We start from the raw sequence: 144,179 nt of genomic DNA on the forward strand, positions 1-144,179 counted from the left end.
GAAGGTGGTACACATGTATAACATATTTCTTAAGATCTCACCTTCTTATAAGTAATAACTAGTACTGGATCATTCAAGTCAAGTATAATATTCTCTAAAGGGGTTGTCCATTGGTGGTTGTAGAAGCTGATCCAGGATCTACATAACAGTGATGTTAGGGTGGATTCCCTTAATGGAGAATGCCTGTGTGTGACTTTGTTTAACATGGGAAGGCTGATGCATGTACAGATTAAGGTCAGGGTCCTACAACACCTAGGGCAAGAAGACTTTGTTTAACATGGGAAGGCTGATGCATGTACAGATTAGGGTCAGGATCCAATGACACGTAGGGCAAAGAGAGGGGGACCTGTCATTGCTGCAGCCTTCCTCCACCTTCTTTGCCATTGCAAAGTGTCATCATCTTCTGCCATCTCCACTGTTGAGGTCTTGGCTAGATCGTTCTTTGTCTGGAACCTTCCCCTCAACCTCTCCACTATGGGTGAACCTACCCGGAGCTAAGCACCAGATGGCTAAGCTCCAAATGCATCATTCTCAGGATCTCAGGAAATCACAAGCCTCTCCACCATAACAAGATGAATGTCCTCAGAGAAGGCTCATGAAGAATACTGTAAATATCACATGGTGGATGGTACACTGATTTCTCATTGTTGCATTCCTCTTAACCTTATCCTCCTCTTCAAAGCCACTCATCCATTATTCTGTATACTCCTCCAGATCAAGGTATCAGCATTCCTCTTCCAGTTCTGGCCACCAAAGCAACATTCTATCAATGAAGGATGAGCTTTCAACTACCTTAGTTCCACCACCTCCCCAACCCCCAAGCTCTTTTTCATCCACTTCTTGAAATATGAAATTCTCCCTATGAGGTTTAGCTCCGACTGTGATAAAAAAAAATTCACCAGTGTAGTATTGGAAAACCTTTCCCAAGTGAAGTCATTATACAGTTGAAAGTGGAGACACAAGAGACTCAAGGTACTGGAATCTACTGAAGAAACTCGGCAGGTCACAAACACCATCTGTGGGGCAAAAGAAATAGTTGTGATGTTTCAGGACAAAGGCCTGCATCAATCCTGATGCAGGGTTTCAACATGACTGCTTGTTTTATTATTATAATAGTTCCCATGTCATCATATTTCCTTACATAAATGTTCACCTCACACTTCAGAGAGTCAAAGAAAAGTACAGCAGAGAAACAGGCCCTTTGGTCCACCTAGTCCATACTGAACCATTTAAACAATCTACGTATCTATCCAAACTTCTCTTAAATGTTGAAATCAAGCTTGCACTGGGAGCTCATTCCACACTCTCAGCACCCACTGAGTGAAGATGTTTCCCCTCATGTTCCCCTTAAACTTTTCGCTTTTCACCCTTAACCCATGACCTCTAGTTGTAGTCCAACCCAACCTCAGTTGAAAAAGCCTGCTTGCATTTACCCTATCTATGCCCCTTGTGATTTTGTATACCTCTGTCAAATCTCCTCTCACCTACATTCCAAGCTCACATGGTCAATCTTCAGGCCATGCCACTAAGGGATTTGTGCTAATTTTACTTTGTACTCTATGTGCTGGATTGTAACTAATTGTGCTCTGTGTGACTATATGTACTGGTTTTGCACCTTGGCCCCAGTGGAATGATGTTTAATTTAGCCTTGTACATGTGCATGATTGAATGACAATAAATTTGAACTTGAAATGTCGACAATTCCATTCTCCCCCCCCCCCACCAACTCCTCAACCCGTTGACTTCCTTCAGCAGACAGTTTGTTGCATATAACTGAAAATAGTACTACAGTACCTACAGACTACCAATTGAAGTGGGTAGCAGGCTGGAGACACATCTCTACTGATGGAGATGTAAGGTGCTCCTTCCCTCTGCTAGCCTGCGGTCATCCTTGGGCAAGATGTAGCACCTGCTTAACCCCCCCCCCACCCCAATCAGGGTCACATGAAGCCATGGGAGTAGGTGGTGGATAGTCGTATGAGCCACTGGTGCATATCACAAATTCTGGTTATGCGACCTCTGATGCCAGGCAGACAGTCTCTAAAGAGTATTGCTAACAACTGGGGTCACCAGTCTTATAAAGACTCTGCCCAAAAGAAGGCAATGACACACCAACTCTGTAGAAAAATTTGCCAAGAACAATCATGGTCATGGAAAAACCATGATCACCTACATCATACGACAAGGCGCGTGATGAATGAACCAACTGAAAACATGATAAATGATTTGGATTTTAAGAGTTGACATCCTGCAAAGGTTTTCATTAAATACACTGCAATTCCTAACAACCTATATCACAGAAATATCAAATTATTTATTTGAAACACAACACAAATGAATGCAAAAGATATCATGAGAGTAAGGTATGGATAAATTTTGTCTTGTTATTGTGTGCTAACAACATGGTAAATACAGAAAACATTTCTCCTGAGTTCCAGGGAAACCACCAGCCAATGCTCACATACTGAGCGGATACAGTCTTAAAACATTTACGATGGATCAGATAGATAAAGCTTGAACCTTTGTCTGTCTATCTTGTGTAATGAAATCATTAACCCAGACAAGCAACAACAGGAGATGTGGCTCCTTTCACTGAAGCAGATGCTAGTTAGAGATTTTGATAAGATGTATAGAAGAAACAATTTTCACTGGCCAACAGGTCACTATAAAGACAAAAATAACTGAAAATCATTAGCACAAGCTCTTAATTTGCATAATTACACTGGAAAAACAAAGATTTTGTTTCCTGAATACTTTTGGGTGTATCTTATGACTTTTAGGCTGTTGGTCGTGATAATCACCATGAAATTTCCCAGTCATGTACCTTTCATTTTGAAATTGCCTATATATGTTATTTCAGTTCATAATTCAAGTCAGAGTAGCTGATGCCAAGGAAGGCATTTTTTGTTGGTCCCCAAATCAAACAGGTCATCAATGACGGACAATTGGAAGAACTTCTAGTGGGACCAGAGAAAATGGCATGGATTGCATTCCAGGATGTTGTTGAAAATTTTCTCGGCAACTACAGAGCGCCAAACCACATGCAGCCCGTTGAAAACATGCTTCAAGCACACAAAGCCATGAAGTGCAACATGTCATAAAAGATTCATTTTTTGCATTCCCATTTAGACTTCTTTCCTGCAAATGTTGGCACTGTCAGTGATATTGTGGTCACAGAGAAATGGTATCAGGGCAACTGGAATCCATCAATGTTGGCTGATTATTGTTGGATGCTTAAGCAAGAAGCCTCAGTCACTGAGTACAAATGAAAGTCATCAACAAAACATATTTAGTTTTGTTAAACTACTGCAAAGCATCAGCACAATTATGCAATTAAATACATTATATTCAATAAAATTTAATTTTCAGTTTCTCCAAATTCCTATGTGATACAAGTAGTTTGATATTATATTTGTGTTCAGCTTCATGTGGTCTATCATAAACAAAAGAAAAAAATTCTGAGGAAGCAACACTTTTGAAAAAGTTGTCCTATGTTATTGACACATTGAACATCATCCAGAAGCATTGAGGATGTCCTCAGAATGAACAAACAGATGATAAGTGACTTGAAGATATCATTGAGAAACAGCACAGATACATTGGATATCAAAAACAAACTACAGAGGACGGATATCTGAAATAAATATTGAAAACATTGAGTAGGTTGGCAGGTTCTATGCAAAGGGAAACAGAGTAATGCACGTAAGTGTTGAGTGTTTGCAGAATTTTCCGCACCTATCACAGAAAAATTGGAAGCTACTATAAGATTCTATACGCTTGCTATTTAACTTTACAATAACACAACCCATAGCATTCAGAAATTTTCTTTGCATGTTGGTCTGTTTCTGGGTAGCATAGTAAATAACAGTTAGCACAATTGCTCTACAATTCCAGCAATCACTGGTTGGCATTCTATTCCCACCACTGTCTGCAAGGACGTGCTCACTGTGACGATGTGGGCTCACTCTAGGTGCTCCAGTTTTTGCCCGTGTCCTGAGGACGTTTGGTTAGGGTTAGGTTCAGTAATTGTGGGCATGCTGTGTGGCCAAGCATTGAGGCAACACTTGAGCAATTTTGCTGCACAAAGGACATATTTCATGACATGTTTCAATGTACATGTGACAAATAAAGCTAATCTTTAATCATTAAGTTTATAATTATTGCAATGAGAAACTTGCTGTTTGTCTATTAATTGCATTTAAATGGGGCTTACTCGGTCAGATTAAATTGCTCGACACTTTCAGACCAGGGAGCACTGTAATTGCTGTGTCTCAATCTCAATGTTTGAAATTGTGTGGGACAGAGCATTTTGGGTATGCAAATCATCTAACTGACCTCCAGCCTTATGACACCTACCCCAATGAGGAGCTAATCGGAGACCAGCAGGGAGAGCGAAATGAAACAACAGTGCTGTGAGCAAGGTTCACCAGGGAGGTGAATGGGAAAAAGTCACAGGAAGCAACAAAACGTTTACAGTAACTAAACAAGCTCTAAATGTTCTGTGCCCTTGCTGGGTGTAAGAGATTTTGGGGAAGCTATTGGAGACATCATAACAGGTGAACTTTTGATCAGATTTATGTTTCTTACATGTTAATTTTTACTTTGAAGGGTTTACAGAGAATTAAAATTAGTTTGATAGATACATCTTTAAAAATTAGTTCAGTTGCAAGATAATTATCTAGGCTTTAGAGTGAATTCTCATGGTTAGGCTATTCTAGCACTCAATATAAACCAGTTAGACTGAAGGCATTGTTTCTGAGCTATATGTCTCATCACCATTATTAAGTGCCATGTCGTATGACGTAGGCAATTATGGTCTATGAGCATGACCGTTCTTGGCGAATTTTTCGAAGGAAGTGGTTTGCCATTTACATTAGTAATCAAATCGTCAACTAAACTAATCCCTTCTGCCTACACAATGTCCATATCCTTCCATTTCCCTCCCAAAGTAAATTCAAAGTTCAAAGTAAATTTATTATCGAAATACATATACATATACAATTCTGAGATTAATTTTACTGTGGGCATAAATCTATAATAAAATATAACCATAATAGAATCAGTGAAAGACCGCACCAGCTGAGAGTTCAACCAGTCAGCAAAAGGCAAGAACAAAAAACAAAGAAAGAATAATAATTAATAAATAAGCAATAAATATCAAGAACATGAGATGAAGAATCATTGAAAATGTGTCCATAGGTTGTGGGAACATCTCAGTGAAGGGGCAAGTGAAGGGGCAAGTGAAGTTGAGTGAAGTTATCCCCTTTGGTTCAAGAGCCTGATGGTTGAGGAGTAGTAGCATGTGCCTACCTAAATATTTCTTAAAAATCACTGATGTATCTGCCTGTACCACCACCCCAAGCAGCACATTCAATGTATCCATCTCCTTTAGAACTTGCCCCCTCTCATTTTAAATGCATGTCCTCTGGTATTAAACATTTCAACCCTGGGAAAAAGACGCTGTCTGTCTGCTCTATCCATGCTCACATAGTCTTATAAACTTCTGCCATTCCAGAGAAAACAACCCAAGTTTGTCCAATCTCACATGCCCTCTAATCCAGGCAGCATCCTGCTAAACTATTTCTGTACCCTCTCCAAAGCCTTGACATTATTTCTATAATGAGGGCAATCAGAATTCTACGCAATATTCCAGATGTGGGCTAACTAGAGTTTTATAAAGCTACGACATAACTTTCTGACTTTTGAACTCAAGGCCTCGACTAATAAAGGCAAGTATGCGAAATGCCTTCTTAACCACCCTATCAACCAGTGTAGCCAATTTCAGGGAGCTATAAATTTGGACCCTAAGATCCCTCTGCTCATCAACATAGTTTACAATCTAACTTCGGAAATGACCCATACTCCCATTATACGCCTCCACAAACTACAACCATAGACTGAACCTTCCCACTAGATCTGGACCCCACACCATGCTTAGTGCTTAATCCCACTTCAAATTCATAGCCTAAATCAACATTGCTTCTACACACCCTGTCCTACAATTTAATGTTGTGGCTTCTTTACCAACACACAGATGTTTTGATAGAAAGAGGAAAAAAAACCATTTTCACAAACCTGAAATAATTTCCAGAAAAGCCACAGGGTAGTTGATACAAAGGTAAAAAAAAGGTTTTAAACACAAGAAGTTCTGCAGATGCTGAAAATATTAAGCAACACCCACAAACTGCTGGAGGAACCAAGCAGGTCAGGCAGCACCTACAGAAATGAATAAACAGTTTCAAGGGTATTGGCCTGAAACGCCCCTAGTTTATTCCTCTTTGTAGATGCTGCCTGACATGCTGAGTTCCTCCAGTATTTTGTGTGTTTTACTTTGTTTTTATCTAGTATGTTGTTATGACCCAAAAAGACAGAAACTAGATCCAAAAGTAACTTTCAACAGGGGACTGAAAGGCATGCTTTTATATTAATCACAGGGAAAAAGAAATGAGAATGAGACAAAATAGTGGCTCTTTTAGGGCGTTAGCCAAGACATAATGGATTGAATGGATTCTATTTGCTACAGTTCCATTAACCTAAATATTTAATGTTTTGAAACAATAGCGTCACAAAGAACCATCAATACCAAAACAATTGTACGTGTTGTAGTGTGGATAATAAGAGAAAGACCAATGGGAAAAACATTGTTCCAACTAATTATTTTATCTACAATTCTGAGGCATAAAACATAAATCTAAAAACTACCTCATTAATGTAAAATAGACATCATATCTTAGGAACAAAAACTATGACCAAGAATGTGGACTTTGATTTCCGTCAATTGCAGAATGTTAACTCAAAGGAAAAATATCTTTTTGAAAATAGGAAGTCAAAAGAGGCAAAAAATAGTCAGCAGTATGATCGTTGCAAATGTTGATGTGTACTTGGGTCAGGAATTCATTTTTGTTGATTCTGTTTAAACCGAAAATACCACCATGGGCATGTTTCACGTCAGCATTTGTCTATCAGTCAGTGCAGGTTGCTCGGTCATTTAAATAGATACCATCTGTTTGCCAGATTCAGATAAGCACACTGCAGTGCGTGTGATTAAAATACCTCCCAAAAACAAAAACAGCTGTCAAACACACCATTCTACTTGCTTCTTTTGTGTTTGCTGGAATCAATACGTTATGTATCTCCTGGAATAAAATGTCTAATGTAAAGTCCTAAATGGTACAGTTAGCCCCATTCTGCAATATGTACTTCAATAATCTTCTCTTTGGGAAGTAATAACACAATATTGTTTATTTAGCCCATTGTGTGAGATTCATTATGCAGATGTATTGAAAATCCAGACTTTCGTAGAACAGATTTCATAGCAGTAATAAACTCAGCTATCAATTTTTCCTTGCCTAGGGAACTAAGACTTTTCAGTAATTGCTGTACAGAATGTTTGAAAAGAAGGCAGAACTTACAGAGGTCGATCAAAGGTTATGAGGGAAAAGCTAGAAATATACGCTGAAGGCTAAGGTCAGGACAAACATAATCTTATTAAATGCCTATCAACTCCAGAAGGCAGCACCCATTGTCAGGGATCCTCACCACGCAGTGCACGCTCTCTTCTGGCTATTGCATCTGGAAAAAAGCACAAGAGAACAAGGGGATAACATTACTCAACTTCACTTGCTCCATCATTAAAATGTTCCGACAACTATGGACTCACTTTCAAGGACTCTTCTTTCTTAAATTGAGGAGCATTAAACCGAAGGTGTTATGTATGTGTGGTGCAAGAGTGGCAACAGAGAAGGAGGATTGACTGTTTTTGCCGAGTCATTGTAGCCACAGTACACCCGGGGGAACTTACAGTACCAGAGCAATGAACTGGGCCCACTGAGATGAAAGACATTGGCACTCAAAAGCCCCAGCAAAAACAAGGAGCCCTTTGGTGCTTAGCAGGCCCAGTTGATACAGGAGCCATGAGTGCTTACCACATTCCCATAATCAATATGATACAGCTCAATAGGGAAAACACTTTCTGAAGTTAAGAACTCAAAAGAGATAAAAATGGTCAACTACTAGCAGTATGATTTTGTAGATGTTGAAGTATATTTATGACCCTGAAATTCCAAAAAACTGTGCTGGTCTCTAACTCCACCAAAAGCAATAAAATCCTAAGAGTACTGGAACCCAGGAGCACAACAGTCTGATTGGGCCAAATTCCTGGGGGCTTCACAGATGTCATCAATTCCTCCATTTCCCTTTCGATTTTCAGGTGGAGCAGCTTTTCTGTTCCATTGCTGCAGCCCCAAAACCTTCAAAGCAAACTTCTACGTACACCACCACCCAAGGGTCTGATCCAGGGTCACACTTCCGCTTTGCGCACAAGACTGTGAATTACGCATGCTTTTCAAATGCACAATGGCCGGCAACTCATAAGCATGAGGAAGTCTGCAGATGCTGGAAATTCAAACAACACACACAAAACGCTGGAGGAACTCAGCAAAAGCGTTTCAGGCCGAGATAGAAGGGGGAAGATGCTGGAAAAAAATGGCGGGGGGTTGGAGGAGAAGGAGGAGAGCTGGAAGGTGATAGGTGAAGCCAGGTGGATGGGAAAGATCAAAGGCTAGAGAGAAAGGAATCTGATAGAAGAGATGAGTGAACCACAGGAGAAAGGGAAGGAGGAGGGGATAAGCAAGTGAGAAGAGGTAAAGGTCAGAGTGGGGAATGGGGGGGGGCGTGGATTGTTTTTACCGGAAAGAGAAATCGATGTTCATACCATTAGGGTTGGAGGGTACCCAGACGTAATGTAAGGTGTTGCCCCTCTACCCTGAAGGTGGCCTCATCCTGGCACGTCGGAACAGGAATGGGAATTGGAATTAAAATGTTTGGCCACCAGAAAGTCCCTCTTTGGCAGATGGAGAGGAGGTGCTCAATGAAGTGGACCCCCAATTGATGACGGGTCTCACCAATGCAGAAGAGACCACATTGGGAGCACTGGATACCCTAGACGACCACAGCAGATTCACAGGTGAAGTGTTGCCTCACCTGGAAGGACTGTTTGGGGCCCTGAATGGAGGTGAGGGAGGAGGTGAATGGGCAGGTGTACCACTTAGGCCACTTGTAGGGATAAGTGCCAGGAGGGAGATCAATGGGTAGGAGGAATGGACAAGAGAATCACCGAGGGAGCGATCCCTACGGAAAGCAGAGTTGGGGGGGAAGTAAAGATATGATTAGTTGTTGGATCCCTTTGGAGATGGTGGAAATTGCAGAAGATAATGTGTTAGATGCAAAGGCTGATGGGGTGGTAGGTAGGGACAAGAGGGTGCCTATCACTATTAAGGTGGCAGGAAGATGGGGTGCATGCAGAATTCACAGGAGATGGAGGAGATGAGGGTAAGGGCAGCATCAATGTAATGGGAGGGAAACCCCATCCTTTAAAGAAGGAAAATGTCCCGGAATGGAAGGCTGCGTCTTAGGATCAGATATGGTGAAGGCAAAGAAACTGAGAAAAGAGAATATCATTTTCACAGGAGATAGGGTGGGAAGGGGTAAAGTCGAGATAACCATGGGAATCAGTAGGTTTCTTAAAGATGTTGGTTGACAGTTAGTCTCCAAAGTTGGAGAGAGAGATCGAGAAAGTGGAATGAGCTGTCAGGGATGGACCAAATGAATTTAAGGTTAGGGTGGCAGTCTGAGGCATAGTTGATAAGATTGGCAAGCTCAGCATGGCTGCTAGAAGCAGCGGCAATGCAGTCATCAATGCAGTGGAGGAAGAATTGGGAAGTATAACCGGTGAAGGCTTCGAACATGGACTCTTCTACATAGCCAATAAAGACAATGATTCAGCGACAGTTTCTTCCCCTCTGTCATCCAATTTCTGAATGGACATTGAACCCATGAACACTACCTCACTATATTTTTATTTTTATTCTTGCACTACTTATTTAATTTAATTATACATATATATAACTGTAATTCACATTTTTTTCTATTGTTACATATTGCGTTGTACTTCTGCCACAAAGCCAGCAAATTTCATGATATATGTCAGTGATATTAAACCTGATTCTGATTCTGAGGCGGGCATAGCTGGGGCCCAAGCAAGTCCCCATGGCTACCCCTCGAGTTTAGAGAAAATGGGAGGAGCCAAAGGAAAAAATGTTCAGGTGGGGACCAGTTTTGCCAGACAGAGGATGGTGGTGGTGGAGAGGGATTGGTCGGTTCTTTTGTCAAGAAGGAAGCTGAGAGCTTTGAGGCCTTCTTGATGGGGGATAGAGGTGCATAGGGACTAAATATCCATGGTGACTGTGAGGTAGTCAGGGCCGGGAAATTGAAAGTTACTGAGGAGGTTGAAAGCGTGAGAACTGTAGGTGGCCCGCAATCCTATTGGAGCTTCTCCCACTCCACTGTTCAGCTGCATCCCCATGGCAACAGAGCACAACCAGCTCAAAGACACTCTCACCACTATTTTTGTACTCATGGTCCCCCTGGTCACTGACTGGATGACCACTTTGCTGATAACTTGCACTTTGTTGCAACTGCAGAAACACACTATTTACAAATATTCACTCTAATCTTCCCTGACCACTCTGAAACCCTCAGACATTAGCTTCAGACATTGTCCACGCTCTGTTTTCAAAGTTCAATGTAAATTTATTATCAAAGTACATAGATGTCACCATATACAATCCTGAGATTTGGTTTCTTGCGGGTATACTCAGTAAATCTAAGACCCATAATAGAACCAGTGAAAGACCACACACAACAGCATGGACCAACAACCAACGTGCAAATACAAAAGAAAATAATAAATAAATAAATAAATAAATAAATAAACAAATAAGCAATAACTATCAAGAAAATGACATGAAGAGTCATTGAAAGTGAAACTATAAGTTGTGGGAACAGTTCAGTGATGGGGCAAGGGAAGTTGAGTGAAATTATCCCCTTGGGTTCAGGAGCCTGATGGTTGAGGGGTAATAACTGTTCCTGAACCTGGTGATGTGAGTCCTGAGGCTCCTGTACCTTCTTCCTGATGGCAGCCAGTCCACCCAGGTTCTCTTCCATTATTACCCTTTCCCTCACTCACCCATGTCCATCTGGCTCTATTTGCCCATCACCTACACCCTCCCAACATCTGATTCCACTTATCACCTGTTATCTGCAAGTTGTCCCTTCTCTACACACACACTTCTACATAATAGCCAACTATTTTCTTCACCTCCTCCCCCAGTCCTGATGTAGGGTCCCTGTGGAGGAACAGCTATCCCCTTTTACCTTTCACAACGATCCTCTTCACTTTGTTTCCATGGGGGAACAGCTATTCTCTTCACCTCCTCCCATAGTACTGATGTTGGGTCTGGAACCAAAATACTGCCTAGCCCTTTGCTTCCATGGGTGCTGTCTGACCCACTGAGTTCTTGTAGCGGCTTCTTTTTTGCTCCGGATTCCAGCATCTGCAGCTTTCTATTTCTTCAGGGAGGCCAATGAGCCCAGAGTCTGCATGCACAGCTTAGACCATTTCGGACTGAAGCGACGAGTAATTTCATCCTTCAGGGGCTGGTGCACCATTGAAATTCTCAAGTCTGGAGGGCTGTCAAGGCTCAATCTGTCGCAACCAGGGGTTGGTTGAAATAAAAAGATTTATTTTCAGTTTGTATGCCGATTGTATTTTCTTGGATATACAGTGTTCCCTGGACTGTTCATCTTTATATCTAATTGTTTGTCTTTGTACCAGCTCTGTTTTCATTTTGTGGTTGCAGGTGCCTCATTTGGTATCATGGGCATTGTTAAGATCTCTCTGTATTTATCATTTTTATTCAGTTTGGGGTAATTGAATTCGCACGGGAGTTTCGATGTCTTGCATCGTAGTTGTTGTCTTTGGGGGTGTATTTCAGGACAGCTCGCCTTCCCCTTATTTGCTTGATCGTTGTGGATCCTTGTCTGGTGACGCACAGAGTTCTTCTGTGTATCATGAGTGATTTCAGTTCTTCAAGACCCTGTACAGTTTGCCCAAGCTCTTGTTAGTTTTGCTGGTTAATTTCTGTAATAAATCTTCTGTTTTGTTTGAATTGCCAAAGTCTCTGGGATTCCTGCACTTGAGTTCGCCTGGGACAGTCTTTGCATTCAAAACACAGATTGATTAATCGCTGGATATTTGGAGAATAAAGTTGATGGAGATTGTGCTGAAAAAAATGACACTGAGTCAGAAGATCAGCCACGATTGTGATGAATGGTAGAAGGGATTCAAAGGACCAGACGCCAGCCGGTTCCAATTTCATACACTCTTAAATTTTCACATAAATTTTCATATGCAAAGATATTCACTTCCCAGGATGGAAAGGCCATTCATATTCTAACACATATGAAATGATCGGCCTGTTTCTGAAATGTTTGATTCTGCTGAACTGGTTTGACCTGATGCTTTGAAAGAAGCTGGGACATTGAGAGGATGGCCTTGCTGGTAACATTTTGGAGTTGGTTGCTCTGTCAGAGAAAATTGTTTCAATCTTGCTCATAACTACTAATCTATGTAGACTGCCTCCAGTAATAATTTATTAATAGACGTTTTATTATTGATAATGTTACAAATATTTTTAAGCTACATTTTGACTTCATGTATTTTTTTAAATTATCACCGTAATGTCCTTTTGTTGAGTGATATTGATGTCGGTTTGATTAATTAAAATTGTGTTTTATAGAGAATGCAAGATTTCGGGAACTGAGTTGAAGGTTAGGCTCAATCAGAAACATACTGGTTGGTGGGTTTCAAATAATTTAGAATTTAGTAAGGTAAAATCCATGGATGTACTAATCACTATAGTGTATAGTGATTGGGTATATTTATAACAGAGATTGATAGGTTTTTGATTAGTAAGGGTGTCAAAGATTATGGTATGAAGACAGGAGAATGGGGTTGTGAGGGATAACAAATCAGTAATAATGGAATGACGGGGCAGATTTGATGGGCTGAATAGCCTAATTCTGCTCCTGTGTCTTATGGTCTTATTGGGTTAGAGCAGGGATTCCCAAGCTGGGGTCCATGGACCGCTTGCTTAAAAGCATTGGTCCATGGGATAAAAAATGTTTAGGAACCCCTACTCTGGGGGGAGGTAGTTAAATGAACAGTTCAGAGATAATCGAGACAAGGATACACCTTGAAGAAATTGGAGACATATTACCATGGAAGCAGACCCTACGGCCCATCAATTGCATGGTAACCATCAAGTACCCACCTACACTAACCTCATTTTGTTCTGCCAATTTTCCCATCAACTCCCATCCAGTGATGCCTTTTACCCACACAGTGGAGCCATCTTGCAGTGGCCAGTTTAACCCATCAGCATCCTTGGGGAAAACAGATAAAACCGGAGCAACTAGGGAAAACCCAGAGGGTCACAGGGAGAACATACCAACTCCAGACAGATAGCACTGGAGTCAGGATTAAAGAGAGATACATGTAGCTGTGAGGCATCTCATTTGTTTCTTTCTTTGCTGCGTCAGATCCGGAGTAATGAATATTTCATTCTCCTTTACACTTGTGGACTGGACATCACATTAGACAAACCTGAATAAGACTTGGGAGGATACAGAGTAACTGTATAAAATTTTGGTTTGGCCACAACTGGAGTATTCTGCGCACAACAGGGAGGATGTGACTGCACTGAAGCAGATGCAGAGGAGATTCTTCAGGTGGAGAGTTTGCAGATGCAAGGAAAAGCTGGATGGACTAAGTTTTTTCCTCACCAAATCCGCATTAATTTATTGTACACATAATCCTCACACATTTCCATCAGATTGTTCCTCTTACCAAGCACCAAGGGGGTGGGGGGGGCAGTTTACAGTGTCCAAACAGTTCACCAACCTGCACACATTTGGAACGTTGGAAGAAACCGGGGCACTTGGAGAAAATCCACGTAGTCGCAGGAAGAATGTACAAATTCTACACAGACAAAAGCTGAGGACAGGATCGAACCTGGGTCACTGGAGATGGGAAGCAGCTGCCCTATCTCCTGTGCTACTGTGCCAGTGGCTCCCTTTGGCATGAAGTGAGGTGAGGTCCAGTCTGTTTCTGAAGTATATAGATTTATGGTTCAGGGTTTGTAGAAATAAAACAATTGTATTAGAAGGAAACTAAGGAAAACACTTTGTAGATGCAGGGGTCCCCAACTATGGGATCCATGGACTTTGTAGATGCAGGGGTCCCCAACCATGGGATCCATGGACTCTTCAGAGTTTTTCTTGTTTCTGATTCCAATATGGAGGTTTCCCTCAAAATGTCACCAGTTGTAGAACAAGTTTATTGCTGTTCAGGCTTATTTAATTGATTCCAAAAGACCATTAGACCATAAGACAGAGAAGCAGAATTAGGCCATTCAAGTCAAGTCAAGTCACTTTTTATTGTCATTTCGACCATAACTGCTGGTACAGTAACACAGTAAAAACGAAACAACGTTTTTCAGGACCATGGTGCTACATGAACAATACAAAAACTACACTGAACTACGTAAAACAACACAAAACTACACTAGACTACAGACCTACCCAGGACTGCATAAAGTGCACAAAACAGTGCCGGCATTACAATAAATAATAAACAAGACAATAGGGACAGTAGAGGGCAGTAGGTTTCGTGTAAGTCCAGGCTCTGGGTATTGAGGAATCTGATGACTTGGAGGAAGAAACTGTTACATAGTCTGGTCGTGAGAGCCCAAATGCTTCGGTGCCTTTGGCCAGATGGCAGGAGGGAGAAGAGTTCATATGAGGGGTGCGTGGGGTCCTTCATAATGCTGTTTGCTTTACGGATGCAGCGTGTGGTGTAAATGTCTATAATGGCGGGAAGAGAAACCCAGATGATTTTCTCAGCTGACCTCACTATCCGCTGCAAGGTCTTGCGATCCGAGATGGTGCAATTTCTGAACCAGGCAGTGATACAGCTGCTCAGGATGCTCTCAATACAACCTCTGTAGAGTGTGATGAGGATGGGGGTTTGGGAGATGGACTTTTCTCAGCCTTGGCAGAAAGTAAAGATGCTGCTGGGCTTTCTTTGCTATGGACCTGATGTTGAAAGACCAGGTGAGATTCTCCGCCAGGTGAACACCAAGAAATTTGGTGCTCTTAACAATCTCTATGGAGGAGTCCTTGATGTTCAGCAGAGAGTGGTCATTCCATGTCCTCCTGAAGTCAACAACCATCTCTTTTGTTTTGTTCACATTCAGAGACAAGTTGGCTCTGCACCAGTCCGTTAGCTGCTGCACCTCCTCTCTGTATGCTGACTCATCAGTCTTGCTGATGAGACCCATCAAGGTTGTGTCATCGGCGAACTTGATGATGTGGTTCGAGCTGTGTGTTGCAGCACAGTCGTGGGTCAGCAGAGTGAACAGCAGTGGACTGAGCACACAGCCCTGGGGAACCCCATGCTCAGTGTGATGGTGTTGGAGATGCTGCTTCCAATCCAAACTGACTGAGGTCTGCCAGTCAGGAAGTCTAGGATCCAGTTGCAGAGGGAGATGTTCAGGCCCAGTAGGCTCAGCTTTCCAATTCAGCCCATCGACTCTGCTTTGCTATTCCATCATGGCTGATTTATTGTCCCTCAGAACTCCATTCTCCTGCCTTCTGTCCATGACCTTTGATACCCATACTGATCATGAACCTATCAACCTCCACCTTAAATATACCCAGTGACTTGGCCGAGGTTAGTTATGAGCCAATTCAATTGCACCTTTCTCTGTGAGCAACCACCAAGATTGATAATAGGTGCATTATCATTATTTTAGCTACGGATAGAGCTATCACAAAAATACAACACCTTAAGCAATCTTAAACTGAATTTTAAAAACCCATTTTTCCAGTGATTTTATCATGTTGTCAATAAGAATTATGAAGAAATTAAAATATGAAATTCAAAGTAAATTTACTTTAAAGTACATTTATTATTAAACTGTATATATGTCACCATATACAACCCTAGATTCATTTTCGTGCAGGCATTTGTAGTAAGTACAAAGAGACACAATAGGAAACTACACAAACAGTTGGACAAACAACCAATTGTGCAATTACAACAATAAATAAATGCAAAAATAATAAACAACATTGAATTATGGAGTCCTTGGAAGTGAGTCCATAGGTTCAGGAATCAGTTTGGTGTTGGGCTGAGTGAAGTTATCCACACTGGTTCAGGAGCCTGATTGTTGAGGGGTAATAACTGTTCCTGAACCTGTTGGTGTGCATTCTGAGGTTCTTGTATCTCCTTCCTGATGGCAGCAGTGAGAAGACGGCATGACCTGGGTGGTGGGGACCGTTGACGATGGGTGCTGCTTTCCTGTGACAGTGTTTCTTGTAGATGTGCTCAATGGTGTGGAGGGCTTTACCTCTGATAGGCTGTATCCACTCATTTTTGTAGGCTTTTCCATTCAAGGGTTGTCAGGAAATGCCGAAGAGACTCAACCCAAATACAGGACAATGGAGATTTAGTGGGGAGCGTTAACTTTAATAATAAACTGCAAAATAACAATTCACAAGGGACCACAAAACATGAAAAGGTAACAATGTAACTGAGGCTAGGAGCAGCTGTTTAAGGCTGGCTGGTTTGATTGCTGAACAAGGATTGTGGATGAGAGTTGGGTTTAAATAGGCTGCAGATGAGTTGGAAACGAGTGGCAGGTGACTCCTATTAGCTGAGTGGAGATCCAATGGCCTTTGCAGGTCTAACTGGACACTTTTCCTAAGGCTGGCGCCCGAATGCCCAGAGCGATCCAGAAGGATCTGGTGGAACTCAATGCACAATGGATCCAAGATGAAACTGGATAGCACCCAAGACTTCTCTGGGCCACACACTTTCCAGTCGACCAGATACTGCACACCCCATAAATGATAATGTGAATTCATCAACTGGGGAACTGTGTACACTGGACCAGCTTCTACCATCTTTGTGTGTCCATGGATTGAGGCAAGACAGAGACAGCTGGAGATGGTAGGTGACTGGATTGATGCGATGGGTAAACTTAAAGGGAGCAATGAACTGGGGCAAGAGCTTGTGGGAGTTGAAATGTAGGGGCAAATCTAGGATGGACAGCCAGATACGGTCTCCTGGCCAGAGTAGTCTGGCTGGGTGCCAATGGCTGTTAGCCTGGTGGCAGTAAACACGGTTGTCACCTAGAACGGCCCTCTGTGCCCTCCTCCAAGCATTCAGACAGAGGAGAAACAAGCCCCGGCAGAAAGAGACTTCCACCTTTGGTTTTTCCCTGGTGAACAACGGGGTTGGTAGCAATGAATCACTTCAAAGGGTGACATACACTTGGCAGATATTTCTTCCGTGTGGAAATGTTAGAGGTGGCGAAGCATCACACAAACTTCACTACTTGCTATGACCCTTTTTGACCGACCGTTGGTCTGTGGACGATAGTCAGAGGACAAACTCACTGAGGGACAGAGAGGGCAGAAGGCTCACTAGAAGCAGGAGATGAATTCTGGGCCCTGGTCTGACACAGTGTCCAGAGGGAAACCGTGGAGGCAAGCTACACGTTGGAGAACCAGGTCCACCGTCTCAGCAGCTGATGGAAGTTTGAGGAGGACAATGAACTGAGCCGCCTTGGAGAACCAGTCCTCCAGCATCATGATCACTGTGGCCCCATCAGAAAATGGAAAACCTGTGTTGAAGTTCATGGCGCTGTTGGACCACGCAAATCAAGGGATCAATAGGGGCCATAGAAGCACAGAGGGCTGCTGGTTAGAGGAAATGGTGTGGGCAGGCAGTGAAGAACTGACATCTGCAATCATGGTGGGGCACCAGAACTAGCGTCGGTGAGGGGTGAGGAGTGGGCCCACTGGAATGCCTCAGAGTGCACAGCTGCTGGCACACACATGCGTTAGCTCTTCTGGCTGGAGCAGGCTCGTGCTATAGGGCCTGGCGGGTCTGGTTCTCGAGGTCCCAGATGATCGGGGTGAAGACCTGTGAGGATGGAATGATGGCTGATGGTTGATCTCCATTTCAGCTAGGTTGAACTGGGTTGACAGGTCAACCACCTTAGTGTTCTTGGAGATAGGAGATGATAAAATTGAATTGTTCAAATAGAAGAGCCCAGTGAACGTGACATAGGTTGAGTTGGAAGTTCTACTGAATGGATATGAGGTTCTGATGGTCAATCCAGATCTGAAAGGACTGTTTCCCATCAGCCAGTATCTCTACTTCTCCAAGACCTATTTAATGGCGAGCAGCTCCCTGTCTTCTACAACATAACAGCACGGTGCAGAATTGAACTTGCATGAAAAGGAGGCACAAGGGTGTACCTTCCTGACCAGTCCTTGCTGGGAGAGGATGGCTCTGGTGCCCATGTCAGATGACTCCACCTCTACCACAAAAGGTCCGGAGGGGTTTGGATGGCGGAGAATGAGAGTGGCGATAAAACATATCTTAAACTCCTTAAAAATGTGGTCTGCAGCAGCAGGCCAGGTTATCCGTGAGGTAGGTGATTTGGTGAGGGAGGTGAAAGGAGCAGCAACTTGGCTGTAGTTCCTCATGAAATGGTGGTAAAAACAGGAGAAGCCAAGAAGGGCAGTCGTTGTTTGAGGGAGCATGGTTAAGACCATTCAACAACAGAACACACTTTCTCTGAGTTCATAGTAATGCCTTGGGGTGAAAGGATGTAACTCACGAAGGAAATGACAGGGGTGTAGAACAGGCATTTTTCTAACTTGCAGTAGACTTGCTTTTTGACAAGAGTTTTTTTGAGGAAGTTACCAAGAAACTTGATGAAGGCAAGGCAGAAGATGTTGTCTACATGGACTTCAGAAAGGCACTTGACAAGGTTCCGCATGGGAGGTTCATCTGGAAAGTTCTGTCACTCGGCATTCAAGATGAGGAAGTAATTTGAATTAGACATTGGCTTTGTGGGAGAAGCCAGAGAGTGGTAGTAGATGGATGACTCTCTGATTGGAGGCCTGTAACTAGTGGAATGTCAAAGGAATCGGTGCTGGGTCCATTGTTGTTTGTCACCTATATCAATGATCTGGATGCTAATGTGGTTATCTGAATCAAATCAAATCAAGTTTAATTAGTCGAATAAGACAGCGTTCCTCTGGGGCCAAGGTGCAAAAACATACCCATGCATTCAAATTTACAAGAAAGGAAAAAAAAAGAAAGAACATAGTCACGTAAGAAAAGAAATTATTAGTCCAAGGCCCTGAGCGACAAGTCCCACAAATTGTTGGTTCCTGACAGTCCGGCCTGTAATTCCACTGATCCACCACTGGAGGGCAGCACCAACAGGCAAGGCCATTCCCAGCTGAGCCCAGATGTTACAGCGTGAGCCTGTGGACTGAGGCCTAGACTTACCTACCACCAAGGCGACTCTGCTGCCTCGCTGCCTGTCTCTCTATCAAATAAGGGAAGCAAGCCTGCAGCAATCAATATCTAACAGGGTCTTGCGATCGCAAAAGAAACATCCAAGATAGTCACTCATGGTTTCACTACATGGCACCTTTGTGTCAACATGAAGGCACCAACTCTGCGTGATCTCCACCCAGGTCAGCTCTTATGAACCCAATGCCGCTTCTCCTGTGGCCCGACAGCCTGGCTGGAATACCCAGGCCCGATGGCCTGGCTCGAGTCTCCTGGCCTGACAGACCAATTTGACCTACCCGGTCAGATGGCCCATCTCGACTGACTTGACTTCTTCAAGCCGCCGGCCGGCTCTTACAACACCCCTGCTGGATATGCTGAACAATAAGCAGGTTGTACAGGTAGTTATTGGAGTCAAGAATAGTCTTACTACATATAAAAACACACTTAACAAGGACAGAACACCTTTGGTTGGCCCCCGAGAGGACACTGCATGTATACGCATCGCCATCTTACCAGAAGACTGATTTGCGGATGACACCAGGATTGAGGGTGCAGTGGATAGTGAGGAAGACTATCATGGTTTGCAGTGGAATTTGGACCATAGAGAAAAATGGAGTCTATTGCATAGAGGTTCAAGGAGTTTCACTTCAGAAGGACATATCAGGGAATGGTAGGACACTGAGGAGTGCAGTGGAACAAAAGGGTCTGGGAATGCACATCTATAATTCATTGAAAGTAGCATCAGAGGCAGATAGGGTTGTAAAGAGAGCTTTTGGCACATTGGCCTTCATAAGTCAAAGTATTGAGTACAGGAGATGAGAAATTATGTTGAAGTTGTAGAAGTTATTGGTGAGGCCTAATTTGGAGTATTGTGTGCAGTTTCAGTCACCTACAGTACCTACGTGAAAGATGTTAATAAGGTTGAAGGAGTACGGAGAAAATTTACAGGGACGTTGCTGCGTCTGGAGGACCTGAGTAATAAAGTAATATTACATCTATTACTCTTGCGAGACCATGGATCTGCGCCTGGAAAGTCTTCACTCTCCAGGGCGCAGGCCTGGGCAAGGTTGTATGGAAGACCAGCAGTTGCCCATGCTGCAAGTCTCTCCTCTCCACGACACCAATGTTGTCCAAGAGAAGGGCATTAGGACCCATACAGCTTGGCACCGGTGTCTTCGCAGAGCAATGTGTGATTAAGTGCCTTGCTGAAGGACACAACACGTTGCCCCAGCTGGGGCTCGAACTCACGACCTTCAGGTCCCTAGTCCAATGCGTTAACCACTTGACCATGTGCCCACACACCTGAGTTGTAAGGAAAGATTAAATAGGTTAGGGCTTTATTCTTTAGAACGTAGAGGGCATTTGACATCTGACATTTGATACAAAATAAAATTAGTGCAAATCCCTTCGTGGCATGGCCTGAAGATTGACCGTGTGGGCTTGCAATGTAGGTGAGAGGAGATTTGATAGAGGTATACAAAAATCTGAGGGGTATAGTAGGGTAAATGCAAGCAGGCTTGTTCCACTGAGGTGGAGTGGGACTATAACTAAAGGTCATGGGTGAAGGGTGAAAGTTGAAAAGTTTAAGGGGAACATGAGAGGAAACACAACTCAGAGGGTGGTGAGAGTGTGGACTGAGCTGCCAGCACAAGTGGTGCATGTGAGCTCGATTTCAACGTTAAAGAGAAGTTTGGATAGGTACATGGATAGTAGGGGTGTGGAGTGCTACGGTCCCAGTGCAGGACGATGGGAGTAGTCAATTCAAATGGTTTAGCATGAACTAGATGGGCCAAAGGGCCTGTTTCTGTGCCTTATGATTTTATGACTGAAGGACTGAATGGACATTATGGATATCTTGAGGTTCTTTGGAGCTGATGAGGACGTTGACGAGGTAGATGAAGAGATACCTGTCTAGCATGTCTTGGAGGATTTTGTTAATGAAGGCTTGGGAAACAGCTAGGCCATTGGAAAAACTGTATGGCATCTTGAAGCTTTTGTTGTGGCCAGTGAACAGCTGGGGCCTGGGATCATCAAATGAAGCCATAGTGATGTAGCTTGGGTCTCAGCAGGGGTGAAGATGATCTCAAGGAAGGGTGGTGCCTGGGATCAGGTCGATCACGCTGTCGTGTGGTCTGTGAGGTGGCAACGTGCTGCCTTCCCTTTTACTGAAGGCAGTGGCTAAGTCGTGGTATTCCTGAGGGACCTTGGTGGGGTCGAGGCTTTCCTCCATCTCCATAGATTTACAGGATGAAGTCAACTGAAGTTATAGGCAAATGGGTTCCCAACTCAGCAGCCAACTGGATGACTAGGTGAAGTGAAGGCCATGACTGAAGAGACAGGAGTATTCCAGGATGTGAGGAGTGTTGTGTGAGTTGATCAGGAGGAATTTGATGGACTCATGGTGCTCTCCAATGCTCACGTGCACAGGCTTTCTGCGCACTCTGACCATTCCACACCCCAAGGGACAGCTGTCAGTGGCCCTGATGCAGGAAGGTTGAGAGATAGGCTCAGTAGCGAATCCAAGCTGCGCACACAAGGTCCTGTCCAGAAAGTTGCCTGCTCTGCCAGAATCCACCAGAGCCTCCTGTGTGGAGGAAGACAGAGAGAGTGAGTTGGGGTATGGTGCTGGAATGAAAGGCTGGGGGGAGCTTACCAGATATTAGGCCCTTCGTTGCTATCTGGTGGTGCCATTTTCCCAGACACAGTACGCATTTGATGCATGGGTGATTGGTGGCTTCGCAGTAAGCGCACAAGTTTATCCATCGACGCTCACCCTCTTTGTGGGGGGGGGGTGTGGTTAAAGGACCTCTCCTTAACTGCATCAGTTCTAGAGCCGTTGATGACGAGGGTCTCGCAGCCTGAAATAGTTCTGAGAACGGAACTGCAGTTTCAGCTGATGATCTGGAGAGTTGTTCCATTAGATGCATCTCAATTTGCAGGACCAGAGTGATAAGGCTTTTGAGGTCAGTGGGCATTTCCTGAGTAGACAGCTTGTCTTTCAAGTGCTCTGAGGGGCCCTGGTGGTAATTGGCCAGAAGCGTTTCTACATTCCAATTAAACTCAGCGTGAGGGTTATGAATTCTAAGGTGTAATCCAGCACAGAGAGTGAGTCTTGACACAGGCAAAGTACCTAACCTGCTGCCTCCCTTCCACTTACCACTCCATTAAAAATCTGGTGCATCTGACCAGCAAAATCTTCATATCAAATGCAAGAGGGCGTTTAATTGTCCCAGTCAGCAGCAGCCCAGGTCAGAGCTCGCCTGGTCGAGAGAGAAATGATGAAAGGAATCTTGGATCAGTCCATAATATACAGAGAAGGCTGGAATTGAAGTGTAAGACACACTGGGGCAAGAAATCACAGCATTGAGGAGGAGTTTCATCAAAGAGTTCAGGCATCAAAATCCAGTGATACAAGGGAGGGGGTTGACTGGCTCGGGGTTGAGATGGAAAGTGTAATGTATGGATCTATTTCTTTCAGAGTACTGACGGCCCGTAGTACAACGTATTGATCTGTTGTCTACGCATGCACATTGTCCTTTCTCTCTCTCTCTCTCTCTCTCTCTCTCACACTGAAATGTGAATACAACAGTTAAAGCCATTTCACACCATCTGTGTGCTTTTATCTAATTGATATGTAGTTGCACAGACACAACCAGAAGTTGGTTGAGCATGGTGAGTAGATAGTCAGTGGTTTCCTGCTGCTTCTGGACTGTGTGCTCATGTTGATGGACGACTTCCTTTGGGTAAGCTAACGATGCTGGGTCACTCATACTGTCAGGAAACGTAGAGGAGGCTTGACCTGAATGCAGAGCAGTGGAGACAGTTTAGTGGTGAGTGATAACTTTAATACTAAACTGCAAATGAACAAACCACAAGGTGTAGCCGAACAAGAGAATTTAACACAACAAGGCAACAAGGTAACTGAAGGCTAGGAGCAACTGGTTGAGGCTGGCTGGTTCGATGGTTGTGGATGTGAGCTGGGTTTAAATAGGCTGCAGGTGATGAGTTGGAAATGAATGGTAGGTAACTCATGTTAGCTGACTGGAGACTAGGAGTTGAAGGGTAAGAAATAGATGACTAAAACTGGAAAATGTTCTCATTTATATACTTGCTTCCTAACTATTAGATCTGCTTGGAAGATTTGCAAAATGGGTGGATGTGACAGAAAACCTTTGTAGTCCCTGGCTGTTCTAAAGGTGAGGCTAGCTTAAAGAACAGTTTTTGTTAAAAAAACAGTGCAAAGGATGTTAAATACCAATATCTGCCACTTGTAATTTAAATTTAAATTTTAGCAATCCTTTTCATCATTCTACCAGCTTTCACTATATTTCATCAGAGGAACTAATATAATCAAATAGAAAATCCAGACCATTATCGTGTAGAAAAGTGGCACAGCTAGTAGCTGCTATAAAGAACACAATAAGTATAACTATGTAAGATAGCTCATATACAAGGATCGAATGTATGTCCATAAAATAATGCTGGACTCAGGCGTACCTGTACGTAAGGTGACTGATAGGAAATGATAAAGCAGTGATGGTGGGGGCTGTTGAGGGGTAGGTTGGTGGGTGGAGGTGTTGATCAGTCTTACTGCTTGGGAAAGTAACTGCTTTTAAGTCTGGTGATCCTGGAACGGTTACCATGTAACTTCCTCCCTGGTGGGAATGGAACAAACAGTCCATGAGCAGGGTGTGTGGGATCCTTATGCCCTTTTCCAGCAACTTTCTGTATATACGAACTTGGTGGCAGGTAGGCTGTGACGCAGCTAGTGGGGGCAAGTACCTAGTGTGCATTCTCCTTCTTCACCATTTTATCCACTTGACCTACTGCCTTCAGGAATCGAAGTTCGCATGCAACAGGTTCCCTCAGTTCTTCAATATTTCCTGGAGTCACTCTCCTCATTGTGTATGCCCTGCCATTAGTAATCCCCCTAAAACTGACCACTACACACTTACCTGGACCAAATTCCATCTCTCATTGCTCTGTCCATCTAACCAAATCTTCAGTAGCCTAAGATTGCCCTTCTCACTGTCGATACCATCAATACCTTTGCCAGGAACTGTATTATGATAGTGAAGCTGACCTGCTACAATTCAGAACCTTAATTTCTGATTTTCCGTACCGCTCTCCATAACCATATAAATCATTAAATGCAATGGTCACTGTCTCACACTTCCGCATCAAAATATTTTCCCACATGTTCCCAAAGATTACATCCTGTATTACTTCTCTGTTTGAACAGCCTTATGAAGCACTCCTGAAAAAACACACACAAGGTGCGGGAGGAACTCAGCAGGTCAGGTGGCATCTGTAGAGAGAAATAAAGAGTCAACATTCAGGCCGAGACCCTTCAGCAGGACGGGATTTCCAGCAACTGCAGAATCTCTTGTGTCTAAAGATTTCTGAATGCATTTCAAAAATCCCAACCCCTCTCAGTCTTTCAGACTCTAGTTATTGCAAATGGCGATACGTCCTTCCTATCCACTCTAACCACATCATAATTTTATATCCTGCGGTTAAACTTTTCCTTAACTTTCTCTGTCCTGAGGTAAACAATCCTAGCCTGCTGAATTCTTGTTCATAGTTAAAATGCAGCAAAGCTTCTAAAATCCTTGAAAGCGTCTTCAGTCTGGTCTCCAGTGTAATCACATATTCTCTGTAATGCGATGGCCAAAGCTGCACATACAATCTGACTTACAAACTTACCCGTGGTTCATGCACCCCAGGCATAACCTCTCTGTTCTTACGTTCTATGTATCAGAAAAAGGGAAAGTCTCACATATGCCTTCTTAACCACTGTCTCTGCAGTTAGCCTCCTTTGGGAAGCTGAGGTCCGTATAACTGCTCTGCAACTCTGCTGAAAGCTTGTTATTGAAACTGAGGGAAATCATTTTATTGTGGGTTTACTCTATCCATGCTTTGCTTTTACAGACATGGTCTGAAAATACTGTAATTGTTTTACAATAGCACAGGTCTGCTATGATATGTTAGGTGTATGACCCTGTGTTAGACTAGTCTATTACGACACGGCATATGCACTCATGAGTGGCTGGATGGAGAGACATCTTTTCCAAAGGACTTGTAAAGTGCTCCTTCCTCTCCACTAGTCTGCAGGTAACCCTCAGGCAAGGTGTAGCACCTGCTTAGCTCCCTCCACACACCGCACCCCCCACCCCCACCGATCAAAATCACATGAAGCCATGGGACCAGGTGGTGGATAGTCATATGAGCTGGTACATATCACAGTTCCTGGTTATGTGACCACTGAACCAGGCAGACAATCTCTGAAGAGTGTTGATAATGGCTGAAGTGCAGCAGGACTTAGACAAATTGGAATAATGGGCAAAAAAGGTGGCAGATGGAATACAGTGTTGTGAAATGTATGATAATGCATCTTGGTGAAAGGAACAATAGTGAGGATTGCTATCTAAATGGGGAGATGGTTCAAACATCAGAGGTGAGAGGGACTTTGCAGTCCTTGTGCAAGACCCCTAGAAGGGTCATTTACAGGTTGAGTCCGTGGTAAAGAAGGCAAATGCAATGTTGCCATTTATTTCAAGGAGAATAGAATATAAAAGCAAGGAGATAATGCTGAGCCTTTATAAGACACTAGTCAGGCTGCACTTGGAGTATTGTCAACAGTTTTGGCCCTTATATCTCAGGAAAGATGTGCTGTCATTGGAGAGAGTCTAGAGGAGGTTTATGAGGATGATTCCAGGAATGAAGGGGTTAACATATGAGGAGTGCTTGGCAGCCTTGGGCCTGTACTCACTGGAATTTAGAAGAATGCGTGGGGATCTCATTGAAACCTACTGAATATTGCAAGGACCACATAATGTTTTGAGGAAATTACCAGTAGGCTTTTGAGGAAATTACCAGTAGGCTAGACAAGGGAGATGCAGTGGATGTTGTATATTTGGATTTTCAGAAGGCCTTTGACAAGGTGCCACACATGAGGCTACTTAACAAGATAAGAGCCCATGGAATTACGGGAAAGTTACATACGTAGATAGAGCGTTGGCTGATTGGCAGGAAACAGAGAGTGGGAATAAAGGGATCCTATTCTGGTTGGCTGCCGGTTACCAGTGGTTTTCCACAGGGATCAGTGTTGGGGCCGCTCCTTTTTACATTGTACATCAACGATTTGGATTATGGAATAGATGGCTTTGTGGCTAAGTTTACTGATGATATGAAGATAGGTGGAGGGGCCGGTAGTGCTGAGGAAACGGAGAGTCTGCAGAGAGACTTGGATAGATTGGAAGAATGGGCAGAGAAGTGGCAAATGAAGTACAATGTTGGAAAGTGTATGGTCATGCACTTTGGCAGAAAAATAAACGGGCAGACTATTATTTAAATGGGGAAAGAATTCAAAGTTCTGAGATGCAACGGGACTTGGGAGTCCTCGTACAGGATTCCCTTAAAGTTAACCTCCAGGTTGAGTCAGTAGTGAAGAAGGCGAATGCAATGTTGGCATTCATTTCTAGAGGAATAGAGTATAGGAGCAGGGATGTGATTTTGAGGCTCTATAAGGCACTGGTGAGACCTCACTTGGAGCACTGTGGGCAGTTTTGGTCTCCTTATTTAAGAAAGGATGTACTGACGTTGGAGAGGGTACAGAGAAGATTCACTAGAATGATTCTGGGAATGAGAGGGTTAACATATGAGGAAAGTTCGTCTGCTCTTGGACTGTATTCCTTGGAGTTTAGAAGAATGAGGGGAGACCTCATAGAAACATTTTGAATGTTAAAAGGCATGGACAGAGTGGATGTGGCAAAGTTGTTTCCCATGATGAGGGAGTCTAGTACGAGAGGGCATGACTTAAGGATTGAAGGGTGCCCGTTCGGAACAGAAATGCGAAGAAATTTTTTTTAGTCAGAGGGTGGTGAATCTATGGAATTTGTTGCCACGGGCAGCAGTGGAGGCCAAGTCATTGGGTGTATTTAAGGCAGAGATTGATAGGTATCTGAGTAGCCAGGGCATCAAAGGTTATGGTGAGAAGGCGGGGGAGTGGGACTAAATAGGAGAATGGATCAGCTCATGATAAAATGATGGAGTAGACTCGATGGGACGAATGGTCTACTTCTGCTCCTTTGTCTTATGGTCTTATGTGGATGTGAAGAGGATGTTTCCTATGGTGAGGGTACCCAAAACAGAGGTAAGGATGAATTTTTTTTTTAACCAGAAAGTAGTAAATCTGTGAAATGCTCTGCCACAGACTGTGGTGGAGACCAAGTCTGTGAGTATATTTAAGGAGCAAGTTGATCATTTCCTGACCGGTCAGGGCATCAAAGGATATGGTGAGAAGGCAGCTGTATGGGGTTGAGTGGGATCCAGGATCAGCCATGATGAAATGGCAGAGCAGACTCAATGGGCTGAATTGCCTAATTCTGCTCCTATGTCTTATGGTCTTGTGGGTTACCCATCTTGAAAGAACACTGCTCAAAAGAAGGCAGTGGCAAACCACTTCTGCAGAAACATTTGCCAAGAACAATCATGGTCATGAGGCCATGATTGCCCACATCATGTGACACTGCACATAATGATGATGATGATGATATACACTCAGTGCCCACTTTATTTGGCACAGGTATTCAGTACATCCACTTCAAGGTTCGACATGTTGAGCATTCAGAGCTGCTCTTCTGCAGACCACTGTTGTAATACATGGTTATTTGAGTTACTGTTGCCTTCCTGTCAGCTTGAACCAGTCGAGACATTCTACTCTGACCTCTCTCATTAACAAGGCATCTTTGCCCACAGAACTGCTGCTTACTGGATGTTTTTGTTTATCACACCATTCTCAGTAAACTCTGGAGACTGGTGTGCATGAAAATCCCAGGAGTACCTCAGATACTCTAACCCTGTCTGGCACCTACAATCTTTCCAGAACCAAAGTTACTTAGATCAAATTTCTTCTCCCATTCTGATACTTGTTCTGCGTGCTTTTATGCCTTGAGTTGCTGCCACATGATTGGCTGATTAGATATTTGTATTGTTATCCAGCCAATGAAAGGGAAACAATGTATATGAATAATTGACATGGTACTGCATAAGTATAGCACTCTGTAAATGATGACTGCAGTAACTTAAAGGGAGTATTGGAATTAGGTTATTATAATAGTTATTCGATAGCTATCTCCTCATACCTGAGTTACTTATCTTTGTTCAATTTATTTGAGAGTAGCTAGTTGAAATATGTTTCACATTTGGGGCAGCACAGTACCGTAGTGGTTAGCACAATATCTTACAGTACTGTACCAGCAACGTGGGTTCAATTCCCATTGCTGCCTGTAAGGAGTTTGTACATTGTCCCCGTGGCCATGTGGAGGCCCTCCGGGTACTCTGCTTTACTCCCAAAGACTCACCAGTTGGTAGGCTAGTTATTCTTATTCTGATTTGTCCCATAATTAGGCTAGGATTAAATCAGGGCCAGCTGGGTAGCACAGATTGAAGGGCCAGATGTACCTTCTCCATGCTCTAGGTCAATCAAATAAAAAAAATAAAAAATTACACTTCCGGTTGCTGCTTGCATGCAACATCGACCACAGCCCAGTACACTGCTTCCACAGGTGAGCTAAACCAGGACAGGGTATCTGTCAGCCTTATGTTGGAGAGCTAGGGACATGCCTGTCCTAGCATGTGAAGTCAGCTCCGCTGGACTGGGCAGATATGATCTACAGTGAGATCCAACAGCCAAGAAGGTGGTTCTGTAATGCTTCATGGAGACCGAAGGGCGTGACAAGGCACAGAAGACATCATGGGCATCCACAGCAACCAAGGAAGATCCCAGTTTTTTGACACTTGTTCGTACCACTGAACCCGGACTTCTGAGGTCGAGAGAGTGGACCTGCCCCAGTACAACATCTTTTCCACTTTAAAAACTCTCCTGCACAGGTTACCGATGGCTGCCCACCAGCACCACACTCCCATGTGCTTTGCACGATTACATTATGACATCCAAGATATGTAATTGAGTATGCACTGAGAAACCATCATCATCACCATGTGCCATACTCCGCCAGAGCCTCAGTGACCACTTTCTTCCTCTGCGATCTGTTGGCAGTCAAACCTCTTGCATCTCTGGCGGTGAGGCTGGTCCACTTCTTGATGTTGTCGATCCAGATTGTCCTCTGTTTGCCTCGGGAGCAGCTTCCTTCTGCTCTGCCTTCAAGCACAGTGTGTTCCAGTGTGTCACCAGTTCTTGAGATGTGTCCAAAATAGCAAAGTTTCCTTTGGATAACGGTTTCCAGAAGTATTGGTTTCATGCCAATCTTTTCTAGGATGAAATTGTTGGATCTCCTTTCAATATATGATACCCTGAGGATCCGTCTGTGTGTCCACATCTCAAATGCTGTCAGCTTGTTTTCATCAGCTGCTTTTAGGGTCCATGTTTCACAGCCATATAGGGTTACTGGCCAAGCGAGACTCTTGAGGAGGCGTGTCTTGGTACCAGTGCTCACAGATCTATCTTTCCAGATGTTCCAGAGCTTGGTAGTGCTTGTGCATGCCAATGCTAGCCTTCGCCTTATTTCCTTGCTGGATTTGTTTGTGTCATTTAGTTCTGCACCAAGGTATATAAAGGAGGACACTTGTTCGATCTTGTCATTTCCGATGTAGGTTTCAGCTTGAATTGCAGTTTTGCTTATCACCATGACTTTGGTCTTTTTGCCATTTATCAGCAATCTAAATTCAGCAGAGACTTTTGCAACATCATTGAGCAGTGCTTGTAGGTCTTCTTCTGTTGTGGCTAGCAGGGCTGTGTCATCTGTGTATCTTGAGTTACTGATGGTTCTTCCTCCTATCTAAATGCCAGTGTTGTCTGGAATTGCCAGTCCCATGATCATCTCAGTGTAGATGTTAAAAAGTTGTGGAGAAAGGATGCAGCCTTGGCGGACTCCTTTCCCATTGCAGGATGATTCAGGCTACGTCCACACTAGACCGGATAAATCTGTAACCAAAGCTTTTTCTCTTCATTTTGACCCTCCGTCCACACTAAAACGATGTTTTCCTCCCCCGAAAACAGAGCTTTTCTAAAACACTCTCCAGAGTGTGTAAATCTGAAACCGCCAGTTGGTCAGTGTAGTGTGTACGGGGTAACCGGAGCTTTTTAAAAATGCTGTCATGACGTGCCGGAACAAATGGTGGTGGCAGTGTGGCATTTCATTGTGTTCTTGAACGCAGCCTTCACCACCACAACAATATCTGACAATAGATGTGTAACAGCCTAATGCAACATTGTATGGAAATACAAGGTAACACTGATGCAGACATATTTTATACATTTAACAAGGTGCTTTATTAATGTATTGCTTGTGCAAACATTCAATAGATCCAATTGTTACTACTTCCAAAATGTCATTTTTAAGTAGTAGCTTATGTTTGGCATAGACGTGAAAATGTTAAGGCCAAAAAAAGGAAAATTGTAAGTTTTGCTTTTACTCAGGGAAAAATAAAATCACTTTTGCCCAGTAACTCGTTTTATTACACATCTTAAATACAGCAAAATAATACAGAAAGACATGGCAAAAGTAAAGGCAAACAAATGAGGTAACAGCAAATTTCACTTTTGCCCAGTAACAAGCCTTATTGCATTGAGTTGTAACTGTCATCCCTTTCATCGGTGAAGAGACAATGGCTGTAGGAAATGTTTCCAGCGTGAGCCCTCTGTGAGAGTGGGGAAGATGTTGGTGGGGCCACCCGGGAGTCTGTGTGTCCGTATGTGTAGATATTGTAGTGGCTGTGAGGTTGGTATTGTGGCGGTGAAAAGTACTGGGGGGGGGGGAGCCATCATATTCCTCATCATTGCAAATCCCTCTGCAACACAGTTAGTCAGTTTTTCAATGTTTGTCGTCAGCGGGGTCATACTGTCCGTGAACTGCCTGTCGGTTGCCTCCATACACTCCAGTATTTGTTTTTTTTAGTTTTAAGTCCTCCTGCGTGAGAGCCAGCAGCTGTCCGTCGTTTGGCAATTTCCTTTTAACTTTTTCTAGTCTGTAACTGCACAAACACGCACCAAGTATACTATTTCCTCTTCGCTTGTTTTCTGTAGATGTGTCCTGCGCATGCTCAGTAGGAGAAGGTTCACCCAAATACCCGTTTTAATGTGGACAGAGGTATTTTCAAAAACACCTGGTGTGGACGTCTATAGTTTTTACGCGAAACTGGCGTTTTCAAAATTATCCGATCTAGTGTGGGCGTAGCCTCAGTCTCGCCAGATGTGGTCCGAAGGCTGGAGGATTGCATAGCATATTGTGTTCTTAGAAGAGCCACTAGGTGTGGTACCTCACCCAGTTGAATCATTGTCGTCCACAGTTTGGTGTATTGGACACAGTCACGCGCCTTTGACTAGTCTATGAAGCAGATGTACAGGGGGGTATTGAACGCTTTCATTGAGAAATATGTGTTCAAAATCAGCCTTACAAACACAATTCATTTATATTATTTATACTGGCTTAATGTTTGCTGTCACTTGAGGTTAGCTAATTTCCGACATGTCACCTCAGCAGTAATCCTGATCTTTTTTACTCGCAGATATTTTTTAGTCACAGATATAACAAAAGTTTAAAAAAAAAGGAGCACTCTGCATTTGAAAAGCAAATAGATCCCTACAGGGTGTTAAAATGCAAATAATGAAATGAATATTCAGAACAGTGTGCAAGTAAAAAGAGTGCATGCTTAAAAATGTCTTACTTCATGTAAAACACAATATTTTTCTCTGTATTATAAAAATCTATTTACTTTTGTTATAATATGAAATCTAAATAAAACGTGATATGAGAAATGTGCAGGTGGCTAGGAATGGCCAAGATATTTGCTATGGTAATAATGTTTTCTTTCTCTTTGTGTGTGTCCCGGGGGATAGAAGAATATTGAGTAAGCGTATTCAACATCACAAATCTAAAATCCAAATGCCTATATACAAATACTCTAAGAATTCATTCTAGTAAGGAAATAATGTTTTTTTTCTTCTATTGTAAACTTAAAGCTTCTCATACAATACAGTGGATTCCAGTTAACATTGGGACTAGTACATTTTGGCCCAATTAAGCGGCTACTCTAATTAGCTGAAATTTGATGGAAATAGTTAAAAAGGTAGAAAAAAAAGACAAAGTGAATAAAAAATTATGTATTTAAATGAAATGCAGAACAAATTAGAACATCACCAATACCACTGCAGAAGTATATACCAGAACTGTGTATTAGTTCCTAATACTTAGCAATGGAGGAATTGATCTTTGTTGTAATCTCTTGACTATAGATAAACAAAATCAGCGCAGGCACCTAGTGCAGATAGTGGACTGCCTTCATACAAAGCTATCGATGATTGTATCCTTCAAACTGTAATTTTTATTGTAATATTCAAGATGATCGTTGATACCTTCAACTTCTTTGTAGTTTCTGACTTGTTGAAGTACTGAAATCAATTCATTTTCACTCCCAACCATTTCTAGCATCTCCAAGCCTGAATGCTTGAAACCACGGTGAGGAAAACAGTTCTGAATAGTCTTACTGCTTATTTCTCGCCAACTGTCAGTGACAAAAATCGCTTCATTTTGAACACAAACACACACAACTGATGCTACTTAAAAACTGTTCGCTCAAAGCACAGTGTTATGTCTAATGCGCAAGTGCGCGGGACTGGCACTAGTTCAAACCTGTTCAGCAGCAGACTGGTAATGAGTTGATATAGTTTTACCCTATGTATGACAAACTGAGCAACAACTGCATGCATCTTATTTTCTTTGTCATTTACTTCAGCTTAAAAGCCTCCCTGTATTGGAGACATCTCGCTGGTATCTCTATTCACCTGAGACAATACACAACAGGCAAAATGGCAAGGATCCAATAACATGAAGCCTCCGCTAATCCGTCCTGATTTTCCCACTGGTGGGAGATGCTAGACAGTAATGGGCACTGATGTTCTCCTGTGTTTATATTGGATTATTTCCTGTTCTTTGACGAGCAAAGTGAATTTTGATTTAACCCAGCATTGTTGCACAGTCCCATTGAAAAACACCCGGAGTGCTTATAAGAGACACTAGTGAATTTGGTGATAGACAATATCAACCTTCTGATGTGCTTGAACTCATAAACATAAATTTTACAGCATATGCCATTATCTGTTGAAACAAAATCATGCACACATTCTCAATCATTTCAAGCAGTGCTGACATGAGCTCCCTCTGCTGCCAGCTCATCTAATGGCCGACTACTGGAAACGACTAAACACTGGCAGAATAACAACAGCAAAGAATTGTTCAAAGTTGTTTGATGTTGTTTCCTGTACACAAGTGTAAAGAAAAAGAAAGTAAGGTACAGGAGCCTTGGGACCCACATCACCAGGTTCAGGAATAGTTATTACCCCTCACTGCGACACACGCAAAATGCTGGAGGAATTCCGCAGGCCAGGCAGCATCCATGGAAAGGAGAAGGCAGTTTTGGGCAAAACCCTTCATCAGGACCCAACCCATAGCTGCCGCCTGTCCTGCTGAGTTCCTTCGGCATTTTGTGTGCGTTGCCTTGGATCTCCGGCATCTGCAGATTTCCTCATGTTTGTTACCCCTCAGCCAAAAGGCGCTTGAACCAATGGGGATAACTTCACTTGCTCCATCACTGAGACGTTCCCACAACCTATGAACTCACTTTCAAGGACTTTTCACCTCAAGTTCTCCATATTTATTGCTTATTTATTCTTAGTATTATTATTGTTGTATTTTTATTCTTTCTACGCTCAAGCCTGAGATACAGGCATAGCCAAACACTCTCATTTCTCAATTGCTAGGAACTTTCAAACTATTCCAATGGTGTTTAGTATTGTGGATTTCTGGAGATTTACATAAATATTACTGTGTAGGCCTAATTGTTTAATGTTATTATGTAATGACTTTGGGACGATACCAGTTCTAGACATTACTATTGGGACAATGTACACCCTGATCATGTTCCATTGTCTTTCAGTTTCCTCTTTTAATTCATCATTTTCTGGTGTTTTTCATTAATTGATTTCTGTATGTTGTGTGTGTTTGGAATGGCTGTATCTATTAAGGAAGTTGTTCTTTTTTGTTTATCCTGTAATATTATATCCAGGTGTGGGCACGTGGCCAAGTGGTTAAGGCATTGGACTAGCGACCTGAAGGTCGTGAGTTTCAGCTCCAGCTGAGGCAACATGTTGTGTCCTTGAGCAAGGCACTTAATCACACATTGCTCTGCGACGACACTGGTGCCAAGCAGTATGGGTCCTAATGCCCTTCCCTTGGACAACATCGGTGTCGTGGAGAGGGGAGACTTGCAGCATGGACAACTGCTGGTCTTCCATACAACCTTGCCCTGCGACCTGGAGAGTGAAGACTTTCCAGGCGCAGATCCATGGTCTCGCAAGACTAACTGATGCCTTTAAATTTAAATTATATCCAAACAGTTATTATGGATTCTCCCTTCTGTATTAATAGATTGGCTGTAATATATTATTATTAGTAGTAGTATTATTTCTTTCTTTTTATTTTTGCAGTTGCTCAGTTTGTTGTCTTTTGCTCATTGGTTGTTTGTCTGTCCAGTTGGGGGCAGTCTTTTACTGATACTATTGTGTTTTTTGTATTGTTGAGTAAGCAGGGTGTCTGCAGAAGGACATAGGCAATTGGGAGAATGGGCAAAGAAGTGGCAGATGGAATATAGTGTAAATCAGGTCAGGTCATCCATCTAAGTGCTACTGGTACCATGTAATCCAGTACAACCTGTCGCATGGTCGGGTGGTCGGTGACTAATCCGGCTCCCCCACCAGGCTTGCCTGGTGAGAAGGGTGGCTAGACACCCTGCAGGACAGAAAGCAAGACCTGTCAAAGGGCGGATGAACCCTCTCATAGGGTCAACGGCCATCTAGCAAACACATGCCATGAAGCACGGAAAGAGCATCCCTTGCATTGAAGCTCGGTCTGACTATTCACTGCAACAGAACTTCCCCCAGCCGTCTTGGACCCTACCATGCTGCTGGATCCGGGAGGGGATATTGAGAGGGTGGGTCTGGACCTGTGTAACCCCCTACTCACCTAAAATCTACTCACGCACACACTGTTCCTTTCTGAGGAGTGGGATATAAACTCCACTAACTGACTGAAAGGAACCATCATCATCCTATGAGATGGATATCCAGAGAGATAGTGTAAGGAAGTGATGGCCATGCACTTTGGTAGAAAGAATAAGGGCATAGATGATTTTCTAAATAGAAAGAAAGTTCAAAAGTCAGAGGTGCAAAGGGTCTTGGGAGTCCTCGGGCAAGATTCCCTAAAGGTTAATTTGCAGGTGAGTCAGTGGTAAGAAAGGTAAGTGCAATGTTAGCTTCATTTCTATAGGACGATAAGACGTAGAAGCAGAATGAAGCCATTTGGCCCATTGACATTACTCTGCCATTCCATCATGGAAGACTGATTAACCCTCTCAAACCCATTTCTCTGCCTTCTTACCTTAATCTTTGATACCCTTACTAATCAAAAACCTCTCAACCTCCTTTTTAAGGCATTAGAAGGCATTAGTAATCATCTTTTAAGAATCACGAGATTCTAGAATGGTTTCGGAAGACTGGAAAATTTGAAATGTCACTCCACTCTTCAAGAAGGGACAGAGGCTGAACAAAGGAAACTATAGGGGAGTTGGCCTGATCTCAGTGGTTGGGAATATGTTGGAGTCAATTATTAAGGATGAGGTCTCAGGGTACTTGGAGGCACATGACAAAATAGGCTGTAGTCAGCATGGTTTCCTCAAGAGAAAATCTTGCTTGACAAATCTGTTGGAATTCTTTGAAGGACAGACAAAAGAGAATTGGTTGATGGTGTGTACTTGGATTTTCAGCAGGCCTTTGACAAGGTGCCACATATGAGGCTGCTTAACAAGCTATAAGCCAATGGTATTACAGGAAAGATTCTAGCATGGATAAAGCAGTGGTTGAGTGTTTTTGTTGACATACCATATCTCTTTAAACTCCTAATGAAGTACAGTCGCTGTCTTGCCTTCTTTATAGCTGCATCGATCTGTTGGGACGAGGTTAGATCCTCAGAGATCTTGACACCCAGGAACTTGAAGCTGCTGACTCTCTCCACTTCTGATCCCTCTATGAGGATTGGTATGTGTTCCTTCACCTTACCGTCCCTGAAGTCCACAATCAGCTCTTTCGTCTTACTGATGTTGAGTGCCAGGTTGTTGCTGCGGCACCACTCCACTAGTTGGCATACCTTACTCCTGTACACCCTCGTGTCACCACCTGAGATTCTACCAACAATAGTTGTATCGTCAGCAAATTTATAGATGGTATTTGAGATATGGGGTGTCTAGGGAGGGGTAGCACCTCTGATGAGGGGCCTACCGTGCCCTTTTACAGGGCAGCTCGTCCACCACCTTTGGTCCCCACCTGGCGCTCAGCTGTCACCTGTGGCTCCAAGTAGCTGTAGCACGCGCAGTGGCCACACCCCAGTAAACCGTCTCGGCAGACGGACCAAACCAGGTGAGGGTAGCTGACGGGTCTTCGACCCTCAGTGAGGTAGGGGATTTGCCTGTCCCAGTGTGTGAAGTCTGGCCATGGCGGATTGAGCGGAAGAGGCCAATTAATAGACCAACGGTCAAGAAGGCAGGCCAGCAGGCGTGGTGGAGCGCCAAGAGCACGACAAGGCACTTAGACGTCCTGGTCATCCACTGCAAGAGGTGGTGATCTCTTTAAACTCACCCGGCAGAAGGCAAAGTCAAACCACTGCTGTAAAGCTGCCACAAACATGATTTCCCAATATGTCAGAGCAGCGTGGAGGGAAATCATCTGCCAACTGAAAATTCCCCATGCGACCTAACAACGACAATGATTTGATCTATGCCTAGCCACACAGTCATGTGTATATGGAGAGTAGAGCAGTGGGCTAAGCACATACCCCTGAAGTATGCCAGTTTCTTACCCCTCCTGAAATCCACAATCAGCTCTCTCATCTTATTGACATTGAGTGCAAGGCTGCTGCTGTGACAGCACTCCACTAGTTACAAACAACTGAAATGCAAAGGGTCTTAGGAGTCCTTGTGCAGGATTCCCTAAAGGTTAACTTGCAGGTTGAGTCTGTGGTAAGGAAGGCAAATGCAATGTTAGCATTCATTGCAAGGGGACTAGAATATAAAAGCAAGGATATAATGTTTAGATTTTATAAAGCACTGGTGAGGCCTCACTTGGAGTATTGTGAGCAGTTTTGGGTTCCTTATCTTAGAAAGGATGTGCTGAAACTGGAAAGGGTTTAAAGGAGGTTTCAGAAATGATTCCTGAATTGAATGGCTTGATAAATGAAGAGCTTTTGATGGCTCTGGGCCTGTATTCACTAAAATTCAGAAGAATGAGGAGCGAACTCATTGAAACCTATTGAATGATAGAACGGTCTTGATAGAGTGGATGTGGAGAGGATGTTTCCTTTGGTGGGAGAGTCTAAGACCAGAGAGACACAGTCTCAGAATAGAGGGACATCCTCTAAAATGGAGAGGAGGAGGAATTTCTTTAGCCAGAGGGTGGTGAATCTGTGGAATTCATTGCCACAGGCAGCTGTGGAGGCCAAGTCTTTATGTATATTTAGGGCAGAGGTTGCTAGATTCCTGATTGGTCAGGACATGAGGGAATATGGGGAGAAGGTAGGTGCTTGGGGCTGAGAGGAAAATTGGATCATCCATGATAAAATGGCAGAGCAGATTCAATGGGCCAAATAGCCTAATTCTGCTCCTATATCTTATCATCTAAATATACTGAATATCTTCGCCTCCACAGCTGCCTGTGGCAATGAATTCCACAGATTCTGCACAATCTTTCTAATGAAATTCATCCTTTTCTCTGTTCTAAAGGGAGGTCCTTATATTCTGAGGCTGTGCCCTCTGGTCCCTTCTATAGAAAACGTCTTCTCCACATCTACTCTATCTAGATCCATCAATAGGTTTCAATGATATTCGTCCCCCCTCCCGCCCCCCATTCTCCTAAGCTCCATCAGGTACAGGTCCAGAGCTGTCAAATGTTCCTCATACGTTAATCCTTCCATTCCAAGGATCATTATCATTAACCTCCCTAGACCTACTCTAATGCCAGCACATCATAGAGATATAGAGATATAGAAAACTAAGCACAGAAACAGGCACTTTGGCCCATCTAGTCCATGACCAACCATTAATCTGCCCATTCCCATTGAACTACACACACCATGGCCCTCCATCCACGTACCTACCTAAATTTCTCTTCAATGTTGAAATCAACCCCATATCCACCACTTGCGCTGGCAGCTCGTTCCACCCTCTCACCACCCTCTGAGTGAAGAAGTTCCTCCTCATGTTCCTGTTAAATATTTCACCTTTCACCCTTAACCAATTATGTCTTGTAGTCTCTCCCAACCTCAGAGGAAAAAGCCTAGATCTACCCTATCTATTCACTGAATAATTTTGTGTATCTCTATCAAACCTCCCCTCAATCTTCTACATCCTAGGGAATAATGTCCTAACCTATTCAACCTTTCCCTATAACTCAGGTCCTCAAGTCCCAGCAACATCCACGTAAATATTTTCTGCACTCTTTCAATCTTATTTACATCTTTCCTGAAGGTGGGTGACCAAAACTGCACACAATACTCCAAATTAGGCTTTACCAAAGTTTTATATAATTTCAACATCACATCCCAACACCTGTGTTCAGTACATTGATTTTTCAAGGCCAATGTGCCAAAAGAGTTCTTTACAACCCTATCTAACACCACTTTCAAGAAATTATGGGTCTGTATTCCCAGATCCCTCTGTTCTAACACACTCCTTGATGTGAAGTAAGTTTGTCCCTCGCTATCCTTTTGTTCTTAACATATCTCTAGAAGCTCTTAGAGTTTTGCCTTTCATTTCCTCCAGTTGTAACACACTCAAAATGCTGAACTCGGCAGCATCTATGGAAATGAATGAATAGTCAACGTTTCTGCCCAAGATCCTTCAAAGGACTGGAAAGGAAGGGGAAAGAAGCCAGAGTAAGAAGGTGGGTGGGAGGGGAAGGAGGACAAGTTGGAGGGTGATAGGTGAAGCCAGGTGAGGGAGGGAAAGGTTGGTGGGTGGAGGAGGGGGGATGAAATAAGCCGAGTTGAATAGCCAGCGAGTGAGGAGCTTACAAAAGGTCTGTAACAATATGTGCTTAAAGCAGCTGGAATCTATCCTAGATAACAAGACCCTATAATACAACTCCACCTGAACCAAGACAACTGACCAGGCATCATTTCCAATATACGTTGTGTAGTCATGAAAGGGGTCTGTCTTTTTATAAGTCTTCTTTCATTCTCTGGACCAAAGGAAATCTTATCAGTATTTTTTTCCTGAGCTAAATGTTCCAAACCGAAATGGGAGCCATTCTAATGTTAAGTGCTTCCAAGCAAAGATAAATACGGTATATCTGTCATGCCTTCTGATGTCTACACTCTCAACCAAGAGCCGCATACTAAATCTGATAAATAGTTTATCTTTTGCTCACACACTCAATGATGAAGAACTAAGTGGTTTGTTTGGAGACTCTTGCTCCCTGCATTGTTTGAACTCTTGCAAACCAAATCAAGATCAAAGTGTGCACAATTTTAACTGTGTGTAATTTTGTTATATAAATGAGAATTAAATGCCATAATATTTCAAAATCAAAAGTGCCAAACTTTCCTTTGACTAACTTATAAACTACACTTAAAAAGACTGAAGTAATTGATGCAGACGTGGTAATGATAGAAAAATAAACCGTTTTGTGATCATCTTGTACATTTAGCAGTTAAGCTGTATTTTTAGTCTAGTCTTAATGATAGTATCATGTATACAGCATATTTTTTAGCTATTTATTATTTATTTAGCAATACAACACAGAATAGGCCTCCCTGGCCCTTTGAGCCATGCTGCCCAGCAACCCCCAATTTAAACATAGGCTAATCACAGGGCAATTTACAATGACCAATCAGCCTACCCAGTAGGTCTTTGGACTGAAGAAGGAAACTGGTGGACCCAGAGAAAATCCATTCATTCCACAGGGAGGACATACAGACTCCTCCCAGATGACACCAGAATTGAACTCCGCCGCCCCAAGCTGCAGTAGTGTCGCGCTAACTGCTACGATACCCATATAACACCTCAAAATAGAAGTTACTGCTAAAAGAAATCAAGCTCTCAACTAGTTTGAGCTTAGTGTTTTCTCTTATCAAGGAAGATAAACAAGGTGGCTCTGCTAATGAAATTTCCTTAGGGCAGTATGATAGCGTAGTGGTTAGCACAATGCTTTACGATACAAGTGAACCCAGGTTCAATTCCCGCCACTACTTGTGAGAAGTTTGTATGCCCTCCTGTGACTGTGTGATTTTTCTCCCAGGTTTCCTCTCACAGACCAAAGATCTATGGGTTGGTAGATTAATTGGTCATTGTAAATTATCCCTTTATTAGGCCAGGATTAAATCAGGGATTGCTGAGCAGTGTGACTCGAAAGGCCATGCTGTACCTCAATAAATAAAATATATCTGCCAATCATAGCATCTGCTATTTCTGATATTTCTAAATCATGCAATGAACTAGAAATGGATGTTATATTTCATATCCAGAGCTAAAAGTATTTCAGTTTCTATTTTTGTTTTAAATTGGAAACTGTTTCTCAATGATTAGAAATGGCAAAATGAGATACTTTCAATTATTAAGACCAGGCAAATGCATTAACTTTCATTTTCTCAGAAATTGCAACCAAATCGATACTGACAGTAATAGCACCTCCACATTCAAAGGCATAGTGATCTTTGCTAATGTAATTCGCTTCCTCTCCTCACCTCAAGTTACCCAACAACAGACAGTAAGTGACTCGTGCTCTATTACATATTCACAGACAAAAGTGATCGGACAGTTCTGTGTACAATATTTTCTTAATTTAAGCTGTTCCAGCCTCTTGTTTGATATTCTAAAATGCATTGCGTAGTTGCTTCATTAAGGTTGTGGTAGCCGTGGGGATGAGGAGGGTGGCTGGTGGGTCGTGGGGATGAGTTCTCACTACCTATAAACTGCTCGTAATGGCACACATCTCTAATAGCCTCTGACTTTCAAGTCCAGCTCCTGGCCTTCACATGCTACTTAGCTACTGAGCCTGGCAGAGCTGTTTCTACTGACAGGAGAAAGGGTGAAGGTGGGTTACTGGAGCCTTAAAGCCAGTCACTTTGGGCAGATGTGGCTCATCAGCCGTGGCTGGCAGCTCATCAAGGAGAAGGAAAACTCTGATAACTGACTAGAGAAGCTTTATGACTGGTTTTCAGATCTATCCCTACTGTCCTTTGGCCTTACTTACAGATACTGATTGCAACATTTTAGTCATAAACCTGACCATCATCCTTGGGCAGAAGCTAGGCAAACTTGTGCCTGAGCAAGACGGTCGAGTTTACATTGAAATGTTGCAATCAGTATCTGTTAGTATGGGATTGTTAAGACCAAAGGATAATATGGATAGGAAAACTCTGATCTCAAACCTCTGCTGCCTTGCAAGTATACCCATTCATGAGGAAGGCTTTGGTAGTATCCCTAAGGAAAAATCCAGAGCTGGAGTTGCTAGGCAGCCCTACACTGAATTCAACGCAGACTGGCAACTCCTGCGACACCACTGGTGCCAAACTGTATCGGTCTCTGCCGTCCCTTTGGATTTGTCAGCTGCTTGGAGGGGGGGAGCCTGCTATATGGGCAACAGCTTGCTCTCCATATTGTACTGCCCAGGCCTGTGTGTCACCACGTAGACAGCTAGGACGTACCATCCTATGAATGCAACTACGCAATGTCAATCCCCACCAACAGGGGGCCTCGTTGTGTAGTTGCATTTTATCATCTAAAATGATAAAAACCATATTTTAAGTGAGGCTTTAATGATGATTTTTTATTCACAAATACTGAAAAGAATATTAGAGCATAACAGAACAGGAGAGGGCCACCACCCCTCATGCCTTCCCCACATTCAATATGATGATGGCTGATCAACTTCAAGCTATACTACCTTCCCTTGTTTCCCATTGCCCTCAATTCGTTGAGCATTCAAAATGTATCCATTACTTTGTTAAATGCCTCCTGAAACCTCTGGGACAGAGAAATCACCAAACTCAGTGAAAAGATCCAAAGCCAGTCATTCTCTGAACAAATATGCTAATGCAGGTTGACTCTGTGGTTAAGAAGGCATACGGTGTATTGGCCTTCATCAATCGTGGAATTGAATTTAGGAGCCGAGAGGTGATGTTGCAGCTATATAGGACCCTGGTCAGACTCCACTTGGAGTACTGTTCTCAGTCCTGATCGCCTCACTACAGGAAGGATGTGGAAGACATAGAAAGGGTGCAGAGGAGATTTACAAGGATGTTGCCTGGATTGGGGAGCATGCCTTATGAAAACAGGTTGAGTGAACTCGGCCTTTTCTCCTTGGAGCGACGGAGGATGAGAGGTGACCTGATAGAGGTGTATAAGACGATGAGAGGCATTGATCGTGTGGATAGTCAGAGGCTTTTTCCCAGGGCTGAAATGACTGCCACAATAGTCACAGTCATAGTCATACCTTATTGATCCCGGGGGAAATTGGTTTTCCTTACAGTTGCACCATAAATAATAAATAGTAATAGAACCATAAATAGTTAAATAGTAATATGTAAATTATGCCAGTAAATTATTAAATAAGTCCAGGACCAGCCTATCGGCTCAGGATGTCTGACCCTTCAAGGGAGGAGTTGTAAAGTTTGATGGCCACAGGCAGGAATGACTTCCTATGACGCTCTGTGCTGCATCTCAGAGGAATGAGTCTCTGGCTGAATGTACTCCTGTGCCCACCCAGTACATTATGTAGTGGATAGGAGACATTGACCAAGATGGCATGCAACTTAGACAGCATCCTCTTTTCAGACACCACTGTGAGAGAGTCCAGTTCCATCCCCACAACATCACTGGCCTTATGAATGAGTTTGTTGATTCTGTTGGTGTCTGCTACCCTCAGCCTGCTGCCCCAGCACACAACAGCAAACATGATAGCACTGGCCACCACAGACTTGTAGAACATCCTCAGCATCGTCCAGCAGATGTTAAAGGACCTCAGTCTTCTCAGGAAATAGAGACGGCTCTGACCCTTCTTGTAGACAGCCTCAGTGTTCTTAGACCAGTCCAGTTTATTGGACACGTTTAAGGTGCCAGGGAGTAGGTACAGAGGAGATGTCAGGGGTAAGTTTTTTACTCAGGGAGTGGTGAGTGTGTGGAATGGGCTGCCAGCAATGGTGGTGGAGGCAGATACGAAGGGGCCTTTTAAGAGACTTTTGGATAGGTACATGGAGCTTTGAAAAATAGAGGGCTATGGATAAGTCTGGCAATTTCTAAGGTAGGGACATGTTTGGCACAACCTTGTGGGCCGAAGGGCCTGTATTGTGCTGTAGATTTTCTATGTTTCTATGTTTTTCTGTGTTAAATCTGCTTTTAAGATCATAAAACATTGGAGCAGAATTAGGCCATTCAGCTCATCAAGTCTGCTCTGCTATTTGATCATGGCTGTTCTATTTCCCTCATAAACCCATTCTCTTGCCTTCTCCCGATAACCTTTCACACTGTGGCTTATCATGAATCCATCAAACTCTCTATAACTTTTTCAACTTCCAGATCACGAACAGCCAACTTTTATTTTCCTTTAAAAAGAATTAGTCAGTTACCACTCTAATTAGCAGTGCCTTATTTTCATTGGGTGGTGGGGTGGAGATACATCTCTACCAAAGGAGGTGTAAGACACTCCTTTCCTCCGCTAGCCTGCAGGTCACCCTTGGACAAGGTGTAGCTTCCCACTACCATCCGATCAAGGACATGTGAAGCCATGGGAGCAGATGGTGGATGGTCGTGTGAGCAGCTGGTGCATATCACAAGTCCTGGTTATGGACAGTCATTTGGGGAGTAGAGTTAGGGTTAGGGTCCTGGCACTGATGCAAGCCAGACAACCTCTGAAGAGTATTGATAATGGCTGGGGTCACAAGTCTTGTAAAGACACTGCCCAGAAGAAGGCAATGGCAAATCACTTCTCTAGAAAAACTTGCCAAGAACAATCATGCTCATAGATCACCCACATCATAAGACATGGAACAAAATGATAATGATGGTGACAATTATTTTGAATGTCCAATTGCACAGGAGTGAGCCATCACATCCAAGTGTCAACACACTGTAAATATAAATAATTTGCTCGAATGCCTCCTGGTCTGATGCAAACAAGTACTTTATACCCATCATCATTACATGCTGTGTCGTATGACATAGATGAGTATGGTGACCATGATTGTTCTTGACAAATTTTTCGACAGAAATGTTTTGCCATTGTCTTACTCTGAGCAGTGTCTTCACAAGTCAGGTGACCCCAGCCATTATCAATACTCTAGAAATTGCCTGCCTGGCGTTAGTGGTTGCGTAACCAGGACTTGTGATACACATCAGCTGCTCATATGACCTGCTCCTGCAGCTTCACATGACTCTGATCAGGATAGGCTTAGCAGACACTGTACGTTGCCCAAGGGTGACCTGAAGGCTAGTGGAGGGAAGAACATCTCATACCTCCTTTGGTAGAGACATATCTCCACCCCACCACCTAGATTTTATACTACATGCTGTTATATTTATCCTGCTCTAAAAATGCATCAAACTCTAAAAAATACCACTCTCAGATCGCTTGATACAGTATACACCATACCACAGAGAGATTGTATTCCTGGAAAACTATACATATTCTAATTTCTGGCAATGCAAACCCTTCTATGTTCTCTTTGAATCCCATGTTATAAGTGGAAACGTGTTCCTTTTGGAAGTTTTTCTCTCAACAGTAATGCCCTCATTGTGTGCCCAGTCTGCAGAAAAATAAAACTTTGATTGTGTCGTAACGATGATTGATTTGATTAGCTAGAAATGGTATGATAAAGGATTTTTGCACAATGATTCATAGACTGAGATGGTCATGTCAGTTTCCAAGGCAAATCTCTGAAGCAGTCTCCCATTATGAACCAGCGGCCAACAACTGCTGTCCTTGATAAATTAGTTCACTTCCCTGTGTACATATTGTGGTTTATCGGATATAAATTCTGCAAGTGCAGATTTTTGCTACCTAAAATAGCATTATGCCAGAGTACACAGCAATAATTCCCATTCTCTGAACTCCAGGGTGGAGTTGTACTTAAATGAATTTCAGGACCTCTGTCATCCATCCATCTACCTTCCCCATCACATTCACAACAGCTCACAGCACAGCAGGCATACATAGAAATCAAACTTTACTACTTCTGAAGAGCCACGTTTGAGACGCTGTGAACACATTTGGTTTAATACACATCCCGAACATGCTTGGTGGGAATTGCTCCCTCTGAGTCCCCCAACATTATATTATGCTAACCCCATATCCCTAAACCTCTTCAAAAGTTATCTCCTTTGCTGAGTCACATTTATTTATTTACTTATTGAGATACAGCACTTTGAGCCACGCCACCCAACGATCCCCTGATTTAACCCTGGCCTAATCACGGGACAATTTACAACAACCAATTACTGTAAGCTAGCAACTAGTACATTTTTGGACTGTGGGAGGAAACCGGAGAGTGGTGAATCTGTGGAATTCATTGCCACAGACGGCGGTGGAAGCCAAGTCATTGGGCATATTTAAAGCACAAATTGATAGATTCTTGATGAGCCAGGGCATGAAGAGATGTAGGAGAAAGCAGGAGATTGGGGCTGGGAGGGAAAATGGATCAGCCATGATGAAATGGTGGAGCAGACTCAATGGGCCAAATGGTTTAATTCTGTTCCTATATCTTATGGTCTTATGAAACCCATGTGAACACAGGGAGAATGTACAAACTCATTTTAGACAGCATGGAAATGGGAACCAATAATATAAAGACCTCATAATGTGCTCCTGAAATGAAATGTTCAAATTATGTCAGAACATAAACCTACCCTATTTTCTGTCATACTATTCACCGCCACCTTCATCAAATTGCCTCTATAATCACATTGTGTAATGAAAGTTAAAAAAAAAGAACAAATGGAGATACAATGAGAAGGGAAAAAAAAAACATCCAGCAACAAGCTCCAGGCAATAATTCAGACTTATGTTTCTGCTGAAATCTGAGTTTCATTTTAGGGAAATATTAACAGAATTATGTGCAGTAAACTGTGATAATACTGTATATTTAAATATTACTTCACTGCATGACTTACACTTCAATGCATCATGCATACTGGAATATAAGTAACTATGTGCCACTGTTACAGCTCGGGGCATTGAAGTTTGGAGTTCAATTCCGATATCCTCTGTAAGGAGTTTGCACATCCTCCCCGTGGAACGCGCGGGTTTCCTGCGAGTCCTCCGGTTTCTTCCTGCAGTCCAAAGACGTACCGGTTAGTAGGTTAATTGGTCGTTGTAAATTGTCCCATGATTAGACTGGGGTTAAATTGTGGGTTGCTGGGTGGCACAGCTCAAAGGGCTGGAAGGCGCTGATTCACACTGTAACTCTAAGTCAGGGGTTCCCAACCGGGGTTCCATGGACACCTTGCTTAATGGTATTGCTCCATGGCATACAAAAGGTTTGGGAACCTCGGCTCTAAATAAATATATAAATAAACTCCGGAGGACGGAGCTTAGGATGATGGCGCCTAACGGCGACTCCTTTGATTGCATCTTCCGAAACAGCTCTGTTTATATCTTCATAACTCTTTTTTTCCCTTTTCAGGGTTTTTTTGAAGACCCTGACCTGGAGTTACATGCTGACTTTGGTTCTTTGCAGAAATGAGACCTGCTCTCAGAGCCTCACAACCGGCTGCTTTTCGATACGCCAAAGATGCGGCCTGGAAGCCTAATGCGCCTGCAGGGTGCCGGATTTTCGTGGCTCTGGAGGCGGGCTGATTTGAGGTCAGTGCCACTGCCTGGTGCGTCATGGGAGGACACGGAAGATTGAAAGCAGCGAGCTGGCTGCTGACTGTGTGCCTAGAGACCTGAGATCTTTGGGCACAGAGCTCGGAAAAAACGACACAACAGGCTTTTAACACCATAAATTGGCAAGTCATTTTATTTTGTCTCCCCTCTCACTGTGAAACGGGGACACCTCTTTTTCCCTTAATAGGGAGAGAGGAAACCTGTGGTATGTCGAATTACCAGGTGAACGAGTAGTCTTTGGGGTACTGCAAGTCTGTGTCTTTATTGATGCTTTGTTGCACGCTTGAGAGCTCGGTGGGGGGTGCCAATAATTTTTTGCTGGTGGTGGTCTTCGCTTTGCTGCTGCTTATGCATGGGAGGGGGAATTGGGGGGGCTTTGGGGTTCCAACATTTAACTGTCATTCATTCTTTGGGGCACTCCTCTGTTTTAGTAGATGTTTGCGAAGAAAAAGAAATTTCAAGATGTATATTGTATACATTCATCTGACATTAAACGTACCTGTTGAAACCTATTGAAACAAACCAGTGTTAATATTTGCATGTTGTTTGCACATTTGCTGGTGTCCAATTATTGTAGTAGCACTGCTGTCTTACTAAAAGGAGCATGACTACAAAAGGAGACAAATGTACATACTTAATCATTGCTCCATCTGCCAAAATTGCAATTACCTGGTGGCCAAACATTTTAGTTTCCACTCCCATTCCGTTATGTCAGTTCTTGGCCTCCTCTTGTACCATGATGAGGCCACCCTCAGGATGGAGGAGCAATATCTTATATTCCATCTTGGTAGCCTTCAGCCTGATGGCATGAATAGTGATTTTTTCCTTCCAGTAAAAAAATTCTCTTCCCCTCCCCTCTTGTTCTATACCCCATGCTTACCTCTTATAACTTGCCTATCACCACCCCTTAGTGCCCTTCCTCCTTCCCTTTCTCCTATGATCTACTCTCCTCTCCTATCAGATTTCTTCCTCTCCAGCCCTTTACCTCTCCTACCCACCTGGCTTCACCTATCACCTTTGAGCTAGACCTCCTTGACCTCCTTCCCCTCTCCGCACCTTTTTATTGTGGTATCTTACCCCTTCCTTTCCAGTCTTGAAGAATGGTCTTGGCCCAAAATGTTGACTATTTATTCATTTCCATTGATGCTACCTGACCTACTGAGTTTCTCCAACATTTGGTATGTATTGCTTTGGACTTCCAGCATCTGCAGAATTTCTTATGTATTTAGTTGCATGCCTACACTTAGCATCACCACCAGCTAAGATGGTGCTACCAGACATGTGTGACAGCTTCCTGGTAGTCAAAGGGTAAGAAATCCAACAGAAAAACATTACTTAAAATACCTTTCCTGAGGTAAATTATTGCCGCAAATAGTAAAGTGGCGAGGGATGGCTAGGTGAGTTCAGGGGAAGAAGCGATGCTGGTGGAGTTCCGATACCCATACAATTGACCCAGGTGCGAGGTTGGATCACTCTGGGTGCTGAACTAATTTGAAGAGCTTGAGAGTGGCTTCAGGCTAGGCAATGAAATCTGGGCCCAGAGCGAGTCGCTGGGCAGCATGGTCTAGACCCGGTGCCCAGGTTCTAGTGCAAGGTAAATACTGGCAATTTAAGTACTGGCCCAGATTGGAGGCGAGAGCTGATTTTTGCTTGCTCTCCGCGATCTTCACTCCTCTCTCCAGGGCAGGGAGCCTTTCGCTATTCCAATTTTGGGTCAGTTTAAACACCGGTCCAGATAGACTGAAAAGACAGGGTGTTGGTCAGGACAAGAGCCAATTTTACTTGCTCTCCGCAATGGCCATCTCTATGGCACTAAAGCTATGAACACTGCCCTGGCTGTTGTGCTCCATGCTGCTAATACGATGAACTGTTAAGCAAGGCTTTGGGCCTGCTCTGAGCTGCTCCAGAGTTCAGGTCTGAGGACATAGGTTTGGTTCAGAATGCTGTTGTTCACTTCAACTGTTTGTGTGACCCGTATTTTATTTCCTTCTCTTGCACATTGAGTCTTGGTCTTTTATTTTTATTTTTTATTCACTTTTTTCTTTAAATTTGGTAATTTCAGGTTTCTTGCTTTGTGATGTACTTGAATAATTGCACCATAGACAAATGGAGCTCGTCAACTGGTAATCCCATTCCGATCCATTTATTTCAAGACAGAACGTAGAAGAGCACAGTTTAGCAGTAGGAACTTCACACCATGATATCTGCACTGACCTTGACGCCAATCCAAATTAATCCCATCTGCCTGAACATCTCTGCTCCCTGCCTATTAACGTGTCAGAGTGGCAGGTAAAGATAAAGGAAGTATAGGGCCCTCCTTCCCTCCACTAGCCTGCAGGTGTAGCACCTGCTTAAACACCCCCACCCCCACCCACCCCAGTCAGGGCCACATGAAGCCATGGAAGCAGGTGGTGGATGGCCGTGTGAGCAGCTGGTGCTTATCACATGCCTTGGTTTTGTGACCACTGATGCCAGGCAGACAATCTCTCAGGAGTATTCATAATGGCTGGAGTCCCTCGATGACTTGTAAAGGCACTGTCCAGGAGAAGGCAATGGCAAACCACTTCTATAGAAAAGTTTGCTAAGAGCAATCATTGTCACAGAAAGACCATGACTGACTGTGTCATACGACACAGCACATAATGATGATGATAATGATTCATGTGTCTGTCTAAATGCTTCTTCTGTATCTGCCCAGAGTCATAGTCATGGGGTCAGTCATGCAGCACGGAGACAGGCTCTTTGGGTCAACTCATCCAATCTGATCAAGATGCCCACCTAAGCTGGTCCTGTTTACCCACATTTTTAAACCCTCTCCTAGCCACATACCTGTCCAAGTATCTTTCAAATACTTGTATTGTACTTGCTTCATCTACTTCTGCAAGCATGTTCCATACACAGTACTGTGCAAAAGACATAGGCACATATATATAGCTAGGGTGCCTCGAAATTTGCACAGTACTGTGTTGTCAACGTGGAGCGGACAGCCGGTTTGTCAATCTGGCGGGAGCAAAGGGTGTTGGGAATGGAGCGGGTGGAGTGCCGTGGGAGGGCTGTGGGTCAAGTGACAGCGAAGGAGTGCCAGGGGCGGAGGATGGCGCAGGTGCAGACCCATCCAGCCCTGAGGCACCAGGCAAGGTCATTTGATTCCAAACAATTGGTTTATTAATCATTACAGAATGTCTCTCTGGTGCTTCCTACTCCCTCCTCTCTCTCTTCCCCTTTCACTAACCACGTTTCCCCTCTCCCTGTCCCCTTCCCACTCTCAGTCCACAATAGAGATCCATATCAGAATTAAGTTTATCATCATCACTCACATACAGTGTGTCATGAAATTTGTTCTTCTTTTTGTGGCAGCAATGCAGTGCAATACATTAAATTATTATGGTACTGTGTAAAATTCTCAGACACCCTAGCGATATATCTCTGCTGAAGACTTTTGCACAGTACTGTCTATACCACCCTCTGTGTGAAGGGGTTTCCCCTCAGATCCCTTTTAAATCTTTCCTCTCAGCTTTAATCTATGCTCTCTAGTTTTTGATTCACTTTCCATGAGAAAGATATGCTGTGTATATTCACCCATCTACACCCCCTGTGATTTTATACACATCTATATGGTCACCCCCTTAGCAACCAAAGCTCCAAAGAATGAAGTCCTAGTGGCTCACTTCACACTATAAATTAGGCCCTCAGGCCCTGGCAACAGTCTCGTAAATCTGCTTATACCCCTTCCCTTGGCACTGTCTTCCTGGTACCAACCGCCCTCAGGCCCTGGCAATGTTCTTGTAAATCTTCTGATTTTTCCACTTCCCTAGGCACTGTCTTCCTGGCACCAACCACCCCCTATGTAATTCGAAACTTCCCTCGTAATCTTTAAATTTTCCGCCTCTCATCTTAAACTTATGCTCACCAGTATTTGACATTTTCCTCTTAGGAAAAAGACTGACTATCTACGTTATCTATGGCTCAGAATCATTCTTCATTGGTGCTGTTTGAACTATGAATTGGTATTTCCTGGTTCCTAAACTGTGTACGTTGTGTGATTAATACATGCTCATTTTCAAGAACATTAGAAAGACAGTAAAGGAATTTAGGAAATAGTTGCCTTGCATAAAATGATGTGATGTTCCCTGAAATAAACTAACTTACTTACCTTTTTATCTATTTGTCTATTTATCTATCTGTCTATCTATCTATTTCTTTATTTAAAGATACAGTGCAGAACAGGCCCCCTCCAGCCCATCAAAGCACGCCACCCAGCAAGCCACCGATTTAAATCTTAGCAGGACAATTTACAATGGGCAGTTAACCTACTCACTGGTCTGCCTTTAGACTGTGGGAGGAAACCGGAACATCCAGAGGGAAACCCATGGGCAGACGGGAAAAACGTACAAACTTTCGACGCTGGAACTGATCTCCACTCCAAGCTACACTACTGCGGCAGCAAAGATGGCCTTTGAGTCATGAGTCATAATCATAGAAATGTACAGCACAGAAACAGGCCTTTCAGCCCATCTATTCTGTGCTGAACCATTTAAACTGCCTACTTCCATCAACCTGCACCTGGACCATAGACCTCCCATCCATGTACCTCTTCAAACTTTTCTTAAACGTTGAAATCAAGCTTTCTCTATCAGTTTCTCTACTCATTACTCTTCCTCCTCAAATCCCCCTCCCTTATTAACAGTAAGAGATTCTAAGGGCATATGTTTTTAAATTAGATGGATTTGCTCTATTCAGCAGTTATTTAGATTCACATATAATGACAGCAATGTTTTTATGTCATTTAAAGCACACATTTCACTCTTTAATTAAATGGTATTTTTTCAGACAGATCAGATAATTCCATTCAATCTTTTGCACTTATTTATTTTTGTACCATACAGTAATTTTTTAATATCTTGCACTGTATTGCTTCCGCAAAACAACAAATTTCATGGCATAAGTCAGTGATGATAAACCTGATTCTAGTTCTGTTTTAATGAAAGCATAGAAATATGATTTCCCCAGAGGAATTAAATAAATTGAAAAGAGAAACTTATTTTTTATGGTGAAACTAGTTGTACAATGAGAAGAGCTGCTACCTCATAACTCCAGGAACTTACATTCAATTCTGAACTCTAATACTACTTGTGTGGATCTTGACTGCATGTGTTTCCAACAGGAATTCCAGTCTCCTCCCAAACCCCAAAGAAATACAGGTTGGTAGGTTAGCTGAACTTTGTAAGTTGCTACTAAAAAGGGTGAGTGGTAGACCGGTGGGGATGAGTTAATGAAACATGCTTGTTTGTTATGTGCCATGTCATGTGACGTGGGCAATCATGGTGGTCTTTCCACAACCATGATTGCTCCTGGAAATGTTTTCTACAGAAGTGGTTTGCCATTACCTTCTTCTGGGCAGTGTCTTACCAAGAAGGGTGATCCCAGCCATTATCAATATTCTTCATAAATTGTCCACCTGGTGTCCTGGTGTCAGTGTTCACATAACCAGGACTTGTGATATAAACCAGCTGCTCATCCGACCATCCACCACCTGCTTCCATGGCTTCATGTGACCCTGACTGGGGGTGGGGAGGGGGAAACTAAGCAGGTGCTACACCTTACCCAAGGGTGACCCCCAGGTTAGCGGAGGGAAGTAATGCCTTATACCTTCTTTGATAGAGATGTATCTCCTCCTCGTCACTGAAATGTAATATAGGAGGGAAAATAAAATGGGATGAGTGTTCGGCATGGACCTGATGGGCTGAAGAGCCTGCTTCCCTCAGTAAGTCTAAAGGGACATACATAACTTGTTATTATACGCACTCCAGAAACACTTCATAATACTAAGACTAATAGAAATTAAGAACACCCTTCTTCTTTGAATCCTCCCAAAAATATTGAAGCTGGGTTAAAAGAAAGCTTCAAAATCAACAATGGCATTTTCTTGTTAAGGAAGAGTTTTACCAATGATGTAAGAATTGACATACAGATCAGCTGTGATGTAATTGATTGGTAAAAATGTGAGATTCCCAACACCTGTTTCAAAATCCTCATCAGGGCTTGAAGCATAGGAGTCAAAAACCATTAAAACCAAATGTCTGTATTTTTCATGGTTAACACTCCTACTTCTTCATGCTCCCAAAGAAACTAACAACTATAAAGGATCTTCTCTTTCATCTTCTTCAGAAAAGGACATTCATGTTTCAGTATATTAAAAAAAAGTCTAAACAACCAAAGAACCCAACTACTAACTACAGCTCCCCCAAGAGGACCACAATCTTTTTGTTAGGCTCAGAGGCTTGCATGCCTCAAAGACCAGGAGAGCTATGTTGACAAGAGTCAAGGCTTAATGCTTTGGCTCTTGGTAGGGTCACCCATGCCAAATAGGTCAAAGGATAGAGGGCAAACTAAGAGCGGTTCACCTGTCCTCCAGGTTCAGGGGCTCAGCTCAGAGCCAACAACTCTGGTAAAATAAAATTGTTATGGAAACACGAATGAAGAATCCTTCTACATCTGAGGGCAATGGTATTCCTGAGTCTACACCTGGAATTTGCCTGACTGACAGTATTGAAAACCAAGAGAAAGTTACTGACATGATGAAGGAAGCCCTGAACATTGCCAGATATGGAGGACCTTTATTGCTGCCCTAAACACCAGAGGCCTAATGCGCAGTAAATAAGTACAAACCACAACCACCACTTACTCTTGCCCACACTGCACCAGAATATGTGGATCCCAGATCAACCTCTACAGCCTCCTGAGGATCTGCCTTAGGAGAACATCTTACTCATCTCCAGTGATCTCACTTTCTTACTATGAAAATATACATTCTGCATTTTAATATTCATTATGTAAATATATTTGCTTTGATTTATATTCTCTCAATGACTGATGGTTTTTAACATCCTTATGATAAATGTTAATGTATTTTACTTATGAACTGGATTCAGTTCATTTATTTGACCACCAAAGTATAAACTTATAAATTACCAAATTTGTCCTTTATTATTTATTTTGTAATTATAAGTGTCTATTTGTCAATTCTGAAAATGAATAATTCAGTTCAGTATGTATAAATGACAATCTATTGATATCACTCAGTCCCTGGTCGTAGAAAATGTAATGCAAAAAAGCTATTTAATTAGTGCCTGTACTGCTTCTCATAATTGTGAATTAAAATAATTATTTTTCCAGTCACAATCTGTAATGGGAATTTATCTCCATAATTCAATTTTAATTGAAAAGTTAAGACCAAGAAGAGAATGTAATTTTCTTCTGCAGGGTTTCTCCAAACGTCCCAATCCCTTCAGATTTGACAAGGCATCAGGATTGTTGAGCATTTGTAGGAACAGATAATGGTAGTTTCTTCAAGAGGTTGACCTGAGAGAAACTAATGAAGGCTCCCAATGAGAAAACAAAGACATATAAGAGCAGGAACAGGCCTCCTTTCCATTCAGTTCTGTCTCACCATTCAATATTATAAAGGCTGGCTATTCCAGGCCTCCTCTGTGCCAAATTCCCATCAACATCAATCCCTCAAACTTTCAAAAATGAATCTACCTGCACTTTAAACATTTCTCTACTGGTGTTGGCTCCACAACTCTCTGGGGTACAGCACACAGCAGTCCAGAGCTTCAACACTGTGTGCCTATGTGCCTTCAAATATCAGTACCTTGTCTTGAAAATGATCCACTCTTTTAGAGTCTCTCAAAAGTGAAAACATTTCAACACCTATCTTGTCATACCCTCTTAGAGTTTTATATAAAACTATAAGACCATAAGACACTGGGGCAGAATTAGGCCATTCAGCCCATTAAGTCTGCTCTGCCATTCCATTATGGCTGTTTTATTATCCCTCTCAACACCATTCTCCTACCTTCTCCCTGTAATCTTTGGCACCCTTACTAATCAAGAACTTATCAACCTCCACTTTAAATATACTCAATGACTTGCACTGCTGTGCAATGATGCAATACTGGAGCAGAGTTGATGGGCCAAATGGCCTAATTCTACTCATATCTCTTATGGTCTTACAGTCTTATTGCAGATGGTGATGCAACCAGTCAGAATGCTCTCCGCAGTACATCTGTAAAAACTTGCTAGAGTCTTTGGTAACATACCAAAATCTACAGATGCTGGAACTTCAGAGTAACTCCTGTAAAATATTGGAGGAACTCTACAAGTCAGGCAGCATTTATGGAGGGTTTCAGGTTGAGACCCTTCATGAGACTTGCATTTGGCTCACCTAGCCTATAGTGGTCTTAATACACAATATGAGTCTTCCTCCTAAGTTTAAAATTCGAAGTACATTTATTATCAAAGTATGTGCAGTATATACGAGTTTGAAATTTGTCTCCTTACAGGCAGCCACAAGACAAAGAAACCCAATAGGACCCATTAAACATAGAAACATAGAAAATAGGTGCAGGAGTAGGCCATTCGGCCCTTCGAGCCTGCACCGCCATTTATTATGATCATGGCTGATCATCCAACTCAGAACCCCGCCCCAGCCTTCCCTCCATACCCCCTGACGCCCATAGCCACAAGGGCCATATCTAACTCCCTCTTAAATATAGCCAATGAACTGACCTCAACTGTTTCCTGTGGCAGAGAATTCCACAGATTCACCACTCTCTGTGTGAAGTAGTTTTTCCTAATCTCGGTCCTAAAAGGCTTCCCCTCTATCTTCAAACTGTGGCCCCTCGTTCTGGACTTCCCCAACAACGGGAACAATCTTCCTGCATCTAGCCTGTCCAATCCCTTTAGGATCTTATACGTTTCAATCAGATCCCCCCTCAATCTTCTAAATTCCAATGAGTACAAGCCCAGTTCATCCAGTCTTTCATCATATGAAAGTCCTGCCATCCCAGGAATCAATCTGGCGAACCTTCTTTGTACTCCCTCTATGGCAAGGATGTCTTTCCTCAGATTAGGGGACCAAAACTGCACACAATACTCCAGGTGTGGTCTCACCAAGGCCTTGTACAACTGCAGTAGTACCTCCCTGCTCCTGTACTCGAATCCTCTCGCTATAAATGCCAGCATACCATTCGCCTTTTTCACCGCCTGCTGTACCTGCATGCCTACTTTCAATGACTGGTGTATAATGACACCCAGGTCACGTTGCACCTCCCCTTTTCCTAATCGGCCACCATTCAGATAATAATCTGTTTTCCTATTTTTGCCACCAAAGTGGATAACTTCACATTTATCCACATTAAATTGCATCTGCCATGAATTTGCCCACTCACCTAACCTATCCAAGTCACCCTGCATCCTCTTAGCATCCTCCTCACAGCTAACACTGCCACCCAGCTTCGTGTCATCCGCAAACTTGGAGATGCTGCATTTAATTCCCTCATCCAAGTCATTAATATATATTGTAAACAACTGGGGTCCCAGCACTGAGCCTTGCGGTACCCCACTAGTCACCGCCTGCCATTCTGAAAAGGTCCCGTTTATTCCCACTCCTTGCTTCCTGTCTGCTAACCAACTCTCCACCCACACCAATACCTTACCCCCAATACCGTGTGCTTTAAGAAGACTGTCAAACACCCAATGTGCAAACAAAAACCTGTAACCAATAAAATAAGCAAATAGCATTCAGAAGTGAAGTTCACATAAGTGAGTCCACAGCCACAATGCCTGTCACAGCCGATACAGGAGCCCATTGGTTCCAGGCCACAGCCTCTGTTCAGCAGAGATATGAATAAACCTTGCTAAGCAGTGAGCTGAACCAGCCTGTCCCTTGCCTCCCTGACATTGATAATCTGGCCCGACGCTTGAATTATCCGAACCTTGGGTCAATCCTTGCTCTCGGACTTCGCTCAGTTCTGCCACACAAAATCTCCACCAAGTCTTCTCCAGCAATGGCCAAACATTAGCGCATTCCCTGTCTTCGGGCACGGGCCCTGCCACCTCACTTTGTCCCGTACATGTCACACTGAAACCACCCTGCACCTTTAAGACTTCACACTGCAAAAATGCCAAGTCATACAGGCAGTTCAAGAGCTCAGATCTGAAAGGAAAGTTATAATGATTGTATCCAAGAAAAAGCATGTTTAATACAGTAATTTATGGCTTTGTTTGTTTTGCTTGGTACCAGCAAGTTGTTGCAGTGTTTCACCCGCCCCATTATTTTTGATAAATTTTCCTACCTTACAAAAGTGAGTCCCCAATCTCTTTGTCTTTGATTGGTCGGATTAATGCTATTAAGATGATCATTTTGCCCAAATTTTTGTATATATTCCAATCGGTTCCAATTTTTATCCTAAAATCTTTTTTTGATAACGTAGATTCAAAAATTTCCTCATATATTTGGCAGAATAAAAATCCTAGGTTAGGTAAAAGGTATCTACAGAAATCTAAAAAGGAGGGGGGGGGGGGCTCGCCCTCCCGAATTTTAGATTCTATTATTGGGCAATTAATATTCGATATTTAAAATTTTGGTTACAAGATTTGGATGCATCTTTAAACCCTCATTGGGTAAATCTTGAATCTAATTCATTACAAGGGTTTTCCTTGGGTTTGGTTTTAGGAACTTTACTTCCTTTTACTTCTTTTAAATCATATAAACAAATGAACAACCCAATAGTTAAGCATACTTTACATATATGGTTTCAATTCCGAAGATTTTTGGGTTTAATCAATTTATTCTAGCAAGTCCCATTATATCAAATTTTCTTTTTCAACCTTCTACGATGGATCAAGTTTACCTTGATTGGAAAACCAAAGCTATAATATCTTTTCGCGATTTATTTTTGGATAATTGTTTTATGTCTTTTGATCAACTCTCTAATAAATATAACTTACCCAGATCTCACTTTTTTAGATATCTACAGATTAGAAACTTTTTAATTACTGTCTCCCCTAATTTTCCACACCCATATCCAATGGACTCTTTGGAAAAAATCTTAGATTTAAATCTCTCTCAGAAAAGTGTAGTAGCAATTATATATAATATAATTATGAATTTATGTCCTGATGCTTCTAATAAAATTAAAGCTGACTGGGAAAGAGAACTTGAGATTAATATACCAACTGAAAAATGGGAAAAAATTCTTCAGTTGGTGAATTCATCCTCTGTATGTGCTAAGCATAGGTTGATACAGTTTAAAGTAGTGCACAGGGCTCATATGTCCAAAGATAAACTATCTCGTTATTACTCATATTAATCCAATATGTGACAGATGTCATTTCGAGATAGCTTCTTTAACCCACATGTTTTGGTCATGTCCCTTGTTGGAGAAATATTGGAAAGACATTTTTGATATTATTTCAACGGTCCTAAATATAGACTTACAACCTCATCCAATTACTGCTATCTTTGGACTACCAATGATAGACTTAAATAATTTAACCTCTTCATCACGAAGGATGATTGCATTTCTTACTTTAATAGCTAGAAGGTCCATTTTGTTGAATTGGAAAGAGATTAACCCTCCTACAGTATTTCATTGGTTTTCACAAACTATGGTGTGTTTGAATTTGGAGAAAATTAGAAGTGCAGTTTATGACCCTTCCATTAAGTTTGAAAAAACTTGGAGGCCATTCATTCAGCATTTTCATTTGATGTAATATGATCATTTCCAAACTTGTTTTATCTCTCTGTACTGTTGTTGGAGGGGAATGGAGTCGTCGGCACTAAGGTTTTCTTCTTTTCCATTTTTAAGTTGTTAGTTTTGCTCAAGTCTTTTAGTTTAGTTCTTTGGAGATGGGGTTTGCTTTTTTTTGTTTTGTTTTTTTTTCTTTTTCATGATTTTTTTTTCCAGTTTTTTTTTGCTTTGTATTATCCGTGGTTAGTTCTACATGTTTGGGAGCTTTGTTAATTTACACTACTTGGTTTTGCAATTACTTTTTTTAAGTGTAACAATATATCTCCTACTATTTGTATTATTGCTATGTTTTGTTTCTATATTTTGAAATTAATAAAAAGATTGAAATAAAAAAAAAGTGATCACAATTCTACCTCCTTTACCATTGCATTGGAGAGGGATAGGAACAGACAAGTCAGGAAAGCATTTAATTGGAGTAAGGGGAAATATGAAGTTATCAGGCAGGAACTTGAAAGCATAAATTGGGAACAGATATTACAGGGAAATGTACGGCAGAAATGTGGCAAATGTTCAGGGGATATTTGCGTGGGGTTCTGCATAGGTACGTTCCAATGAGACAGGGAAAGTATGGTAGGGTACAGGAACCGTGGTGTAAAAAGGCTGTTAAAAATCCAGTCAAGAAGAAAAGAAAAGCTTACAAACGGTTCAGAAAGCTAGGTAATGATAGAGATTTAGAAGATTAAAAGGCTAGCAGGAAGGAGCTTAAGAATGAAATTAGGAGAGCCAGAAGGGGCCATGAGAAGGCCTTGGCGAGCAAGATTAAGGAAAACCCCAAGGTATTCTACAAGTATGTGAAGAGCAAGAGGATAAGACGTGAGAGGAGAGGACCAATCATGTGTGACAGTGGAAAAGTGTGTATGGAACCGGAAGAGATAGCAGAGGTACTTAATGAATATTTTGCTTCGGTATTCACTACGGAAAAGGATCTCGGCAATTGTAGGGATGACTTGCAGTGGATTGAAAAGCTTGAGCATGTAGACATCAAGAAAGAGGATGTGCTGGAGCTTTTCAAAAGTATCAAGTTGGATAAGTCTCCAGGACCAGATGAGATGTTCCCCAGGCTACTGTGGGAAGCGGGGGAGGAGATTGCTGAGCCTCTGGCAATGATCTTTGCATCATCTGTGAGGACAGGAGAGGTTCTGGAGAATTGGAGGGTTGCAGATATTGTTCCCTTATTCAAGATAGAGAGTAGAGATAGCCCAGGAAATTATAGACCAGTGAGTCTCACTTCAGTGGTTGATAAGTTGATGGAAAAGATCCTGAGAGGCAGGATTTATGAACATTTGGAAAGGCATAATATGATTAGGAATAGTCAGCATGGCTTTGTCAAAGGGAGGTTGTGCCATACGAGCCTGATTGAATGCTTTGAGGATGTGACTAAACACATTGATGAAGGTAGAGCAGTAGATGTAGGATTTCAGCAAGGCATTTGATAAAGTATGCCATGCAAGGCTTATTGAGAAAGTAAGGAGGCATGGGGTCTAAAGGGGACATTGCTTTGTGGATCCAGAATTGGCTTGCCCACAGAAGGCAAAGAGTGGTTGTCGATGGGTCATACTCTGCATGGAGGACAGTAACAGTGGTGTGCCTCAGGGATCTGTTCTGGGACCCCTAATCTTTGTGATTTTTATAAATTACCTGGATGAGGAGGTGGAGGAATGGGTTAGTAAATTTGCTAATGACACAAAGTTTGGGGGTATTGTGGATAATCTGGAGGGCTATCAGGGGTTACAGCGGGACATTGATAGGATGCAAAACTGGGCTGAGAAGTGGCAGATGGAGTTCAACCCAGATAAGTGTGAGGTGGTTCATTTTGGTAGGTCAAATATGATGGCAGAATATAGCATTAATGGTAAGACTCTTGGCAGTGTGGAGGATCAGAGGGATTTCGGGGTCTGGAGTCCATAGGACACTCAAAGCTGCTGCGTAGGTTGACTTTGTGGTTAAGAAGGCATATGGTGCATTGGCCTTCATCAGCCATGGGACTGAGTAGGACGTTGCCTGGATTGGGGAGCATGCCCTATGAGGATGGGTTGAGCGAACTCAGCCTTTTCTCCTTGGAGCAGCGGAGGATGAGAGGTGACCTGGTAGTGGTGTGTAAGATGATGAGAGGCATTGATCATGTGGATAGTCAGAGGCTTTTTCCCAGGGCTGAAATGGCTAACATGAGAGGGTACAGTTTTAAGGTGCTTAGAAGTAGGTACAGTGGAGATGTCAGGGGTAAGTTTTTTACACAGAGAGTGGTGTATGCGTGGAATGGGCTGCCAGCAACGATGGGGGAGACAGATATGATAGGGTCTTTTAAGAGACTCCTGGATAGGTACATGGAGCTTAGAAAAATAGAGGACTATGGGTAACCCTAGGTAATTTCTTAAGTAAGTACATGTTCGGCACAGCATTGTGGCTGAAGGGCCTGTATTGTGCTGGAGGTTTTCTATGTTTCTATGTTACAAACATGACCAAAATTTTAAAAGATGAACTTTGTCGCTTGCAAAGCGAGATGACATCATGAAAGGTCTCCTATCTAATTGGCCAGATCACAACCAAAAGAACATTGATTGCTGTATTCTAAAGATCGCTTTAAAGTTTGATTAAATGCTACTGGCAGCGCAGAAGACATGTCAGATGAGGTGAACCATTAAGACCAGCCTCATCCGTTTTGGCAAATCTCTCTGACAAGTAACTCATTCATTCTAATGGCTCTGTCCGCAGAAAACCGAATCAAGGACACAGTCTTGCAGAAGGTTGAGCTGACATCCCAACTAACTCTACAGGCACAGTTCAGCAAAGGACGAACTGCTGGTGGAACCCAGTGGGTCTGTAAAGCAAATGGATCGTCATTGTTTCACATTGAAATGCTACTGGTGGGGTCATAGAAACATAGAAAATAGGTGCAGGAGTAGGCCATTCGGCCCCTCGAGCCTGCACCGCCATTCAGTATGATCGTGGCTGATCATCCAACTCAGAACCCTGTGCCAACCTTCCTTCCATACCCCCGATCCCTTTAGCCACAAGAGCCATATCTAACTCCCTCTTAAATATAGCCAATGAACTGGCCTTAACTGTTTCCTGTGGCAGAGAATTCCACAGATTCACCACTCTCTGTGTTAAGAAGTTTTTCCTCATCTCGGTCCTAAAAGGCTTCCCCTTTATCCTCAAACTGTGACCCCTCGTTCTGGACTTCCCCAACATCGGGAACAATCTTCCTGCATCTAGCCTGTCCAATCCCTTTAGGATTTTATACGTTTCAATAAGATCCCCACTCAATCTTCTAAATTCCAACGATTATAAGCCTAGTTGATCCAGTCTTTCATCATATGAAAGTCCTGCCATCCCAGGAATCAATCTGGTGAACCTACTTTGTATTCCCTCTATGGCAAGGATGTCTTTCCTCAGATTAGGGGACCAATACTCCAGGTGTGGTCTCACCAAGGCCTTGTACAACTGCAGTAGTACCTCCCTGCTCCTGTACTCGAATCCTCTTGCTATGAATGCCAGCATACCATTCGCCTTTTTCACCGCCTGCTGTACCTGCATGCCCACTTTCAATGACTGGTGTATAATGACACCCAGGTCTCATTGCACCTCCCCTTTTCCTAATCGGCCACCATTCAGATAATAATCTGTTTTCCTGTTTTTGCCACCAAAGCGGATAACCTCACATTTATCCACATTAAATTTCATCTGCCATGAATTTGCCCACTCACCTAACCTATCCAAGTCACCCTGCATCCTCTTAGTATCCTCTTCACAGCTAACACTGCCGCCCAGCTTCGTGTCATCCGCAAATTTGGAGATGCTGCATTTAATTCCCTCATCCAAGTCATTAATATATATTGTAAACAACTGGGATCCCAGTACTGAGCCTTGCGGTACCCCACTAGTCACTGTCTGCCATTCTGAAAAGGTCCCGTTTATTCCTACTCTTTGCTTCCTGTCTACCAACCAATCCTCTATCCACATCAATACCATACCCCCAATACCGTGTGCTTTAAGTTTGCACACTTGTCTCCTGTGTGAGACCTTTTCAAAAGCCTTTTGAAAATCCAAATATACCACATCCACTGGTTCTCCCCTATCCACTCTACTAGTAACATCCTCAAAAAATTCTATAAGATTCGTCAGACATGATTTTTCTTTCACAAATCCATGCTGACTTTGTCCAATGATTTCACTGCTTTCCAAATGTGCTGTTATCATATCTTTGATAACTGACTCTAGCATTTTCCCCACCACCAATGTTAGGCTAACTGGTCTATAATTCCCCGGTTTCTCTCTCCCTCTTTTTTTTAAAAAGCGAGGTTACATTAGCCACCCTCCAATCCTCAGGAACTAGTCCAGAATCTAAAGAGTTTTGAAAAATTATCAGTAATGCATCCACTATTTCTTGGGCTACTTCCTTAAGCACTCTGGGATGCAGACCATCTGGCCCTGGGGATTTATCTGCCTTTAATCCCTTCAATTTACCTAACACCACTTCCCTACTAACATGTAATTCACTCAGTTCCTCCACCTCACTGGACCCTCTGTCCCCTACTATTTCCAGAAGATTATTTATGTCCTCCTTAGTGAAGACAGAACCAAAGTCATGGACTGTTGTAAGGTCTGGGATCATGGTTTTCTTCCGTGTTAATTTGTCTCAATTAAGAAGCTCCCCACCAAAGCCCTCTTAACCACTGAGCCCATCTACTTGGAGGGCTGTGGCAGGAAAACAATATCCATCATCAGGAACCCCGCTACCCAGGTCATGCTCTCTTCTCACTGCTGTCATCAGGAAGAAGGCACAGGAGCCTCAGGATTCAAACCACCAGGCTCGGGATCAATTATTACATCTCAACCATCAGGCTCCTGAACCAGAGGGGATAACTTCACTCAACTTCACTTGCCCCATCACTGAAACGTTCCCACAAACCATGGACATTTTCCAGGAACACACATCAAAGTTGCTGGTGAACGCAGCAGGCCAGGCAGCATCTCTAGGAAGAGGTGCAGTCGATGTTTCAGGCCGAGACCCTTCGTCCCTTCGAAGGGTCTCGGCCTGAAACGTCGACTGCACCTCTTCCTAGAGATGCTGCCTGGCCTGCTGCGTTCACCAGCAACTTTGATGTGTGTTGCTTGAATTTCCAGCATCTGCAGAATTCCTGTTGTTGACATTTTCCAGGACTCTTCATCCCATGAACTCAATATTTATTGTTTATTTATTTATCAATATTATTATTATTTCTTTTTTTTTTCTCTCCTTCATTTTGCATAGTTTGTTGCTTCTCTGTCTTCTTGGGTACGGTCTTTCATTGAGTCTATGGTGTTTCTTGTAGTTATTGTGAGTGCCCATAGGAAAGTGAATCTTAGGGTTGTATATGGTGGCTTATATATACTTTGTTAATAAATTGACTTTGAACTTTGAGAGTGCAGGATGGAAATAGAACCTAACTTTTAAAGAGCAAAGGGAATTATTGCATGGAATTACCTGGAGAGTCTGGAGTGGAATTGCAGGATGTGTATTACAGGTATCTAGTCCAGAATACCAATGCCTACCTGCTGTCTGTTGCCAATCCTTTTGGGTAGCAATGAGCTTCTGGATCAGAGGATCATTCACCTGGACACTTCTGTCGGCTCTTGAGCAGAATATTTCTCGTTTACAGCTTTAATAATTGCCTCTCTATTCTTTACCGCCTACCTGAGTAATTCCTCGTTGACTGTTCCTCATAGTTTGTCTGTTGGTTTTATTCCCACCTAACAAGAGATCGGTTCCTCAGAGAGGTGCCTTGCTACCTTTGTCATGAATCTTGGACGGAGAAGTGGGACCAGTCTGTTCACCCTAATGCAACCGGGGTCAGAAGGAGAAGGGTGAACCAGAACAACAGAAAACTTGTGAGAGGTGCTCAGCGGACTGAGCAGCAGCTTTGGGAGGAAAAGAGTTGTTAACTATTTAGTTTGAAACCCTCCATCAGGATCCAGAGTGGAGAGGGCTCATGAGCAGCATAAAAGGAAGAAGAGATTTGATGAACTACAGAGGGCTGAAGGATGACAGACAGGTTGTGCCAGGTAAGGGAGGAGAGTAGGGTTTGGGTGGGAGACAGAGGCAGGTAAATGGGAGATGGAGGCAGACTGCCTCTGTGTCTCTGAAGGGTAAACCAGAACCAGTGGAGTGACCAGGCAATGATGAAGAGATCAGCATCATTTCCAATGCCGTTGACAATGAAGGATCATTGACCTCTACAGTACTGTGCAAAACTCTTAAGCACATGTATATAGCCAGGGTGCCTAAAACTGGTGCACAGTACTGTATTTGCCAATGTGGAGTGGAGAGCAAGTTTGTAAATATGGCAGGAACAAAGTATGCTGGGAATAACAAGGATAGAGCGCCATGGAAGGGGTGTGGGACGGGTTGCAGAGAAGGAGTGCAGGGCCAAGTGGCGTGGATGCAGACATATCAGCCCTGAGACACAAGGCAAGGTAATTTGATTCCAAACAATTGGTTTAGTGATCATTACAGAATGTCTCCCTGGTGTTTCCCACTCCCTCCCCTCTCCCTTCCCCTTTTCCCAACCATGATTTCCCTCTCCCTGCCCCTTTCCCACTCTCAGTCCACAATAGAGACCCATATCAGAATCAGGGTTATCATCACTTTACACATGACATGACATTTGTTTTTTTTTGCGACAGCAGTACAGTGCAATACATAAAATTACTACAGTACTGTGCAAAACTCTTAGGCATTCTAGCTATTTATATGTGCTGAAGACTTTTGCACAGTCCTGTATGTCTCTCAAAGTCTCAAAGTGGATATTGTCTGGCCTTTCTAGCCAATGGCCTGCACCAAGTATTGTTATTGGTTTATTATTGTCGCATGCACAGAGATACAGAGAAAAGCTTGTCTTGCATAATGTCCATACAGTTCAAATCATTACACAGTGAATTGAGGTAGAAGAAGGTAAAACGGTAACAATGTCAAATAAAGTGTAACAGCTACAGAGAAAATGCAGTGCTTAATCATTTGCAGCAACATAAATATTTGCTGCATTCCAGTCATAACATTTAAAATACTTGTCGCTCAGCATGCTAAGGTCCTAGTGAGAGAAGCACACGGTGGTAACGGGGTGGAAGGGAAAACAGGAACTGATCGGCAATTCTGCCACATCTTCTCAAAGTTTATCGTTGATTTAAATGAAGCTGATTATAAATGTTGGTGCTGATAATTAAAAGACTCCTGAGGAGTCCATGTGTTGTTGACTTGGAGCAGTTTATTTGAAGATAAACTGTAGATAGATGCACTCTAAGTACCAGCTGTCATTGGAAACTTTACTGCAACACCCTAGGGAGAAAAAGACAATGAGCAAAATGGGATAAATTATTGTAATAAACTGGATTTTAATATACTCTTGAGCCAAAGAATGCAGCTGTTTATCCCGTCTAGTGTTTGCTAATAAATCAAATTATCAAAGTATACGCACTCCAAGCCATTCCCTAAAAATTAAGGCCTCTTCAGTGGAGCCCTTTTACAATTTTACAACAATCTAATGATTGAAAAATGCATGAATAAATTCATGATGTTATTTACGCTTGTATTTTATAATAAACGAAGCACATATTAATGCCATAGTCTTAATTTTAACAGCAATGAGTGGCACTGTAGCATAGCGGTTGGCATAACGCTTCACAGTATCACCAATGCGGGTTGTCTGTAAGGAGTTTGTAACACATGGATTTCCTCCCACAGTCAAATTGGTCATTGTAGATTGTCCTGTGATTAGGCTACTGGGCAGCAGAGATCGAAGGGCTGGCTTGCCATCTATTGGCACTACCTACACTTCCCACTGTCTTGGGAAAGTCTTATAGAAGAAGAGGCAATCTCATTGAAACCTGTCAAACATTGAAAGACCTAGTTAGAGTGGACATGGAGAGGATGCTTCCTGTTGTGAGGGAGTCTAGGACCAGAGGGCACGTTCGCTTAACCCATGACCTCATAGCAAAGCAATACTTGCCATCTGTGTTCTCCATAGAGAAGGACATTCAAACAGTGAGATCGGGGAGGAAATTGTGATATCCTGAAGTATATTGGCAAGCACAGAGTCTTCGTGCAGGATTCTCTAAAGGTTAACTTGTAGGTTAAGCTGACGGTGAAGAAGGCAAATGCAATGTTAGCATTCATTTCAAGAGGACTAGAATATAAAAACAAGGATGCAATGCTGAAGCTTCATAAGGCATTGGTCAGACTGCACTTGGAGTATTGTGAGTAGTTTTCAGCCTGTTATCTAACAAAGGATGAGCTGGTATTGGAGAGAGTCCAGAAGAGGTTCAGGAGAATGACCCTCTGAATGAAAAGGTTAACACATGAGGAACGTTTGATCACCCTGGGCCTGTACTCACTGGAATTTAGAAGAATGAGAGGGAATCTCATTGAATCCTATCAAATATTGAAAGGTATATATAGAATGGATGTGAAGGGAATGTTTCTTATCGTCGGAGAGTCTAAGACTAGTCAGAATAGAATAGGAGGGCTTTCCTCTGGAACAGAGATGAGGATGAATTTCTTTATCCAGAGGGCTGTGACTGTGGAATTCATTGCCATTGATGGGTGTGGAAGCCAAGTCATCAGGCATATTTAAAGTGGAAGATGACAGGTTCTTGGTCAGTAAGTGTGAAAGGTTACGGTGAGATGGGGTTGAGAGGGATAATAAAACAGCCATGATGGAAGAGTGTTAACAACCAACATAGCTAAGGATGTGGCATGGGCAACCAATAAGAGTCGCCACACCTTCCAGCACCAACATAGCATGCCACAATGCTCAGCAGAACAACACTGAGCACAACAAGCAACAACAGAAAAACAAATCCCTTTCCTTGCTCCCACCCTCTCCCACCCAGGCACACACATAGACAGGCCTCCAACCCCGGCCTTCATTCTCCAGGCTTCGGTCATTGGACTTCAAGTTCCAGACTTCTGATCCAACCTTCAGGCTCCGATATCTGGTATTGACACCCAGACTTCAGGCTCACACTCTAGGCTCACCGACTAACAGACACTGTACATCCCAGGTTACTTGTTCTAATATTGAAACTTTAACACTGGAATTCTCTTCAGCGTTTTGTCTTTTTGTCTTCTTGCTCAGGAGTCCATTGGATGTGATCTCACATATTGTGTTCAAACTCTCTGCTGGGGTCAGATAAAATTCGTAAACCAATAGGAGCAGTTCATTGTTCATAGAATCTACAGCATATTACAGGGCCTTCGGCCCATAATGTTGTGCCGAACATGCAACCTACTCTAGAAGCTGCCTAGAATTTCTCTACCGCATTACCCTCTATTTTTCTAAGCTCCATGTACCTATCTAAGAGGCTCTTAAAAGAACCTGTTGTATCCACCCACCACCACCGCTGGCAGTGCACTTCACACACCCACCACTCTCTGTGTGAAAAACCTACCCTTGATATCCCCTCAGTACCTCTTTCCAAGCACCTTAAAACTATGCCCCCTTGTGTTAGCCATTTCAGCCCTGAGAAAAGCCTCTGTCTGTCCACACGGTCAATGCCCCTCATCATCTTATCCTCTTATCCTCCAATGCTCCAAGGAGAAAAGGCCAAGTTCACTCAACCTATTCTCATAAGTTACGCCCTCCAATCCAGGCAAAAGTTCAGTACTTGACATCATTTAAAGAAAGGCTGGGAAGACTCTCCAGTTTCCTGTCCAATATTTATCCTTCAGCCAGCACTTATAAGGTAAATTATCCGATCACTGCTTCATTTTGCATTTCCAGAACATTGTGACGTGAAAACTGGCTGCTGGATTTGCTACATCACACAGTGTCTACCTGTCAAACTGTCCAAAACACATTATTGCCTGTTAAATGCCTTGGGACATGCTGCATTCATGAAAGTTACAACACAAACGTGAATCCTTCCTTCCTTTCTCTAATTCTATGGTGATTTTCCATCCTCTCTGTTGGATTACCATCAACCTACACCCACTCTCCTGCCAAGTTAGCGTAGCTGACATGATGGGTAGGGTTGAGTCATTACATGAATGAGCAAATAGTACAGGTAACTCTGCTGGGCTGTGTTTACTGCTTTAGGTCTAAAAGCAACCATTAAGAATAGAAAAAGAATGTTAATAAGGCAACAAAACTAAAGCATAGTCAGATAGGAAGAGATTCAAGAGATTCTGCAGGTGCTGAGGTGTGTGTTGCTGAGGAAGAATGATGCTTACATAAGATATAGGAGCAGAATTAGGCCATTTGGCCCATTGAGTCTGCATTGCCATTTCATCATGGCTGATAAATTTTCCCTCTCAGCCTCAGTACCCTGCCTTCTCTCTTAATCCCATCATGCCCTGACTAATCAAGAATCTATCAACATTTGGCTTAAATATACCTAAAGACTTGGCCTCCGTAGCCATCTGTGGCAACGGATTCCACAAATTTACCACGCCCTGGCTAAAGAATTTACTCCTCAACTCCGTACTAAAAGGGCACACTCTATTCTGATGTTGTATCTTCTGGTCCTAGATTCTCCCACCATAGGAAACATTCTCTCCACATTCACTCTATCAAGGCCTTTCACCATTCGATAGTTTTCAGTTAGGTCACCCTCAAAATATTTTCTGCAATCTCGGATTCTTTGTGAAATGACTACCATAATTCCATTGTTAATAATTAGCTCTGATATTAATAGGAACATTTCACTTTCTTGCACCATTATTTTTGCAGTCCCAGGTATAAATGCAAAACATTTATTGTATTTGACTATTCAGCATGAGAAATTGGTCCGGTTGTGAAACTAACTTCTGTTTAGAGTTAAACACAGGAGATTCTGCAGATGCTGGAAATACAGAGCAACACACACAAAATGCTAGACGAACTCAGCAGGTCAGGCAACATCTACGGAGAGGAATAAAGAGTTGACATTTTGGTTGAGGCCCCTTGTGAGGCATTCTGCATGTGCTTTGTTTAGCATTGTCTGGCACAATGACATTAGTGGCATTTATTTATTTTTCTCATTTCCGGGAATCAAAACTGTGGGAAAAGCATCATTAATATGGAAGGTAGAGCTAGTTTTGAATCGAGAAGTGTCAATGAAAGCAATTAAATTAATGATCTGCATTCACTGAGTTTCGTGTTTCACTGGAGATCTTTGGCATTTTTTCTACATTTGTTGTGGGGGGGGTTGTAGGATGAACTGCATCAGTTTGAAGATCAAAGTAAGTTTATTATCAATTTATTATTACAAGTCACCATATACAACCTTGAGATTCATTTTCTTGTGGGCGTTCACAATAAACACAAAGAAACAAAAAAAAAACCAAGCAAAATAATGATAAGGATAACAAATAAATAATAGATATCAAGAACAGGGGATGACGTGTCCTTGAAAGTGGGTCCATGGGTTGTGGGAATAGTTCAGTGTTGGGGTGAATGAAGTTGGGGAGGACTTCACCCATGATGGACTGGGCTTTATTCATTACTTTTTTGTACCCTTCTCTGTTCAAGGGCACTGGTGTTTCCTCTAGTTAATATGCTCTCCACCACACATCTGTAGGAGCTTGTCTAACTTTTAGATGACACGTCGCGTATTCACGAACTTCTAAGAAATTAGAGGCATGGCTGTGCTTTCTTCATAATGGCATTTACTGTATGAGCTGGACTCGGGGACAGGTCCTCTGAAATGATAACACTGAGGAATTTAAAATTGCTGACCCTCTCCACCTCTGATCCCCCGAAGAGGACTGGCTCATGGACCTCCGATTTCCTCCTCCTGAAGTCAATAATCAGCTCCCTGGTCTTGCTGACATTGAGAAAGAGATTGTTATTGCGGCACCATTCAGCCAGATTTTCAATCTCCCACCACCTTTGATTCAGCCAATGACAGTGGTGTCATCAGCAAACTTAAATATGCCGTTGGAGCTGTGCTTAGCCTCACAGTCATAAGTGCAAAGTGAGCAGAGCAGGGAGCTAAGCACACAGTCTTGTGGTGCACCTGTGCTGATGGAGATTGCAGAGGAGATATTGTGGCCTCTCTGAATGTTCCTTTCCTATGAGCTCTCCAGTGGAACACTGCAACAGCCACACTAAGTAAGCTGATGCAAACATAGCTACAGAGCTCAAAGAATGGCTGGCTAACTGGCTGGAAGCAAAGACACTAATGCAATGTGTCTGCGAACTGTAAATACAAAGCACATTTCTCCCAGACCACTACTTCACACGAGATCGATTGCTATTGCACCAGACTCCCATGTAATCTGAAAACCAAGCTATTATTTTCCCCAATCTCTCACCCAACATCAATAAAATAGGTAATGCAGGCATTTATCTCATCGCCGGCAGCGTAGCCTGTGGAGATGGTGCTTGAAGATGATCTACCCAATTTCCCAACCTTTTAACAGTAACTACAATTGAAGAGTATTTTATCAGCTATGAATAATTCAGGAACTCCCACTGGTCGTGAAAGCAGTGCATCAGTAGAATTTACATTTATATCCTAAGCGTCTACACATTTTAGCAGGGGCTCCCAACCATTTTTATGCCATGGACCCTTACCATTAACTGAGGGGTCCGTGGACCCCATTTGGGAGCCCCTGGTAGAGTGACAATTAAAGTACCCTCCTACCACATCCCCATCATCACCACCGCTCCCCACATCCTTTTACTGATCAACTTCTCACATAAATTAACAAATCACTATAGTGTTCACAGATTTTCGAACGGACCTCTTCGACATTAAGATGGACTCTTAGCCTCACAGTCTACTTCATTCCGATCTTGCACCCTTCCTGCACTGCAGTTGTTTTATTGCTGTTATACTTCATTCTGCATTGCTGCTGTTCTTTTTCTAGCTCAATGTGCTGTACAATGATTTGATCTGTACAAATAGTGTGCAAGCTTTTGACTGTGTCTTGGTACATATGACTATAATGAAGCAATTTAACCCCAAGGACTGGGGTGGCATGGTAGGACATGACCCACCCAGCCAACACACTTTTCGTCCCTCTTCCCTCGACGAACGTTGAGCTCTATAATAACCTACCGATGCTCTCCACTAAAATCGAGGCGAGAAGACTGCAACTAGCGGAGCACTGTCTACGCCATCCCGAGCTACCTGCCAGCCTAGTCATCATATGGGAGCTCATGCATGGGAGGATGATCCCTGGGCGCCCTCCCTAGACTATGGTCAACATGCTCCTAGAAGACAGCAGCGTGGCTAATGTAGATGAACTGAACACACTGATGAGGGAGAGAGAGAAATGGAGAGTCCATCATCGTACCCGACGCCGGCCCCCTGGGCCAGAGTCACCGTAGTAGTAGTAGTAGTAGTAGTCCCTCCGGGAGAAGGCTCAGGAGCTTGAAGACTTGTATGGCCAGATTTGGGAACAGCTTCTTTCCAACTGTGATAAGACTGCTGAACGGATCCTGACCTGGATCTGGGCCGTACCCTCCAAATATCCAGACCTGCCTTCGATTTTTTTTTGCACTACCTTACTTTCCCTTTTTCTATTTTCTATTTATGATTTATAATTTAAATTTTTAATATTTACTATTGATTTGTAATCCAGGAAGCACAAAGTGCAGAATCAAATATCGCTGTGATGATTGTACGGTCTAGTATCAATTGTCTGGCGACAATAAAGTAGTGTAGTGGTCAGCACGATGCTTTACAGTACCAGAAACCCAGGTTCAATTCCTGCTGCTGCCTGTAAGAGGTTTGTATGTTCTCCCTGTGACTCGTGTAAGAAGTTTGTATGTTCTCCTTGTGACTGCGTGGTGCTCTGTTTTCTTCCCACAGTCCAAGCATGTACCAGTTGGTAGGTTAATTGGTCAGTGTAAATTGTGATTAGGCTAGGATTAGGCCATGATTATTCCGTGTTTTTCACTTGACCTTTCTTGGTTTTTTGTGTGCAGTGGGGGGGAGGAATTTGGGGGTTGATAGTGGTGCTGCCATTTTTTTCTTTCTTGGTTCCATGGCTATCTGGAAAAGAAGAATTTCAGAGTTGTATTCTAACGGCAAACGAGAGAAAATCTGCAGATGCTGGAAATCCAAGCAACACACACAAAATGGTGGAGGAACTCAGCAAGACAGGCAGCATCTATGGAAAAGGGTAAACAGTTGGTGCTTCAGGCCAAGACCCTTCATCAGGATCTTCAGAGTTGTATACTTTGATAATAAATGGACCTTTGAGCCTTGGGATTAAACTGGGGGCTGCTGGGCAGAGTGGCTCGAAGGACTGAAAGGACTTTTTCCCTGCTGTATCTCAAGAAATTATTTGAGTGAACTCGGCCTTTTCTCCTTGGAGTGACGGAGGATGAGAGGTGAGCTGATAGAGGTGTATAAGATGATGAGAGGCATTGATCGTGTGGATAGTCAGAGGCTTTTTCCCAGGGCTGAAATGGCTAACACGAGAGGGCACAGTTTTAAGGTGCTTGGAAGTAGGTAGAGAGGAGATGTCAGGGGAAAGTTTTTTTACGCAGAGAGTGGTGAGTGCGTGGAATGGGCTGCCAGCGACGGTGGTGGAGGCGGATACGATAGGGTCTTTTAAGAGACTCCTCGACAGGTATATGGAGCTCAGAAAAATAGAGGGCTATGGGTAACACTAGGTAATTTCTCAGGTAAGGACATGTTCGGCACAGCTTTGTGGGCCAAAGGGCCTGTATTGTGCTGTAGGTTTTCTATGCTCTGTGTTCTAAATAAGTAACAGGTATGAGCTCAAAGCCACCTAACTATTCCTTGAAGTCATATTATTTGAAAAAACTTCTTCTCATTACCTAGTTGTTAAATAATACTGTATGCTCATTTAGCAACATTCCTCAAAAGGGAAGGAAAATTTTAAGCCATTAGTTTTTCACTCTATTTTAAACAGGATTATAAAGTCCCTTAGGGGATTCCAACTGTGATATTATGGAGTAAAAGTGTAAATGCTGAAAGGTATTCAGTGTGTAGACTATCAACACTTAATTACAAAGTAATTTAGCACCTCTTTTCCCCTTAGCCTGAATGAACAAATGTTACAATGCATTATTAAAAACCTGTGGCATTCACTTTTGGCTGTGTTTAAATATTGACTGACAAACTTGAAAACTACATGGAAGTGGTGTTAATGCACTGATTTTTTTTTCCTGCTGGCAGCATGTATCTGGGACCAATTAGATCAGCTGGAAAGACAAAATATACTTAGTTAGCAACACGGGATGGAGTAGGCCCTTCCGGCCTGTTGAACCACGCTGTCCCAGCAATCCCAACAAACCGGATTAACCCTAACCTAATCACAGGAAACTTTACAATGACCGGTTAACCTACCTGGTACATCTTTGGACTGTGGGTGGAAACCAGAGCACCTGCGGAAATCCATGGGGATGACGTAGGGACTCCTTACAGAACATCACTGGAACTTAACTCTGAACTCTGAAAGGCCCCAAGCTGCCACAATGTTGGCTAAATGCGACCCTACCTTAGCAGTTCCTTTCAGAATAACAAGTGCTGAAATTGTTTCCCAGATATACCTCTCCTCTGTCTCGACTACAAGGGCACTGGAGTAGTGACTTCCAACAGTGATTCAGAGACTCTGGAAACATATTATAATGCAGGAAGGTTACTGTTTCCTGAAATTACAGCCATGGTTGAAATCCCCTTTTCTCTGCTGCAGAGCATTTTTCTCAAATAAATTTTTCACAAATAAATGAAAAAACTGTGAAATTTCTGATTTGTCTGTTATCACCCCAAAACGAGTTTGAGAACTTCCATCAACTGCAGATCAGGTAGAAACACTGATGCTGTCATAATCCCACTTACTGCCCTGTTACCTGCCTGTTTCTTTTTCATTCCAACTGGCCTTCATTGCTAGAGGGATTGAATTTAAGAGCAGAGAGGTTATGTTGCAGGTTTACAGGGTAGTGTTGAGGCTGCACCTGTATACCTTGGTTCAGTATTAGATAGATAGATAGATAGATAGATAGATATACTTTATTGATCCCGAGGGAAATTGGGTTTCGTTACAGCCGCACCAACCAAGAATAGAGCGTAAATATAGCAATACAAAAACCACAAACAATCAAACAACAAAATGCAAACTATGCCAGATGGAAAATAAGTCCAGGACCAGTCTATTGGCTCAGGGTGTCTGATCCTTCACGGGAGGAGCTGCAAGTTCGATGGCCACAGGCAGGAATGACCTCCCGTGCCGCCCAGTGTTGTATCTCGGTGGAACATGACCGAAGTCCGACAGTAAGAAGTTCAATATCCGGTCTACAAACACGTTCCTTGATCGTAATATGACCCGGATTGCACCATCCATTGTTAACCAGAACAGCAAGCCCCCAACTCCTTTACGCTTACCGCTCTCAGTGCACTTCCAGTCAGCCTGAACGGTCTGGAAGCCGTCCATGGAAGAGTTTTGATCGGGTATGTCCTCGTGCAGCCCCGTTCCAGTGAAACACATAACACTGCGCTCCCGAAATGTTCTCTGACGCCTGGCTAGCACCGTGAACTCTTCCATTTTATTACCCACCGAACTCCTCTTCTCCATAAGTCTCTGTTGTCTCGACCCAGTCCTCTTTCCTCGATTTTGTGATCCCCCTCTGCATCCTCTGTGCGTTTTCCTTCAGATTTCAGTAGGGGTGTCTGCCGCTCTGCTCACTAAACCGGCCGGCATAAGCTCAGTCAGCTGTTCCCTGGAATAAACAATGCGACCATGCTTCTGTCCCACTAATGAGACGTGTCAGAATGTAACTATTTCCAGCGCTAAAAACCCGAATAAAACTCTCTCTACCAGCATGTTAGAGAGGGTGCAGCTTCGATGTGTTACCGTGAAAAAAAATACAAAAAATAACGTAAGTTAAAAAGTAAGAAGAAAAAAGTAAGAATGCTGATCGGAACGGCTGTAACAAGCTGCATGCACGACCGGCGCATGCATTCACTACAGGAAAGGATCTTGGTGATTGTAGGGATGACTTGCAGCGGACTGAAAAGCTTGAGCATGTACATATTAAGGAAAAGAATGTGCTGGAGCTTTCGGAAAGCATCAAGTTGGATAAGTCACCTGGGATGTACCCCAGGCTACTATGGGAAGCAAGGGAGGAGATTGCTGAGCTTCTGGCAATGATCTTTGCATCATCAATGAGGACAGGAGAGGTTCCGGAGGATTGGAGGGTTGCAGATGTTGTTCCCTTATTCAAGAAAGGAAGTAGAGATAGCCCAGGAAATTATAGACCGGTGAGTCTTACTTCAGTGGTTGGTAAGTTGATGGAGAAGATCCTGAGAGGCAGGATTTATGAACATTTCTAGAGGCATAATATGTTTAGGAATAGTCAGCGTGGCTTTGTCAAAGGCAGGTCATGCCTTACGAGCCTGATTGAATTTTTTGAGGATGTGACTAAACACATTGATGGAGGTAGCGCATTGATAGATGGAGTGTATATGGATTTCAGCAAGGCATTTGATAAGGTACCCCATGCAAGGCTTATTGAGAAAGTAAGGAGGCATGGGATCCAAGAGGACATTACTTTGTGGATCCAGAACTGGCTTGCCCACAGAAGGCAAAGAGTGGTTGTAGATGGGTCATATTCTGCATGGAGGTTGGTCACCAGTGACGTGCCTCAGGGATCTGTTCTGCGACCCCTTCTCTTTGTGATTTTTATAAATAACCTGGATGAGGAAGTGGAGGGATGGCACAAAGGTTGGGGATGTTGTGGATAGTGTGGAGGGCTGTCAGAGGTTACAGCGGGACATGGATAGGATGAAAAACTGGGCTGAGAAGTGGCAGATGGAGTTCAAACCAGATAAGTGTGAGGTGGTTCATTTTGGTAGGTCAAATATGATGGCAGAATATAGCATTAATGGTAAGACTCTTGGCAGTGTGAAGGATCAGAGGGATCTTGTGGTCTGAGTCCATAGGACACTCAAAGCTGCCATGCAGGTTGACTGTGTGGTTAAGAAGGCATACGGTGCATTGGCCTTCATCAGCCATGGGATTGAGCTTAAGAGCTGAGAGGTAATGTTACAGCTATACTGGACCCTGGTCAGACCCCACTTGGAGTACTGTGATCAATTCTGGTTGCCTCACTACAGTAAGGACGTGAAAACCAGAGAAAAGGTGCAGAGGAAATTTAAAAGGATGTTACCTGGATTGGGGAGCATGCCTTATGAGAATAGGTTGAGTGAACTCGGCCTTTTCTCCTTGGAGTGACGGAGGATGAGAGGTGACCTGATAGAGGTATACAAGATAATGAGAGTCATTGATTGTGTGGATAGTCAGAGGCTTCCCAGGGCTGAAATGGCTAACGCGAGAGGGCATAGTTTTAAGGTGCTTGGAAGTAGATACAAAGGAGATGTCAGGGGTAAGGTTTTTATGCAGAGAGTGGTGAGTGTGTGGAATGGGCTGCCGGTGGTGGTGGTCGAGGCGGAAACGATAGGGCCTTTTAAGAGACTCCTGGATAGGTACATGGAGCTTAGAAAAATAGAGGGCAATGGGTAAGCCTAGGTAGTTCTAAAGTAAGAACATGTTCCGCACAGCTTTGTGGGCTGAAGGGCCTATATTGTGCTGTAGATTTTCTATGTTTCTATGATTCTGTGCCTTTCTGGCCTTCTTACTTGAGAAAAGGCAGACTGACTTTGGAGGTGGTGCAGAAGTTGATTCCAGAGATGAGGTTGTTAGTTTATGAGGAGAGATTTGAGTTGCCTGGGACTAAACTCACTGGACCAGAGGAATGAGAGGGGTTCTGATAGAAAAATAAAAAATATGAGAGGGATAACAAAGGTAGAGGCAGAAAATCTATTTCCATTGGTAGGTGAGTCTAGCACTAAGAGACATTAAACCATAAGACATACAAGCAGAGTTAGGCTATTCGGCCTATAGATTCTGCTCCACCATTCCATTGTGGCTGATTTATTATCTCTCTCAACCCCATTCTCCTGCCTTCTCCCCATAATCTTTGACATCCTTACTAATCGAGAAGCTATCAACCTCCACCTTAAATATACCAAATGATTTGGCCTGCACAGCCATTTGTGGCAATAAATTCCAGACATTCGCCATTCTTTGGCTAAAGAGATTCCTCCTCATCTAAAGGGACATTCCTCTGTTCTGAAACTGTGTCCTTTGGTCCAAGACTCACCCACTATAGGAAATAGCCCCTCCATATTCACTCCATCTAGGCCTTTCAATATTCAGTAGATAACCATGAGATCCCCTCTTATTCTTCTAATCTCCAGTGTGTACAGACCCTGAGCCATCAACTGCTCTTCACTTGTTAATCCCTTCATTCCTAGGATCAATCTCATGAACCTGCTCTAGACGCTCTCCAATGGCAACACACCCTTTCTTAGATAAGGGGCCCAAAACTGCTCACAGCAATCTGTGCAGTCCGACCAATGCCTTATAAAGCCATAGCATTACATCCTTGCTCCTTTATCCTTGTCCTCTTAAAATGAATGTTTACATTGCATTTGCCTTCCTTACCAATGGTTCAAACTGCAAATTAGCCTTTAGAGAATCCTACACAAGGACTCCAAGTCCCTTTGCATCTCCAATTCCTGAATTTGCTCCCCATTTAGAAAATAGTTTACACCTTTATTCTTACTACTGAAGAGCATGACCATAAACTTCACAGAATTTCATCTGCCACATCTTTGCCCATTCTCCCAATTTGAGTTCTACTGCAGATGCCCTGCTTTCTTAACACTGCCTGCCCCTCCACCTATCTTTGTATCGTCTGCAAGCCTGGCCACAAAGCCATCAATTTTTGTGCTCAAATCGTTGACTTATAAGGTAAGAAGACATGGTCCCAACACCGACTCCTGCAGAACACAACTAGTCACCAGCAGCCAACTAGAAGAGGCTACACAAGTCGTAGCCTCCAGATGCAGGGGAATATATTTAATATGGAGGTGAGGAAAAGCTGCCTTTTCCCAGAGAGTAGTGAATCTGTGGAATTCTCTACCCAGGGAAGAAGTAGAGGCTACCACACTAAATATATTTAAGACACAGTACAGGACTTAAAGGTCATGAGGAAAAAAAGATGGGTAGGTAGAGTAGAGTTCAAAGTCAGATCAGCCATGATTTTATTGAATGGTGGGGCAGGTGAAGGGACAGATGGCTGACTCTTGCTCTTACTTTTTATGCCTGATGATTATGTACTTAGGAAGTAACTTACAAGAAGAAGAGATGAAAAGAAAGGTCTACCCAATCCACACAATCTGATTGATTGATTGATTGATTGATATGCTTTGCAAACACAGAAGTGTTATTAGTGAATATATTTGGCTGGTAGTTATTCAATTTTGCATTTCCTCCACAATGAGACAAAACTTCTCTTGCAGATCTTTAGGGTTGGTCTATTGTATCTGATGCTCCCGCTGCGGCTTCCTTTACGTTGGTGAGAGCCGACTGAATTTCAGCTACTGCTTGGTCAAGCACTTCCGCTCCATCTATTGAAGCAGAACTTCTCAGTTACCAAACATTTTAATTCCCATCCCCATTCCCGTTTCAACATCTTGGTCCATGACCTCCTCTTGTGTCCTCATGAGGCCACCCTCAGGGTGGAGGAGCAACACTTCATCTCCAATCGGAGTAGGTTCCAAACATCCATTTCTCTTTTGGGTAATTTTTCCCCTCCCGTTTCACTCTTCTTCTATTCCCCACTCTGGCCTCTTACCACTTCTCCCCACCTGCCTAACACTTCCCCCTGATGTCCATCCTTCTTTCCTTTCTCCCACGGTCACCCTCCTTTCCGAGCAGATTCCTTCCTCTGGAGCTTTCTGTTCTCCTTTGAAGCTCCACTCACTGGCAAGTTTAATAAAGAGCATTAACTGGTGTTAGTTTGTCAAATGCTCTTTCATAAAACTGTTCTACATCCCACATGTTAATAAATGTTATCCCTTTGATTTTAAGTATGTGCAATAGGTTATAGGCAAGTAAATTTGACATAAATACATTAGCATATATAACAGTATTATCATAATTTATTTCTCAGTTTATTCCCAATGACAGGTCTGACTATTTCTAATCTAGCTATATATAGCTATGCATGGTACTGTAGTAATTTTAGGTATTGCACTGTACTGCCTCCACACAAAAAAATTCCTGACATATGTGAGTGATGATAAACGTGATTCTGATATGGATCTCTTTTGTGGACTAAGAATAGGAATGGGGCAGGGGGAGGGAAAACATGTTTAGGAAAAGGGGAAAGGAGAGGGGAGGGAGTGGGAAGCTCCAGAGAGACATTTTCTAATGGTCAATTAACACGATGTTTGGAATCAAATGACTATGTCTGGTGACTCAGGGCTGGGTGTGTCTGTTCCTATACTATATGGGGTGGCACAGTAGTGTAGTGGTTAGCGCAGTGCCTTACGGTACAGGAACCCGGGTTTAATTTCCACTGCAGCCTGTAAGGAGTTTGTGCATTCTCCCCGTGAATGTGTGGCTTGCCTCCAGGTGCTCCAGTTTCCTCCCACGTTCCTTCTCTCTGGAAACACAATTTGTTTTTGTCTTGATATTTGCACAGTTTGTTGTCTTTCATGCATTGGTTGTTTATCCATCTTAACATGCAGTTTTTTTTATTGATTCTATTAGTATTTACTGTGAATGCCCAGAAGAAAATGAATCTGAGGGTTGTATATGGTGACATGTGCGTACTTTGGTAATAAAATTACTTTGAACATTGCAATCAAATGGGCTCAATATTAAATTTAACAACTTTAGAAAACTCACTTTCTGTATCACATCTGACCAATTCTACTATAGATTATCCATCCGCAATACTAACTCTGTTTTCTCCCTGCACGGTCACTGACAGATCTGTGCAACACACACAAAATGCTGGAGGAACTCAGCAGGCCAGGCAGCATCTATGGAAAAAAATAGAGTCGGTGTGTCAGACCGAAACCCTTTGGCAGGACTGACAGATCTATTGGACTTTTCCTGCAGCTCTACAGGTTGCTTTGCTCTTTTCTGTCACTACTCTCATTAAATCATTAACCAGATGGTTTCTTCAGCACTTAATTACTCTGGCAACCCTTACCCTTTCTTATCAGAAATATTGCCTTTATCCTTTCCATCCCTCTCCTTCTGGCTAAGACTTTTGGCCTGATTTGTTAACTCTGTTCAGGAGAAGCTGCCTAACTGACCGAGTGTTTTCCGCATTATTTGTGTCTACTTTTGTAACATAATTGAGATACATAAGTGACTTTAAGAGATGACATTCAAAACGAAGCAAAACACCATTGAAACATGAATTGCAACACTAGTTATTTCCAGTGCCACTGACTTTCTTTTGGCACCTACAAATAATCTTCATGTTACAAAAAAAAATTGTTAAATTTGCAGTCATGCTTGTTTTTTCAGGGTGGTCCTGAGGAGCTCAAAGGCTGTTCTGTAAGCAGGGTAAATTCAGGGCATTTGCAGTCTTGATGCATCAAAGAATTCCTTCCAGGGAACTCTGTCCTCCACTACAAATTGGAATTCAAAAAAAAATTAATGCAAACTACGAAATTCCCATGTGACATAAAACACGTTATTAACAACATAACACATTTTGACAGGATTCCCTCTGGCTGTTGTTTAAATGAATGTTACCGTATTTGTGTGCTAATATTAAATTGCATGGTTTTGCACCAAAACTGCCCACGAGGGTGGATCATAGAGGAAGGGAGATGGCTAGTTAGCTCACTAGATAAGAGTGAAGTGTGGCTTACTGAGAAAATACAGTCAACAAAGATTATAAAAATGCACAAAACCGTCACATAACTATCCTGAGAGCCGATTTTAATTCTTTTACATAAAATTAATGAGCACAATTCTGAAGCAACAGAATATTTAAAAACTTTAAAATAAATGGAAGTAGATGAAATCCCTTTAATTGTAACATTTATTCTTTAAACATAAACATCTTTTGAAAATTCTCTTTAATATATCAAAGTGAAATTATGGAATTCTAAATAGAAAAAGAACCTCATTTCAATCTGTGTGATTATAATTAAATTATATATTACCACAGTCCTTTGCTTAGCTGACAGCTTGAATTGTATAGGCTAGCAAATTTTCAGTAGTTTAAATCATTATCATGATTATTATGTACCGTGTCATATGACATGTGTGATCATGGTCTCTGTGACCATGATTGTCCTTGGCAAATCTACAGAACTGGTTTGCCAATGCCTTCTCCTGGGCAGTGTCTTTACAAGACAGGTGACCCCAGCCATTATCAATACTCTTCAGAAATTGCCTGTCTGGTGTTGGTGGTTGCAAAACCAGGACTTGTGATCTGCACCAGCTGTCCATCCATCATTTGCTCCCATTGTTGTGTTCTTCCTACGTACCGTGGGTTACTAAGAACAAACCATATTCTGGAAGAATACAACTAGAACTCTTATTTACAACAGCAAACAGCAACCACGTTTTCACCATACAAGTTTCTAGATCATTCTGTCATTTCTGCGCATGCTCAGAACTCTGTCCAATCACGTACTTACACTTGACACATGATATCACCACATCGTGCTTTCCTTAAAAAGAAAAACGATTCGCAACACTAAACAAACAAATGCATAATTTAACATGTCTCTATCAGTCTCTCTGGGGGTTTACAAACACAAGTAGACCTTCTAAGTGGTTCACACAGTTCTTGTGTTTCGTTGTTATTTCCATGTTTTGTCTGGTCCGCATCAGTTAACTGAAACTCTGGAGTTGGCCCTTTCTTGAGGTCTTTGCAATTTCTTCTTAACATTGCTCCTTCTTCTGTTTGGACCATGTATGATCTGGGTTCTACTTCTTCAAGTACTGTAGCCTTCTGTGTCCATGTGGTCATTTTGTTCTGTATCCTCACTTCATCTCCTTGGTGCAGTTCAGGTAATGGACGAGAACATCTGTCAAAGTATATTTTCTGCTTTGCTTTGTATTCACCATTCCATCTTTTCATTTGTTCACCTTCCTCTGTTCTTAGGAGGCTCTCACCTATTGGCAGCTTTGATCTCAAACGACCTCCCATCAAGAGCTGAGCAGGTGAAGATCCACATTCAAGTGGAGTACTACGATAGGCTAACAAAGCTTTATAAAAATCACCTCCACGATCTTTTGCTTTATGCATCAGTTTCTTGACAATCCCTACCGACTTCTCAACCAATCCATTGGACTGAGGGAAAAATGGACTAGATGTTGTATGAACAGAACCCCATTCATGAGCAGAATGTCTCATACACTCACCATTGAATTGTGGACCATTGTCTGTGAAAACTTCATCAGGTACACCATGTCTGGAAAAAACTGATTTCATGCATGTAATTACGTTCTCTGCTGTTGCTCTGCTCAAACCACACACCTCAGGATACAATGAATAGTAACCTGTTATTAATAGATAATCTTTGTTGTCAGTTACGAAAAGATCAACGCCTTCATTCTGCTAAGGTTTCTGAGGACTAGGATGTGGATGCAGTGGCTCTTTAGGGTTGCTAGGTTGGTATTCAAGGCATATTTGATAAGAAGACACCAATTCTGCAATTTCTTGATTCATCCTGGGCCAAAACATCACTTCCCGCGCGCTTCTCTTACACTTTTCAATACCTAGGTGGCCTTCATGAATTTTCCCAAGCATTTCTTTTTGGAGGCTTTTAGGTATAACAATTCTACTGCCTTTGTATAATATCCCATCCACAACAGACAGTTCTGATCTGTGGTTCCAATAATCTTGTACTACTGAGGTATAGTCATGCTTATTATCTTGCCATCCCTCTAACACCACTTGTATTACCTGACTGAGAATTTTGTCCTTCTCTGTCTCCAGACGCAGCAGTTCCAACTTTTTGGAAGCAGCAGGTACAGTCTCTAGGATCATATCAACATATGTCTGAACATCATTAGCGTCCCTGTGACTGTCTTTTGTTGTTGGACCCACAGCTCTGGAAAGTGTATCAGCCATGTAGATGAATTTTCCAGGTGTGTATAACACATTCAACACATATCTTTGCAATTTGATCATCATTCACTGAATTCGAAAAGGACGGTCACTTAAAGGTGTGTTAAACAATGCAATCAATGGTTTATGATCGGTTTCAACATCAATAGATTGCCCTGACACAAACTGATGAAATCTCTCACAAGCAAACGTACTGCTGAGCAATTCTTTTTCAATTTGGGCATACCTTGTTTCTGGATCAGATAATGAACGAGGTGCATATGCTGCTGGTAGCCATTCCTGATCATGTTTCTGGAGTAATACTGCCCCTAAGCCTGCTCGAGATGCATCACATGAGATTTTGATGGGTCTCTCAGCATCATAAAATTTCAACACAGGACCTTTTGTGAGTACTTTCTTGAGATTTTGCCATGCCTTCTCCTGTTCATGATTCCAGCTCCATTCATTTCTCTTTACTGTTAGCTGCCTCAATGGAGCAAGCTGTTCCAAGAGATTGGGTATAAATTTTCCCATATAGTTAACCATTCCCATAAACCTCTGAACATCCTTTTTACATTGCAGTCTTGAAATGTTCTCAACAGCAGAAATCTTCAATTGATCAGGACGCACACCCTCTTTGCTGATGATATCACCCACAAAGGTAAGTTCAGTCACTCCTAGCCGACATTTGTCTTTATTCAACTTCAGGTTTGCCTTGCGTGTTGCCTCAAAGACTTGTCTGAGCCTGGCGTCATGCTCTTGTTTAGTCGACCCCCAAATAATAATATCATCCATGGAAGTATCTACGCCCTCAATGTGCTCATACAGCATGTGAATGGTTTTATGGTACACTTCAGGAGCTGATGCAATTCCGAGCAGAAGCCTAAGAAAATGGCATCTGGCAAAAGGAGTGTGAAAGATACATAACTTTGAACTCGGTTCATCTGGTTTAAGTTGCCAGAATCCAGAGGGTGCATCTAATTTACTAAAGTACTTTGCATTAGCAAACTGTGACATAATTTCTTCACGAGTAGGCAATTTGAAATGCTCTCTTTTAATGGTTCGATTCAAATCCTTTGGATCTAAGCAAATCCTCAGTTTTCCATTTTTCTTATCAACAATAACAAGCGAATTGACCCATTCAGTCGGTTCATCACTTTTTTGTATAACTCCTAACCGCTCCATTCTGTCAAGTTCTGTTTTCAGTTGATCACGGAATGCAAAAGGCACTTTGCTACATGGATATACCACGGGTGGCACTGTGTTGTCAATTTTAATCATGTGCTCTCCTGGAAGACAACCAAGCCCTTTGAACAAGTCCTCATACTCTTTAATAAAGTCACTGTATTCTGATTCTGTATCACAATCCAGGACTAATCTCTTTTCACCAAATTCAGTCTCTCACAAGCAGATAAACCCAGTATTGACTGTACATTCTTTGGCACCACCATAAATGAACGTGTGTGCACCATATTTTTGTGCGATTCCTTTGCCACACATGTTCCTTTAACTGGAATGTCTGCACCTGAATACCCAGTCACTTTTATATTTGTCTTATGTAACCTTGGTCTTGGCTTTAATGCATTAAACTCAGATTCTGCAAGAACATTTACTTGTGCTCCAGTATCCAATTTAAACAGAATAATATTTTGGTTCACTTGCAATGGCATAGTCCAGTCATTCTTACTTTGTTTGTTTTCACAAAACACATCTACATTATACTCCTCACTTTCATTTTCAAGCACTGCATTTATGTGTTTTATTTCCTTTCTACTTCTGCAACAGCATAAAAAATGATTACTCTTACTGCAGGTGTTGCACCTTTCTGATACACTGGACATTTTTTTAGAAGATGTTGCCGCCCACAGAGCTCACAAAGTTTTTTCTTTCAGATGATGTCTTGCTCTCTGTTGGTTTCGTTGTCGCTGCATTATTTTTTCTAATATGTTCGCGCTTTACAGCGTCTACGCAGCCGTTCTCGATAAAAAGCTCTTTAGCCTGCGACATCATGGTTTCAGAAGCTTTGCACAGTGCCGCAGCTTTTTCCAAAATCAAAATCTTGTTCTAACAGTCTTTCTCTCAGACCATTATACAGAATGCGGCAAACAATTCTGCCTTTAATGAGAGAGTCTGTAAGCTCTGCAAACTCGCATCTTTTACTGTGGATTCTCAACTCTGTAACAAATTGATCAATCGTTTCACCAGGTCTCTGCCGACATTTGAAAAGTTTATAGCGCTCATACGTCACATTACGCTTCGGTATACAAAATTTGTCGATTATTGCTTTTAGATTCAAATTATCTCCGTTTTCAAAAGTAAAATGGTTGTATACCTCAATTGAATCGTCCCCTATTATGTGGAGTAGAATTGCAGCTTTCATTTTTTCCATTTTATTATCTGCTCCGATCGCTGATAAATAAATTTCAAAACGCTGTTTAAATCTTTTCCAGTTTTCAGCTACATTTCCAGTCAGCTGAAGCGTCGATGGGGGTTGCAAAATTTCCATTTTAAAAACTGTTAGCACACCACAACAATGTGCTCTGATTTTTATTGTTTATCTTTGCTTCTCCTGTGTTAGCGAAACATATTATTCTTCCAGACCGACTTCTGACACCATGTTGTGTCCTTTATACATACCGTGGGTTACTAAGAACAAACCATATTCTGGAAGAATAGAACTAGAACCATTATTTACAAAGGCAAACAGCGACCACGTTTTCACCATACAAGTTTCTAGATCATTGTCATTTCTGCCCATGCTCAGGACTCTGTCCAATCACGTTCTTGCGTGTGACACGTGATATCACCACACCCATGACTTCACATGACCCTGATTGGCGGGGGGGGGGTAGGGAAAGGGGCTAAGCAGATGTGACATTTTGCCTTAGGGTGACTTGCAGGATAGCAGAGGGAAGAAGTGCCTTACCCCTCCTTTGGTGAAGACGGATCTCCACTCTGCCACCTAGCAGTTTTAAAACACATGCTAAAATGACACCAAAAGTGAAATGGAGTTGCAGGCAGGGTTGAGGGAAGATATGTTTTCTAATGCACATAACGTACCATGAGAAAGAGAATTGCAAATGGGTGAAGGAATGCAAGCTTTGTAACATGATCTCCAACAAGGAAGGCACTCTTATAGTGAAGACTCTCAAAAGGAATAGGCACTTCAGGTAGCAGGTGTTGTTAGGGTTGGTTTGCCACAGGTGACTCATTGCTTGTGGCAAAAGGCACCACCACAGAGTCTAGATGGAATATCAGGCCATTTCAGGGACCAATCGGGACCGTGGTGACTGTGATTGTGAACCCACAAAGCAAAGGGAATAACGAACCTTTCAGATTGGAGGCAATGGCAGCATACATGAAGATTCTAGATCAGGGGTTCCCAGCCTAGGGTCTATTCCATTGAAAAGGTTGGGAACCCCTGATCTAGATTCCTCCCAACCCGTGTTGGTGGGGATGGGCTCTTTAACTTGTCTTGGAGCAATTATGTGAGCATTCCATCTCCTAGACTGGCATCCACACAACAATATTCCAAAAGCAACATTGATTAATGTCCCTGGAGTGCACCCAGTGATTCACCCATTCATCATTAACACGGGGTGGCACAGTAGCAGAGTGGTTAGCACAACACTTTACAGTACCAGCAACCCAGGTTCAATTCCCGCTGCTGCCTCTACAGAGTTTGTACGTTCTCCCCGTGACTGTGTGGGTTTCCTCCAGATGCTCAGGTTTCCTCCCACAGTCCAAAGAGGAACCAGTTGGTAGGTTAATTGGTCATTGTAAATCGTCTCGTGATTAGGCTAGAATTAAATTGGGCAGGGTGCTGGGCAGCTTGGCTCGAAGGTCCGGAAGGGCCTGTTCCATGCTGTATCTCAATCAATCAATCAAGAAATAGTGGATCAGGCTACAATTGTCCAAAGTAGCATTGAGGTGCTACTGATGGACTTTTGAATAAGAATACTGTAGTTGATTGAGTAAAATTGTTATAATATACAAGAAATTTCTGGAACCCAGGAGCCTATTATGAAGAGATCCCAAGCAGAAACACAAGGTTGTAGAAGATTACAGATTAAAACAAAAAAAATGTACAACCCAGTGTGTCTATTGTGGCTCTTTCCTGGAATCCTCTAAAATAATCTATCATTTGTAACAGATACAACTGAAATCCCACATGGTTTCAAATATTTATATAATATTTACACAAAGCATTTTGCAGTTCAGCAAACTTCCTTAAAAAGAATTTTTTTTGCATCTCTTCTACTTCTTCCATTATTTAGCATTAGAGGTTGTGCCTTAAGTATGTCATTACAAGCATAAAACCCCACATGCTTTCAATTATTTTACAAAGAAATTTCAGGCTCCTGCAACTATCTTTAATATCTTTAAAATCCTATTTATAAAGCATTTGCTGTAACCTATTAGACAGCCACCCATCTGAATGAAATTATTTAGTTCAAAGCATTAATGCAATAAAAGCAAAGATTTCTTAATATTCCATCGCTTTGCTGAACCTCTCAACTTTGTATCCCTTTCCATTGGGAACTTTAAAGAAATTAACTTCCAAATCACAGCATTTTTCAACTTTCTAAGTAATCTACAGCTGCAAACAGGTTCTGTGGTTTAATTCTGCTCTCTGCAAAGCTGCATTTATCCTCAAAGCTAGATGAAACTGCCGTATAATTTTATATTCAATATGTATGAAACCAATTCATCCCTCCAATGCCCTGGAGAAAACTTCTCTTAAGATGCCAAAGCCCAGGCTTCTGAACGACTGCAAAATGTAATGCTTAGAAACACCCCACTCCCAAGGGTTCTGAGCAAATGTGAAAATGTCAGAACAATCTTGTGTCAACTATCGGCTTTTACAGAGGCAATGGCTGGGAGCTTTCCCATTCACAATGTGTTTTAAACTGTAAATTCAAATTCTGGTGATTTTCTGGCATTGCTGTAAACCTTATTGCTTATTTTAAATTAAAGAAGCAATGCAAAACTCTGCTACCTGTTTATGAATTCATTTAGATGAAGCACATTAACTATTTTGTTCCATGGCCAGTAAGAATTGTAGGTTTACTAAATGAATTTTTCTATTCGAAAGAGAGAAATACACTCAATAGCTACTTTATTAGGGTACCTACTATGTCTAATACTATAATGCTCTTCTGCACACCACTGTTGTAACACATGGTTACTTGAGTTGCTGTCACCTTCTAGTCAGCTTGAACCAGCTCTGACCTCTGTCATTAACAAGGTATTAACGAGTCAATGTACAGGTGTACTTAATAAAGGTGTATTTCATATTTTAAGGCAGTTTTCCCAACTTACAGTTGCCTTAGGAGCTTCACAGCCAATAAAGTATTTTTGAAGTTTATTCAGTATTATCATACAAGGAAATGCAATACGTAACCAACTTACGTACAGAGAGGCACTCCAAACAGCATGCAAGCTGTTCTTCATGCAGGCATGCAAGCAAGTAATTACGGTTGCAGAAACTGTCAGTAACATATTGAGCTGGTGCCTTCTTTAACCAGAATTAATAGTGCAATTCTTTAGTTTAAACAATGAGGAAGCACTGGTCCCTTGAGTTCCTAAAGGAAGATACCTGGCTATAGTGCTATCTTTTCTGCTGCTGTGAATTCTTCAAACTTTTCACCAACTGTCGTTCTAAGTATAGGAAAGGTGCAACTTAATGTTGATACCACTGGCATAATTCATATTATTTTTACCATTTCTTCCTCTTGGATCTATGCAGCTTCACTCTTTCCAAACACTTTAAAATTGTGCCTCCTCATATTAGCCATTTCCATCCCGAGTAAAGTCCCTGGCTGTCCATTCCATCTATGCCTCTTATTGCCTTGTATTTTTCTATTAAGTTACTGCTCATCCTCCTTTGACCTATAGAGAAAAATCTTGGCTTGCTCAACTTCTCCTCATAAACACTCAAACCACCCTGTCTGGCACCAACAATCATTCCACAGTCAAAGTCATTTAGATCATGTTTCTTCCCCATTATGATTTTTAGTTGCCCCCTCTGGTACTGCTCTTAACTGGTTTCGTTCATATATTTTAGAGAGAAATTTTTCTAACTACCTTGGAGACCAATTTTCTAAGAGATGCAAAGTACCTTTTGGTGTTGCTCAGGAAGCTGTCTTGCTCCCCTACTCTTCTCCTTACACATGCTCCCCGTAAGAGACATCTTTAGAGAGCATAAACTTAATTTCCACATTTATGCAGACGACACACAATTATATATCTCAGTCAAGCCTGACAATGATAACACTCTATCTTCTCTGACTTCTGGTTTGGTTGCAAAAGACAAATGGATGAGCAATAATTTCCTAAAGCTAAATGAAGATAAAACTGAAACACTTTAAGTCGGTCTCAAAGCTGAAAGAGATAAACTTCTTGATAAATCTAGGAACTTGGCTCCCCTTGTAAAATCAGGTGTAACCTGCCAGGGTGTTATCCTTGATTCATATTTGAATTTTAAATCCCACATAAAGAAAATGACCAGATCAGCATTTCTAAACTTAATAAATATTGCAAAGATGCACCTGTTTCTGTCATATAATGGTCTGAAAAACCAATTCACACCTTTCTATCGAATGGACTAGATTACTGCAATGCACTTCTCACTGGCCTTCCAAAGCAACCTATGTATTGACAAACTTCAACTCATTCAGAACATCGCTGCTAGACTTTTAACCAACACCAGGACGAGGGAACTTATCACTCTCTTTTAGCTACTCTGCATTGGCTTCCTGTATCTTTTAGAATTGATTTTAACATTCTCTTACTTGTTTTTAAAAGCTCTTAATGGTCTGGGACTGGAGTACATCACAGAATCGCTTTTGTTTTATAATCCTGCTCGAGCTCTCAGATCCCTTCCACCGATCTCTAAACTTTAAACAATCTCTCTCGAAAGATAATTGCATGTCAGCTTGTTTGAACTACACTCCTAAACTGTGGAACTCAATATCTAAAACTATAAGGGATGCAAACTCAGCTGACACTTTTAAATGTCAGCACAAACTCTACTTATTTAATCTTGCCTTTAACTAACATATTTTTGTCTTTTATTTTCATGTTTATTTTTATTTTTATTGTGTTTTCATGTTTGTACTTTTATCCCAGTATAAAGCACTTTGAACTACATCATCTGTATGAAAAGTGTTCTATAAATAAAGCTATTATTATTATTATTATTATAAGACATTCATTCCTCATCCAGGAGCATCCTGGTAAATCTCCCCCTCACATTTTCTAAAGTTCCTACATCCTTCCTATAATGAGGTGACCAGAACTGAACACAATATTCCAAATGAGATATAACCAGTGTTCTATAGAGCCGTAACATTACTTGGCTGCTTTTGAATTCAATCTCCTGACTAATGAAGGCCAATACAACCCTATCAACTTTCATGCTAATTTTGAGGGATCTATTGGCATGGATCCCAAGATCCCTCTGTTCCTCCACCCTGCCAAAAATCCTGCCATTAACCCTGTCTTCAATGGTTCAATGGTTCCGTGTAATATCAGTGAAAGTATACAGTGTACAAACTGAATTCCTTACTCTTTGCAGACATCCACAAAACAGAAGGGAAAAAACCCAAAGAACAAATGACAGAAAACATTAGAACCTAAAGTCCTCCCTCACTCCTCCCACGCACAAGCAGGAGCAAAAGGATCAAGCCACCCGTCTCTCCTCTTCCTCTCTCCACGGGTCGTCCATAGGGCCACACCTCAAAGGCGCACGTCTTTCAAACCGCATCTGGAGATCCTAAAACGCAAGCCGCTTGGTGAGTTCCGAGAACATTGCCACGAAGAACCACAGTTTGAGTGCAGCTGTAGATCACAAACTCTGACAGGATCCCAGCCACCTTGTAAAGGGAAAAAGAGACATTAAAAGAGAATAAGTTGAACTGTTTCATGGATGTACCGGAAGAAGTCACCCAGGCCCACAAAAATCTCTGGCACCATCTTTAGCTCCTCCCACCCTGTCTTCAAGTTCGACCTTCCAAAGTGAATCACTTCACACTCCTCCGGGTTGAGCACCGTCTGACACTCCTCAGCCCAACTCTGCATCCTGTCAATCTCCCACTGTAACCAATGACAACCTTCTACACTGTCGACAACACCACCAACATTCATGTCATCTGCAATCAATGCAGTTGGAAGGTGGATCTATGCTACACACCCAGAAATAATAACTGCCATAGCCGGCAGTACCACAAATACAGGAGATTCTACGGATGCTGGAAATCCACAGTAACACATGCAAAATGCAGTAGGAACTCAGTAGGTCAGGCAGCATCAATGGAGAGGAATAAACTGTCAGCATTTCAGGCCAAAAACCTTCACCAGGACTGCAATATTTCCCTCAAAGTCACTCAAGAACACAAGTTCAACCAGAACAAGAAAGTTAATGAAAATGTCGAAAACACGAAGATTTTTCCATCGTAAGAAAAAAGAATTTGTTTCCAGAGCCAACGTGCATTGTGACTTACTCTTCAGTTCAAAGCTCCATTCCATCTGATTCAGTTTTTGATCAGGTGCTCAATAAAGGAAGCAATATGAAGTGTGTATTTGCACACGTGCAGGTGGCAGCAAATCAAAGTCTACCAACTCTCTGTCAGTCAACTTTGCCCAGACTTGTTCTGTGTGCTGCATCTGTCCTCTGCAATGAGCCAAATGATTGATGGTCTTCCATATCATTTAAAGCAGAGGTTGATAGGTTCTTGATTAGTAAGGACATTGTTGGCATGTGGCCAAGTGGTTAAGGCGTCGGTCTAGTGATCTGAAGGTTGCTAGTTCAAGCCTCAGCTGAGGCAGTGTGTTGTGTCCTTGAGCAAGGCACTTAACCACGCATTGCTCTGCGACGACACCGTTGCCAAGCTGTATCGGCCCTAGTGCCCTTCCCTTGGACAACATCGGTGGCCTGGAGAGGGGAGACTTGCAGCATGGACAACTGCTGGTCTTCCATACAACCTTACCCAGGCCTGCACCCTGGAAACCTTCCAAGGCGCAAACCCATGGTCTCACGAGACTAACGGATGCCGACATATAGTAAGGACATCAGAGGTTTCAGGGAGAGGCAGAAGAATGGGGTTGAGGGGGAAAATAAATCAGATATCAATGAATGACAGAGCAGATTCATTAGGCTAATGCGTTAATTCTACTCCTATTTTTTATGGCTTCTGGTCTTGCTCTTTTTGGTGATAGATGTTGTGTATTTAATATTTCAATAATATTTGAGCAATTTTGTACATATGTGTGTGTATATATATGTCTGTCTGTCTAGGTACCATATCCGATGCGGACTCTGGTGACCATGGTTTTCCATATAGATCTATCTTTCGCTTTTTGGATGACATCCATTTCCTCGATGTGCAGCCACAATGTATAGTTTGATTAAACAAGCTTGTTCTTTTTAATAAATAATCATGTTATATGTAAAAATTCATTAATTGCATGTGACATCATGCCACCATGTATACGTGCGTGCCTTGCTGAAAGTAAAGGCAAAGTTATACCCGTATTTTCGCACAGCATGTCTTTCTTTGAATTTGTTCAATGTTTTGAGATTACAAAACATGACATTGGAGTTTTCAAGATGTGACGAAAGCAAGTCCCTCAGCTTCTGTGCTGTTAATATCAATGAGGAGGGATGCGCTACTCAGCTGTAATATATCAGTTATATACCTCCTCTCTCTAATATTTCAACCGTTCTGTAGTTGAATCCCATTTCCAAAGGTGCATGATCTCCTTTGAAATCTGCATCGGACTGGCTTACCATCATTGCAAAGCACCAAAGTTCAAATGAGGGGACTGAGGTCCTTTGGAGTATGCAGGCCTCTCCTTCACATGTTCTGCCAGTCTGTAGTCACCTGTACAATCTCTGCGGTAGTGTGCTGGGGCAATGGCATCAATAGGCTGATTAGAAAGGCTAACTCTGTTATAGGAGTCAAACTGAACACTCTGGAGGCTGCAGTAGAACAAAGGATGCTCCAGAAAATCCTGGCAGTTCTGGAAAATGTTTCTCACCCTCTGCATGTCACCATGGCTGAACAGAGGAGCACTTTTAGTAGTAGACAAAGATAACTGCACTGCTCCAAAGAACATTATATGAGGTCATTCTTACCCTCGGCCATTAGGCTCTGTAATGAGTCAACCTATAGCTCAGGAAGTGATGACCCCTCTTGTTTGACTGTTTGAGGTAATTTATTTTTTATTTTTTATTCTTTCTTACCTCTCTTCTAATATTTGTATATCAGCACACTTGTAATGCTACTGTAACACTCTAATTTCCTTTGGGATCAATAGAGTATCTGTCTATCTACCTACGAAGAGTCTAGGACTGAAATATTGCCTGTTTATTCCTCTCCACAGATGCTGACTGATCTGCTGAGTTCCTCCAGCATTTTGTGTGTGTTAATCTGGATTTCCACATCAGCAGGAACTCTTGTCTTTACTATTTATACGCTGACTGTCTGCTTCCAGTTACATTTTTTTCCATAAGTGGCCCACAGGAAATCTGTGGATGACCAGTTTTATTCTGCAGACTGGATGGTGTAGTTAGGAAAAGCTATATCTAGCAGGCTGGAAGGAGCCAACAGAAAATAAATCAAGTTCTGGGTTTTGCAACCACTTTCAAAGCTGCAGCCAGCAGATGCAGCAGGAGGCCTTGATTTAGAAGGTGGGAGAGAGAGAGGCACATTCTGACTGGAGAAACATTGCCTCCAGATTCTCTGCTACGGCTATCATTTTGCCCAAAGTACCCTATGCATCGCATGCATCCTCCGCACCATATCTTCTAACAGCTCTAGCAGCTTCTCCTTCCCTCTTTATTCATATTCCAGGATCCGAGCTTCCCTGACAAAGCCAGCATATATTGTAGGTGATTAGTTAGTTAGTTAAATTAGCTTCGATTAGTTTAGCTTATACCAGGGGTTCCTATCCTTTTTTTATGCCATGGGCCCTTGCCATTAACTGAGGGGTTAATAAAAATTACGAGGGGTATAGATAGGGTAAATGCAAGCAGGCTATTTCCAGTGAAATTCAGTGGGACTACAACCAGAGGTCACGGGTTAAGGGTGAAAGTTGAAAAGTTTAAAGGGAACATGAGGGAGAACTTCTTCACTCCGATGGTCGTGAGAGTGTGGAACAAGTTGCCAGCACAAGTGGAGCATGCGAGTTCAATTTCAACGTTTCAGAGAAATATGGTTAGTTAGGGGTGTGGGGGGGGGGATATGGTCCAGGTTTAGGTTGATGTGGCTAGGCAGTTTACATGGTTCAGCAAGAACTAGATGGGGCAAGGGGTCTGTTTCAGTGCTATACTTTTCTATGCATCTATGACCCTATGACTCTGGGTCCATGGACCCCAGGTTGGGAACACCTGGTTTGTAGTTATATAACCCAGGTTGGGGGAACACCTGGTTTGTAGTTAGATACACCAGGTTGGGAACACCTGGTTTGGAGTTATATATTCCAGGTTGGGAACACCTGGTTTGTAGTTATAAACACCAGGTTGGGAACACCTGGTTTGTAGTTATATACATCAGGTTGGGAACACCTGGTTTGTACTTATATACCCCAGGTTGGGAACACCTGGTTTGGAGTTATATACCCCAGGTTGGGAACACCTGGTTTGTAGTTATATACCCCAGGTTGGGAACACCTGGTCTGTAGTTATATACACCAGGTTGGGAACACCTAGTTTGTAGTTATATACACCAGGTTGGGAACACCCAGTTTGTAGTTATATATTCCAGGTTGGGAACACCTGGTTTGTAGTTATATACACCAGGTTGGGAACATCTGGTTTGTAGTTATATACTCCAGGTTGGGAACACCTGGTTTGTAGTTATATACACCAGGTTGGGAACACCTGGTTTGGAGTTATATAACCCAGGTTGGGGGAACACCTGGTTTGTAGTTAGATACACCAGGTTGGGAACATCTGGTTTGGAGTTATATACCCCAGGTTGGGGGAACACCTGGTTTGTAGTTATATACACCAGGTTGGAAACACCTGGTTTGGAGTTATATACACCAGGTTGGGTACACCTGGTTTGTAGTTATATACACCAGGTTGGGAACATCTGGTTTGTAGTTATATACACCAGGTTGGGAACACGGGTCTGTAGTTATATACACCAGGTTGGGAATACCGGGTCTGTAGTTATATACCCCAGGTTGGGAACACCTGGTTTGTAGTTAGATACACCAGGTTGGGAACACCTGGTTTGTAGTTATATACTCCAGGTTGGGGGAACACCTGGTTTGTAGTTATATACACCAGGTTGGGAACACTTGGTTTGTAGTTATATATCCCAGGTTGGGAACACCTAGTTTGGAGTTATATAACCCAGGTTGGGGGAACACCTGGTTTGTAGTTAGATACACCAGGTTGGGAACACCTGGTTTGGAGTTATATACCCGAGGTTGGGAACACCTGGTTTGAAGTTATATACACCAGGTTGGGAACACCTGGTTTGTATTTATATACACCAGGTTGGGAACACCTGGTTTGTAGTTACGTATCCCAGGTTGGGAACACCTGGTTTGTAGTTATATACATCAGGTTGGGAACACCTGGTTTGTAGTTATATACACCAGGTTGGGAACATCTGGTTTGTAGTTATATACTCCAGGTTGGGAACACCTGGTTTGTAGTTATATACACCAGGTTGGGACATCTGGTTTGTAGTTATATACATCAGGTTGGGAACACCTGGTTTGTACTTATATACCCCAGGTTGGGAACACCTGGTTTAGAGTTATATACACCAGGTTGGGAACACCTGGTTTGTAGTTATATACACCAGGTTGGGAACATCTGGTTTGTAGTTATATACTCCAGGTTGGGAACACCTGGTTTGTAGTTTATTACACCAGGTTGGGAACACCTGATTTGGAGTTATATAACCCAGGTTGGGGGAATACCTGGTTTGTAGTTAGATACACCAGGTTGGGAACATCTGGTTTGGAGTTATATACCCCAGGTTGGGTACACCTGGTTTGTAGTTATATACACCAGGTTGGGAACACCTGGTTTGTAGTTATATACACCAGGTTGGGAACACCTGGTTTGTAGCTATATACACCAGGTTGGGAACACCTGGGTTGTAGTTATATACACCAGGTTGGGAACATCTGGTTTGTAGTTATATACTCCAGGTTGGGAACACCTGGTTTGTAGTTTATTACACCAGGTTGGGAACACCTGATTTGGAGTTATATAACCCAGGTTGGGGGAACACCTGGTTTGTAGTTAGATACACCAGGTTGGGAACATCTGGTTTGGAGTTATATACCCCAGGTTGGGGGAACACCTGGTTTGTATTTATATACACCAGGTTGGGAACACCTGGTTTGGAGTTATATACACCAGGTTGGGTACACCTGGTTTGTAGTTATATACACCAGGTTGGGAACATCTGGTTTGTAGTTATATACACCAGGTTGGGAACACGGGTCTGTAGTTATATACACCAGGTTGGGAATACCGGGTCTGTAGTTATATACCCCAGGTTGGGAACACCTGGTTTGTAGTTAGATACACCAGGTTGGGAACACCTGGTTTGTAGTTATATACCCCAGGTTGGAAACACCTGGTTTGTAGCTATATACACCAGGTTGGGAACACTTGGTTTGTAGTTATATATCCCAGGTTGGGAACACTTGGTTTGGAGTTATATAACCCAGGTTGGGGGAACACCTGGTTTGTAGTTATATACACCAGGTTGGGAACGTCTGGTTTGTAGTTATATACACCAGGTTGGGAATACCGGGTCTGTAGTTATATACCCCAGGTTGGGAACACCTGGTTTGTAGTTATATACACCAGGTTGGGAACGTCTGGTTTGTAGTTATATACCCCAGGTTGGGAATACCTGGTTTGTAGTTATATACACCAGGTTGGGAACACTTGGTTTGTAGTTATATATCCCAGGTTGGGAACACCTGGTTTGGAGTTATATAACCCAGGTTGGGGGAGCACCTGGTTTGTAGTTAGATACACCAGATTGGGAACACCTGGTTTGGAGTTATATACACCAGGTTGGGAACACCTGGTTTGTATTTATATACACCAGGTTGGGAACACCTGGTTTGTAGTGATATATCCCAGGTTGAGAACACCTGGTTTGTAGTTATATACACCAGGTTGGGAACACCTGGTTTGTAGTTATATACACCAGGTTGGGAACATCTGGTTTGTAGTTATATACTCCAGGTTGGGAACACCTGGTTTGTAGTTATATACACCAGGTTGGGAACACCTGGTTTGGAGTTATATAACCCAGGTTTGGGGAACACCTGGTTTGTAGTTATATACCCCAGGTTTGGAACACCTGGTTTGTAGTTATATACACCAGGTTGGGAACACCTGGTTTGCAGTTATATACCCCAGGTTGGGAACACCTGGTTTGGAGTTATATACCCCAGGTTGGGAACACCTGGTTTGTAGTTATATACTCCAGGTTGGGAACACCTGGTTTGTAGTTATATACACCAGGTTGGGAACACCTGGTTTGTAGTTATATACACCAGGTTGGGAACACCTGGTTTGTAGTTATATACACCAGTTTGGGAACACCTGGTTTGTAGTTATATACATCAGGTTGGGAACACCTGGTTTGTACTTATATACCCCAGGTTGGGAACACCTGGTTTGGAGTTATATACCCCAGGTTGGGAACACCTGGTTTGTAGTTATATACTCCAGGTTGGGAACACCTGGTCTGTAGTTATATACACCAGGTTGGGAACACCTGGTTTGTAGTTATATACACCAGGTTGGGAACACCTGGTTTGTAGTTATATACACCAGGTTGGGAACATCTGGTTTGTAGTTATATACTCCAGGTTGGGAACACCTGGTTTGTAGTTATATACACCAGGTTGGGAACACCTGGTTTGGAGTTATATAACCCAGGTTTGGGGAACACCTGGTTTGTAGTTATATACCCCAGGTTTGGAACACCTGGTTTGTAGTTATATACACCAGGTTGGGAACACCTGGTTTGCAGTTATATACCCCAGGTTGGGAACACCTGGTTTGGAGTTATATACCCCAGGTTGGGAACACCTGGTTTGTAGTTATATACTCCAGGTTGGGAACACCTGGTTTGTAGTTATATACACCAGGTTGGGAACACCTGGTTTGTAGTTATATACACCAGGTTGGGAACACCTGGTTTGTAGTTATATACACCAGTTTGGGAACACCTGGTTTGTAGTTATATACATCAGGTTGGGAACACCTGGTTTGTACTTATATACCCCAGGTTGGGAACACCTGGTTTGGAGTTATATACCCCAGGTTGGGAACACCTGGTTTGTAGTTATATACTCCAGGTTGGGAACACCTGGTCTGTAGTTATATACACCAGGTTGGGAACACCTGGTTTGTAGTTATATACACCAGGTTGGGAACACCTGGTTTGTAGTTATATACACCGGGTTGGGAACACCTGGTTTGGAGTTATATACCCCAGGTTGGGAACACCTCGTTTGTAGTTATATATCCAAGGGAGCAATGTAATTCCTCATGTGTAGCTTAGGGAATAAACAGAGTGCAAGGTAGTAATTAATACAACAATTAATACAAACTGCTAGCATAAACATGACAGAAATGTGTCAAGTGCAATAGTGTGTGTCTTGCCAGAAAATGTCAGAGTCAACTTCATTATTGAGGTCTAGAGTCCAATTAACACAATCAAGGTAAAGGTGGCATATTATAAACAAGAGATTCTTCCAATGCTGCAAATCCAGAGTAACACACACAAAATGCTGGAGGAACTTAACGGGCGAGGTAACCTCTATGGAGAGGAATAAAGGATCGACGTTTCAGGCCGAAACACTTCAACAGGACTCAAGAGGGCAAACGTATTTCTCTGAAGGATATTAATGTCAGGTGAATTTTTATTCCATTTAATAGTTATTATTACTGATGGAGTCCATGCCCGATGACCAACACCCGGAGATTGGATGTGCGGAGGTCTGGAGTTGGAGGACTGTCCGTGGGTGGGAGAGAAGAAGGGGACTTGTGTGCAGTTCAACACACACAAAATGCAGGAGGAACTCAGCAGGTCAGGTAGTATCTGTGGAAATGAATGAAAGATTGATGTTTTGGGCAGAGACCCTTCCTCAGGCCTGAAAACGAAGGGGAAAGCCACCAGAATAAAATGGTGAGGGGAGGGGAAGGTGGGGGAAGGTGGTTAGCTTGAAGGTACTGTCTGACCTCATTGTAAGGCCGGTGATGTTGTAGGGATGGAACTGGACTCTCTGACAGTGGTGTCTGAAAAGAGGATGCTGTCCAAGTTGCATGCCATCTTGGACAATGTCTCCCATCCACTACATAATGGACTGGTTGGGCACAGGAGTACATTCAGCCAGAGACTCATTCCACCGAGATGCAACACAGAGCGTCATAGGAAGTCATTCCTGCCTGTGGCCATCAAACTTTACAACTCCTCCCTTGGAGGGTCAGACACCCTGAGCCAATAGGCTGGTCCTGGACTTATTTCCTGGCATAATTTACATATTACTATTTAATTATTTGTGGTTTTATTACTATTTAATTATTTATGGTGCAACTGCAACGAAAACCAGTATCCCTTGGGATCAATAAAGTATGACTATGACTATGACTATAACCAGCATTTTGTGTAGATTGTTTTGGATTTCCAGCATCTGCAGAATTTCAGGTGTTTTTGTTTTGCTGTTTTTTATGGTCTGTGCTGTTCTGTCGAGCATTGTAGGTATGCAATGTTCAACATGAGCTTGTACTCCGGAATACAAATTCCAGTGGGCATCGCTCCGCTCTCTGTCCACCTTTTTCCACCAGTAACATTGGCAGCATGAAGAACTGGTACCTACTGAGAGAATGGAAGGCAAGAAATGAAGAAAAAAGCAATCATTATCACCTGGGAAATGCTCACCTGTCATTACCAACATGAGGGAGGAGGCTTTAGAAACAGTTTCTTAACCTCTGCCATCAGATTTATGAAAGGTTCATGAACACTACCTCACTATTCCTCTTTTGCACAATTAATTAATATATTTATTTATTTATTGTTGTGACCCTCTCACTGGGGCTTGTGACAAACTCAGCTCATTAGCCAATTCTGGCTAACAGCCATGGTGAGAAACTCACTTCCAATGAGCATACACGTCCAGGGTCAGTATGATTTGGGTGCTACCAAACAAGAAAGTTGAAATGTTCCGATGAAGGAACATTCATTGTGGTGAATGCTGTGTAAATACTGCCTCATGCAAGGTTATCGTTCGCCAGGAAATAACAGATCATACACCGACATAAAATTACAAAGGAAGTATAATTACCAATATTTCAATGTCAACAAACAGAAAAAGAAAAGAAAAATTAAAGGGCCCATTACAGTTAAACCAGTCTAAATGTGCCCATAAACGTTAAAGCTCGTTTCTGTAGTAGTTGGATTTATCACTCTAGTCATGGCACTGACCCTCCCATCACCAGCACAGGTCAAACTTTCCTCAAAGAACATCATGAACAAACTGTCTAACTCAGAAGTATTGCTATTTCTTCCCTGAAACCATTTGTCTGCACAAAGCACTCCTTGCAATTAGGTCTCCCCTTCAGGTGGCATCCTCCAAGCATCTTCTCTGTACCTCTTCACAAAAGACCCCTAAACCAGACTACTGGCCTTCAGAAATCTGATCCCACCCAGCTCTCCCGAATCTTCCATAGCATCCCACTGGGCTGAGTATTACAAGAAATTACCAAGACAAGCCTGAATAGCTGACACAACATTCCTAATCTGGGCAAATGGCTCCTTATCTTCAGCCAAAGTCAAAATATTAGTCTATGAAGCTTAACTAACAGGATACACTGCATTTGCAGAAAACTGCTGAAATAAAAATACCTCACAGCTTAGCAGTAGAAATACAATCTTAAGCAGGTCACACCATTCATTTATTGTAGCTTACAGTAATTTTTTTTCGTCTTGCACTATACTGCTGCCAAAAAAAACAACACATTTCACAAGATATGGCAGTGATAATAAATCTGATTCCGATTTATGCACCTATACTGGCATTCCCAACAGGACAGGAACACAAAGTTCTTATTCTGGCTTCTATCCCCTACCTGATAAAGTGTCTCCATATTAAGTTTTAACTATTTATTCCTCTCTACAAATGCTGCCTGACTTGTTGCGTTCCTCCAGCATCTTGTATGTGCATGTGTTTTAATCAAGATGTCCAGCATCTGCAAAATCTCCTATCATTACGACACACAAATTTGCCTTTTTCAGCAGTCCAACCAGTGCCTCTTGCAGACTGCCTCTCCCTAGCTGAGTGAATTGATTTACGGTATAGGGATTCATGTTTATATTTTATTTTGAATTTAATTGGGATACAAATTACTTTTTCATCATCCTTATGTGCCATGTCTTATGACATGGGTGATCATGGTCTTTCCATGACTATGATTGTTCTTGGCAAATTTTTCTACAGAAGTGGTTTGCCATTGCCTTCTTCTGGGCAGTGTCTTTACAAGACGAGTAACCCCAACCATGATCAATACTCTTCAGAGATTGTCTGCCTGGTGTTAGTGGTTGGATAACCAGGACTTGTGATATGCACCAGCTGCTCAGAAATTACTTTATTAACCTTCAGTGCCAAACTCATTGAGATGGAAGATTTCATAATGTGTCTATGCACAAATTCAGCACGTTGAGGAGTACTTTGCATCTAGTTAAGCACTTGACACCTTCATTTTTTAATTTCTCTGGCATTTCTTTCTTTGCATTTATCTATTTGCCCTCAACGCAGAAGTGTGCACCAGAAGGACTGTTTATGTGAAGGTACTGCTTGCTGCCAGTGACATTTCCTTCTGGGTGGCCCATAGGAAATCAGGCTTCAGCTGCTGGAGCCTCCTTCTCAGCCAAAGCTGCCGACATCTGTTCTCAGTCGGCTTTTCAGCTTCTCTTTCTGTCTTTCACAGCCTAACATCAACTGCAGACTATATTATCACTAATATCTTGGGCTTCCCTAAACTACATCCTTTATATACAGCCAGCATGACTTCTATTGAAGTGGTGCTGTTCCCATAGCAACAAGGTTGGCTGTCTCCGATTGCTGCACAGATCTTGCCACTGAAGAGACGTCTCACAGCCTTGTTACACCTGCCTCCTAATGAGACAAGTTATAGTGGGACCCCTGCATTCCCATCACATAATCACAGATTAGTTACAACACGGAAGAAGGTCACTTAGCCTGTTGAGTCTGTACTGACTCAACATCAGATCAATCCATGCGGTCCTATCCCCTCTCTTCCCATTAGCCTTGTCGATTCTTTCTTACCACACAGTTATTCAGCTCTCCTTTGAACACTACACAATCTTCCTGCACTTCTATCTCTATTGTGTCTTAATCACGTATAACCTCAGACCCCTCTGTTCCTTCATCTCTTTTATTAGAAATGTAGCCTTCAGTTTATGTTGTTCCTTCTTCTTCTTCACACTAAAATATGTATTCAACTCCCTTCAGAAAATCTCTATCACTTTTCTCCATTAACTTTTCAAACAGTGATTCCAGATGATAACCACTCTCCGCTAAAAACTAAATCTACTTCACATGCACCTTCACCAGGGGGAGAGGGGAGAGAGGAGAAGGGAAGGGGTAGAGGGGAGGGGGGAGAGGGGAGAGAGGAGAACAAATACTTCTGCCAGAACATGTATAACTTCAACAACAGATCAAAATCAAAATGGCAAAACGGTTTCAATTTCTATTTGTGAACCCCCACCCCCGTGCTGTTACATTGAGGCCCAATATAAGCTTTAGGAAAAACATCTCACCCTCCACTGGGCATACTGCAGTCATCTGTCCTCCATATTGGATTCAGCAGTCTCAGGTGACTCACGTTTTCTGCTTGTATTAGAAACGGCCAGTAACCCTTCAGATCATCTATCTGCAATACTATCTCAGATTTTCTCTCCTCAGATGGGTATTTCCTGCAGCCCAATATTTGACAGCTTGTATGTAATTCTTCAGTTTATTCTCTCGAGTGCTTCTTATTAATCAGACGGCTTCACCAACTGGAGTAATCCTGGCCTCACCATATTAGATACATCCCTATCCATTCCTCCCTTGTCCTCTATGCCGAACAAAGGATCTTTAACCTGAAACGTTAACTCTGTTTCTATTTCTGCAGAAACTGCCTGGCCTGCTGCGTGTTTCATTTCTAGCTTTGTATATCTCAAATATCAACAATGCGCCAGTGAGAATGTCATTGATACTGTAATCCCAGCAGATCACCTGGGGTTCGGTTGTGGGGCAGGAGGAAAAATGAGCACAATTGAATGTAAATCTGTTGAACTACTTTTTACCAGTTCTCAGAATTTATATAATGATTACCTTCATTAACGATATGCTGATGGTTTCCAAAATATGCTCAGTGGGCACTTTATTCGATACCTCCTGTTCCTAATAAAGTGGCCGCCAAGTATATGTTCATGGTCTTCTGCTGCTGTAGCCCATCCACTTCAGGGTTTGATATGTTATGCCTTCAGAGATGCTCTTCTGCACACCGCTGCTCTAAGACATGGTTATTTCAGTTACTGACTTCTTCCTGTCAGCTTGAACCAGTCTGGCTTTTCTCCTCTAACCTCTCTCATTAACCAGGCATTTTCGAATAAAGAACTGCTGCTTTGGATTTTTTTTTTTTTTGTTTTTCTCACCATTCTCTGTAAACTCTGGGGGCTGTGTGCAAGAAAATCCCAGGAGATGCACAGATTCTGAGATACTCAAACCACCCCGTCTGGCACCAACAATCATTCCACAGTCAAAGTCACTTAGATCACATCTCTTCCCCATTCTGATGTTTGGTCTGAACAACAACTGAACCTCTTGACCACGTCTGCATGTTCTTATGCATTGAATTGCTGCCACATGCTGATTTGATATTTGCACTCCCACAGTTTGAAGACGTACCAGTTGGTAGGTTAAATGGTCGTTGCAAATTGTCCTGTCATTAGGCAAGGATTAAATCCGGGGGTTGCTGGGCAGTATGGCTCGAAGGGCCGGAAGGGCCTACACTGCACTTTATCTCAATAAATAAATAAATAAATAAATAGATAAACAAGCAGCTGTAGAGGTGTACTTAGTAAAATGGCCACTGAGCGCTCACTTCAAAGTTGGTGAAAAGCTGGTTACGTAATCACTGCCTAGAGGTTTGACGTGATGTCTGATGAACAAGTTCACAGCTTCAGTGACCCTCGCAGGTAAAGCAGTTTCTATCTCAGAAGATGATTGGAAGTAAGTGAGCACATCTGTACTGAGGCTAAAGAGATGCAGAACAACGATTTGCTGATGGAAAAGAGTTGGATTTTTGCCAGGGAGAGATTTGAAAAGGGTAATGCTTCATTCTCTGCTGAGATGAGGCAACTGCTGTCAAATCAAGTATTCTTGCCAGATGAAAACCAGTGTTGTCATGTGATATTTGCAACCTCCAGTTAACCCTGCTTATGATTTTTATGACTTACGTTGCATGATCAAAATGACGGGAAACCTACTTAGTTCATCTAACTCCAATTATTCGCTTAACTGGTGTTCCACTTTTTGTGTCAAAAAGTAATATTCAAGAATACGTGAACTTCTGAAAGTTGTGCCTGTAGAGATTGGGCCAAAATAACTTAGTATGAAAAAACACATAATGAAATTCAAGGAAAGAAAAATAATTATGTGAATGTTGCACATTAAAGTAGTAAGATTCGGGTGACCGGCTCGCCCACTGGGAGGAAGGATTTTCTTACCTCGCTGCTTGAAGCTAAATAATAACCACTCAAAGGTAAATGGGACACCTCTGCCTCATTACAGCAATGTGATGTAAAATGATTAATACACTCGGAGTGTATTCATATCCCAAATCTCTACTGCTTCCTGCTTCTCTGCCTTTTCCCCTGTCTCTGCGGAGTACAATATAGTTTTTAAAAAATTCAGCCTTTGGATGTGGGAATAACATCAAAGCCCCCATTTATTACCCATTCCTAATCATCCTATATGAGTCATTTCAGAATCCTATTCTCACTAGAATTCAGATGAATGAGGGGTGACCTTAATGGAACCTATCGAATGTTGAAAGACCTCAGTAGATTGGATGCGGAGAGGATGTTTCCTATGGTGACCAAAGGACCAAAGGGCACAGCTTCAGATTAGAGGGACGCCCATTTAAAATGAAGATGAGGATTTCTTTAGCTGGAGAGTGGTGAACATATGGAATACTTTGCCACAGGCACCTCTGGAGGCCGAGTCATTGAGAATATTTAAGGCAGAGGTTGATAGATTCTTGATTAGTCAGGGCATGAAGGGATACGGGGAGAAGGCAGGAGATTGAGGCTGAGGTGGAAATGGATCAGCCATGATGAAATGAACGGGCCAATTGGCTTAATTCTGCTTTTGTATCTTATATGGCTTTATGGTCGTATATTCTCATATTTCTCTTAAAACATGGGATGCTATTCAATCCATCAAGTATCTGCAATCCCCCTCAGCTTATTCCCCCGCAGATTTCCCTGCAACCTATTTTCTCTCAGATACCCATCCACTTCACTTTGATTCTCCTGCCATCACACCTACACCTACCATACCTACCACGATGCAGATATGTGCATTATAGATTGGGCAGAAATGGTTTAAAAGACAAGTCCCTACTAAATTTGTGGAGATGAATTGCAGCCAGAAGCCCACGTATTACCTGGTGGTGATTCAAAACAGCCAATTAACCAGGAACGTGGGGATAGACCAAAGCACCCGTGAGAAATCCACACAGACATGGGAGAACATGCAAACTCCACACAGTACTCAAAGGTTTGGATTGAATCATGGATGCTAGAGCTGCAAGGCAGGCAACATTAATTGCTGTGTCAATGTGCTGCTTCATTTGACTGGGCCTTTCATAGAATCATAGAACCATGTAGCACAGATAGAGCAACACACATAAAAGTTGCTGGTGGACGCAGCAGGCCAGGCAGCATCTCTAGGAAGAGGTACAGTCGACGTTTCGGGCCGAAATGTTGACTGTACCTCTTCCTAGAGATGCTGCCTGGCCTGCTGCGTTCACCAGCAACTTTTATGTGTGTTGCTTGAAATTCCAGCATCTGCAGATTTCTTCGTGTTAGCACAGATAGAGGCCGTCTTAGCCCATTTCATCCATGCCTACTGTGATGCCTATCTATGTTAATCACATACCCCTCAGCCCATATCCCCCTGTGCCAGGGATTCCCAACATTTAGTATGCCATGGACCAATACCATTACGCAAGGGGTCAGTGGATCCCATGTTGGGACCCCTGCTCCATGCCTTTCTTATACAAACACCTTTCAAACACAGCGATCGCATCTGACTCTACCACCTCCCCAAGCAGTTCATTCTAGATAGACTTTACTCTCTATTACAGCACTATCTATGATGTGGCATAAGACCACAATGGATTTACACACTCATAAACGCCCAACCACAAACATAAGAAAGTCTGCAGACGCTGAAATCCAACAACAACATGCACAAAATGCTGGAGGAACTCAGCAGGTCAGGCAACATCTGTGGAAATAAATAGTCGATGTTTCGAGCCAAGACCCTTCTTCAGGACTGAACCCCAACTAGTTAAGAATGGCGGATTTCCTTCCAAAGAGGACACCAGTGAATCAAATGTGATCTTACATCTGACAGCTTATGCATTTTTTAATTGCAGCTTAATTATTTTAATTTAAATTTCCCAATGGCCATAGCAGGCCATTACTAGGTTACCTGTTTTAAATGCTCTGTCACACTAGGAATAGTGAAAGGTACAGTCATGCGTCACTAAACTGTTGTTGTGCGGTGCATTATGGATTGGTTGGAAATGACTTAAAACTCAAATCCCTACTACATTAGTGGAGATGGGTCGCAGTCAGGGACCCACATATAGGTACTCTCCATATGAAGAGAAGTAATGTTCCGGAGCTAGTTCAAAATGTTGAACTAGTACTGAACATTTATATCATCCAAAAAGGGGCAGTCTCCTTTTGAGTGGGCAAACTTCACTCTAGGTTGTAGTTGTTTAAATCTATTAATTCACAGCCTATCAAAATATATCATGCTGTCTCTCTTCACATCCTGTATTAAAATATTCCCCATTGCCACAGACATGGAAATCCATTCAATTGAATAGATGTGCAACCTTACTTTAGGAGGTCATCTATGGACAAGCCCTATAGTGCATGTCATCGCCAGGTCGGGGCAGGTTTCCATTCCAACTCTTAACCCGAACAGTTCACAAGTCAGAAAAGTGGCGAAGAACCAAGTTCCGATCGGGCAGAATTTTGCCGCGGCCCCTTAACCGCCAGCAAGTCCAAATGCTCCTTTGTGTAACAAAATAGGCATTCATAAGCTGGGAAGCACATGAACTCCCTCTATAACGGTGACTTATTTATGTATTTATTGAGAAACAGCGGGGAATAGGCCATTCCGGCCCTTTGTTCCACAATGCCCAGCAATCGCCCAATATAACTCTAGCCTAATCACGGGACAATTTACAATGACCAACTACCCTACCAACCGGTATGTCTTTGGAACGTGGGAGGAAACCAGAGCAGCCACAGAAAACCCACGCATTTTGGGGAGAATATACAAACTCCTTACGGGCAGTGGTGGGAATTGAACCCATGTCACCTGTACTGTAAAGGGCTGTGCTAACCACTATGCTACTGTGCTGCCCCTGATAATAATGATCTTGCATCAAAATTCATTTACAGGATTCAGAAGTTTTTTTTAGTGCCTTGCCGCTGTGTTGAGTCTCTATGTAAATGTAAACTTTCTTTTCTTTCATAATTTTGTATTTTTTAACATTAAGGAAGAAAGCACCCAGATTTACAAAGTAACAGAACAAGGAATAAATGAAGTGCAAAATATTACAAATGTTGAACATCTGAAATAAAACAAAAGATGCTTTAACAATCAGCAAATCAGGCTTCCAGAAGACAAAGTTATAACATGAAGAAAACATGTTTTCTTCTGCTGCTGTGGAAACACTACGATATGTTCCGAGTGATTTGTTAAGGGTAAAGGTAATTGTTAGACTGCAGGGAGGTGTTCAAAAACAAAGGTTGCATGTAATGTTATCACCTGCAATTACTTCTCCTCAACGTGCAACTCCTCTAATTCATCACTTGGTTTCAGCAGGTTGTAGGTTTAAGTCACTCTCCAGAGACCTAAGCTCATAATATAAGCACACTCATATAGCAACACTGGTTCCAACTCAGATGAGTTAGTAAACCTCAGCCTGATCCTCTCTCCCATGTTCCATTAAGTTATTCAGAGAAGACCAAAGATGACCAGCCACTCTCCTTGCTAACAATTTACTGCTCACCAAACATAAACAGATAAAAGGAATTTTTGTTTACGTCATTGCTATTGTAGTATCGCCCTAAAGAATGACGGGTGGCGGGCTGAAGAGACATCTCTACCAATGGAGGTGTAAGGCGCTCCTCCCCTCCACTAGCCTACAGGTCACCCTTGGGCAAGGTGTAGCACCTGCTTAGCCCCACACGCCCTCCCCGACCAGGGTCACCTGAAGCCATGGTGGATGGTCGTATGAGCAGCTGGTGCACATCACAAGTCCTGGTTATGTGATCACTGACGCCAGGCAGACAATCTCTGAAGGGTATTGATCAGGGGATCAGGGGTCCCCAACCTTTTATGCACCGCGGACCGGTTTAATATTGACAATATTCTTGTGGACCGGCCGACGGGGGTGGGGGTGGATGTTCAAGTAGGGTTGTCAACTTTCTCACTCCCAAATACGGGACAAAAGTAGCAGTCAAATATGGGACGCTTGTGTTTACCCCGAGAAAGACTACCATGACCATGAAGCCTTGCACGAGCATTTGTGTGTGCATGCGTGACGTGCACATACATGACATGCGCATGCGTGTACGTGCCAATTTTTTTACTACAAAGCTGTTTTGGCTTAATCTTCCCGATTCTGTTAAGTGAAACTACACTGTACATACGTTATTTCTACTTTATATAGGCTGTGTACTTACCATATCATTCCTGCTTTTACTATATGTTAGTGTTATTTTAGGTTTTATGTGTTAATTGGTATGATTTGGTAGGTTACTTCAAGTTCAACGGTGCGTAACAGGGAATGAGGAAAGGTGCCGCTGACTCATATCGCCAAAACATACTGTTTCCTCGCGGCTCGGTAGCACATGCTTTGCAGCCCAGTGGTTGGGGACCACTGGTATTGATAATGGCTGGGGTCACCCATCTTATAAAGACACTGCCCAGAAGAAGGCAATGGCAAGCCACTTTTGTTGAAAAATTTGCCAAGAACAATCATGGTCATGGAAAGACCACGATCGCCCACGTCAAATGATATGGCACATAATGAATGAACAAACCTAAAGAATCAAGCTCCTTGTATTTATTTTAAATGATATGCTTTAGATATTAGAATCAGAAATAAAAACCGGACCTGTTGGAAATACTCAGGAGGAGAAGCAGAATATAAAGAGATTTGAATAGGAAATAAAGTTTTATTACCCTGACATTACATTGGAGCAGGAAAAAAATTAAAGGAGTAATATGTTCTTTGCAAGCTCAGTGCAGGAGAAAGAAGTTAAAAGCAAACTTGAAGGATAACATCTCTTCTTATCCCAAACAAAAGAAAATCTGCAGATGCTGGAATCCAAATAACACACACAAAATGCTGGAGGAACTGAGCAGACCAGGCAGCATCTAGGAAAAGAGTACAGTTGACGTTTCAGACCGAAACCTTTTCGCAGGACTCTCTTTTATCTTTTCTTAAGACTGGCGATGTTGCAGCTTTATAGATTCAGAGATGGATTTCCCAGCTTCTGATAACTTGCTTTGTATCAGTACTGGCCACATCTGCTGTCAGTTACTAGTTGGTGACACAAATACAGCTGGCAGAATCTCGGACAGTGATGAGGAGGTGGACAGGAGCAAAATAGACTAGCTGGTGAGTGGTGTTGCATTAACAACCTTGCACTCAGCGCCAGTAAGACCACAGAAATGATTGTGGACTTCACGAAGGGGAAGTTGAGAGAACACACACTGGCCCTTATCAATGGGTACTGGAAAGGGTGATCAGTTTTAAGTCCCCAGGTGTCAATCTCTGAAGCTCTACTGGGGCCCTACCAGCTGATGCAATTACAAAGAAGACATGCCAGATGTTGTACTGTGAGCGTAATTAAAAGTAAGTTAATACTAATTAGGATATGGGTGGGGGGACTACTTCTGTTTTTGTTCTTCCGGGGGCCCTCGTGTACATAGTGTCCCCGCCATGCCGAATGGGTTGTGAAACCCTCTGTATATACGTAATGTTTTGAAGTTCGAGATAAAGTTGTTTCCTTGGCATGAAGTTGTCGAGTGTGCCTTTCTCAAAGTAGAAGTTACCACATATTTTTGACGACGAGGTGAACTGGTTTTGTGAATGTGTCAGCACGTTTTTCGAACAGGAGCTTTCGTGTTCAGTATAGCTACGTTTGGAACTATCTGTGAATTCCTGGAAGAAGCCGAGGACTGGCTGGAGTATGAGGAAAGGTTGGGACACTTTTTCTGTGCTAATGGAATTACGGAGGAGGCTAAGAAGCGCTCAGTTCTCCTGAGTGTGTGTGGGGCGAAGACTTACAAGTTAATAAGGAATTTAGCCGCACCGCGGAAACCGGCAAAATTCCATTTGATGAACTGGTGAAACTCGTGGGGAACAATTTCAATCCGAAATCTTCTGTGATAGTCCATTGGTGCAAGTTTCACAGCCGTTTCAGGAAGCCAGGTCAGTCTGTGGCCAATTTTGTGGCCGAGCTTTGGCAGCTGTCAGAGCATTGTGATTTCGGAGCGGTGTTGGAAGACATGCTCCGTGATCAATTGGTATGCGGCATTAATAATGACAGCATACAACGCTGCCTGTTAGGGGAAACCCCACCATTGACTTTCAAGAAAGCCTTAGAGATTGCCCAAGGCATGGAGATGGCTGCTAATAATGTCAAGGATATCCAGAAAAGACATGGGGGGTCGCAGTCGGCGGCAGTGCACCAAGTCAGGAGGGAGACTGGTAAACAGGCAAAGCGGGTGGAATGTTTCCGGTGTGGAGGGACGCACTATGCAAATGATTGCAGATGCAAAGACATTGTCTGCCATGCTTGTAGCAAAAAGGGACATTTAGCTCAAAAGTGCAGAAGTTCAAAGGGTAAGATTAAGCCTGGGCAGGGGAAAGCTCAACAGGCTCAGGCAGCCACACACCATCTAGAAGATGCCGATGAAGAGGCAGCGTGTGCCTACAACATGTTTGCAGTGGAAACAGATGAGGAACCACCTGAACCATATTATGCCACAGTCACTGTCAGGGGAAAGAACATTAAGTTTGAGATTGATTCAGGGGCTACGGCATCGGTCATTAGTGAGGAGACCTACAGTAGGACATGGGAGTCCAACCTGCCTCCCATTAGACCATCAAAGCTCAAACTCAAGACCTATACGGGGCAGCCCATACCTCATTTAGGGGTGTTATATGTGGACATTTCAGCCGGGAGTCAGAAGGCTGAAGCCAGGCTAGTGACAGCTAAGGGCAGGGGACCCAGTCTTTTGGGCCACGATTGGCTTCGGAAAATCCGGCTCAACTGGAATGAAATTAAGTATGCACGCACGACGGAGGACATTCTGCAGCGGTACAGCGACGTTTTCAGGGACGAGCTGGGCACACTGAAGGGTATGACAGTGAAATTCCATGTCGACCCTGAGGCTACACCACGTTTTTTTAAGCCCAGGTCAGTGCCCTAAGCCATGAAAGGCAAAGTCGAGGAGGAGCTGGAATGTTTACAGAGGCTGGGCATTATTGAGCCCATCCAGTTTTCAAGGTGGGCGGCTTCCATTGTTCCAGTTTTGAAGGCAGACAAAACGGTGAGGATATGTGGGGATTATAAACTTACGGTGAATCAGGTCTCTAGGCTGGAGGAGTACCCATTGCCACGGGTGGATGACCTGTTTGCGACCCTGTCAGGGGGTAAGCTGTTCACAAAGCTGAACATGAGCCACGCCTACCAACATCTGCTGCTCGACGAGGATTCAAAGGAGTACGTCACGGTTAATAAGCACAAGGGATTATTAAACACTCGCCTGGTGTTTGGAGTGGTGTCCAGCCCTGCCATTTTCCAAAGGACAATGGACACTTTGCTGCAGGGGATTCCACACGTAGCAGTGTACCTTGATGATATTTTGATCACAGGGGCTACGGAGGTGGAACATCTGGCTAACTTAGAATGGGTGCTGAAGATGCTCTCAGACACAGGGCTGTGGTTGAAACGCAGAAAATGTGTGTTCCTGGCATCAAATGTGACTTTCCTGGGACACGAGATCACAGCTGACGGGCTTTGCCCTGTGAAGGACAAAGTGAGAGCTGTTAAGGAAGCCCCAAGCCCTAAGACCGTCACGGAATTCAGATCATTTTTGGGCATGGTGAATTATTATGGCAAGTTTCTTCCTGACCTCTCAAGGGTTTTGACCCCACTGTATAAGCTGCTTCACAATGACACTAGGTGGCAATGGGGTGAAGAGCAGGAGAAAGCCTTCAAGGAAGTGAAAGAACTTCTCCACTCAGCGAAGCTGCTTGTTCACTATGACCCAGACAAGGAGATCACCCTTTCATGCAATGCCTTGCCCTATGGAGTCGGGGCAGTTCTCTCACATGTAATGGAGGGTCACTCAGAGAAGCCTACTGGTTTTGCTTCACGTACTCTGACAGGTGCTGAGAAGGGATGTTCACGGCTAGACAAAGAAGTTCTGGCCATTGTTTTTGCGGTCAAACATTTACATCAGTACCTTTATGGACACGTATTTACAATTTATATGGACCACAAACCACTGATGAGCCTGTTCAGTGAGACTAGATGCATCCCACCGCTAGCCTCAGCCAGGATACAGCGTTGGGCTCTTACATTGTCAGCCTACCAGTACACTATAGTGTACAGAGCAGGTGGGGATAATGCAAATGCCGATGCATTTAGTCGGCTACCTTTACCTGAGACACCTGTTGCTACATATGTGCCTCCAGAGACTGTGTTTGCATTGGAGAGGCTGTCAGATATACCTGTAAAGGCGACCCAAATCAAGTAGTGGACAGAGAGGGACCCAGTCCTGTCCCAAGTCAAGACTTTTCTTTTACAAGATTGGCCCAGAGTCATGGAAAGAGAGGAACTGAGGCCTTATGCCAAATGCAAGACAGAACTCAGTCTGCAGGATGGCTGCATTTTCTGGGGGGCGAGGGTCATCGTGCCTCCCCCTGGCCATTCACAGATTGTGGAGGAAATTCATGAGGCTCACCCAGGAGTGTCTTGAATGAAAACCCTTGCGAGATCCTATGTTTGGTGGCCAGGAATGGATCAGGATCTGGAGAACAAGGTAAAATCATGCACGCAATGTCAGACTAATCAGAATATGCCACCACCAGCTCCTTTGCACCAATGGGAGTGGCCAGACCACCCCTGGTCTAGGCTACATTTGGACTTTGCTGGCCCTTTTATGGGGCAGATGTTTCTTGTCATGGTAGATGCGCATTCTAAATGCATCGAAGCTCACATCATGAGCAACATCACAGCCTCCTCAACCAGAGACAAACTCAGGCAAGTGTTTGCAGTCCACGGGCTGCCTGACATGCTGGTCACTGATAATGGCCCGATGTTCACTATTGAACTGTTCAGTGAGTTCATGCGGCAGAATAGTATTCGTCACATTCGGATGGCCCCTTTCCACCCAGACTCAAATGGTTTGGCTGAGCGGGCTGTTCAGACAGTGAAGGCAGGACTGAAGTGGATGACAGGGGACTCCCTTAGCATTCGGCTTTCACGTTTCCTGTTTAAATACTGCCTCACACCACAGACTACGACTGCCCGCACTCCCGCAGAGATGCTGATGGGTCGTAGGCCCAAGTCAAAATTGGACCTGCTGTGCCCGGACATGAAGGCGAAAGTGGAGAGAAAGCAGGAAAAGCAGAAGGAGGGACATGATCAACATGCGTGAGAGAGGCAGTTAAAACCGGATGACAATGCCTATGTGAGAAACAATCAGCAATGTCTGCCTGGGGTTATTCTTAAGCAGAGTGGTCCCATCTCCTATATTGTTAAGCTGTCTGATGGACGTGTTTTCCGCAGACATCAGGACCATGTGCGCCTGCGTCATGATACCGGCTCAGAGGCAGACAGTTCCATGGTGTTTCCATTGGTGAGACAGACTACGGTGGAAGCATGTCCACCAGTGACTTTGCCAGAGGGTGAGACGCTGGCAGAGGGGTCGAGGTCCCCTGAGGAGGATGGACATTCTCACGCAGACACACAGACCTCTCTCATGCCCCCAAGACCAGATCCACCCAAAACACCCTAACCAGTGGTGCCAGCTGGGTCACCAGGGGTAGTGCGCAGATCACAGCGCACTCGTAAACCTCCTGACAGACCGAATCTTTGATGGGACAGCTTATTTTGTGTTGGTAGATTGAATGTTGAATCTGTCACGTTTTCCAGCTGTTTTGTATTGGTAAACTGTTGGATTTTAAAGGGGGAGAAGTGTTGTACTGTGAGCGTAATTAAAAGTAAGTTAATACTAATTAGGATATCGTGGGGGGGGGTCTACTTCTGTTTTTGTTCTTCTGGGGGTCCTCGTGTACATAGTGTCCCCGCCATGCCGAACGGGTTGTGAAATCCTCTGTATATACGTAACGTTTTGAAGTTCGAGATAAAGTTGTTTCCTTGGCATGAAGTTGTCAAGTGTGCCTTTCTCAAAGTAGAAGTTACCACGCCAGTAGCCATATTTCATTCAGAGTTTGAGGAGATTTAGTATGTCACAAATTTCTACAAATTTACTGTGGAGAGTATTCTAACTGACTGCAACCCCATCTGGTGTGGAGGTGTCACTGCACAGAATCAAAAAAAAAATTGCTACAGTGGGCTATAATCTCAGATAGTTCCATCATGGGCAATAGCCTCTTGAACATTGAGGGCATCTTCAAAAGGTGATCTCGTCAAAAAGCAGCATCCATCATTAAGGACACCCCACCACCCAGCACATACCCTCTTCTCATTTACCATCAGAGAGGATGTACAGGAGCCTGAAGACAAGCACTCAACATTTTACGAACAGCTTCTTCCCCTCTGCCATCTTATTTATGAGCCCATGAACACTACCTCACTATTTTTGCCATAAACACAAGAGATTTTGTAGATATCTCAGCCTGAAACTTCAAGCCTTTATTCCTTTCCATACATGCTACCTGACCAGAGTTACTCAATATTTTTGCACTATTTAAGTAATTCATGCAGTATACATTTGCACTTCTTTGCCTCCCACTAACTGCTCACTCCCATGGCAACTTGCATCTCAGTGTATCACCCCTCATCAAACCTTTCCCACACTTTCTCTGCTATGAAAACACAAACCTTTTCCTCTTCTTTTTTCCAGTTCTCCCAAAGTATCCTGAAACTGTAGCATCCATTCAGTTTCTCTTTCCGCGGATGCTACCTGACCTGTGGAGTGTTTCCAGCATTTTCTGTTTGTGCTTAAGTCAGAAGGAGGACTGGGTTGGATGACAGAAGAGATGGATTGATGGTCCAAGAGAAAAGCTCTTGGGTCTCAGGGTCAGTGCTTCATCTGAAAGAAAGGATGCAAGCTTGTTGAATACAGTGAGTAGTCAAACTTCTGTTGCCATTAAGGCAGTAGCTATTGGACTTGGAACTATAATTGCTGCAATTCAACAAATCTGTTGTCTGACAGTAATTATTCCAATTATACTTCTTTGGCTGCGAAGAACTTTGAAACTTGCTTTGAAAATACCGTGTAAACAACAATTCTATCTTAAACATGTTATTTTTTCATTCTCCGAGTCTCTATATCACATTAAATAATCCATTTTCTCAGACTGGCTAGCACTGATAACGCCATACTAAATTACACTTCTATTTGTTTGAAAACAGAAAGAGCTGGAAGCTGGTCAGTTTGAAAATAAGATATTTAAGTCTCAGAGCACCTCATTTATCTGAAACTTTTTTTGCTGCTATTTAGGGTAATTTAGATCAGAGCAGCCCACAGATACTGAGAGACACAACATTAGATTTAACAGAAGTGAATATGCTTGGAGTCCTTCAATTTTGTGTTTTATATTGTGTTTTTCACTAGTTTTTTGCTATTTGCACTATTTGGGTTTTTTGTGTGTGGGGGGGAGGGGTTTGATGATTCTTCTTTGCACTGGTTCCATGGTTTTCTTTGTTTCATGGTTTTCTGTGGGAAGACAGATCTCACAGTTATATACTGCATACATACTTTGAGAATAAATGTACCTTGAATCTTCGAACTATAATTAATGCTGTTTCCTATAATCCCACTAACTCCACCACTACTTCATTATTACCACTCAGTCACCCCATCTGTACAGTCTAACATCACTTTATGGACATACACTCAATGTATGTGAACAAAGTATTTATATTTATAGTGTTTTTTAATTATTATTGTGTGCTTTAAATTTTACATACTGCATTGGATCCGGAGTAACAATTCTTTTGTTCTTCTTACACTTCTGTACAGGAAATGACATTAAGCAATCTAGAATTTAAAGTAAAACATAGACCACTGTTAGATTAGTTTACCTAGCTCCCAAATGACATTGTAACAACGGCCAGCCAGATGAGGAAGAGTTGAGAACAAGCATAAAAATACTGGAAGAACTTAACCTGTCAAGCAGCATCTGTGGAAAGCGAACCAGTTGTCATTTTGGGTCAAAGACCATGCACCAAAAGCCTTCATCGTTTTTGATGAAGGAATTTTGAGTTGAAACGTTAATTATATTTCTCTTTTCTCAGATGCTGCTGAGAGTCTTCAGTATTTCTGTTTTTGGATTTGAGTTTCCGATGAAGGGACTTCAACTCTTGGCTCCTGAATTCTTCCAGCATTTGTAGAAGATAGAGTGGAGATTTGATAAAAGTATACAAAATTATGAGGGGTACAGGCAGGGTATATGAAAGCAGGCCTTTTCCACCGAGGTTGGGTGGGACTATAACCAGAGGTCATGGTTTAAGAGTGAAAGATGAAAAGTTTCAGGGGAACATGAGGGGAACCTTCTTCACTCAGAGGGAGTTGAGAGTGTGGAATGAGCTGCTCGTGCAAGTGGTGCGCGCAAGCTTGATTTCAATGTTTAAGAGAAGTTTGGATAGGTACATGGATGATAGGGGTATGGAGGGCTATGGTCCCAGTGCAGGTTGATAGGAGTAGGCAGTTTAGATGGTTTGGCATGGACTAGATGGGCCTGTTTCTGTGCTGTAGTTTTCTATGACTTTATTTCTGTTTTTGTTTCAAATTCCAGCATGCATGTTCCCATTACATAACTTGTATATTTGGTTGGTCAATCCCTTCACGTACCAGAGTTGCCTGATGTGGCCTCTAGTTCCATCTGCCAAGCTAAAGCCATAATTCCTAATGAGAGGGAATGAGGAACAGTCGTTAACCTGGATCTTCCCGTCTCTTTTTCCACCACAAATACTGACCGAATGCTTCTAGCATTTTCTCTTTACATTTCATCAAAACATGACCCAGTACGTAGTCTAAATAAAAATAAATTTCCAATTGATGTAAGTCCATAAGCCGATCTCAGACCTTGCTGCTGTGCTTTTACATTCTCACATGAATTGGATCACCAGTGAATGAGTTTGATTTCATGTAAGTAAACATCAGGGAAGATGTAAAATCTGCTGCCAGTCTGCTTTCACTCATTTTTCACTTTTACATTAAGAAAAAATAATATTCTCTTATTTTTAATCTCTTCTTAAAGATTCATTATCTTCTGTTTATCTTACAAAAAACATGCCACAGAACAAAATAATAGTTTCAGTCTCATGGAATACTTGAAGTTTAAAAAACAACTTCACAACTGGAGAAAGAATACATTTACATAAAGAAAATGAATTGCAGAACAGCTATTAATGTCTTTCACACAAAATAAGTCGATTTCAATCTGGCTATATTTCTGATTTTACATTACATTTTCAGTGTTGTGTTGAGTGGATAATGATTGCTTCACAGATTACGAACCGTGATCTTTCTGTTTAAATCATTGCAAAGACGAATAGACTAATCACAGCATAATATGCATTATCTCTTTGAAATGTCCCTTCTGTTTTTGATCTCATGCACAGCAGTAGCTAAAACCCAGAGTGAAGCCAAATATAATTTGTCCTCTTTATGTAAGGTTAACATTCCACCACCAAATGGTGACTAAGATTTAATTATCTCCTCAGCAATCGTTCACAGTGATAGGTTGACATCTCAGTGAAGGAGAAACTTAACATAATTAAAGACTCCATATGAATAACTACTCAGAGAGATGGATTAGAATGAGTAAGTTGCTATACTTTCTATATATGGTTATTAAAAACAATGTTTAATGAATTTCACATTGATAAATACTGATTGAAGTGAATACTTCAAAGTGCCCTTCATACATTTTTCCTCAAAATAAGTTTTATTTGCAATTATTTTGTATCTAAGCCTAGATTCCACATATCAATGCAAGCAAATTGTTCAGAGCTACAGAACAAAAAATGTGCCAAATCTTAAGAATTGTTTGCGATCCAAAAATCACTTACTTACTTACTTACTAACTCGCCATTACACTGCTGATGTTTTGGGCAGCAATGACGGTTCTCCATGTTTTGTGGTGCTCAGGGCTTCCTTCATTATGTCAGTAGCTTCCTCTCATTTTTCACGACTGTCGGTCATGCAGGTCCCAGGTGGAGATTCAGAAATACTGTCACACTCAGATGTAGAAGGATTCTTCATTGCGTTTCCGTAACAGTTTTATTTTACCAGTCAGGGTTGTTAGCCCTGAACTGAACCTCCAAACCTGAAGGACTGGTGGACAACTCTTAGTCTTGTCTCTATCCTTTGACCCGTTTGGCATGGGTGACCCTACCAAGAGCCAAAGCATAAAGCCCTGAATCCAGCCAAAATAGATCTCTGGGCCATTGAGACATGCAAGCCTCCAAACCACGACAAGGTTGTGGTCTTCTTGGAGGTTTATTAAATAGGTTTTACTAATATTGATAGACAGTTTGCATAGTTTAGCAAGGATTATCTAGCTTAATGGCCAATTGCTAATGATACTCATTGTACAGAAGCTTGATGGAAGACATGCATTATCTACAAAAGGAAGCTCATAAATGATAATAAAGAGAAGGTCTCTATTACAGTAGTGAGTAACTGAGGGACCTTGACATACAAGTCCAAGGATCCCTGAAGATGGTAACACGGGTGGATAAAATGGTTAAAAAGGCATATTGTATTTCATAATATATAAAAGCAGGAAGGTGGTGGTACAATTTATAAGATTCTAGTTAGGTCACAGCTGGAATACTCTGAGTAACTCTGGTCAACACACAATGGGAAGTTTGTGAATGCACCAGAGAGATCGCAAAGGAGATGCACCAGGAAGATGCCTGGAATTAAATATTTCAGTTATGAAGGGAAACTAGAAAAGTTGTGTTTGTTTTCCCTGGAGCAGTGCAGGTGATGGGGACCTGATTAGAGTGTGACAGTCATGAAGACGGCAGATAGAAAAACATCTTGATATCTATAAAACCAGGTTTGAACTAAGGGTAGGTGTTGTGTATTTGATATTTTAGTTATATTTGAGTAATCTTGTATATAGATTGTTAGATTAAGCATTCTTGTTCATTTAAATAATTACAGGTTATACGTAAAATGTGTTAATTGCATACTTTGTCACGCTACCACATGATATGTGCATGCCTCACTAAAGTAAACTCAAAGTTAGACCATAGGACACACAGCAGAATGAAGCCATCTAGCCCATTGAGTCTGCTCCACCATTCGATCATGTCTGATCCTTTTTTCACCTCCTCAGACCCAGTCCCCGGCCTTCTCCCCGTAATCTTTGACGCCATGTCCAGTCAAGGACCTATTAAGCTCTGCCTTAAATACACCCAGTGACTTGGCCTCCACAGCTGCCCGTGGTAATAAATTCCACAAATTCGTCACCCTCTGGCTAAAGAAATTTCTACACATTTCTGTTTTAAATGGACGCACCTGTATCCTGAGGCTGTGCCCTCTTGTCCTAGACTTCCCCACCATGGGAAACATCCTTTCCATGTCTACTCTGTCTCGGCCTTTCAACATTCAAAGTTTTCAATGTGATTTCACCCCCCCCCCCACCCATCCTTCTAAATTCCACCGGGTGCAGACCCAGAGCTATCAAACATTCCTCTTATGATAACTCTATTTTCTCGGAATCCTCCTTGTGAACCTCCTCTGAACCCTTTCCAAGGCCAGCACATCTTTTCATAGATGAGGAGCCCAAAACTGTTCACAATACTCAAGGTGTGGCCTCACCAGTACCTTATAAAGCCTCAACATCACATCCATGCTCTTTTATTCTAGATCTCTTGAAATGAATGCTAGCATTGCATTTGTCTGTCTCAATCTTTTTTATTAAGTTTCGAATTGATAAACATAACAACGACAATAATACAGAGATCGGGATTACATTAATAACAGTTAATGTATACAGACACAGACTCCGAGTAAAATATGTAATTTAAGCCTCCCAATCTCCTAATAACTGAACATGAAAAAGATTCAAAAAGTTTTATACAAAGAAAAAAAATTCCCCTACCCTAAAAAAAACAAAACAAAACAAAACAAAGGCTGTGCTGCCATGTTTCATCAGTTAAAATCATTATTTGTCATTAACTCCGCTCCTCTATACACAAACAAAGAGTTATTGAAAATGATTTGGAAAGATCAGCTTACATCATATGAAAATGTTCAATAAATGGCCTCTAAGTTTCCTCAAATTTAACTGAAGGATCGATAGTACCACTTCTAATTTTTTCCAAGTTTAAACATGCTATAGTTTGGGAAAACCATTGAAATGTAGTAGGGGGATTAGAATCTTTCCATTTAAATAGAATGGATCTCCTGACTATTAATGTAACAAATGCAATCAAATGGCAAGCTGAAGGGGATAAGTGATTAGAGCCCATCACTGGTAATCCAAAAATTGCTGTAATAGGATGAGGTTGTAAATCAATATGCAAAACTACTGAAATAATATCAAAAATGTCTTTCCAATATTTTTCCAAAAAAGGATAAGACCAGAACATATGTGTCAAGGAAGCTACCTCAGAATTACATCTGTCACAGACAGGATTTATATGGCAATAAAAACGAGCTAACTTATCCTTGGACATATGGGGCCTATGAACCACCTTAAATTGTATTAAAGCTTATCTAGCACACATTGAAGAAGTGTTAACTACTTGGAGAATTTTCTCCCATTTCTCTATAACTAAAAATACCTGAAGTTTTCTTTCCCATTCATTTTTAATTTTATCAGATGTACCTATATGTTTTTTTCATTATTAAATCATAAATAATTGCTATTAAACTCTTCTGATAGGGATTTAAACCTAAAATTTTTTCTGTAATTTCAGTTTGATGTGCTATTGGAAAAGTAGGTAAAACAACATTCAAAAAGTTTCTAATCTGTAAATATCTGAAAAAATGTGATATAAGCAAATTATATTTATTAGACAACTGTTCAAAAGACATGAGACAATTATCCATGAGTAAATCACAAAAACATGTTATTCCCTTTGTTTTCCATAAAAGAAAAGCTTGATCAATTCTGGATGGTTGGAAAAAGATTGGATATAATAGAATTTGATGGGATAAATTTATTCAATCCAAAAAAATTATGAAATTGAACCCATACTCGTATTGTATGTTTAATTATTGGATTAATCATTTGTTTATTCAGTTTAGTAAGTGCAAAGGGAAGCAAAGCCCCTAAAATAGAAGCCAATGAGAACCCTTGTACAGACTCACACTCGAGGTTCACCCATCGTGGACATTGAATTTCATCCAAATCTTGCGTCCAAAATATTAGATATCGAATATTAATTGCCCAATAATAGTCTAAAGTTCAGCAATGCCAAATCATCATCCTTTATTGATTTCTGTAAATATTTCTTATTTAACCTAGGATTTTTATTCTGCCATATATATGAAGAATTTTTAGAATCAATAATATCAAAAAAGGATTTAGAGCATTTGTCTTCCTCACCATGGACTCTGTCTGCAAGTTAACCTTTAGGGTGTTCTGCAGAATGACTCCCAAGTCCCTTTGCATCTCAGAATTTTGGATTTTCTCCCTGTTTAGAAAATAGTCTGCAAATTTATTTCTACTACTGAACTGCATGACCATGCATTTTCCAACTTTTTGTGCTGGCTGGTTCAAGAACTGAGTGGCTGTAGGGAAGTTGATGGAAGAGTTGTCAGGCAGTGAAGATCATGTCACCCTTAGCGGCTGCTTGAAAAACAAACCAAAACTGCTGAGAGACTGTGACGGACTTGATGCTGTATAATGCACTTCCAGATAATTTTGTGTAAGGAAATGACTTTTTTGACTTCCAGATAAGTCAGAAAAAGTACATTTAATCCTTTAATAAGAAAGCAGCAAAGACAAACTACCAAAAATAGCGATAACGAAATTAACAATATTAACGAAGTTTGCAGAATAAGCGAAAGTAGCAGTTAACAATAAATGCTCATACCTTGCTTAGTCTATTTTTAATTAAACTAATGGAACAAAGGGTGAATATGTGACTATACTCATATACATCTTCTTCTTCTTGTTTCCATAGCTCCCAGTGGAGTATAGGCAATTGATGACCCGTGCCCACCCCCCATCTCCATGGTCCAAAGTCAGTGGTATGGCTGGAGTTCATCAATGTTTCTGTAATTGATTGCACCCCTGTGCAGGGGATGGACCTGTACAGCTTCACCAGAGCCCTGACAGCCGGCCTTACCCATCTCCACCTCTCACGATGAGGATGTAGGATTGGACTTTGACAGGCTCATTTACTTCTACCATGCCCAAACCACATGACAATTTACCGTAACCCAAAATAAGACACGCAACACAAAATACAGTACAGACAGACAGAAAAAAGATTACATGGCTCCAATATCACCTATGCCTCTTCAATCACCTGCTTTCATTTATTTCATTACTTCATCTGTGCAATCTGTACCTATGTTCAGCTTCATCAGATACGGTAAGAAGGGAGTGCCTACCCTCAGTTACGTATACTCAGAGCTAGTGCTGTCTCGGAAACAGTTAAGAAGCCTATCAACCCTTTCTCTTCCACAGATCATCAGGTCAGGATAAATGAAGCCTGACATCAAGCTAAGTCCTGAGCTTCATCAGGTGAAGATGTATTTTCATATCAGACTTGCATGGAAGTCAACCCTTTAACAGAGAAGCCACTAGCTTACCAAGGGAAATGTCATTGTGATTTCATTATCCTATCAGTGAAACAAATTACAGAGGACAACTTCCAGTCAACTGTTCAAATGCGGTGATAAAATGTCAGTACTGAATGAATCGTGGATTTTCTATTTTGGGTGAATAATTTTTCATAAACCTTTGCCTTATTTAATTTATGTCAAAAGTTCTAGAATGTGAAGTTTTTTTTCTGAAGAATTCAATGTCTTTTTCCATAGATAATACAATAAAACAAATTTAAATATTATGGTAAAGATTTTTGACGAAGAATTTAATTTAAATAGCAAATGCTGTTTCTTAAGCATTTGAATATCTGTAGTCAGTTAATGTCCATGTAAAAATTGCACACACAGGTTGAACAACCAAGCACTTGACCCATGGAGTTACATGATCACTTTTTTGCTTTGGTACGTAAGATGTGTGTTATATATGCAAGTTAAGACCACAGGGAAAGAAGTGGCTGGAGTCGCTTAGCTCTTCGGTGCAAGGGTGTTTATTGTGTGCGTCAAAAAGCAAACTTACAAAAATTAGCAAAAATCGTGAAGAGAAAACTGCCAATATTTATAAAAGGATATCCACCAAAAAACACAATATTAGACCTGTACTACTTTGTCCAGTGTGACCTCCTGGCAGCCTCTAACTCTCTCTCCCACTGTGAGCAATGTACCCCACCTTTCAGGCACCAGGACATACCCAGAAAGTTAACTTAAGTCTACACATGAATTAGAATATGAAGTAGTTACAATCATATTAGAAAATAAACAGAAGTATCTACCTTATGTACAGTATACAAACAAAATATACACACTTACACATCTCTGTTACTAAAGAAATGGAATACTCTGCCATGTATGGTGGGAAAGGCACCATAAGGCCAACTTGAGAGCATCAGTTCAGTGTAGGACCCATTATGAGAATTACCAGGGGAAGACTGCAGTACACACTCTCAGTGCAACAACAGCAGAATGACAAGGCAATGTTTGTGCGTGTATGAATGCACATGTGTAAGGAGTGTGTTTACCAAGTGCTTTACATTACATGATATTTATTAAAATCTAAGATTTTTCTACCTTATATTTTATATTACCATATAATTATAACAATATTTTCAGCAGGCTAATGAATCTTTAAACCAATTACAATAACCCCTCTAATTTTTGTGCAAATTTACATTGTGACCATGGATGTTATTTTCAATTGTGAGAATAAGCAGTCATTTAGTGGGCAATTTTAATATAAATCAGCTGTCAGAAAATTGACAAAATGAGCATAATGCTGGTTTTATGCTTAAAGAATTCCACATGATTTGTTTCAAAGTAGGATGGAAAACCAGTATTCAACAGAGAGATACGAGAAACTAAATAGGACATGGAATATTACAGCACAGTACAGGTCCTTCGGCCCATGATGTTCTGTCAACCTTAACCTATTCTAAGGTCCATCTAACCTTTTTCATGCCATGAAGCACTATCATTAACTGTGGAGTCCAAGAACCCCAGGTTGGGTACCCTTGAACCCAACCCTCCTAGACAGGCCTCCATTGTTCTATCATCCACATGCCTCTCTAAGAGTTTCTTAAATGTCCCTACTGTATCTGCCCCTAGCACCACTTCTGGCAGGGTATTCTACACACCCACTATTCTCTCTGTAAAAAACTTAACCTCTGCATCCTTCCCTATACTTTCCTCCAATCACCTTAGAATTATGCCCCCTTGTATTAGCCATTTCTGCCCTGAGAAAAAGTCTCTGGCTAGCTTCTCTATCTATGTCCCATATTGCCTTATACAACTCTATCAAGTCACCTCTCATCTTTCTTCACTCCAAAGAGAAAAGTCCTAGCTTTGCTCAACCTATCCTAAGACAAGCTCTTTAATCCAGGCAACATCCTGGTAAATTTCCTCTGCACCCGCTCCAAAGCTTCCAAAGGTGCTGAAAGTGTTGAACAATATGGAAAAGCTGGAGAAACTCATCAGGTTAGTCAGCATTTGTGGGGGGGAGTGGACAGCTCATATGTTGGACCAAAAAACTTCATTGGGTACAGTCAGATCCAGGGTCTCAAGCCAAAACATTGACCACCTATTTGTTCCATAGATGCTGCTCGACCCATTGAGTTCCTCCAATTTTTGGTACATTGCTCCAGCATTCAATAGAATTTTCTGTGCCAAAACAAAGACAGGCTATTTAACTTGATGGAATTTGAGCTGTCCCACTTTGGACCTTGCTGATCATCCGTGTGTAAACGAACATTGAGCATGGATCACTAAATGGCAATAAAAAGTAGGAATTAATTAATTTTTGGGGTTCTCCAGCCCAAGCATCATATAGTAATCACTTAGGATAAGATGCAAAATGGGGTTTATGTTAAGTTTTTATATATTTCAGCTAAGTGATACTGCACAGTTATAGCAAGCAGAGTCAGCTGTGATGAGCCGATGAGATCTACAGTGAGATCCAACAGCCAGAAAGGTGGTTCTATAACACCTCACGGACAGGGAAGGGCATGATAAGGTGCAGAAGAAGCCATAGAGTCATAGCAAAGTACAGCACAGAAACAGGCCCTTGGGCCATCTAGTCCAAGCCTCAATAATTTTAACCTCCTACTCCCATCGACCTGCATCGAAACCATAGAGCTCCATACCCCTACTATTCATGTACCTATCTAAACTTCTCTTAAACGTTGAAATCGAGCTCACATCCACCACTTGCACTGGCAGCTCATTCCACACTCTCACAACCCTCTGAGCGAAAAGATTTCCCCTCATGTTTCCCTTAAACTATTCACCATTAACCCATGACCTCTGGTTATAGTTCTACCCAACCTCAGTGGAAAAAGCCTGCTTGCATTTACCCTGTCTATACCTTTCATAACTTTGTATGCCTCTATGCCTCTATCAAATCTCCTCTCAATCTTATACATTCTAGGTAATACAGCCCTAACCTATTCAATCTTTCCTTATAACGCAGGTCCTCCAGATCCAGCAACATCCTTGCAAATTTTCTCTGTACTCTTTCAAACTTATTTACATTCTTTCCTGTAGGTAGGTGACCAAAACCCCACACAATACTCCAAAGTGGGCCTCACCAATGACTTATACAACTTCAACATACGATCCTATCTCCTGCACTCAATAGATCGATTTATGAAGGCCAATGTGCCAAATGCTTTCTTTACAACTCTATCTACCTGTGATGTCACTTCCAGCCAGTTATCGACCTGTATTCCCAGATCCCTTTATTCTACCACAGTCCTCTGTGCCCTACTGGTCACTGCGTAAATGCTGATTTATGCTTGTGCGTACCAGCTTACGCCATAGCCTACGCATGGGCTACGTTGTTGTGAGCATTTATATTTGTGCATTGGTGTGTCTGCGTCGCTCTGCAATTTGTGCACATCACGCATGCGCATACATCTGCCCGTGCAAGGCTTCATAGTCATGGTAGTCTTTCTTGGGGTAAACAAGTTTAAAGCGAGCGTCTTTTTTCGTAAAAGCGAAATGTGTCCTCCATAATTTCAGAGGTCTGTAAAGCTTTATGGAAAGCATTGCAGCCAGAGTTCCTTCCCTGCCCTTCAGTCACCCAATGGGAAGCTATTGTAGCATATGAGGAAATGCAATGCTACCAAGCAGACCAATCACAGTTGTTGCGGTCTGTGTTGCCGCAATGCGTAGTTACATTTTGGGAGAGGTGCGCGTCAGGCTACGGTGTAGGGATCTACGTAGGCACTGCATAGGATTCACGGCTACGCCGTACCTATGGCATCAATTTGACGCACAAGTATAAATCAGCCTTAAGACCTACCCTGGTTAGTCCTGCTGGATGGAGTCAAACCCATTATCAAACAGATTACTGATATAGATGACAAACAAAGGACCCAGCACTGATCCCTGAGGCACACCACTAGTCACAGGCCTCCAGTCAGAGAGGCAACCATCTACTACCACACTCTGGCTTCTCCCACAAAGCCAATATCTAATCTAATTTACTAGCTCATCCTGAATGCTGAGTGACTGAACATTTTGACCAATCTCCCATGCAGGACCTTGTCAAATGCCTTGCTAAAGGGCATGTGAACAATATCTACTGCCTTGTCTTCCACCACTTTCCTGGTAACTTTCTTTAAAGACTCTATAAGATTGGTTAGATATAACCTACCACGCACGAAACCATGCTGACTATCCTTAATCAGTCCATGTCTATCCAAATACTTACATATCCAGTCCATCAGCGTACTTTCTATTAACTTTCCCACAACTGATGTCATTCCCACCTTTTTATGATTTCCCAGTTTATGTTTAGGACTTTTTTTAAACAGCAGAACAACATTGGTTGTACTCCAATCCTCTAGTGTCTCTCCTGTCAACAAGGATGATTTAATTATCTCTGATATGGCCCTGGTAATTCCTACACTTGTTTCCCATAAGGTCCGAGGGAATACTCTGTCAGAACCTGGGGATTTATCCACCCTGATTTGCCTCAGGATTGCAAACATCTCCTCCTCTATAATCTGTACAGGATCCGTGAAGCTGATGCCGCTTTGCCTGACTTCTGTAGACTCTGAGGAACATATGATGTATTTCTCCTGATACAGATGCAAAAAATGTATTTAAGATCTCCCCCACCTGCTTTGGTTCCACACATGGATTACCATTCTGGTCTTCCAATTTTGTCCCTTGCAATCCTTTTGTTCTTTACTTATCTATAGGATCCCTTAGGATTCACTTTTACCTTGCCTGTTAGAACAACTTCATGTCTTCTTTTAACCTTCCTGATTTCCGAAGTGTTCTCTTACGCTTCTTATACTTCACAAGCACATCATATGTTCCTCCCTGCCTATTCCTGCTATGCACCTCCTTTTTTCTCTTAACCAGGGCCTCAATATCTCTTGAAAACTAGGATTCTGTACACTTGTTATCTTTACATTTTATGCTGACAAGCTTTGTACTCTCAAAATTTCAGTTTTGAAGGCCCTCCACTTTCTAAGTACAACTTTGCCAGGAAACAGCCTGTTCCAATTCACACTTGTCAGGGCATTTCTGTTACCATCAAAATTGGCCTTACTCCAAATTAGAATCTAAATCTGCAGATCAGACCTATCTTTTTGCATACCTTGAGACTAATGGCATTGTGGTCATTGGATACAGTGTTCCCAAAAGCAAACTTCTGTCACCTGCCCTGTCTCATTCCCTAATAGCTGATCCAGTATCACATGCTCTCTTGTTGGGACTTCTATGTACTGATGAAGGAAACTTTCCAGAACATATATGACAAACTCTATCTCACTTAGTCCTTTTACAGTATGGGATTCCCAGTCAATATGGGGAAAGTTAAAATCACCTACATAACAACCTTAGGTTTCTTGCAACAGTCTGCGATCTCTTTGCTAATTTGTTCCTCTAAATCCCCAGGACTGTTGAGCGATCTGTAATATAGCCCCATCATGATTAGCCACTGCAACCAAAGAAAGCTCCAGTTGTGACACATTCTCAGACCACTGCACCTGAACCTCTGAGGTCGAGAGAGTGGGTCAATGGTTTTTCCACTTTAAAATCTCTCCCACACAGATTTCCTGTCATCGACGGACATGACGGATAACCACTATGCCACGATAACAGGCCTTTCTGGTCCAACAAGCCTGCGTCATCCCATCTCACCCTATGAGATCAATTTCATCTTCAGAATGTGGGAGGAAACCAGAGCACCCGGAGGAAACCCACACAGTCACAGGAGAATGTACAAACTCCTTACAGACAGTGGCAGGAATTGAACTCCAGTCACTGGCGCAGTAAAACGATGCATTAACCACTATGCCACCATGTTGACAGGAACTTTCCCACATACCTGCCTCAGTCTATTTCTCCTCTCAGAAAATGGATGGATGAGAAAGCTTGAGAAATTTCACCATCATTTCTCTGACCTATTCACTCGATCTTGGGATGGAATTCAGTACAACAACTTCCACCCAACACATACCATGTGACACAATTGGGGCTTCCAAATACATTCCACAAAACTTATTTTCGGTAATATGTGATAGTTTCAATGATTATTCATTCTGAAAGGGGACTCTTGGGAATAATTGTAATAGTTGTAATTACAAACATGAGAAAGTCTGCAGATTCAGGAAATCTAGGGCAACAAATACAAAAAGCTGGAGGAAGTCAGCAGCTATGCAAATGAATAAACAGTTGATGCTTCAGACCTAGACCCATGTTCAGGACCGAGAGGGAAGGGGGGAAGATGCCAGAATAAATAGGTGGAGGGAGGGGAGGGGGGATAGCTGGAAGGTGATAGGTGAAGCCAGGTGAGTGGGAAAGGTAAAGGGCTGGGGAGGAAGAAATCCGATAGGAGAGGAGAGTGGACCATGGGAGAAAGGGAAGGAGGAGTGAACTCAGGGGAAGGTGATGGCAGTTGAGAAGAGGTAAAAGGTCAGAGTGGAGGAGGGGGTGGAAGAAATTTTTTGACTGGAAGGAAAAAAGAAATCGATATTCACGCCATGAAGCTGGAGGCTGTGCAGACGGAGTATGAGGTGTTGCTCCTCCACCCTCAGGATGGCCTTATCTTGGCACAAGAGGATGCCATGGACCAACATATATCGGAGCAGAAATGGGAACAGGAATTAAAATGTTTGACCACCGGGAAGTTCCGTTTGTGGCGGATGGAGCAGAGGTGCTTGATGAAGTAGTTCCTCCAACTTACGACAAGTTGTGACGAGAATACACATAGATTAAGATGTTAGCTGGCCTGTGCTGGCACCAGTGGGATCAGCAGTTGGTCTGCCACCTGTCGTCAGGAGAGAGAGAGATAAGGAAAACAATGGAGCAGCATTTGGAGATGTTAATGAAGGGGAAGGAAAGCTGTCAAGATCCACTCCCCCTTTGAACCCCGAACTGTTTGAAGTGATGGACAGGCGATACCCCAGCAGGAGGATAAAAAGGGACAGGTTCGCTAAGGCAAGACACACACGACACCCGAGGTAACGAGACCCTGGAAGCGATGCGTCTCTCACAGGTCGGTGGGAAGTTTTTGGAAGGCCGGTTGCAGGACCGGGCCATAGACGCACAGGGTGGAAAGGCACGATCGGCGGGAACCTGGTGTGTGTCCACCCTTGCCTGGGTGCCGGGTTCACCGCAGAGAAACGATCGTATCTGGAAACGGAGGGGGTCACGGTCGATGACCTCAGATGACATCACAAAGGGCTCGCACGAAAGCTGACTGTGAAGATCTGTGTGTGGAAGCCGTTTTGAATATTCATTCGTTTTGCTCTCTCTCTCCTTCCCCCACACTGTCCATCTCCCACGGCAGCGATTACTGCGAACTGAACTGAACTAAATTGAACTGAACTTTGCGTCACTTTGAACCTAGTCACTTACACCTAGACAATGATAGAGCTTGATTGATCCTGTTATCTGAATTCTGTGTACATGTATATCGTTGCTGAACTGTTGCATTCATTATCCTTTTGATTAGAGTACTGTGTTGCTTGTTTCTTTAATAAAACTTCCTTAGTTCTAGTAATCCAGACTCCAACTGAGTGATCCATTTCTGCTCGTTTGGCAACCCAGTTACGAGGTACGTAACATAAGTGGGGTTCTCGTCCGCGATTCTGAACGCTAAACTTGGGACGGAGTAAATTGATTGGGTCAAAATTCCCGAAAGAAAGAAAAGACAAACAGCAGAAATGGAGGCTGAGGAAATTATAAAGGCGCCGACCTTGGCGGCATTAGAGGATGCCAGGAAATCGGAATTGGTAGCTGCGGCCAAACGGTTGAATCTTGCTAAGGGGAAGTCGACAATGAGGAGAGAGGAGATACACAGAGCTATCGTAGAGCACTATGTATCTAAAGGTGTGTTTTCCCAAGGTGAGCTGGAGGTGGTGTCCATTGAAAAACCTGCCAGAGACGCGGTACAGGTGCAGCTTGAAAAACTGAGACTCGAGCATGATTTCCAGGTTTGGCAGTTGGAGCGAGAAGAGAAAGAGAGGGACAGACAGTTGGAGCGAGAAGAGAAGGAGAGAGTGTTAGAAAGGCAAGAGAGAGAGTTAGAAAGGCAAGAGAAAGAGAAAGAGTTAGAAAGGCAGGAGAGAGAGAGAGAGAGAGAGACAGTGGGAGCGAGAGGAGAAACAGAGGGAAAGGGAATTCGAGCTGGAGAAGTTAAGGATAAGCGCAGAGCAGGGGCCCATGCCGAACCAAGGTGGAGGGTTCCGGGCAACCCAGGAGGTTAGGCTGGTTCCCCCATTTGACAATACCGACGTGGATCGGTACTTTCTCCATTTCGAAAAAGTTGCTACCAGTCAGGACTGGCCGAGGGATAAGTGGGCTGTTTTGCTTCAGAGTGTACTGAAAGGGAAAGCCCAACAAGCTTACTCAGCTTTGTCCGCAGAAGATGCCCAGAGGTATGAGGTGGTGAAAGAGGCCATCCTCAGGATTTATGAGTTGGTCCCAGAGGCATACCGGCAGAGGTTCCGGAATGCGAGGAAGCAGTGGGACCGCACGTATTTAGAGTTTGCTCGTGAGATGCAGACATATTGTAAGCGTTGGTGCGCCTCGAAGGGGGTAGAGGGGAATTATGACAGACTGTTACAGCTGATCCTGATTGAGCAGTTTAAAGATTGTGTCCCTGAGGGTATGAGACCCTACCTAGATGAGAAAGAGGCAGCCACATTAGCCGCAACTGCTAAGTTAGCGGATGAGTATGCGTTGACGCATAAAATGAAGTTTGCCCCGAATACAGGCTACCAGAAGGGTAGTCAGGACGGCAGGGAGAGTCCGCCAGAAAAGTCAGAATGTAAGCCGGGGACTAGTGAGAAGGATAAGGTAGACCGGAAGCAGTCTGGTAGGAAGTTCTCCTGGGGTCGTCTGTTATAATTGCGGGAAAGTCAGACACTTTGCGTCCAGGTGCTTTGCCCCAAAGAAGGAGACGGGAAAAGGAAAAACGGCGATTTTGACTGGCTGTATCGAGCTGGTAAACGAACCGCTAGGACAGGACAGGTCTGCCAAAGTTCAGGAAGGGCGCGAGAGGTTTATCTCGGCCGGATTGGTGTCGGTGAAGGAGGGGTTAAAACCAGTTCCAGTGCGGATCTGGAGAGACACGGGAGCATGTCAGTCACTAATACTGAAGAGTGTATTAGAGTTTAGCTCAGAGACCCAGACTGGGGAGGTCAAGGTCAAAGGTATTGGGGAAGGGACAGAGGCTGTCCCTTTGCACCAGATACACTTACAAAGCAACCTGGTCTCTGGACGAGTCACGATCGGGGTGAGGCCTGAATTACCGATGAAAGGCGTGGAAGTCTTGCTCGGTAATGACCTCGCGGGGGGAATCGTGTTCCCAGCAGTGAGATTGACAGGTCAGCCTGCCAGCATTGAGGCCCCGCCCATGGACTCACAGGTTCATCACGGGACTGCGGTAGTAAATTTAGCTGAGGCGTTTCTGCCAGCCTTGTACGAGAAGGGGGTAGAAAGTGAAAAGGAGGAGTATAGTGAGGGAGCTGGGACAGACGTAGCATTAGCCAGGAAAGAATTTGTGCAGGCACAGGAGCGAGACGAGGAGCTGATGGCTTTGGCAGAGACAGCTCTCTCTGACACAGAATTAACAAGGGAACTAGTAGGTTATTGTGTGGAGGAGGAAGTGCTAAGGAAGAAAGGGAGACCAAGTGCCGTGCCTGCAGATAAGGAATAGGGGGTAGTGCAAAAGAGTTATGGGGATGAGATTTTTAACCTGGCCCACAAGGTACCCCCCAGTGGACATTTTGCGGTGCTGGAGGAAACAGGTGGTGGAATCATGAAAGAGGTTTACCGGCTGCACCGGAGAAAGGATGTTATTAATTATGGCCGACGCGAACTGAGACGGTCACAGGCTTTTGATATGCTAACAAACCTAGTCGGTGTTAGCGCGGAAATCAATGAAGCTAGGGTCCCCCGATAAGAGAAAAAAAACATTTTGAAAAGATGAGTATGGTATCGACCAGATGGGAGAAGGCTATTGTTTTGGCGAGCTCTGCTGATAAGGTCTCTCCCTTAATCCCCGAACAAAGCGACTCTTTAGGAGAAGTAATTAAATGACTCGCATACATGTGTTTGATTGTCCCGAGGCGATGCAAAGAACTGGGATGTTGGGTGGTGTTATACTAGGCCAGCCTAGCGAACACCAGCCCTATAGAATGAGTAATTCGGTGACTAAAGGGCGACGAACACAGAGGTGTATATTGGCGATGTAATACGGCTGTCTGAAGCCAGCTTGATAGTGAACCTTGAAAAAAATGAGTTCAGCCACACGAAGGTCACTTACCTGGGAATTGTGGTAACACAGGGGCAGCTGGCAGCGATGCAAGCTACAGTACAGGCTATCTCTGACATCCCAACCCCGACAGACAAGAGGGCCCTCAGAAGGCTCTTGGAGATGGTGGGGTACTGTAGGAAGTTTTGCAGTAACTCTACGGTCACTACCCCTCCCCCTCCTACTAAACCCTTGCGAGAGAAAACTAAGTCGGAATGGGACGACCCTTGTTATTGTGGTCCGGGACGAAACCCAATGAGAGGTTACATTGATTGCAATTCATCAGTGTTTTTGGCCACTATGAAGTTTACTAAATTGGAGCCTGGTCTAAGGGATTATTAATAACACATATAAAAGGAACAGAAAATGTGATGGCTGACTGTCTGTCAGGTGTTGACAACTCCAAACTCACTGTATTAGCCAAATAGCTGATAAAGATGTATATTTGTGTGTGTATCAAATAATGTATTCATGTTGGTAATTTTTACCCCCGCTAAAAATTCTTAAAGGGGGGAAGTGTGACGAGAATACACATAGATTAAGATGTTAGCTGGCCTGTGCTGGCACCAGTGGGATCAGCAGTTGGTCTGCCACCTGTCTTCAGGAGAGAGAGAGATAAGGAAAACAATGGAGCAGTATTTGGAGATGCTAATGAAGGGGAAGGAGACCTGTCAAGATCGGCTCCCCCTTTGAACCCCGAACTGTTTGAAGTGATGGACAGGCGATACCTCAGCAGGAGGATAAAAAGGGACAGGTTCGCTAAGGCAAGACACACACGACACCCGAGGTAACGAGACCCTGGAAGCGGTGCGTCTCTCACAGGTCGGTGGGAAGTTTTTGGAAGGCCGGTTGCGGGACCGGGCCATAGACGCACAGGGTGGAAAGGCACGATCGGCGGGAACCAGGTGTGTATCCACCCTTGCCTGGGTGCCGGGTTCACCGCAGAGAAACTATCATATCTGGAAACGGAGGGGGTCACGGTCGATGACCTCAGATGACATCACAAAGGACTCGCCCGAATGCTGACTGCGAAGGTCTGTGTGTGGAAGCCGTTTTGAATATTCATTCGTTTTGCTCTCTCTCTCCTTCCCCCACACTGTCCATCTCCCACGGCAGCGATTACTGCGAACTGAACTGAACTTTGCGTCACTTTGAACCTAGTCACTTACCCCTAGACAATGATAGAGCTTGATTGATCCTGTTATCTGAATTCTGTGTACATGTATGTTTATCATTGCTGAACTGTTGCATTCATTATCCTTTTGATTAGAGTACTGTGTTGCTTGTTTCTTTAATAAAACTTTCTTAGTTCTAGTAATCCAGACTCCAACTGAGTGATCCATTTCTGCTGGTTTGGCAACCCAGTTACGGGGTACGTAACAAAGTCTAGTTGGATGGTTTGGAGATCCAGTTCATGTGAACTAGGAACAAATTAGTTGGAAAGAGTTAATGAATGATCAAGTAGAACTGACAAGCCAAAAGGGAGAGGGGCCCCTCCACCCACCTTTTAAATCTACTCCACAGCTTTTTTTCTCCAATCCTGTTAAAGGGTTTCATCCCAAAACGCTGACTGTACTTTTTCTCATAGATGCTGCCTGGCCCGCTGAGTTCTTCCATCATTTTGTGTGTGTTGCTTGGAGTTCCAGCAGCTGCAGATTTTCTCTTGTTAGGGAGAGGTGAGTAAAGGTTGAAGATGGTAAACCATTTATGTTGCTACAAAATCTGTGCAACATAATTTCACCAAATCATGAATCTTTGTGCTCTGATCCAGTTTCCCTTGTAGTAAATGCACCAGCTTGTAAGTGCAGTTCCGATTTCTTGACAGTTTAGAAGGCACTCTCTTCCTGGGATGCCCTACAATTTATTACAGTATCCTTTATCTAGCAACTCATTATTATTCCACATAATCTTATAGAAGACAGGCAAAAAAAGTTAAATGGAACTGTCAACTCTGAATAGAAAGCAGGGAGAATTCTATGTTAAAATTAAATTGCATTATATAATGCTCTGGCAGCTCAGAGATGTTTGAATTAATTTTTCTGCAGCGAGTTGACCAATTACTTTGAAATTCCTGATTCTGCCTGTCTGTCATTATCAAGAAGTGGTTGGGTTCCTTTGTTACTAAGGGTGCAGAGATCAGAGCTGGAATCTGCTAGAGAGATGTGTGTCATTAAAGAGACAGCGTTAAGTGAGGCAGCCTTCAATCCGCAGTTCGACGTGAATTCTGGTCACGAAGAATCTTGATACATTATAATGAGAGAAAATTGACTGTTGGCCATAACAGTAAAAGGGAAGTACTGGGTGGTTTCACACCAGGGCTTTATTGCAGATGACAAGACCTAAATTAAACTTCTGAATCTGTTACTGTTCACTAAACAAAACCGGGACTTCACTCAAATGTTGCCAATTTTTATCTGCTTGAGGTAAAGAGAAGTTTGGCCAAAATTACAAATTCCAAATTTTGAGAGGGAACTAATTGGAGCCTTCAAAAATTAGAATTGAATGGGTATTGAGAGTGAATAATTAGCATTTGTATGGGAGTTGTCATTGCATGGGACCGAAGGAATTGCCAGCAGAGATGTGACAGGCCAAATTGCCCCCTTCTTCAAAAGAAAAATTCAATGATTCTATGATTTTATGATTCCCCAATTCCAACTACCTCCAGATGGATGATGCCTTCAATATCTGCTATGTAAATTCATTACCATGCAAGTTTGCTGCCATTTAAGTTTGCATACTGTGATACTATTCTGAGAAAGTGTTATGGTAAACATTGTCTGCCATTCCAGGCATTACAGCTAGATACAAGAGTGTTACACATTACCCAGGAATTCTGGAGTTACAATCTGCACTATAAAACTGATTTTCTGAAGGACTTACCTGTTCTTATTCTTCCACAAACCTTAACATTTCTATTGTTTAAATATTTCTGTTTATTTTGATCTTCACAGAAAAATGTGTTGTAGATGAGTTACTGTCACAAAATGTAGAGAAGGCTTGACACAAAAGCAGAGCTGAAGGGACGATTTAACAGTGAGTAATAATTTTAATTATAGACCACAAAATAAGAAGCCACAAGGAGATAGAAAACAATAGAGAACAGAAACTAAGCACAAAAAGGTAAACTTTAGGCAGGGAGAGTGAAAGCTTGGAGCAACCATTTGAGGCTGGTTGGTTCAATGTGTGAACAAGGACTGTGGATGAGAATTGGGATTAAATAGGCTGCAGGTGACAAGTCTGGAATGAGCAGCAGGTGAATTCTATTAGCTGGGTGGAGACTGGGAGGTGCCTGTATTTGCAAGCTGGGAGACGTCAGCAGGTGTAGGCCAGACAGGACTGTCCCTGCCCCCAGGGCCAGCCCCCGATGGCCCAGGTTGATTCGGATGGGTCCGGTGGAACTCATCAATGAGCGATGGATCCAAGATGTAACTGTACAGCACCCAAGACCGCTCTTCCAGGCTGTATCCTTCCCAGTTGACCTAGTACTGCATGTCCTATCAACAGTGATGTGAATCCATCAACCGGCGAACACTGCTCCACCTTCCACCATATTTGGTTACTCAGGTGGGTTGAGTGGCCCATAGACAACAGGCGTCTTGAGGCAGAACATGTGGAAGGTAGGTATGATCCTGAAGGATGGTGGCAGCTGGAAATGGTAAGTGACTGGATTGATGTGATAGGTGATCTTGAAGGGACAAATGATTGCAAGTAGACAGGCAGACATATTCCCAGTTTGGAGTAGTCTGGCTGGATGCTGATAGCAGTTGGCCTGGGAACAGTAGGTATGTTTGGTGGCTAGGATGGTCCTCTATATGCTCTCCTCCAAGCATTCTGGCAGTTGCAAACCAAGACCCTGCCAGACAGCACCTTTTCTGTGGGAACAATGGAGGTTGGTGGTCATGAAGCACTTCAAAGGGTGACATACCCATTGCAGAGGAGGTGTGTAGATTATGGGACAGCTCGGCCCAGAGCAGATAATTCTTTCATGTGGGAGCGTTAGAGTAGGCAAAGCTTCACATAAAATTTTCTATTTGCGAATTACTCTTTCTGACTGACTGTTGTTCTGCAGATGATAGCCATGGGCAACCACTCTGAGGTACAGAGGCAGGAGCAGAAACGGGAGACAATTGTGGGCCCCGGTCCAACACAATGTCCTGAGGGAAGATGTAGAGGTGAACTACATGTTGAATAACCAGGTCCATCATTTCAGTGGCTGACAGAAACCTGGGGAGGGCAATGAAGTGGTCTGCCTTGGAAAACCAGTCCACCATTTACATGATCACCTTGGCCCCATCGGAAGGAGGCAAGCCAGTGGTGAAATCCATGGTTATGTGGGACCACAGACATGGAGGAACTGGTAGTCTAGGACCAGGAACACAGCCTCAGAACAGAGGACCTTCCATTTAGAACAGTGATAAGGAGCAATTTACTTAGCCAGAGGGGGATGAATCTGTGGAATTCATTGTAAAGGACAGGTGTGGAAGTCAAGATTGAGTACATTTAAAGCAGAGGTTGATAGTTTCTTGGTTAGTCAGGTCGTAAAGGTTATGGGAAAAAGGCAGGAGAATGGGGTTGAGAGGGATAATAAATCAGCTATAGTGGAATGGCAGAGTAGACTTGATAGACTAAGTGGTTCCTATTTCTGTTCCTATTTCTTAAGGTCTTATGGGCATATGGATGAAGTGAAAATAGAGGGCTACATAGCAGGGAAGGATTAGATTGATCTTTGAGGAGGCTACAAGATCAGCCTAACATGATAGGCTGAAGGGCCTGGACTACCCTGTACTGTTCTATGTTCAAAGTTGTTGAGGTGGGCCTTCAGGCTCCAGTATTTTCTTCCTTATGGTAGAAATGGGAAGAGGACCATAAACTTTTCTAACAAATATGTATGTATATAGATGCACTATTGAGGAAATAATAATCTTCTAATAGGATTATCTTTTTCCAGACCTCTTGTTTCAAGCAGCTCCCTGTGCTTTAGTGGAGAACAGTCTTTATTTACTTAACTGCAATTTACAAAGCATAATGTGTTAATTCATGTATGTTATAATATTTGTGGAGTATTGGACCTTAATGGTATGGTTGTCTTTTGCTATTTATTTATTTATTTATTTTAATTTATTAAGATACAGTGTTGGTGCGTGGCCATGTGGATAAGGCATTCGTCTAGTGATTTGAAGGTCGCTAGTTTGAGCCTTTGCTGAGGCAGCATGTGTGTCCTTGGGCAAGGCACTTAACCACACATTGCTCTGCGACGACACCGGTGCCAAGCTGCATGGGTCCTACTGCCCTTCCCTTGGACAACATCAGTGCCGTGGAGAGGGGAGACTTGCAGCATGGGCAACTGCTGGTCTCCCATACAACCTTGCTCAGGCCTGCGTCCTGGAAACTTTCCAAAGCACAAATCCATGGTCTCATGAGACTAATGGATGCATAAAAAAAATTGAGATACAGTGCAAAAAATACCCTTCCTGCACTTCAAGTCATGCTGCCCAGCAATTCCCTAATCATGGAACAATTTACCATGCCCAGTTAACCTACCAACTAATAGGACTTTGGACTGTGGGAGGAACCTGTAGCACCCGAAGGAAACCCATGCAGTATTGGGAGAAGAACATATTAACTCCTTACATGCAGTGACTGGAATTGAAATTGGGTCGCCTGTACTGTAAAGTGTTGTGTTAACCACTAACCCGCTGTGTTGCCCCACCTGCAGGAAGTCCACGTTCCTATCCTTTTTGGATAACAAGGACTTACTGTCTGTGTTTATGGATCCAGTTGTGCCAGCGATCAGGCAGATGTAATATCCTGGTAAGATAATACAACAACCTCTAACACTGGTGCATTTCTGTTTGGGCATCAAGTGTTTTAGCAATTGACTTTTTCTCAAGCTTTTGTGTGAACAATGAAAATAATGAACAAAATCATTGACACTTGGAGAGCTAATTGGGTATATATAATTGGTTTGATGGTAGAAAGCAGGAGGTGATGGTGAAGATTTGTGTTTTGGACTTATTTATTAATTTACTTACTTACTTACTTATTTATTATTTATTTATTGGGATACAGTGAGGAGTATGTCTTTCTGGCCTTTCTACCCCCACTGCCCAGCAATCCCCTATCTAACCCTAGCCTAATCACAGGTCAATTTACAATGACCAATTACCAACTAACCTGTACATCTTTGGACTGTGGAAGGAAACCGAAGCAGTCCCAGGGATAATGTACAAACTCCTTATATTAGCAATTTGGATGAGAAGGTACAAGGTAGGCTGGTAAGTTTGCCAATGACACTAAAGTGGATTCTGTCTTTGAGAGTGAACATGGTTATCAGGAATTTCAAAGGGATCTTGACGAGCTGGATAACTGGGCCATAGAACGGCAAATGCTGTTTAATTTAGATAAGTGTGGAGTTTTGCATTTTGGAACAATAATTGAAGGTTGGACTCTCACTGTGAATGGCCAGGCCCTGGGGAATGTTATAGAACAGAGCAACCAAATAATACAAGTGCATGGTTCCTTAAAAGTGTTGCTGTAGGTAGACAGGGTGGTGAAGAAGGCTTTTGGCACATTGGCCTTCATCATTCAGGGCACTGGACATAACAGTTGGGTTGTTATATTGCAATTGCACAAGATGCTGGTGAGGCCACATTTGGTCCGCCAGAGAAAGCAGGATCTCCCAGTGGCCACACATTTTAATTCCACATCCCATTCCCATTCTGACATGTCTATCCACGGCCTCCTCTCAAAATGAAGCCACACTCAGGTTAGAGGAACAACACCTTATATTCCGTCTGGGTAGCCTCCAACCTGATGGCATGAACATTGACTTCTCTAACTTCCGCTAATGCCCCACCTCCCCCTCGTACCCCATCTGTTATGTATTTTTATACACACATTCTTTCTCTCACTCTCCTTTTTCTCCCTTTGTCCCTCTGAATATAACCCTTGCCCATCCTCTGGGTTCCCCCACCCCCCGTCTTTCTTCCCGGACCTCCTGTCCCATGATCCTCTCGTATCCCTTTTGCCAATCACCTGTTCAGCTCTTGGCTCCATCCCTCCCCATCCTGTCTTCTCCTATCATTTTGGATCTCCCCCTCCCCCTCCAACTTTCAAATCTCTTACTAACTCTTCCTTCAGTTAGTCCTGATGAAGGGTCTCGGCCTGAAATGTCGACTGTACCTCTTCCTAGAGATGCTGCCTGGCCTGCTGCATTCACCAGCAACTTTGATGTGTGTTGTTTGGAATAATGTGTTGAATTTTGGTCACTCTGCTATAGGGAAGATGCCTTTAAACTGGAAACAGTGTAGTGGAGTTTTACAAGGATATTGCCAGAAATTAGGGCCTGATTTATGGAGAGAGGTTAAACAGGTTAGGACATTTATCATTGGTGGCAGGTAAATGGGGGACAATCTTAACCTGGGTGTACAGTATACACAGGTATTAATCTGCATGTATATACTGTATGTGCAGTATATAAAGTTATGAATAGGGTAGATAGGGTGAATGTGTACAGTCGTTTACATAGCTTCAGGGAATAAAGAACTAGAGGGCATAGGTTTAATGTGAGAGAGAAGAGATTTAATAAGAACCAGAGGGGTAACATTTTCACACAGAGAGCAGTTAATAGATGAAATAAGCTGCCAGGGAAAGCGGTTGTGGCAGGTATATTAACGATATCTAAAACAAGCTTCAACAGCTAATGTGTTATTTTACACTACCAACTGTAAAATCAGGGCTTAATTCCCACCTAAGACTGTGAGGAGTTTATATGTTTTCTTTAGACTTCCAGTCAAAATGGTGCCTGTGTACAATGCTCCTTCAGTCAACATCTTCTGGATAGATCATGAAACCATATATTTGGTTTTATGTCTTTTATGTTTGTTTGTCATCTTGAATGTGATTTTATAACTGTTGGAGCCTGCGATTTCTAGATTGGAGATCAAGATTCAAAAAACTTTATTGTCATTCTAACCGTACATCAGCTCTGCAGGGCAGCATTTCCCAGGAGCAGTGCAATCATAACATAACAAACACAACACTATATAATAAATAGTAAAACACAACAGTCACATGTCAGTTAAAATCAAGTTATAAGTGTCCAGTGCAAGTTAGAAGTGTCCAAGCAGAGTCAGGTGCAGCAGCTATTTAGCAGTCTGACTGCCTGTGGGAGGAAGCTGTTTAGTAGCCTTGTGGTTTTAGTTTTGATGCTCCTGTAACGTTTGACTGATGGCAGAAGAACAAACAGTTCATGGAGAGGGTGTGAGGGGTCTTTAATGATGTACCGTGTCTTCTGGAGGCATCGACTCTGAAAGAGGTCTTGGACAGAAGGTAGGGAGACCCCAATAACCTTCTCTGCTCCCCTAACCACCCTCTGCAAGGCTTTTTTGTCGACAGCACTGCAGCTGGAGTACCAGGTTGTGATGCTAAAGGTCAGCACACTCTCAACCACACCTCTGTAGAATGTAGTTAAGATGTTAGTGGGGAGTGATGCTTGTTTAAGCTTCCTTAGAAAGTGCAATCTCTGCTGGGCCCATTTCACAATCCCAGTGGTGTTCCTGGACCAGGTGAGATTGTCTGACATCTACACCCCAAGGAACTTGATGTTTTCCACTCTCTCCACTGTGGAGCCACTGATGCTGAGGGGTGTGTGCTCAGGCTGAGACCGTCTGAAATTGACGATCATCCCCTTGGTTTTGGTGACATTAAGCATCAAGTTGTTATCACTGCACCAGCTCTCTAGGTATTTGACCTCCTCCCTGTACATTGTTTCATCATTTTTGCTGATGAGCCCCACCACTGTGGTATCATCGACAAATTTAATGATCAGGTTCTCCTTGAATCTGGCTGCACCGTCATGTGTTAGCAGTGTAAACAGCAATGGGCTAAGCACACAGCCTTGTGGGGATCCAGTGCTTAGCGTGATGGAGTCAGAGGTGTTCCTGCCAACACAGACTGACTGTGGTCCCCACTAAAACATCATTTGGATGTTTTAGTGCTCTGCTCTCTCTGAGGGGATTCCGGGAGGCAGAGACTGTGTGCAGGAACCTTGTGGTGAGAGGGCTGCGAGCCGATGTTCGACTTCATTTCACCAATTAAAGCTTTCATTGTTCGCTGATTAAAACAAGGGAGATTGAAACGCTGGCTGCCTGCCTTATTATCGCTGGGGGATTGCTCTGGTGCCAAAGAGGGGAGCCTGCCTTTTTATCGCTGGTGAGGTCACACTACTACAGAGAGGGAGAATGTTGCCCAGCTTTTCTGCATTTTGGATGTGGACTTGGACTGTAGACTTTTTTTTTCCAGACTCAAGTTTTTTTTGTATTCTGTGTTTTTCGCACAATCTTTCATGTTTTTTTGTGTAGGGGGAGGGGGAATTGGGGGTCAATGTGCCTGTTCTATTTTTGTTCATTTTTGTGTGGGGAGGAAGGATTTGGGGGTTGATGATTGTGCTGCTGTTCTTTTATTTGTTGGTTTCATGGCTATCTGGAGAAAAGAGTTTCAGAGTTGTCTAATTTGATAATAAATGAACCTTTGACAGCATGCGTTTCCTCCAGTGCTCTGGTTTCCTCCCAAAGTCCAAAGACACATGAAGGGTTAGTAAGATATGGGCATGCTATGTTGGCACCAGAAATGTGGCGATACTTGCCGGCTGCGCAGCACAATTCTCGCTTATTTGATCTGATGTAAAACGACGCACTTCATTGTAATGTACATGTGACAAATAGCGTTCATCTTTAATGAACATAGATAGGAAAGGTTTAGAGCAGTGGTTCCCTACCTGGATAATGGTATTGGTCCATGACATAAAATAGATTGGGAA

Source organism: Mobula birostris, chromosome 5 (genome assembly GCF_030028105.1).
Source record: "Mobula birostris isolate sMobBir1 chromosome 5, sMobBir1.hap1, whole genome shotgun sequence".
Classification (NCBI taxonomy): domain Eukaryota; kingdom Metazoa; phylum Chordata; class Chondrichthyes; order Myliobatiformes; family Myliobatidae; genus Mobula; species Mobula birostris.